The sequence below is a fragment of the Chlorocebus sabaeus genome, chromosome 15, assembly GCF_047675955.1.
Source record: "Chlorocebus sabaeus isolate Y175 chromosome 15, mChlSab1.0.hap1, whole genome shotgun sequence".
NCBI lineage: Eukaryota > Metazoa > Chordata > Mammalia > Primates > Cercopithecidae > Chlorocebus > Chlorocebus sabaeus.
This window is the reverse complement of record NC_132918.1, coordinates 41991171-42135349: the sequence shown is the minus strand read 5'-3', so window position 1 is coordinate 42135349 and position 144179 is coordinate 41991171. Positions and strand designations below refer to the sequence as shown.

Genomic DNA, 144179 nt, shown 5'->3' with positions numbered 1-144179 from the left:
CTCCATCTTGCTCTACTCTCAGGGCCTGGACTGGGATGAACAACTCGAGGATCTGTGATGCAAAACTGAAGGAGGCACTCACTCTCAGGTGCCTTCCCTGCACTCCTGCGCCCTGACTGTGGGCGCCTCCTTGAATTTAGCACCTGGCTGTCTCACTTGCCTCACCCTAGTCTGGGCCCTGCCACCCAGTCCCACAAGTGCTCCTCTGCCTTTGCAGGAATCTGTGCTCTTTCTCTCACTTCCAGCTAAAAACCAGTTGCAGCAGCTCCCTTCCTTTCTGAATCTCCAACTCCTTGACGACTTCCCACTTTATCCCAAGCCTTGTTCTCACCTCCCACAACCAAGCCTCTTTTGTCCTTAGGAATCTATGGCTGAGTTTTAAACAAGCCACCAAGAATTTTAGAAGTTAATAAGTAGTTCCTGGGCCTTGTTTTGATTCAAAAAAAAAAAAAAAAAGTTGCCAGGCACGGTGGCTCACACCCGTAGACCCAGTACTTTGGGAGGCCAAGGCAGGCGGATCACTTGAGCCCAAGTTCAAGACCAGCCTAGGCAACATAGCGAAACCCCATCTTCACAAAAAATGAGTCAGACATAGTGGTGCACGCCTGTGGTTCCGGCTACTCAAAAGGTTGAAGGAGGAGGATCACCTGAGTCAAGGAGGTCGAGGCTGTAGTGAACTCTGATTGCGTCACTATACTCCAGCCTGGATGACAGAGCGAGACTCCATGTCAAAAAAGAAAAAAAAAAATCAATAAAGGAAATTTTGTGTTATCCTATGAAACTATGAAACCACCTTTAGTGATTTCATGCCCTAAAAATAAATCATCCAAAGTTCTTTCCAAAACAGATTTGTACCTAAGGATGACAGAAAGTCTAACATGATGTGTCTTTCTACTTGCTGATTAGATTACTTTATTAGATCCTGAAAACAGTTTTTTAGAGGAAAAGATAATGTCACAGAGACACCTCCTAGGGTTTTCTTCAGTCACCCAAAACCATCCCTTTTCCCACTCAACTTTCTTCCTTCCCTACAGGCAACTGTTCTATACCAGGCCTCTCTCAGAGAGGCATGTCTTATCCCTCAGGTGTGCGGAGAAACACGGCTTCTGCTGGAGATGGAAAAAGGACTCTGGAGAAGACAAGATGCCTCATGTCAAAGCAACAAGGCTCCAGTGAAGAGCTGCAGGCCTCAGAGGCAGGTAGGCAGAGCCATTTCTTGGTCCGAACATCTTTCTTCTTCCGTCCCCAGCAAATTATCACAGTGAGCTGTCAGCATTTTCCCCACATCCTCCAGAAGCAGCCTCTGGATCCTAAACACAATTCTTCCTTTGATTCTTTTGATGACAGTGCAACAGCAAAATGCTGTGGCAATCAAAACTGCCTGAAAACAGCAGATTAGCCGTTCCAAGTTTTAATTGAGTTAATCAAAGAACTGTCAGCACAGATGCTGTCCATGGTTCTCCTAGAGATGAAATCTTGATGCTGTGTCCTTGAGGCTTCTCATTTAGAGGGCCTCTTCCAGACAGAACTGTGGGATATTCACAGGAGTAACTTCTACATGTAGTGAGGTCGAGGACGAGGATAGCAATGAAGATGCGCCAGACACTTAAAAACACTATCTCATTTAATTTTCCAAAGAGTCCAGCCAGACACATACCAATGTCCCCATTTTGCAAACGAAATTGAGGCTCAGAGAAGTTTTATGGTCACTCAGCTAGGAAAAGCTGGAATTAGAGTTGGAGCCTATGTCTAATCTCCTTAGTCTTCACACTCTTTGCCTTTGTTCACCTCTCCTCATTGTTTCCTCCCATGTGCAATGTGCCTAATACTCTTCTCAAGAGCAAACATGCTTGGTTCGCAACTTGGGCCTTGGCCTTTCTTTTCTGAGCTTGAATCATAGGCAGCTAATGCTAAAGGGGTCTTCTCACACTGCTTTGTGCAATCCTCTAAATTATGATAAGAAAACTGAGGAACAATAGATTAAATGGCTGTGCCTCTAGTGAGCCATCGAATCAATGTCGGCCCCAGGACCACCATTGACTCTGGGGCAGTATGCTGGCACTTCATAGTGCTCTCAAAGTTGTGCAAGGGTCAGGCATGTGCCTCACACCTATAATTCTAGCAACTGGGGAGGCTGAGGCAGGAGGATCCCTTGAGGCCAGTAGTTCAAGACTAGCCTGGGCAACCCCTTTTCCTAAAATGTTGTAAAGCATAGTGGTGCACACCTGTAGTCTTAGCTACTCAGGAAGCTGAGGTAGAAAGATCCCTTGAGCCTAATAGTTCAAGGCTACAGTGAGCTGTGACAGCTCAAATGCACTACAGCCTGGGTGACAGAGCAAGATCAAACTTTTAAAACATATATATACATAATACATATTTTTAAAGCTTGTACAAGGAGAGACTCATGTCATGGATGTGGGGAGCTGATTCTCTCAAGCCCCCAACTTTTCTGGGACACACAGGTAAGTGGGGAGCTCTGCAGTGACAGTGTGGGGCAGCACTCACATGTCAATCATGTTTGACTCTGGCACTTACTGTTACTTTTCAGCAGAGCAATTCTAGTCACCAAAGCCCATAGAGAAAGCAGATATTAAACAGAAACAGATTTTCTAGCACTTTTTCTGCGTCCGTTCTTTCATTTTCTTCTAGAACTTTCTGGTTCTCTCATCCTGGAATGTGGCAGTACAAGGTTTAAACTACTCTCCAAATCACCACCATTCTCTACTTCTTCAATTCCTTATTACCAATTTTGCAACGTGGCCCCTTGGGCTGAGTAATCCAGTCTGTATAAACCCCACACACCATCTACAGGTGATTTACCTGCTCCTAGATGACTGACTTCTCCCTCTAGTACCCCCGTCCTCAGTTCCGCTAAGCCAGAAGTTGCAGTCACAAATGGCTTCAGGAGTTAGGAAGATAAAGAGAAATGTGTGAAGTGCCAGGTGTATGATGATAGGGAATGGTGAGGAGGGTAGCAGACTAGAAGGTGCATGCCCCATCTACAGAAATTCAAATTTTAAAAAATATAAAGCATTCTGCTGACCAAGTAGAATCCATGTACAGAACTGGATGCAGTGGCTCACATCAGTAATCCGAGCACTTTGAGAGGACAGGGCAGCAAGATAGCTTAAGGCCAGGAGTTTGAGACCAGCCTGGCCAACATAATGAGACTCTGTCTCTACAAAAAAATAGAAAATAAAAAAATTAGCTGGGCATGGTGGCACACAACTGTAGTCCTAGCTACTCAATAGACTGAGTCTTGAGTAGCTACTCAGGAGGGCCGCTTGAGCCCAAGAGTTTCAAGCTGCAGTGAGCTATGAATGAGCCATTGCACTATAGTCTGAGTGACAGAGTGACAGCCTGTCTCCAGGAAAAAAAAAAAAAAGAATCCTTGTGCAGCCTGGATTCACCTGGATTCAGTGGGCACCAGTTTTCAATCTTGTCAGATCCCTCCTCTAACCTGTAGGCATTTCTTTCTTTAAATCCTTTCTCAAAGTCAAATTTGTTTCCTGAGTATTTTCTTTCCTAATCACCACTCCTTTACATCCCTTTAAATTGTATATACAAATTGTACCCTTTTATCTGACTTTCATATTTTGTGTATTTTAAAGGCAAGAATGGTTTATCTATGTCTGATAATGTCAACTTTACTTGGGGCCCTACCTCAAATTTAGTTAATCGGAACCTCCAAGGAAATATAGTGCAAAGCATACAAGTCTTATAAAAGAACTCTTATTTGGTACAAGTTCTGTTCCTGTTTACATTTGTGTCACTGGAATCTTTAGAAATTCCTAACAATGGGGCAGAAGTTAGTTTTCTGCATCCCCATAGTTTGGAGGAAAGGGAAACATTCTGTTGTTAATTTGCACAAATACAAATAAACCATATGGCTTTCTGAATGACTGAGTCACTATGACACCCAGCCAACTATGCCTCAACCATTTCTCACTTGTCTCCCAGAAAGCTGTCAACACAGTGCATCTTAATGACTCATCATTCTGTCATCTGCTGCCCTCTACCGGAAAGGAATACATATAGCCGACAGTGTGCTCCAGAATCCAGACCAACCTCCATCAAATAGTAACTGTCACACAGAAAAATCATCCCTACCTCTGTGGTTGGAGCGTTGGAGTGATGTAACAAAAACATGACAAATTTCATGTAACAAAAACATGTCATATAACAAATGTCATATAACAAAAAACATGACAAATTACAGAAGAGTCAAGCTACAGGTTTTTTATTATGGAAAGCTAAGTTTGCGTTGAAGTAAAATAGACAGGAATCAATGATTCACTGGTGGAATATGAAAAAAAAAATGAGGCTGGGAAGAAGCCAGAATGAGATCTTTACGCAATGCAACAAACATGCCATTTTCTAAAAAATAACTTTTATTGGTGCTTTTTCTTCATTATAAAACTGTACAAACTCTACAGGACACATTTTTTAAATTATATAAGTATGTGTTTATCTTAAAAATTATAGATAAGTGGCCAAATAAAAATTCAACCATCCTCTATTAAAGAAACACTACTGGCAATATTACAAGTATATCATTCTAGATATTACATAATGCATAGGTAAACATATGATTTTGTTTCAAGAAACATAAGGTCTGGCTGGGCACAGTGGATCACACCTGTGGTTCCCAGAATTTTGGGAGACCAAGGCAGGTGGATTGTTTGACCCCAGGAGATCGAGACCAGCCTGGGCAACATGGTGAAATTCCATCTCTACAAAAAATGCAAAAATTAGCCAGGCGTGGTTGCACATGCCCATAGTCCCGGCTACTTGGGAGGCTGTGGTGAGAGGATCACTTAAGCCTGGGAGATGGAGGCTGCAGTGAGCCAAGATCACATCACTGCACTCCAGCCTTGGTGACAGAGTGAGACCCTATCTAAATATATATATATATATTTTTAATTTTATATCACATTGTGCACATTTATATATCACACTTTGCATCTCATTTCACCCTCTGCTTCTTACAACAATATGCTGAGGCCCTGAAAGGATACCTGTTTTCTGAAGTCATTATCTACCTTTATGTTTCAACCACTCAGAGTGTGAGCTCTGTGAATGTGCTATGACAAACAAAGTTACCTGCATTTCTCTTTTGGGGCCCTCTTTCATCCAACTATTCCAGCTGACAAACAAGTGACCAATCATAGGGTATTTTATTTCCCATATCGTAGTTAAAATAATCAATCTGGAAAATAAATTACACTGTGTAATGCAACTATACTCATCATGGTAAGTTGTTTAATTATTTAAGATCTACTGCAGCACTGGATTTAGACTTTGTGGATATGGCACTCTATTCCTGCCTTACTAAATATTTTTAAAGTTACATCTATATGGAAGGGGCATTTTTCCTAAAAATTAGGAAAGACATTTAGCTCTCTTGAGAGAAAATTTCAAAAGCAACCAATCTGCAGTTATCCTAGAAATGAAACAGGATCCTCATTTCTCCAGGCATATGTGGTTTGTTCCCATGTTATACACACAACAAGAAAAAGAGCAGCATCTACTTAAGGAAAAGCCCTGATAGTAGGAATGAAAGACAGCATGACCAGATTTAATGTTAAAGCAAAACTAAAACCTCCAGGATGGTACTTAAGTGAGCGTGATGGGAACGTATTGTTTCCTTATAATGATTTTAAATGGAAATTACAATTCAATCACAAATAAAAGTAAATTGTAGACAGTGAGGCGAACAAATCTGTTTCACTCGGATTCACGGTGATTATCAAATTAGCAGCTACTCATTCACCACTAACCATTTTCACTCTCTCAGTCTCCCTAACAGCCCTGAACTACTGCTTCATGGTGATTGCAATGGTGGCAGCTCATCAAGGCTGTATTTCAGCTGTGCTTTTATCTTCCATGTTTTTCTTGCTCGTTGTTTAGCAAGGTAGAGGGGGAAGAAAAGCACTGGGAGAGTCAGAACGAGTACCTGTGCCTGTTTTAAAGATTGTGCAACACCAGGTGAAGGCCTAACATCTGGCTCCAGGCTGCCCTCCTGACCTGTCTCTAGTACCTCCCCTTCACCAACCCCACTCTAGCCACACGGTCTCCTCACTGTTCCTGCACACACCAAGCACACTCCTGCCTCATGGACTTTGCATCTGCTGTTGGCTCAGCTGCAACCCCCTTCCCACCCACATCCACAATATTTACTGCTCCTCTTCACTAGGGTCTGAGTCCAAATGTCACTTCCGCAGAGAGGTTAGCCTTCCTTGACAGGCCCTTTTTAAAACAGCACCACCTGTCACTCTCCACACCCCCCCCCCCCCCCGCTTTGTTTCTTCCTAAAACATTTATTTGTCCCAATACCCGATACTATATACCTACTGGGCATCTCTATTTTTTAATTTGTATTGATACATAATAGCGGTACCTTTTCATGGTACATGTGGTCATTTGATAGTCATACAATCACATCAGGGGAATTGGAATATCCATCACCTTAAGTATCTTTCCTTGATGCTAGGCTGTGTGTTTCTTTATTGAAAGAACCTAATATCAGCCAAGAGATTCTGACCAAAGAGGTCCAGGGTAGATCTGGCTGTACATATGTTGAAAAGGTCACCAGGAAATGCTGACGCACACCCTAGTTAAGAATCACTGGCTTAATGGCTATTGCAGCTTCTGGGGTCTTGAGGTCTTGATTAAAATTCCAGCTGGACGGGCATGGGACGGTGCAGGTCTAGGCCCAGTCGGTGGCATGGTAGCAATAATACCCATCTCCCACAGCTGTGCTGAAAATAACAGGAAATGATGGATTTGAGCACCTCCTGAACTGGAAAGTGCTATATAAGCACTTATTATTAGCGCCCCATTTCTTTTCTGAAAGTGAATTCCTTATATTTTGAAGAAAGAAAAATTTTAAAATAGCAATAAAATTCTATTTGTGTTTAGAACCCCAGACAGTATTTCTGAATCAGATTGAACAAATCAGTTGCTTTCCTGTTAACTCAAAATTGTATGTCCATTTTTATCTCTAAAGGCAGTGCAAAGGGAAACAAATAGAATTTAGACAATACTTGTAGCCGATCTAAGTAATTCCAATTCCAAAATTCAAAATATTAATAATAGCTAACTGCGATTTGGCCGGCATCGCCCCGGAGCCGCTCTATGGGCAAGGGGGCAGCCTCCCGGGCTACGAGTTTCCTGAACGTCACCCCTGGGCCCGCTGCTCCATAAGGTGGAAGTGGCTGCTCCGCCCGGGGCGCATGCCCAGGAGCGCGGACAGGTGGAGGCGGGAAAAGTACTGCCTAGAAAGACCAGGACACAGCACGTCAGGAAGCAGCAAGCAGAAATAGGGCGTTTTGGAAACACTGGCTCTAATCACAGGAGAGTCCAATGTGCGTCGTTGAAGGAATGGCCTATCACCTTTTGTGATAGGAATTAGTCCTCCAGAGAACTGATCTATGGTCGCCTTTTATGACAGAGATCACCAGGAAAGGACTTAAGAACACACAAGTGGGGACGTTTTGTTATTCATGTTTCTAGAACCAAGGTAATAAAGGTATATTTTATAGATGTGCTGCTTATGTCACTACCGAGGTTTCATTGGATCAAGGGTGACACCTAGTGGGGAGACTGTGCTAAACTCTTATTTTCTGTCAAAAATTCAAATTAGTTTGTAAAATTATCCCACATATAACCAAGGTATCATAAAACCAATGTCTTTGACAATTGCACCCAAAATCCTGTGATTTCAATCTCCATAGGAACAACAGAAAAAGGGGACTGACACACTGAAACCAGATTTAAACAAGCCGGAAAATATATATGCCTATGAAGAAACAGATAAACTGAAACCCTGTCTCTACTAAAAATACAAAAATTAGCCGGGTGTGGTGGCGCACACCTGTAATCTCAGCTACTCAGGAGGCTGAGGAAGGAGGATCTCTTGAACTTGGGAGGCGGAGGCTGCCGTGAGCCGAGATCATGCCACTGCACTCCAGTCTGGGTAAGAGTGAGACTCAGTCTCAAAAAAAAAAAGAGAAAACTAAGCTTTGTCCCAACCTTCTTTAACATGGTGAACATTTTCCATCAGAGGGAGAGAGGACAATTAGGATTTGACTAGGAATCTGTGGCAAGGACTTTTTAATTGAAAGCAGGTGAAAAACAGTGGCTAGTGCTACCAGAAGCCCTGATGAGCAGCCTGGTCTGGGGCAGTTGTCACCTTTGCCTTGTGGGATCCACGAATCAACCCTTGCCCTGCATTTCTGAAGTTCTGCAACTCACATGCCATGTTACACCAACCAGGACTGTCTAGGGGCCACCTTGGGCTTCTCACCCCAGATGCTGTCACCATTTTTTCTGACTGTCAAATCAGGGCATATAACCTAACACCTACCTAGTCAGACTATAAAACAGTCATTACAGTCATTGAACTAAGTAAGGCCTGCCTCCAGAAACTTAAGATATTAACCTGCTGTAACTACATAGATTTGTATTTTGTTTGTTTGTTTGTTTGAGACAGATTCTCACTCTGTCGCCCAGGCTAGAGTGCAGTGGCATGATCTCAGCTCACTGCAACCTCTGCCTCACAGGTTCAAGTAATTCTCGTCTCAGCCTTCTGAGTAGCTGGGCTATAGGCACCCACCAGCACACCTGGCTAATTTTTGTATTTTTGTAGAAATGGTGTTTCACTATATTGGTCAGGCTGGTCTCAAACTCCTGACCTCAGGCAATCCACCTGCCCTGGCCTCCCAAAGTGCTGAGATTACAGGCATGAGCCACTGGGGCACCCAGCCTATATTTGACCTTTTTGATTTCCATAAATAACTTATTCTGCTTTCTAAATTCCCTCTGGGATAATATTTTGCTTTCCATCCCCACCCCACCCCCCAGGAGTAACCATTTGCTGTCATTCAGGAAACGGATTTTATCAGGTGCTAACAGTTTCCTATTTCTCTTTTATCCATGATTGCAGCTTTCTGGTTTCTCACCCACTCCCCTCTAAGTCTCTAAGTCACCTTCTCACAGGATTCTTGAGGCCCCAACCCAGGGTTTCCATCTAGAGTCCTCCCACCCAGGGCCTTCCTTCCAGCTCTCTCACAATGATTCCTCTGAAACTCACCGAGTAAACATTAATTTGCCATGAAACAACTCCCACTCGAGCGTCTTCCGTTCCACTAGAAGCGTGCACTTTATGACTCTCATGCCTGGTCTGCACCACGCTGTTGGTTTGTTCTGGCAGCCCTGTTGAGCCTAATGGTATAATTCATTCCCATTTGTTTTATTGGTTAAATCAAATTAAAATGTGTATTTGGCCGGGATATAGTGTGTTCACTTGTGTGTAGTTTAATTTACACACATGAACCCAGTGTTGAGACCCAGAGGCCCAGTTTAAAAATTAGAAGTTTTCAAAGCCATGCTGCTACAATCAACAATAGTTAAAAGACTTCACAGACAGCAAATATTTAAAAGAAGTTTAATCACCAAGAACTACTGGTCTTTGAGCCCAAGGAAGTATGACTCCCATCTGCAAGGTTCCTACACCTGGCGGCAACAGAGTGACCAGATACCTTTCACAGATCTCCTGAGCTGAAGTCTCCAGGCAGGGACCTAGAATCTCTACTTTCCACAAGCTCTCAGCCAGCCCCACGTTTTTCAGTCCAGTGTTTGAAAGCACTGCTCTGAATTGCAGTTCAAACCTCATTTCTTTGAGAAAGATTTGATAAAGCAACTTCTGCCCGTGTTTACCAGTCTAAAGTCATGCATATCATCTTGAGTCTTGTCATATCTATGTACCATCTCTACTGTAATTTACCTAATATGTGTATGCCAATTAGCTTATATTTTTGCATAAATGAACTTAGTTGTTTAAAAACTATGTCATTGCCGTGAAACCATGACTTTGGTGTATTTTCTTTTTTCTTTTTTTTTTTTTTTTTTTTTTTTTGAGACGTGGTCTCGCTCTGTCCCCCTCAGGCTGGAGCGCAGTGGTGCGATCTCGGCTCACTGCAAGCTCCGCTTCCCAGGTTCAAGCCATTCTCCTGCCTCAGCCTCCCAAGTAGCTGGGACTACAGGTGCCCGCCACCATGCCTGGCTAATTTTTTTGTATTTTTAATAGAGACGGGGTTTCACCGTGTTAGCTAGGATGGTCTCAATCTCCTGACCTTGTAATCTGCCTGCCTCGGCCTCCCAAAGTGCTGGGATTACAGGCGTGAGCCACCTCACCCGGTCATACTTTTCTGATATACAATACAATAAAATGTATGAGTAAAAATTGTTTTCAAATGTTCTTCCCTATAACAGTAAACATCGTTTTTACATCAATGGGGTAACCTTGTAATATCTGAGAAAACACTAATAAAAGGAAATAATCTGATCCCACCTTTCCTCCAAAGATGGCTCCAAGGAAAAATGTAAACAGGGAAGTTTTGTATTGAGGGCCTCATTCCTCATCAATGTCTTCCTTCTTTTAAACAGTAATCACATAAATCAATGGGGGTGGGACCTAGGTATCCAGTAATTCTAATATGAGCTAGGGGTAAAAGTCATTATGTCATTTCCCTTTCAGAAGACATTTCTCCTCAACAATGAACCTCATTCCTCCTACCACATCCATAGGGCCAGCCTTTATGCACTGAGGGAAAGCCAATTTTCAGGCTGTCCTAAATTCATACTTACATCAATATGTCTATACATCCATTACTGAAGGGCTTGTTTTCCTTATTTCATTCTTCCTTTCTTCTGTTTTGTTATTTTATTAGCTAAAATAAATGACTTTTCTTATTTTGAAAGCAAATGTTCAGTGAAAGAAAATTTAGAAAGTAAAAATAAGTAATAAAAGTAAACATTTTAAAGGTCCATAATACCACCGTACAGAAGCAACCACTTTTAACACTGCAGGACATAAATCAAAACCCTTTCTAGAATATGAGTCAGAGTGTTATTTAGAAAATGGTGTGTGCTGAGCGCACCACTGTAAAAGGAGAGATGCTTTTTCCTCCCTCATTCCCAAGCAAGTTTTGTGTTTTAAGTCTGAGCTTCCTAGCCTCAGCCACTTGTTAATAAGTATAGTTGCAGAGCTACAAACCAGAAGCCAGGAGGTGCTAGAAAGCTAACACTCTATCCACTTAGAAAGAGGCTAGTCCTGAGAGTGGAGGCCTGAGCCAGGAGGACAGAAGTTTTGCTAAAGAGGAGACGAGTGGCACTGGGTTCAAGAAATGGTGAAGATCTATGCCCCACTCCCAGACAGTCGTCAAGCAGTGACCTGGCTTCCTGGGGAAGGGGGACTGAACCCCAGATTGTTGGCCTTAAAAAATTCCTGTGCCCAGATTGGTAGAGGAAAGGAAGCTGCCCTCTTAAAAAGGATAATGAGCATCCTAAAATCCTCAACAGCTTTATAAATCAAGAAGAGCCTCCTAAAACTCAACTGAGATGGAATTTCCTGCTAGTTGTGGTGGGTGGGAGGGGACAAATTGATCTAATTTGGAATTGTTAAGGCCCATTGACCTAAACCACCAGATTTCTGAAGCCTCTCGATAAGAGGGAGTTGAGAGGGCTTCTTACAATATCTGGGAATTTAATGGATAAGTTTAAGGAGAAATTAGGAAAGTAGGGATCAAATCTGGATTCGATTCTGTCAAAACGAAGGGATGATTTTTATCTGAGCAAGGAAAAAATTTTTGTCTTAGCAAGGAAAAAATCTAAAGTGGATCTAAAGTGGGTAAGAGTTGTCATTAATTTAAAAAGAAAGAAAATAGCAGTCACTTCTGTTAAAAGAAGATATTTATTCATTTTTATGGTTATAGAGTGGCCTCATCTTTATCTTGTTCCAAACATAGAGTGGCCTTGTCTGAACGTTGTTTATATTCTATAAGCATTGTTAATGCTCACTTGGGAACGTCATGATCCAGCAGCCAGCAGCACAAATTTTTACTTTCCTAAACAAATGAATGAATGTATCATCTCTCAGACCAAACTAATATTTATTTTATATATGTATATACAGAAACACACATTTTTACAAATAAAATATTATGCTATACATACTATTTGATAATATGCTTTATATAATGATATAGCATCAGTAGCTTTCCTTCATAGTGTTCATCAGCATCACTTTAAATGTAGGAATGGAGCTCCATCGTGCAGATGAGCCGAAACGTGTTCCATTAATCCCCTATTGCTCAACATTTAGCATGTTTTCCTTTGTGTATGTGTGTGTGTGTGTGTGTGCATGTGTATTAGTTTGCTAAGGCTGCTATAACAAAATACCCACAGACTGCATGGCTTTAATAAGAGAAATTTCTTTTCTCACAATTCTAGAGGCCAGAAGTCCCAAATCAAGATGTCAGCAGGATTGATTTCATTCTGAGGGCTCTCTCCTTGACTTTCTGGCTTTCTTCCTCAAGTGTCTTCACATGGTCTTTTTCTGTGTATGTCTATGTCCTAATTGCTTCTTCTTATAAGGTTACCTGTCATACTGAATTAGGGCCCATCCATAGGACTTCATTTAACCTTAATTTCCTCTTTAGAAGTCCTATCTCCAAATACAGTCACATTCTGCACTACTGCGAGTCAGGACTTCAATATATGAATTTTGGGAGACCCAGTTCAGCCCATAACAATGTGAACATCTCTGTATCTATGATTTTGTGTACATTCATAGTTATTTCCTTAGGATAAATTTCTAGAGGTGAGATTGATAGGTCAAAGTGAGAACACAGTTTGAAGGTTTTTGGTAGTAACATCAAATTGCCCTTGAAAAGTTGTCCCAATCTACACCCTCACCAAGCGGTACAGGAAAGTAACTTTAGCCCTGTTTCTTTCATTGTGCTTTGTAGTTTTGTAATCTCTTTTTATTGGTTTCATATTTGGCAGATTTTATCTATCTCCACATGAGTTCAGGCGGCCCAACATGTTAGTGAGACGAAGACTGTAAGTTTAATAGCTTCAGTAGGAGAGAGTTTTCATCAGTAGTTATATAAACAAAGAGAATATCCTGTACATAGTAAACCAGAACTGTCATTTCTGTACACAAAGGACTGCATAAAGTTAAATTTTTTTACTGATAGAAATATGCCTTGATTTTTATATCAAGCATTTAATACTCTATTTTGTGCTCCATGACATCTCAATAAATATTTGTCGATTATCTTCTAAACACCAACTAATTCAATTAGAAATCTTCTGGTTGGCCGGGCGCGGTGGCCCAAGCCTGTAATCCCAGCACTGTGGGAGGCCGAGACGGGCGGATCACGAGGTCAGGAGATCGAGACCATCCTGGCTAACACGGTGAAACCCCGTCTCTACTAAAAATACAAAAAACTAGCCGGGCGAGGTGGCGGGCGCCTGTAGTCCCAGCTACTCCGGAGGCTGAGGCAGGAGAATGGCGTAAACCCGGGAGGCGGAGCTTGCAGTGAGCTGAGATCTGGCCACTGCACTCCAGCCTGGGCGACAGAGCGAGACTCCGTCTCAAAAAAAAAAAAAAAAGAAATCTTCTGGTTTCGAGTGACAGAAAACTCAACTCTAAATGGCTTTAAAAAAAAAAAAGGAATTCATTGACTCATATTGATTCATGTAACTGAAAACTCTGTGAGACAGGTAGTCACAGGTGAGGCTTCATTCTGAAATTAAAGGCTGCCACTACCAGGGCCCACCTCTGTTTGGCTGCCTTTGGACTAACTTGATGTCTAAGCTCTCTGTGGTGGCCTCTGGCAATGCCAAGCTGAGTCACAAAAATGGCTGCAGGAGAATCAGAAGAAAGTCACTATAGAAACTTGGTAGAAAAGCAACAAATACCACTATTCCGTCTCCTATATAGTTCTAGAGCTAGCAGGAAGTTTAGAAATCATTTAGTCTAATAATTTTTAAAAGTTTTTTGTTATGTTTTGTTTTGTTGGGTAACCCTTTCTTCAGACAAGAGCTTATGATGAAGTCAAATATATAAAATAGAATTAAAAACTGAGCGGGTAAGTTGAGAGGTGAGGATCCCTTGTGCCCTCGCTGCCCATTCCCCCTGAGGAACCTCCAAGGAGCGCACTATTGATCACTTTAGAGATAGGGAAACTGAAGCCCAGAACACAAATATGGCTCACTCTGGAATATATCACCCATGAATGACAGAACCAATGGAACTCAGGAGCCTTCATCCGGTCCCCTCAGTCTTGCTGCTTCCCTCACTGGTTGCTCCTCATTGCCATTTTGAGCATTATGTTTAACTGATATCCTTGATTTAGCAACTCTGCTCCTACAAAAAAAAATGGAAGCAGAATTGAAAAGCTCAATTGCCTGCCATCTGTGTATATGCACAGCCCCTTGTGTCTCCAGTCACAATTGTTTACTGAGACCAGCTCAGAACTGAGCAGGCTCAGAGCTACATTAAGCCTCTGTTCCTCCAAGTCCACTTGAGATTTTTAATTTCAAATCAGCAAAACAGAGCCTAAATCAGTGTTTTTCAGAGTGTAATCTAAGAATTTTGTGGATACCTCTCGCTCCAAAGCCCTCTTAGGAATTCTTGAGTTTAGAAGATATTTTTGGACAAGGTACAGTGAACCAAAGCTGGAACCTAGAAATAGCTGTCCTATGAGAAAGAAAGCTTATCAGTTCCAATTTAAAAGATAGAAATGCTTTTCTTTAGTGCATGATTGAGAGTTAAAACAAATACTGGAAAAAGAAATGAAAAAGGTGACCAGATTTATGCAGATAAATTTGCATAGGCAGTTAAAAATAAAATAAAGATTTTAAAGTAAAATAAGCAACACCATATATACCTGATGAGAAGTATCCCCCAAAATATCACTGACATGTTTTATCTGAATTTATAGCCAAGAGATGGACACAGGAAGACTGCTGTAGCTCTCAAATGCATTCTCTCTTTCCTTCTCTGCCTCCCATCTCCTTCTCCTACAAAGTATTAAAGGTTTTCTTATGCAAAAGGTCTGGGACATAGAAGAAAACAGAAAATTTCATTAACACATTTTCTAAAAACAAAATACAACATCCTGATCTATACATAGGCAAGATCAAGGGTTAGAGCCCATAGAGAAAAGTCACAAGAAGAATGATTTCTGGAGAATCTCATGAAATATAACTCTCCCTTTATATGGAGGAAAATCGTTTCTATTGAAGCTATGATTTATAGCAAACCCCACACAGAATTGTGCATTGGTATTCCACAATTAAAACCAATTTTAAATACTTGAAGCTAGATATATAGAGCCTCTCAAAATGTTCCTTGTAAAAGAAAATTTTTCTTTTACATAGAAAAAAATTGAGAAAACTGACATATTTTCACATCCCTTTTAGATCTAAAATTATTTTGGGGGTTTAGTGGAAGAAATATATTAAACCCATCATGATTTGCTCATCATAGAGCCCTGGATCTAGTACATAAAGAGATGTGACTGTCACCGGAACAATTCGAGTTGAGGAGGCATTGATTTTTCTCATGTTTGGGCTTGAATAACCAAAGAAATTCCTTCATGTCCCCCTATAACCACCTGTTCACATCTCAGTTATTTTTCAGCTAGTGTTATAATTTTCTGTTATCCATATTTCCCATGACATTCTTAGCAAAGGCAAGGGCTGTATCTCATTTACAATCGTGGAGGGCCTAGGAGAATGCTTGGCCCTCAAATAGTCAATAAATTGAGTAGGCATTTAATAAATGGCATAGAAACAGAAGCATAAAAGTGGCCAGATGAATCCCTTCCAAGTTCTGAAATGCTACTATTTTTACCTGTTTTTCTGGATTAGCAAAAGGCTAAGTGTAAATCCCAAAGAAAGGCTGAGTCCAAAATTTCAGAAAATATGGCCAAGTAAGAATTAGAACTGTGGAAGAGGTTCTAGAAACACTGGGTGAAATTAATGTATCCTCAGTGGTATTTTTTTGCTTTTTTTCTTTGCCAGTTTATTTAATCAAAAAGGTAAGCCTAAAAACAGCACTGTTAGGGAACCGGCAGCACAAGACAAAGAAGCTGAACCAGAAGAGGGCACTCTTACCACAGAGATTGACAGCTAACGGGTTTTTGAATGTTTGCCCCTCAGAAGGGCCAACAGAGAAAGCACAACATTCTTTCCTAAGGAGCTCATAACTCTCCCAGCCAAGCAAGAAGGAAAAGGCAAAACACCAAGGGTGAGAACTTAGCAGAGAATGCCAAAGGCAATGACCGTGCTCCCTGACCGTCATATACTGGAGGCAGAGCTTTACATGGTTCTCCAAGGATTGTTTACCTCCTCCTCACTAAACCTTAAAAAAAAAAAAAAATTCCAAAAACGAACCATACCAAGCCAACCCACATTACCCAGTGTACAAAGCCAACCCATATTCTGGCCTTTACTGCCTTTCAACTCTTTCTATTTCCACTTGCTGGAACAAGTCATTTCATTCTAGGACCAAAACAGGTTTGATTTCATCTGTCAGAGGCCTGTAACATTAAGTGGCAGTGTCGTGCCTGTTAGAGGAGGAGCGCTTGCGTTCTCGTGGATCCCCTGTGGAACCGCCTGGGCTTCTGAGCTACGGAAGCAGACCCTGCCTTCACCCTTCTTTGGGACAGTTAGAGGCTGATGGTTGGAACTTTGGGAGAGACAGGACTTTGGTTATCACTCTCCACTGAGGGCTGCCGCCACACACAATTGATGCAGAGATTGGGAGATGGGTAATCCATCTCATCCTGTCCCTAAAGCCCTGTCTTCCCATCAGCTCTGTTTGAGGACTTCGTTTGTGTACTGGTCCAAAATGTGCCCTTCTCCTAGCCTGTGTATGACTAGGAGACTGCTTCAACCTCCTTACCCACAATTCTTCCCATTGCTTACTCTAGCCAGACTGGCCTCTATGCTATTCTTTGAACACAATTGTGTTCCTGCCTCAGGGCCTTTGCACTTTGCTTGTCCCTCTATCTAGAATTATATTCTCTAAGACACCACATGGTTCGCCCTCTCACTTTCATTCAGGGTTATGCCCACATGTCATGCCACCCCTGAGCACACACATCTACGCTAGCACCCACAGTATTACACGCTATCCCCTTGCACTGCTGTATTTTTCTTCATAGCGCTTATCACTGCCTGACGTTACGTTATAAATCTAATCATCTATTTCTGTCAACTGCACGAAGGCCGAGACTGACTTCTATTTGTCCGCAATTGGATCTGCAGCACCTTGGCACAACGGATGTTCTCAGTAAACAGAGAATTAATCAATTAAAATATATCTTTCAGCCCCTGGGTTCCCTCCTCCAGCTTCTCAGGTACTCCTCATTCACTCCAGAATTAAACTAAATCCTATGGCATGGCATTCACGGCTCTGATCGGACCCTTTCCTCCCTTTCTGGCCCTGTCTCCGATTGCACAACCTCCACCTGCAACATACCCTGGAACTCCAGTCAAACCTGGATTACCATCCTCTTTCATGCCCGGATGCCTTTGCTCCTGCCCTTCATTCCCTCACCACTTGCTGAAATCCTCCTAATCTCTGAACACCCATCTAACATGCTCGCTCCTCACAATGAGAGGCATTCTCCCTCCCATCCCAGCCACAGAGAATTCTTCTCTCCTCCAATACCGGTTTGTACATCTCTTTTTTTTTTTTTTTCAGATGCAGTCTCACTCTGTCACCCAGGCTGGAGTGCAGTGGCCAGATCTCAGCTCACTGCAAGCTCCGCCTCCTGGGTTTACGCCATTCTCCTGCCTCAGCCTTTGTACATCTCTTATATGATGCCCTCTGTTACAAATTAATTTCCTCTTTAACTTTCCCTGCCAAAGTAGAGGAACAGGATAATTTGCTCTTTTAACTTCCACACATAGAGCAGGGGCCTCAGACTCAAATACCCTCAGAAGCTAGGCACAAAGTAAGTGAGGTGCATGGCTGGCTTCATCAGCTCAGGCCGCCATCACGAAATGACATGAACTGGGGTGGCTTAAACAACACAAACTTACTTTCTCACAGTTCTGGAGGCTGGAAGTCCAAGTTCAAGGTTCCATCAGGGTGAGTTTCTAGTGGGGTCTCCCTTCCTAACTTGTAACTACCTTTTCACTGTTTCCTACAAGGTCTTTCCCCTGAATGCATGCAGACAGAGAGATCTTTAGTATCTCTTCCCCTTACCCTCGTGACCTTATTTAACCTTAATTGCTTCCTTGAAAGCACTATCTTCATTCAAATCAGTCACTATGGAGGTTAGGGGTTCAACATGTGAATGACAGGAAGTGGGGACACAACTCAGTCCTCAACAATGGGCAAGGGTAGGACTCAAGGGAACTGGAGGGGAGTTCCCCATCCATAGGGGGAGCTGCTGCTCAGCTCCAGCACGTGGTTCCAGGCCTGACATGCAAGCCCCGTATTCCCAAACCGCCACAAGTTCCAGAAGCTGGAACTCTGGGTGATTCCTAAATCAAATTTCTCATTTTGAAATGAGAGTCAGTAAGTAATTAAAACATTATTTTTAATAGTGTAAGCAAAACAAGCCCTGTCCACAGGCAGGATTCAGCCTTGGGACCAAGAGTTGGTAGTTTCTGAACTCCAACAGAAGGACTGGGCCCATGACAAAGTCTTGCTCAATGCTTCTGCAGGAAATTGTCCATTGATGTATGTGCCACTGTTTCAGAAACTCTGAAATAAAAATGAAGTGGAAAAAAAATCCTGACTTCTAACTGTTTTACAAAGACTGCCTACTCCTCCCATCTCTCCCACCTTATTGGTCTACTAACAAGTAACCGCTGTCACTGTCCACCTCTCCATTCCCATCTCCCCTGCCCAGTCACACAAACCTGGGCAGACCCTGGGTCTAGTTCTGAGGTCTGCAATTAATGGGAGAGAGAGAAACTGGGGTCAGTCGAGAAGCAAGCCACAAAGTGATTAGAGATCTGAAAAATAAAGATCAGGAGAGGGAGAGGTTAAATGAACCAAGGTGATTCCCTTTGGAGGAGAGAAGGTTACAGGGTGAGCTAGCAATGGTTTTCAAGTATATAAAAGGCTCATGCCTAGGACAGTAATAAGCGGTTCTCCCTACTGAGAACAGAACAAACAGAAAACACACTCCAAATGCAGCATGGGGATGTGAATGTTTCTTCCTCTAACATAGGTATTTGTAAGGACTTTTCAATCTGAATGGACTTTTAGAGTGGAAAAAGTATTTTTTTTTTTGATTCATTATCTCCCTCCTGATGGAGCAGGCTGATAACAATGAAAGGAGGAGTCATAAAGTAAAATACTTTCATCTACATAAGAGGACAGTGATGGGATGTTTCTCAATGAAGAATGTATCGTTTCTATATTTGCCTATGAGATCCACTTCACACAGGAAGCAACTGACACACAAATTGCTTTGGTAACAAGTTCAAGGTCAGAGGGCTATAAACAGCCACATTTTCCCCATTGCACACTTTCTAGTCACATACCAAGAAAGCTGAGTTTTTGCCAGTAAATAAGGAGTGTAGAAGATATCAATACAAAAATAGATACACATAAACAAACAAGCAACCTCTTCCTTAAGAAGCGTAGAAGCAGGCCGGGCGCAGTGGCTCATGCCTGTAATCCCAGCACCTTGGGATGCTGAGGTGAGCAGATCACCTGAGGTCAGGAGTTCGAGCCTGGACAACATGACAAAACCCTGTGTCTACTAAAAATACAAAAATTAGCTGGGCATGGTGGCGTGCTCCTGTAATCCCAGCTACTCAGGAAGCTGAGGCAGGAGAATTGCTTGAACCCGGGAGGCGGGAGGCAGAGGTTACAGTGAGCCAACACTGCGACTGCACTCCAGCCTGCACAATGGAGCGAGACTCAGTCTCAAAAAAAAAAAAAAAAAAAAAAAAAACTGTAGAAGTAGAGTCCAGGGCAGAGGTAAGCTGCCTCCATAGGGAAGCATGGCGTTTCCCAGAGGCCTCCATGGTGACTTGCATTTTCTTAATTTTTTAAGTTGAAGGAAGAGCAAAAGTGAGCTTATCTCTGGAACTCTACCCAACCTGACCTCCAGGGAAACCCATGGAAATAAAGTCTTAGCTGTTTCCTTTGTACTCCCTTTCTTCTCTCAGCCCCAGAACCCTCTTATTCCTGCACACCTCCACCAATATCCTCAGGAACCCTCACAGAGAAGGCTGACCAAACCCAGACACCAGCTTGTGACCCTACTTCCTCACAACATCACTCTTCTTTAGGATTTCTAACCAATATGATATAGCCTTATTCCTCTGGTTAAGAACATCCATTGTTACATGGGAATAAATTTGGAGGGTTTCCACTGAGCAGGTGAGTTTCAGATAAACATGGGCCCTAGCACCTCTCTTCATGCAGGTAAAATCTGCCCCACCTAGTCTTGGCATTTACTCAATCTTGATCTCTTTTCTCCTCCCCTTTCTACCACTTCCCAATATTTATTTAGTTGCCTTGATATTGCTTGTATTAGTCTGTTTTCACTCTGCTGATAAAGACATACCCAAGACTGGGCAATTTATAAAATAAAGAAGATTAATTGGACTTACAGTTCCACACGGCTGGGGAAGCATCACAATCATGGTTGAAGGCAAGGAAGAACAAGTCACATCTTACATGGATGGCAGCAGGCAAAGAGAGCTTGTGAGGGGAACTCCTCTTTTTAAATCCATCAGCTCTCATGAGACTTATTCACTATCACGAGAACAGCATGGGAAAGACTTGCCCCCGTGATTCAATTACCTCTCACTGGGTCGCTCCCACAACACTTGGGAATTCAAGATGAGATTTGAGTGGGGACCCAGCCAAACCATATCATTGCCTAATTGCATTTTTCTTCTTGCTGTATTAAAGGGCCTCAGTATCATCTTTAAATGTTATTAGCTTAATAAGAATGAGAATGATTGTGAGAATATCAACATTAGATCAAAGAAGTGTTTTGCTTCACTTTGTTTCACATGATGGGACTGTATCTAGAAGGCGTGATAAAAGAACGGTAGCCCATTTAATTATACATCATAAATTGTTACCAGACATCTGGAATTAAGAAAAGTACCTCAGGAATTACAAGGTCCAGCACATGTGAAAAAGGCTTAATTGAGACCATGAATTTGGAAATAGCTAAAGAGGCAGTTTATCTTATTGCTATTAACTCTTCTAGTGTTGTTATACTCTGGACTGGCTTGAATCACATAAAAATGGTGCTAAAAGGTGCAAAAAATCCATGTTTTATGAGTAGACTTTAACTTATTTATTTGATATTCTGTCACATAAATTTGGGAGCTAGACAAATCTGAGTTCAAATCCCAGATCTGCCATTTGCTGTGAGAATCTGGCCAAGAAAGTTCATCCATCTCTAAAATAAGGATAAGAACACCAACCTCCAAGTTTTTTGTAAAAATTAACTTAGGTAAGATACATCATACACATAGCAGTTTGTAGTACATATTAAGCTTTCAGCAAGTGGTAATGATTACCACCATTAAAATAATAGTAATAACAACATTTTCACCCCTCTTTGCTTTCTCAAACACTTCTCTAGATTCTAATCAGACAAACTTACCTTGAAAGCAGACATCAGCAACCTGGAATATTGTGGCAAAGGCAGCCCAGAAATTGTCTCAGACATTGTACTCCCAATGTCTTACACCGACGTGCAAGAGTGTGCTCAGTGTATTCTGGGCAACCTTCCTCTTCATACCACTCTCCTACCACCGGGTCTCCTGAGTCCTCCTCTCCTTCCAGCAAACCCATCCATGCATACCATCCTCTGCCCTGCCCGTGTTACTCGTCCTCTCACCCTCTCCTCTTTAATCAAAACTCTCTTTCCTTCAGGATGGTTATATTCTTTGTGTGACAGGACAAAAGTACCATCAGTTTCCTCATCAGCGAACTGAGAGAGTAAATGAAAAGCTCCCAAATGCACCAAGTCCTCAGGTGGCCTCAGTAAATGTGAGTGCTCATCCCTCTTGTGTAAGATAGGAGATCTGTACAGGTTTACCCCTAAAACCCTGGGATTACACAGAAATCTACAGCAAAGTATGAGACCAGGGTATATTTGTATGCTGGCAGAAGAGTTTTCTTCACCACTTTCTCCCCAACCCCGCACACCTCAACTAATCTTTATTTGATAGACTGTGTGATATTTAAAGATATCTGGAGAAACTGTGTCACCACCCAGCCAACAGACAAAAGCCAAATCACTACCAAAATCCTCACCAGCCCACTTCCGAATAGTGACTGGCCCTGCTCCCCATACAAATATTGTTAGAGTATTTAAAAATAGGGTTAGCACCTGTTAAGGATGTTTGCAGACAGTCCAAGAAAACATAGATCAGCTTCATCCTGGAGGGACCTTGACCAAAAGCTGTGACCTCAAGCATGACAGGCTTTTTTGAGCAGAACTAAGAGTAAGATGGGCACTCCATAACTAAGAGCAGTGTAGGTACCCCAGGGTGAGTATTCTGGTAACATTTGCTGGATTCAGGCTGGAGCGGTGACCTGATGGAGAGGTGGCATTTGCCATTAAGGCAGATTTGGAATTTGATGGGCTGGTTTGTCAAGCAAAGGACCATCCATGGGACTGATGGCTCCATAAGAACCCAGTAATTGAATTATGTGCCCAGGATACACAGCTGGCAATTATATTCTCCACAGATCACTTCAGGCAGCAATAAAGTGCTTTATAATGTATTCATTCATTTAAATACAGTCAGTAGTGATGTTAGAATGGCATTCCTATCAAGAAAAGGCAGAACTGCATTTGAGAAGGAAAAATGTGCTTTCTTAAAGAGATTATTTTAGAAAACAAATGAATGTACATGAGCAATTTCATTAAATCATAAGTCAATTTGGCAGGTGATCCTAATAGGCTACTGGCAAAGGGGCAATTAGAGCAATTGAAACAGTGGAAACAAATGAGCTACAGGTGTGCCTTCTTGTTGTCTCTGTTCTCATTTGGATCATTACAGGCTATGTCAAATATATTTTGAAAAGTTTGTAGTGTATCATCCCAATAATTATATCTGGAGTGTCTAGAAAGCATTGACTAGTTATATGATAGGCAGCTTAAGAGAGGAAACATGGTTTCTGGGTTGTCCTCTCATAGACTCAGCAGCTTCTTGATACTTCCCCTTATCCCAAGGCTGTCCTCCCCTCCTCTACCCAGGGAGGAGATGAGTCACACGGGGAGAGAAAAGGACCCCTAATGCAAGAGAAAAAACACTGAGATAACCCCCAGGGAGGGGTGCTGTCCACAAGGGACTGTGCTGATGCTCATAAAGAAGTTAGACCTGTGAAGGGCACAAAGCTGCATCCCTAGCCTTGACCTCTTGCCAATATCAAAAAATGTTGTGTCTTTTAGGATGATGTGCATTTAAAGCTAACTCATAATCTTCCTCCTCCATTCCCAAATTAGCCTCTTTTTTGAACTGGCCTGTTTCATTAATTTAATTAACACATATTTATTGATACTTTACTATGTGCCAGGCACTGTATTAGGTGCTGAGGATAAAGCCATTCAAAAGGACAAAGTCTTGTCCATATACCCTTACATTCTAGTTGAAAAAAATGACTAAATATATGATATATTGTCAGGAAGGATATAGTCAGGGAAGTCTTTCTAACCAGGGTACATTTTAGCCATCTCTAATAGCTTAAGCTCCCTATCTCTATGAACCTGCAAGAACTTTTAAGGAAAAGTAACATTTTAAAATATAGTGTATTAATTGAAAATGCCCATTTTTACAGGCATAAATGAGTGGAGAGGGCCAGGTGGGGGCTGAAAGTGAAGAAGCAAGTGAGCTAGGTCTCTGGAGGAAGGATGTTCAGAACAGAGGAACTGACAAGTGCAAAGGCCTTGAGAAGGGGTGATGCTTGCTTTGCTTAAGGAATAGCAAGGAGACCTGTGTGACTGGAGAAAAGTGAGCAAGGTGGGATGGGAGGCAAGGCACGTCTCCCAGTTCTCATTCCCCTACAGGTTGGAAACTGAAGGTAAACTACAGTATCTTTTACTCCTTCCACCTTTCTTTAATCCAGCTACATTTGGTTATCTTTTCTAAACGATGATTCTCTAAAATCATCCCTTCCCTACTTCTCCTTCCTCTCTCAACTTAAATCAGGCTCCAGTCACTTTATATCCAGATTATTCATGAGCCTCCTAACTGGCTTTCCAGCCTCTTGCATCTTCAGTTGCTCCAATTACTTTATTAAGCTTCCAAATTAATCTTCCTAGAGCATTGCTTTTATCACATCTTTTCTTTCCCTACATAAAAATGGCTTAGCTTTAGCTGTAGGATAAAGCAGAAGCTCCTTAGCTACCCCCGCCTCAATCTGGACCAAATCTCATCACCCTATGACTCCATTCCCTCCTTTCCAACTCCAGTGGCCTCCCCGCATTGTGCCATACTCTGCCTAATCACTCTCAACCTTGAAGCCCAGACTAAGACACAAGTTAGCCTACACTGTGTGATCCAGCCAGGTGTGACCCAGCCAGAAACAGACTGTCCCCTTTCTTGAACAGTTGGAGCACTAAGTCACACATACACACACACACACACAAAATCTACTGCTTAATATACAGCAGATATAAGGCCCATTGCTTCCCTCTTTAGTCCTGGCTCACCAATTAGACCAAATTCATTGCAACCAGGAGCCATGTCTTAAACATCCTGTACATTATTTGAGTCCATGTATGTATATGCCATAATCTATAAAATATGTGGATGATAAATATTAACAAAGAAAAACTTCTGGGTTGTCAAGCATTGAACTGGGTAGGAAAAAATGAAATAAAATTACCATATGGTGTCCTTGAAGCCCTCTCTTTTTTGTAGGGAAAAGGCACTGTTTAGTGCAAGATCATCTTCCTCTTAATGGGAGAAATAGTAAGGTCAGAAACATGGTCATAAAAATCTTGTTTAGCTTGTTCCCTATGTTCAGTAGCTAGTTAGCTAAGTAGCCAGTGATGTAACATATTTATGTTAATCACTGAGCATATGTAACTATAAACTCTCTAGGGAATATTATCAACTTGGTAGAACCAAATGTGGAAATGTGGGCACCTACACAGGCCTCTAATATGCAAGGCTGAAAGATCTGAAAAGCCTTATAAAAGTGAGAACAAGATACATTTCTTCAATCCTCCAAACCACTGTCAAAAGCTGGGCAACAGCAATATTTTGTCCACACACAGAAAGTTCACATGGATACAATAAAAACATAGCAAGGTTCATAAATCCTGCTTTGTTATGGAGAAAATATAAAAACTGCATTCTTAAATAGAAAGGTTTTCAACAAGAGGCTAATGTAAAATTTCTTTTCAGCTTTGGATGCACAGATTTGCCCAACAGAGTTGAACTGTCTGGACAGTGTTTTATGTGGGTGCTTTCAAGTTAGCACCTGCCAGCTTCTTTAAAGTCATGTCTTTCACAATAATAATCACAATACAGTTAAAAATAATGGATGCAGGAATTCTGTATTCCATTCATATTCACTTGCTTTCAGCAGGATGAAGCACTTGAAGGGAAGGGGGTGCATCTCTCCTCTCGCTTTCCACCCACCTTTATCCTGGAAATTCAGACTGCCCTGGTTGCTATTCACATGAAGGTTCAGTACAAGCCTTGCTCATAGCAAAAGAAGGCACAGGCCTTACTTGACATTATATGCAGAAGCCCTGATATCCTCCAGGACCTCCTACTGGCTGAAGCCTAGAATACCATTATGAGTGCAATCTCTGCAGCTTCCTTCCTTCTCTGTGAACTTGCAAGAATCTGGGGAAAAGATAATACTTTAAGCTGTAAATTAAATCTTAATGCAAAGTTTAAAATCCTAGTGTTTACAGGGCTAGATAGGAGGAGGGGACTAAACAGCCCAACTCAACTCCAGCCAAATGGATTCATGTAACATGGGCCCAATGCTACTAAGCCTTCTGACTTTAAGAGAAGCCAGAAACCCAGATATTTGTGTGAAATCACCCAATTTTTAAAAATGATGACAACTGACTGATTTGTTAAGATGCTGTACAAATCAAACCAAACCCACTTTCAGGCTAGTAGCGAAACATGTTTGCAACCTTGCTCAGCACAGCCAAGGAATGAAAGAAGAGGGGGAAAGCTAGCACCCACCTGGTGGCAAAGGAAAGATGGTGGGGGTGGGAGGCTCTAGGAAGAAGCCAAAGGTCCGATAGTGAGTTGAGCAGCTTTGCCAAAGACGAGCTCTGCGGCAGCTTACCTGTGCCCCAGCGTGGAGAGTGGAGGAAGGGACCAGCCACACAGCGATCCTCTGGAAAGACCTCCAAGCAACGACTTTGTCCATATCCCATCTACTTCTGTTCTACCCTCCCATCAGGCCCCCATTATGACTTTCATGGGTCCTAGGCACTTTTGCCTTCACTGGTGCCTTCCTCCCTAAACATATAAAATATTTTATGGCTATGCTGGTATAAAGACAAATATTATTCAGGCTAGATCATATTCATTTTTTCCTTATGATTTTAAAAGACATTAAAATATTTTCTTAGGTCCCTGAAAATATCACGGGCCTTAGATCCTGGCCTGTTGACCCTAAAGGCTAAAGCTGGCCCTGCCTCCAGCTGGGTAGTGCTTGACTTCAACACGGGATGAAAACTCTCGTTACTTGGCAGCTGATGTTTGTCACTGTAAATACGGCAAATCAGTCGCCATGTTGGGAGGTAACTATAATATTGTGGACATAGCATGGGCTGAAGTCAGACTGCAAACAAATCCCAGTTCTGCCATTTACAATTGAAGTGACTTTAGGCAAATCATTTAACTTCTCTGTGGCTTGATTTCCACAACCATGAAACAGGAATGATAATAGTACCTACTTGAGAATTGCTATGATGATTAAATGAGTTAATACATGGAAAATGCTTACAACGGTACCTAGAAATAGTAGAAAATAGATGTTAGCTATTTCTGTGTTCTGTAGTTTCCCCACAACTGATTGATTTTATGGTTTTGGATAATGATAAAATTATTGAGTTAACACATAAGTACTCTTGAAGAGTTGACCCTTTTGAGGTCTTGAAGGCAATAACTTCATTGTGATTTCTTAAAGATAATCTAATTGCACAAAATTCAACAGAAGGATGAAAGTCCATGCAGGCTTGCCTCAGCTAACTTTTAGTTATATCTTACATTCTTCCTGTTAACTTCCTGAGTGCCCCCATTTGTCTATAAAATAAATTCAAAGTGAAGACCTGAGCATAAAACCTTGTCCAAGGGGTGGGGCGCGGTGGCTTACGCCTGTAATCCCAGCACTTTGGGAGGCCAAGGCAGGCGGATCACTTGAGGTCAGGAATTCAGAAGCTGAGATGGGTGAATCACTTGAGGTCACTGAATTCAAGACCAGCCCAGCCAACATGGCAAAGCCCATCTCTACTAAAAATACAAAAATAAGCCCGGCATGGTGGCATGCACCTATAGTCCCAGCTACTCAGGAGGCGGAGGTGGGAGAATCACTTGAATCCGGGAGGTGGAGGTTGCAGTGAGCTGAGGTTGCATTGCACCATTGCATTCCAGCCTGGGTAACAGAGTGAGACTCTACCTCAAAACAAACAAACAAACAAACAAAACTTGTTCCAGGGATTCTAAAGAAATGTGATCTTTCAATAAACATGCTTTGTATTCATCAATAAAGTGCCCAGCAGCTTTCAAAGCTCAAACATTATATAATGAGATAACATACTCAAAGCATCCAAAGACAAGAGAGAATTTTAGAAACCTTCATAACACTGGGAGGCCCCAGAGTGTCAATCTTTCCTATTGTACCAGAATAATTATCGCTAATGATCTGTTATGATCCACAGAATTGCAAGGCAGAAGAGCCTCTCCGATCATTCTTATTGGCTGAAGACACTAAGGCTGAGAAAATTCAGTTGTTTCCTCAAGGTCACGTAGATTAGTCTCCTGTTTCCCTCTGTGGCTACCCCAGCCATTTCTGTTATTTTTTTTAATGTTGTTTATACTGAGATATTTAAATCAAATCTGTATCTTTCATACTAAAATTGTTGCAGCTAAAGATGGTTACAGACTTTTGTGCAGATTTTACATATCTTTTGATGGAAAAAAGAAAACAGGGGTCAAAAAAGTACTTGTTGAGCCGGGCATGGTGGCTCACGCCTATAATCCCAGCACTTTGGGAGGCCAAGGCGGGTGGATCACCTGAGGTAAGGAGTTTGAGACCAGCCTGACCAACATGGAGAAACTCCGTCTTTACTAAAAATACAAAATTAGCTGGGCGTGGTGGCAGGCGCCTGTAATCCCAACTACTAGGGGTTGGGGGCTGAGGCAGTAGAATTGCTTGAACCCAGGAGGCAGAGGTTGCAGTGAGCTGAGATCGCGCCATTGCACTCCGGCCTGGGCAACAAGAGCGAAACTCCATCTCAAAAAAACAAACAAACAAACAAACAAACAAAACAGACAAAAAAAGTACTTGTTGAATGAATGAAAGTTCTTTAAGATTTTCTGTCCTTTTTTTTTTTTTTCAAAGACAGGGTCTTACATTCCCACCCAGGCTGGAGTGCAGTGGTGCAAACACAGTTCACTGCAGCCTCATCCTCCTGGGATCAAGCGATCCTCAGATAGCTGAGACTACAGGAGTGTGGAGTGTGACACCACGCCACCATGCCACCACACCACCACCCCCTGCTAATTTTTGTTTGTTGATTTTTTTTGTTTGTTTCGTTTTTTGTTTTTTTTAAGAGATGGGAGTCTCGCTATGTTGCCCAGGCTGGTCTTGAACCCCTAAGCTCAAGCAATCTGCCCACCTTGGCTTCACAAAGTGCTAGAATTGCAGGCTTGAGCCACTGCACTCAGCCTACGCTTTTATTTCGTACCCTATGCGATCTCATTGTTGAATTCCTCATCGTTTTATAAAGTAGGAGGAGGAAATGGAGACTCTCTTCCATTATCCTGTTCTTGGTGTACATATAATCCATATGGCTCATAACCACATATGGTTGATGTGTTGAGAAGGCATGAAGTATTTATATTTCTAAATGTTTAAAAGATTATATTAAAATGAGTGTTGTTTGATTTCAAAAGACCTGATGAAAATGTATCCAAAGTCACATGATTTGGTGATCCCTGAAGACAAGAATAAGGGAGGCCATTTGGAATCTCTGGCTAAGCTGAGCCTAGTTTCTTTGCTCTTTCTACACAGTGTACTTTTAACTGCTCCAAATTGCAAAGAAACAAAAAACAAAACACTTACTCTCATCTAATCAGGAGGAAATGGCATAATTTTAAATATCTTACATCAGCTAAGAACCAACGCATTTTTCAAGACACATATTTACTATTTACAGTTCCCATTCCAAAAAAAAATCGGCAAATATCCCTCGTGCATTTGCAAAATACTGTAAAATCACTAATTCCTCCCAATAGCATTGATAGCCCATTATATAGCAAAGGTGCTAAAGAAAGAGGCATATTACAGAATTTTATGTAACTCAAGTTCTATTCTGTTATTGAGTCCAGTGAGCCATGCTGCGTCCTAATGTGCATATAGATGTCTGAATCTTTCTTTGGGCCAAAATAAACCAATTGGTTGCATCTGAAATAGCTGTTTTTTAAAAGTTGGAGTCATTTATAAACCAAATGGCTATTTCCTTATAGCAAAAGAACAAAACTGATTCCTAACCTATGCTCATATACGATTTTCAGTTCTACGGGCCCAAATGCAATTCCTGAACATAAGCCATGTCAGCACTGAATGCTTAATACAGACTAATATATTGGCTTTTTTTAACTGGACTATTAAGTCCATTAACATTTAATGAAACAATTTTAACTGTATCCACAAAACACTCACAATGCCTTTCCATCAACTCCCTAAAGGCAAAACAACATAAATTTAAGAGAAAAATAACTATGAAGCTTTCGTAAGTGCAAATGATTTCTGTAGAACAGGTTAAGTCCTGAATTTCTGTCTCAATACAGTCCACATTTGATTTTTACTACAAAGATAAACCCAAACTGGCAATTACCCTTTGCTAACCCTACCAAATAATCTCAGCATGAAAACACTGACATTCCTCTAGCTACAATGTAATATATATAGAATTAACACATAATTTCACAGAGTCTTAGAAATCCATTGCAAAATTATGCTGTAAAACATTTTCTTTTAAAATATCATGTTAATCCTTTTCCCTTTATAGAAGTCTCAAAGTAAAATTATATTCATTTTGCCTTGAATAATTAAGATCTAGAAACCAAAGTCCTTTACAGAGATTCAACTGTCATATTGCCACAGAGATATATATACGGCACACAAGTAAATCAAATTGTTCATTCATTTGTGCTTTATTGATTGTTACCTTCAGCACATAAATATACTAGTTTAAGCTTATGCTCGTTCTGAACCTTAAGTCTGAATCTTTTATAAATACACTTTTTTCAAGGTCTATTTTGAAACTTCTGAAGTAGAGAGAAGTAAAATTGGCCCCCTTATTAAGCTTTTTAGAAAATAAACTAACATATTCTTATTCATATTTCTTAGTAGATGCCACTATCTGGACAATTCTATAGATCTAACAATCTACATTCACTCCTCCCAAATTTGATCCCTTTGAAAATAGCTCCTCTCTCCTCAATAAAAAAAAAAGAAAAGCTACTAACAGCCCTCCTCAATTAAAATAAGAGCTATAAAAACATGGACTTGTAGCAATATTTTTGGTAAACTTATTTAATAACCTAATGATTAAAAAAAGTGGTCATATATTTTTTAACACCGTCTTGAAAGACCTCAAATGGCAGCTTCAGGGATTTGAATACCTTTGAGAAACCTGAACATCTAAAGGAGTTAGTGGGACTGATGTGGTCGAAGCTCAGAACATTTGACGTGGCAGTTGTAGAAGTTGTAAATGTACCACAGTAGGAAACAGCTTTCCATGGACTTCAAAGCAAACGACAGTTAATTATCTAGCTTTCAGGAGCAGCATGGACTTACCGTGACAGCTGTTAGGCGAGGACACATGGGTATCTCCACAACTGAACATCAGCCTTCAGATTGTATCATTGTTCAGCTTGGATCTCATTGGAACGAAATGCTTACGGTCTCAGCTTGGTTCAATTCAAATTAGTCTAAGAGTTTTCCCAGATGGTTTCTCAGCACAAGCTTATTTCTCACCCCAGAGCCTGCGCTTTGCCATCACCTCAGAGCCCCAGTCAACATGCTGTTTGCATATGTTCAAGCTCCATTTTTAATGCCGTGCATAGGCTATCCATTTGAACTTTCTCCTCCCTATCGTTACTGAATTCAACCTGATGGTCTTATAACTTGGTGAGAAAAGAAATGCTTCTTCTTTAGGAGCATTTTTAATCAATCTCTCTCCCTCTCTCTCTCTCTCCCCCCTACTTCCTTTGTGCCCCCCCGCCTTATTTTTTAACTGACAGAGAAGATTGACAGTTTCTGCCTTGTGCTTAACAGGTGGGATGTCTTAGGGTGTTCTCCATGGCTGACCAAATACAGTAGGCCCAAAAATTATTTGACTTGCATGAATCCGAGCAGGGCCTGGCATGTTCACATTTTCCCAGAGCATCCGCTTCTGTCTATAACCTCATCATGGCTCCAGATCAGCCACGTGAACATTCCCAAAGTAACTGAGTTTATTCCTGGCCTCCCTGATATCACCTCCAAATCAAGGGTTGTGATAAGAATTGTGTAATTTTTTGTATCTGGCACCTTTGTAAGATCGTGAACTCATCTTTCTGGAATAACATCAGGTAGTCCATAAACATAAGATGTGTGCCCTAAAAGAAAGAAGACAAAAAATAAGTAAAGTATATATTCCTCATATTCCTTTGATTACACCTGCTGAAGACAGGAAAGAATAAAATTTGAAGGGGGGGAGGAAATGAGAGATAGAGTTACAGAGGTCAGAAAGCTAATTAGGAAAGAGTTCAGAGAAGGAAAATTGTTTCAAAAAAATAAAATTGACAGACTGTTTGGTATGACCTAAACTAACTTTATTCCTTCTAGAAAATTTCCGACTTTAGATACTCTAAGTTGGTGAAGGCTTGCTCTTAAAATTGGAAAGTAAAAAAATAAAAAAAATAAAAAAATAAAAAACCACACACTTGAACAAAAATCCCCAGCAATTGTTGACCTCTTACTTCCCTGTTTCTAAGCCATTCACTTCAATCAGCCACATACTGTTTCTTGACATGTCCGGAGTCCCTAATGAGGCCTTGCTGATTTTGAGCAGTTGGTAACTATGTGCAATATATGCAGAACCATCTTCTGGGGGCTTCAGGAATCCAAGGCTCTCCTTGTCCCTCTATCTCCAGGAAACAAATATTAAATGCTTCATCATTCTAGTGTGCAAAATGGTTTCAAGCTGCCTGTAAAATCTGTAATGTCAACAATTTGGTTTAAAAAATTATACATACTTATTAATTATGTTTAAACCTGTTTCCTTACATTTTTCAGTTCATCTTACATTAAATGCTGAGCAGAAACTGGCTTTGTTTCTTACAGCCAAATTACACAAGAGGTATAAATCTTTAATATCCTTGGCTTCCTTTACTTTCTTCTAGAAAGGTCTAAATGCCTCTGAAAAACACGCTGGACAAATTCCCAAGATGCCAGGCTGCTTGCCAAAATACTCAAAGTGATAGGCCACAGCTGCCTCCTTTCTTCCTAGGGAAAAAGGTACAGGCTACTGGATACTCAACAAATTTATGATTGCCAAACATTCAGGCTCTGCCTTCTAACAAGATGGTAAGTAAACCATGTTAAAGCAGACTGCTGCATATGAAGAGTTTGCATAGTTGACCAGGCCTAGGTTTTTTGGTCTTGATTAATAAAACAATATTCAACAAATCATAAAAGCTAAAATGAAAACTTATTTCAAAAGTCATGTTGCCCAGACATCAGACCCATAAATGCTCCCTACAATACCCCTACCAAGTAATCATATGTTTGAATACCTCTGTGTTAAAAAATAGTCTAGTTATACACACACAATTGTAATTCAAATCAGACAGATATCTCTATAACATGTAAAGAGCTACTATACCTCATGAACAAAAATTCTGAGTACAACAGAAAAATGAGCAAAGGATATGAAAAGAAAAAGAAATATAAATGACTCAAATATAAAAAGAGGTAGAAGTTATACTAAACTTCACTGATAGAGAAATGTAAATCAAAACTTCACTGAGATAACACTTTTCAGATATTTCATATGTTACTATCATGAGTGTAAATTTGTATAAGTCCTAAGGGGAATAATTTAGTAATCAAAGTAACAAATGCACATATGCTTTTACTTACCATTTCAACTTTTAGAAATTTGCACACATGCAAAATGATCTATGCATATGGAAATTATTGTTTTTATTTAAAAATCTATTCATGGCCTAAGATGATCTGCTATTCATTCACAGTACATTGAGGGAGAAGGGGACATAAGTCTCCATGTGTATTAGTGAAGAATTACTTTCCTTTAGTATGCCAATGACATCGGCTTCTGCTTGTATCCAGCACATGTACTTTCAGGGCCTCATTTGAGAGGGATTAGAAAAGATGATCCCAAGGTTCATTACAATCCAGATTTAGTGATTCTGTTGACTGCAGGGGTTTCGCCTGAAGAACCGAAAACATGGAGAGAGAAAATATTATTGTTACCAAACCTCCAGGTCACAACAATAGGAAAAGTACTCTCCTGTGGATTGACTCATTTGATCCTCAGAATAACCCAGCCCTGAAACTTCAAGGTGAAGGTGAGGATGAGGCTGAAGCAGAGGGATGGCTGTTGTATACAATGTTTGGAAACAAACAAACAAAACAGTGTTTTGTTTTTCTTTTCCTTGGAGTGAAAAGGACTTTCTTTAGTGCATCCAGGATTACTGCCCCATATTAAAGATGATGAGACTGAGACTAAAAGAAGTTAGAAAATTTCTCAAGGTCATTTCACTAGAGAGTGGTGTGTCCAAGTAAACTCAGCTGCTTCATGGAAATCTGAGTGCCATGCAGAAAAATCCACAGAGTTTGGAACCTCAGAGATACTCATTACCAATGTAAGCAGTCAGTATGTCAATAAGCTCCCACCCTCTGCTTCTCCGTTCCATATACAGAAAATGGCAAAATGAATGGGACATTGGATATTGCCCCATATAAGATAGATGCGTGCATAGAGGAAGCCTGAGAGAGGCTCCATCCAGCCCATGGGCAGGCAGAGAAGGAGTGAGGGTGGAGGGACAAACAGCAAAGGCTCCAAGGTCCTGAAAAGTCATTCTCAAAGGAAATGTGTTGTTTCACTCCCAGTAATTCTCAAGTAGATCCCAGAATAGATTCTACTACTTACTCTTGGAACCAGGGAAGGGTCATCTGAATAAACGCTTAATGATTTATTGGAATATCTTAAACTCCTGAAATATCTTCATCTACCTGAAACTCCTTTTACAGAGAATAAAAATATTTTGCCTACAATTAAGGAGAAAAATAAGTTCTGGTTGAAAGAGAACAGATACCCATTTTGAGAGCTAAATAGTATCAGGCACAGTAAAGAACAGGTATTACAAGGTATTACATATATAGTTTCATTTAATCTTTCCAACAGTTCTGTGCAGGAAATATTATTAGCTTCATTTTGCACACAAATATGCTGAAACTGAGAGGTTAAGAAACTTTACTTTCTATGTGAATATGTCTTTTATGAGGCAGTAAATAGACTCTATGTCCAGAGTTATTTTCATCATATATAAGTACACATAGTTTTGCTTGAAATGATTACTGAAGATTTTTGAGAACAAACTTCTTAATAAAGCAACATGTTTTCAGAAAACATATTGATTGAGGCCTCACTATTTTGTGCATAGCGCAATTATAGTAACATTGAATTCTTGGAACCATGAATAGCTAGTGTTGTTGTAGCCATTCATAAATTTCTTGAAGAGGTGTTAATGTAGAAGTGGAAATTTACTCAATGCTTGTTCTTAACTTTTAAAGGGGTATTTAAAGTATATATATATATGGTATTTTTTAAAAGTAAGGTGATAATCCCAGCACTTTGGGAGGCCGAGGTGGGTGGATCACTTGAGGTCAGGAGTTCGAGACCAGCCTGGCCGACATGGTGAAACCCCATCTCTACTAAAAATAAAAAAAAATAGCCAGTTGTGGTGGCGGGCGCCTGTAATTCCAGCTACTCAGAGGGCTGAGGCACAAGAATCGCTTGGACCAGGGAGGCAGAGGTGGCAGTGAGCTGAGATCACACCATTGCACTCCAGCCTGGGCAATAGAGGGAGACTCAGACTCCAAAAAATAAACAAAGAAAATGAAATAAAAGTAAGGTGAGAACAAGTGACTTTTATTATTACACACAGGTCAATATGGTCTTTGAGTTGTTAAAATATTTCCTCACTTCTGCTTTGTGTTACTTGATGCATGCTTCTGATTGCTTTCACTTTTGGTTCTGATGAGCCGGTAAGTTCTTTACTTTTGGAGTTTCTTGTGATAGTAAGATAAATGCTTAGTTCCAAAAATATTTCATGTTTCTTTCTGTCAAATTATTGAGATAATTTTGTATTTGGGTTTAAACTGATTTAAAAAGTTACTGAAATATTCACCATGTTAATCTCCATCGGCAAGTATTTAGGAATTACAGTCTGTTAATATCTATATTCTAGAAACAGATTTGCAATCAAAAGTTTCAGGGCTTATGAATAGACTAACTCTATACAGCACAGGCTAACCTTGAGCAGAACATTTTTTTCCTGCCAGTTTGCATCAGGAAAACCCCTTCTGCAGCTCAGGATCTTCCTTGAATACTACAGAGCTGAAAGTTGTCACCAGAATTTGATACTACACCATTCTATTGCCAAACAGGGTGCTACAGCCAAAACAGTTTGGCCACTGTTAAGCACTACCTAGCTTTTGGCTAGGCCAAAAGCTTAGGAGCAGTGACAGTATCTAACCTTATTGGGCCTATCAAAAAATCAGCATGTGAACTCTTTGGCAAGTTCTGCTGGTGTCAGCCGAGGGCAGCACTTTCTGGAAGCAAGTGAGTTCTACCACGGGGAGTGAGACAGAACTTCCCAGTCACAGGCCCTGAAATGGTACTCATTTAAACTTCTGGTGTGTTAGGCTAGAATTGGATTCACCAAATAAGTGTGAGACCACCGTATGTGAAACTCACAGGGAATATCTATAAGAAAGGTACTAAACATCCTTGGGAGATATGGAAGCACCTCCTTTTATCAAAGATATCACTTCTGACAATCTGTCTAACAGACAACTTGGACAAATTGGTTTTGGAAAGAAACAGCATTTGCCTAGAAAAGGTGTTTGGTTGCTTTTTGAGATCAGGAGAAACATACTTCAGAAGGTCAGAGCCCCTGCAGCTAGTAGTTCCCAAAGACTCTGCTCAGTTAGTAAAGACAGCTGTATGTGCACTGGCTGTTTCTGACACAACCAATACAGAGAGCACAACCTGTTCCCTGCCTGCAGAATCTTCCAGAATGGATGATTAAAAGTTAAATAATCAAGAGAATCAGAAAAATAATCAAGACTGATGAGTGACGTTTAAGGTGAAGTTTTAAATAAGGACAAAACTGGAAGACAGAGGTTAGCATATGAATCTATATCCTTTTAGGATTTGATTTTTCTTCTGTGGAAACTTTAGGACATTTTCCTTATACTTTTATTTGTTTCAAGAAGATGGAAAATTGGATCCAAACTTTCAGGATTAAAATCAATAAACCAGTGTGTGATTGTCTTAGCTTTAAAAAGATATGAAAAGAGTTATTTGGGGCAGTATTTCAATATAGAAATGGACTTTTTAACTGACTGTAAGAAAGGGATGGGACAGGCCATTTTTATGTACTTCTGAATTATTTAATTCTTGAATAGATAATATTTTAATCAACTAAGAATAAGTATTAAAAGGTCTATGGTGAAAAAATCTTCCTCCCACCCTTGTCCTACTCCCCACAAGTAATAATTTCATGCATAAGAAAAATGTATATATAAAATCCCTTTACCCGTCTTTTTTCATGCAAATCACAACATCCTATACATCTTGTTATGTGATACCTTGCTTTTTTATTGATAAACTTTGTTTTTTAGAGCACTTTTAGGTTCACAGCAAAGCTAAATTCAAAGTACTATACTTGATAATACTTTATAGTTCCCATTATACCTTGTGTTCCCACTGAAACATAGCTTCCCCACTATCAGCTTCCCGCCCCAGGGTGGTACATTTGTTTTAGTTGATGAGCCTACACTGATTGACACATTGTTATCACCCGAAGTCCACAGGTTACATTAGATTTCACTCTTGATGTTGTACATTCTGTGAATTTTGACATGTGTATCATGCCATATATTCACCATTATAATATCATGCAGAATAGTTTTATCATCCTAAAAATCCTTGTGTTCTGCCTATTCATTCCTCTCTCCCCCTAACCCCTAGCAATTACTGATTTTTTTGTGGTCTCCATAGTTTGCCCTTTCCAGAATGTCATGTAGTTGAAATCATCCAGTGTGTACCTTTTTCAGATTGGCTTCTTTCACTTAGTAATATGAATTCAAGTTTCCTCCATGTCTTTTCATGACTTGATAGCTCATTTCTTTTTAGTGCTGGATAATATTCTATAGTCCAGATGCACCATAGTTTGTATCTCCATTCACCCATTCAGTTGGAAGGACATCTCAGTTACTTCCAAGTTTTTGGCAATTATGAAAAAAGGCTAGTGATATGGTTTGGCTGTGTCCCCACCCAAATCCCATCTTGAATTCTCATGTGTTGTGGGAGGGACCTGGTGGGAGGTAATTGAGTCATGGGGACAGGTTTTTCCCATGCTATTCTCATGATTGTGAATAAGTCTTACAAGATCTGATGGTTTTAAAAACTGGAGTCTCCCTACACAAGCTCTCTTCTTGTCTGCCACAATGTGAGATGTGGCTTTTACCTTCCACCATCATTGTGAGGCCTCCCCAGCCACATGGAACTGTAAGTCCAATTTTGTAAATTTCCCAGGCTCAAGTATGTCTTTATCAGCAGCGTGAAACTGACTAATACAGCTGGTATAAACACTTATGTGCAGGTTTTGGTACGGACGTAAGTTTTCAACTTATTTGAGTAAATACCAAAGAGCATGATGCTAAATCATATGTTAAGAGTAAGAAACTACCAAATTGTCTTCCAATGTGTCTGTATCATTTTACACTTCCACCAGCAATAAAGGAGAGTCCCTATTTTTCCACATCCTCATCAGCATTTGGTGGTGTCAGTGCTCCAGATTTTAGCCATTCTAATAGGTATATAGTGGTATCTCATTGTTGTTTTAATTTGCATTTCTCTGATGACATATGAAGTAGAGCAACTTTTCATATGTTTATTTGCTATTTGTATATCTTTGCTGAGGCATCTGTTAAGATGTTTGGCCTATTTCTTTAATTAGGTTGCTTGTTTTCTCATTGTTGGGCTCTAAAAGTTCTTTGTACATTTTGCATACAGTCGTTTATTAGTTATGTCTCTCACAAATACTTCCCAGTCTGTGGTTTGTCTTCATTTTCTTGACAGTGTTCTCTGAAGACCAGAAAGTTTTATTTTAATGGGGTCTATCAATTCTTCCTTTCATGGATTGTGCCTTTGGTGTTGTATCTAAAAAGTTATCATCAAACCCAAGGTCATCTAGATTTTCTCCCATGTTATTTTCTAGGAGTTCTATAGTTTTGCATTTTACATTTTTCATTTGTCTGTGATCCATTTTGAATTAATTTTTGGAAAGGGTGCAAGATCTACGTCTGGATTCTTTTTCTTTTCATGTATGAATGTCCAGTTGTTTTAGCAGCATTTTCGGAAAATAATATCTTTTCTCTATTGTATTGCCTTTGCCCCTTTGTCAAAGATCAGTTGACTATATTTATGTAGGTATATTTTTGAGCGCTCTATTCTGTTTCATTGATCTATGTGTCTGTTTTTGTTTGTTTGTTTTTTGCCAATACCACACTGTCTTGATTTAATAGTAAGTCGTAAGTCTTGAAGTCAGTCCTCCAACTTTATTCTCCTTCATATTGAGTTGGCTATTTTGGGTCTTTTGCCTCTCTCTGTAAACTTTAGAATCAGTTTGTTGATACAAAATAACTTGGTGAGATTTCAATTGGGATTCCATTGAATTTATAGATCAAGTTGAGAAAAACTGACATCTTGATAATATTGAGTCTTCTTATCCTCTATAGTTGAATGTTGTGTTGCCACAGAATTCAAGAGTTCAAATCTTAACCTTCAAAGTGACTGTATTAGGAGATGGGACCTTTCGGGAGGATATTAGGCCATGACGGATCAGTGCCCTTTATTATAAGATAGGTCCTAGAGAGCTCATTCCTCCCTTCCACCATGGAAGAAGAGAGCAAGGCGGCAACATCTGCGGACCAGGAAACAAGCCGTCACCAAACACTATCTCTGCTAATTCTTAAATCTTCAACTTCCCAGCCTCCAGAACTCTGAGAAATAAATTTCTGTTGTTTTTAACCTACTCAGCTTATCATATTTTGTTACAGCAGCACAAACAGACTGAGACACTATTCATGACCATGGACTATCTCTCCATTTATTTAATTGTTCTTTGATAACTTTCATCAAGTTTTCCTCATATAGATCTTGTACATATTTTGTTAGATTTCAACCCAAGTATTTTATTTTTGGAGGTGTTAATGTAAATGGCATTATGTTTTTAATTTCAAATTCTACTTGTTCATTACTGATATATAGGAAAGTGGATTTTTATATATTAGCCTTGCATCCTACAACCTTGCTATACTTGCTTATTAGTTCTAGGAAACATTTTGTCTATTCTTTTGAATTTTCTGTATAATCATGTCATTTTTTAACAAAACCAGTTTTACTTATTCCTTCCCAATCTGCATACCTAGGTTTTTTGGAGATGTTTTTTATTGAATTGAGGAAGTTCCCCTCTACTCCTAGTCTGTTGAAGGTACCTTATTTTTTTCTTTTACAACATAGTTTGGAGAACATTCTATCATAGACATTAAGAGCAGCTTTATTATTATTATTACTTTCTACAGATGCATAGCATAGTATTTTATTGCACGGATATATTAAAATTTATTTAACCTGACCCCTATTAATGGCTATTTAGGTTATTTGCAGATCTTATATTAGCACAAACAGTGTTGCAAATATCCATCTTCGGGCAAATGAATAAATACACTGTGATATATGCACACAAAATAATTGTGTTCAGCAATAAAAAGGAATGAACCAGTGCTACACTCAACAACATGAATAAATCTCAAAAGCATTACGCTGAGTAAAAAGAAAAGACAGACACAAAAGACTGCATACTCTGTGATTACATTTGTATTAAATTCTAGAAAAGGCAAATCTATATGGACAGAATTCAGAGCTATGTTTGCCACGGGTCAGGGAATGGGATTAACCATAAAGACATAGAGGGAAGTTTTGTGAATGATTGTGAGATGGTTATACCTGTGGTTATAGTTTATATCTATCACAGCTCATTGAATTTTTTACTTTTAAAAAGTGACTTTTATTGTTTATAGATTTTATTTCAATAAAGCTGATTTTAAAGAAAAAGTGACTGCCAAATGATTTAACCCATGAACTAAAAGATTACAAATATGGTAACCAAAGTTTGAAAGGTGAAATATATTTGAAGGACTGACAGTTAGAGATCCTGGACAATCTTATCCTTCTTTTTGGCCACTATCATGTTGTTACTACATTACTAGCAGAATATGTAATAAAAGTAAGATTAAAAGATCAAGTATTCACTGTATTTTTCTTTTTATTTTTTTAGAGACAAGGTTTTGTCTGTTGCCCAAGCTGGAGGACAATGGCACTATCATAGCTCACTATAATCTCAAGCTCCCGGGCTCAAAAAAAAATCTTCCCACCTAAACCTCTCCCTAGGAATTATAGGCACCCATCACCACATTCCATTACACCCAGCTAATTTTTTATTTCTTGTAGAGACGGGGTCTCGCAGTGGCACCCAGGCTGGTTTCAAGCAATCCTCCTGCTGCAGTCTCCCAAAGTGCTGGGATCACAGGTGTGGGCCACTGGACCCAGTCTAGGATTTTAATTACAGAAAATTATTCCCATGTCTGGATCAATAACTTTATCTCTTTAATTTATGAAATATTCATTTTACTAACAAATCACTAGAAAAACCTCCACAGTCACTGAAATTGAGCTGAATTTCATCTTTCCTGTTCTACTCCCACTAGAAACCTTATCATTTAATTATTTACTAATTAATTCCCCATTCCCTCCTACTTCCAAAGGATCTCAAGCAATTTCATAAATAAGTAAGGCAAGTATAATAATGGGAAAAAAGTTAAAGCATAGATGAATAAATACAGGGTAGAGAGCCTAAATAATGACTAGAAGAGCCTACAAATTTTGCTCTAAGTTTCTAATTGGCTCCCTGAAAGAGGAAAACATGTATTCTATGTGTTCGATATATTTATAAACAACAAAGTTTCTATGAAATAAGAAAAATCTAAGTGTTAGGGAAGTGCAACATTTCTTTCTGATACAATGACCAGTGTGACAATTTTCCCATGGACCTTTCAATAGAGGAAATTGCATAACAGTGAATGTCTGCAATGGCACATTGAAAGAGCCGTAATAGTGAGCTTCCTGAGGCACCCTTAGAGCCACAGAGAAAGCCAACAACAGAATGCCACTCTAGGAAAGAGAACCTGGTGGCTGGAGGACAAAGGTGGCAGAGTAGAGTTACTTCATTGTACACATACCCTTTTGCAGCTTTTGAGCAGTGGACACCCCATACATATTACTAAACAGTGCTTAAGTGTACAGACTGGGGAAGCAGGCTGCCTGCTTCAAATCACAGATGTACAGACTACCAATTACAGTATAGTGGGCAAGCTCTGGGCCTTACCTCTGAAGTGGGGATTGTAAAATGTCTGCCTCATTTGATTATTGGAAAGGTTAAATGTGTTAATATGTATAAGAACCTTAGTATCAGGTTAAGTGGTAGTTATTAGTAATGATTATGCCAAAGTGCAGTTTTCTAAAAGTTGTCTTATGAGGGGCCAAAGCAATGTTACTCCATGTATAAAACCCCATGATTATCAGATTTTAGATAACAGCATAAATTTAGAATATCTGACATACATGAAAATCAGCTATCATGTCCTTAGGGTTTATATAGCTAACAGACACAATTTTGGGTTTTGTTACCTGTTTTGAAAGGCAATGCACAGGCCAGGCACAGTGGCTCACGCCTGTAATCCAGCACTTTGGGAAGCCAGGGCAGATGGATCACGAGGTCAGGAGATTGAGACCATCCTGGCTAACACAGTGAAACCCCGTCTCTACTAAAAATATAAAAAATTAGCCGGGCATGGTGGTGCACGCCTGTGGTCCCAGCTACTCGGGAGGCTGTGGCAGGAGAATCGCTTGAACCTGGGAGGTGGAGGTTGCAGTGAGCTGAGATCACGCCACTGCACTCTAGCCTGGCGACAGAGTGAGACTCCATCTGGAAAAAAAAAAAAAAAAAAAAAAAAAAAAGGCAATGCACTACAAAGCATTATTGGAAGAAACTGAAGACTATCTCAGTAAATAAAAAGACATCCCATGTTCATGGATTAGAAGGCTTAAGCTGTAAGGCTGGGCACGGTGGTTCATGCCTGTAATCCCAGCACTTTGGGAGTTCCAGGCAGGTGGATCACCTGAGGTCAGGAGTTTCAGACCAGCCTGGCCAACATAGTGAAACCCTGTCTCTACTAAAAATACAAAAATTAGCTGGGCATGGTGCCAGGTGCCTGTAAATCCCAGCTACTTGGGAAGCTGAGGCAGGGAGAATTACCTGAACCTGGGAGGCAGAGGTTGCAGCGAGCCAAGATTGCACCAATGCACTCCAGCCTGGGTGACAGAACAAGACTCTGTTTCAAAACAAAAACAAAAACAAAAACAAAAGAAAAGCAGGCTTAAGCTGTTAAGTTGGCAATACTCCCCAAACTTTCATTGATCTACAAATTCAATGAAATCCTTATCAAAAGCCCAGCTTTCTTTATTGCAGAAATTTATAAACGGACCCTAAAATTCATATGGAAATGCAAGTTACCCAGAATAGCCAAAATAATCTTGAAAAATAGGAACAAATTTTTTAAGACTTTATTTTTATTTATTTATTTAATTTTTAAAAAATGTTTTTTGAAATGGGGTCTTGCTCTGTCACCTAGGCTGGAGTGCAATGGCACGATCTCGGCTTACTGCAACCTCTGCCTCCTGGGTTCAAGGGATTCTCCTGCCTCAGCCTCCAGAGTAGCCACCACACCCAGCTAATTTTCGTATTTTTAGTAGAGACAGGGTTTCGCCATTTTGTCAGGCTGGTCTCAAACTCCTGACCTCAGGTGATCCATCCACTTTGGCCTCCCAAAATGCTAGGATTACAGGCGTGAACCACCATGCCTGGTCCTCAGAAGAACAAAATTGGTTCACACTTCCAAATTTCAAAGTTACTAGAAAGCTACAGAAATCAAGACAGTGTGGAACTAACATTACGATTGACATATAAATCAATGAAATAGAATTGATCCCAGAAATAGAATTTAGTCACTTTTATGATCAATTTATTTTTGATAAGTGTGCCAAGACAATTCAGTGGAAAAAGAATAGTCTTTTCAACAGATGGTACTGGAACAACTCAATGTTCACACACAAAAGAAAAAACCTGGACTCCTACTTCACACCATAAAAAATTTAACAAAAATTAACTCAAAATGGACTATGGACATAATTCTAAAAGCTGAAACTACAAAACTCCTGAAGAAAACACAGGAGTAAATCTTCATGGCTTTTGGTTAGGCAATATCTTCCTAGGTATGACACCAAAAACGGAAGCAACAGAAGAAAAATAAATTGGACTATATCAAAATTTAAAACTTCTATGCTACAAACAATACTACCAAGAATATGAAAAGTTAACTCACAGAATGAGAGAATCTATTTGCAAATCATATAGCTGATAAAAGATTTGCATCTAGACAAATTTTACAACTCAATAACAAAGTAAACCCAATTAAAAAGTGAGCAAAGGGTTTGAATAGACATTTCTCCAGATAAGTTATACATATGGTTAGTAAGCACATGAAAAGATGCTCAATATCAAAAGTCACTAGAGAAATGCAAATAGGAATCGCAATAAGATATCACTTCAGACAATAACAAATGTTGGCTGATAAATGAAATTTGAACCATCATACATTGCTGGTGGAAATGAAAAATGATACAGACGTTCTGGAAAACAGTCTGGCAGTTCCTGAAACGTTAAACACAGAATTACCATATGATTTAGCAATTCTACTCTTTGTATATATTTAGGAACAAAAAAAACATATGTCAATGCAAAAATTTGAACACAAATGTTCACAGCAGCATTATTCATACCAACCAGAATGGAAACCACCCAAATGTCCACCAACATGTTCATCCATAATGAATGGATAAACAAAATGTGGTATACTCATAATGAAATATTATTTGGCAATAAAAAAGAAATGAATTTTTTTTCTTTTTTTTTTTGAGACAAAGTCTCACCCTGTCGCCCAGGCTGGAGTGCAGGGGCACAATCTCACCTCACTGCAACCCCTCCCGGGTTCAAGCGATTCTCCCGCTTCAGCCTCCTGAGTAACTGGCATTACTAGTGTGTGCCACTATGCCTGGCTAATTTTTGTATTTTTAGTAGAGACAGTGTTTCACCATGTTAGCCAGGCTGGTCTTGAACTCCTGACCTCAGGTGATCTGCCTGCCTCAGTCTCCCAAAGTGCTGCACTTAGAGATGTGAGCCACTGCACCTGGCCAAGAAAGGAAATATTGATACGTTTCACAACATGGAAGAACCTTGAAAACATGCTAAATGAAAGAAACCAGTTACACAAGACCACATATAGGTAAATCTCAATAGACAAATGTTTAGACAAAAAGTAGATTAGTAGTTGTCCAGGACTGAGGGAAAGAAGAAGAGAATAAGGAGTGACAGCTAATAGGTACAGGTTTCTTTTGGGGTGATGAAATTGTTCTAAACTTAGATCGTGGTAATAGTCGCACAACTCTGTGAATACACTAAAAACCATTTAGGTATACATTTTAAATTTAATTCAGCACAAGTGGCTGAATTTTATAAAATGTGAGTTATATAACAATAAGGATTAAAAAAGAAAAAAGGCTGTGTAGCTAGCCATCAGGCCACTGCAACTTTTGGAGTTTGGGACTCTAGCTTTCAAGTGAACAATGGACTACTTTGGGCCTCCCAGGATATTATTTGTTGAAACTAAACTTCTGCTTGATTTTGGGATCACCGACAACAATCCCAGGTGCAGATTGTGTATGTTATCAATTAAGGGCAAAATTTTAAGTTAGTCGACTAGTGAGTTCCTGTGTCTGGCCAGATGTGGTATATGTATTTCATGAACTGTCCGTGGGAACTGTTTGATTCTCAGACGAGTAGGTTGCCCTCTGCTCCGGAATATATTTCCAGGTCAGTTGCCCCCATTGCCCCCACCATCAATTAGCGTGTGTGCTCAAAAGAATGCAAACTGATTTCAGCATTATCTTAAACAAAACATAATTAGGAAGGTAAGTATCCTGCCAAAAAATTACATAATGCATTCCAAAGCCAATTTAAAATGAATTTTGGACCATTCTGAATATATGAATTCAGCCTAGGTTTAAATGGTTAATAGTCATGCCTACTGATGTAGAGTATAACTTAGTTTTAACTTAAATCTTTCTTTTAGGATTCAGTAATTTTACTAGTTCAAGTTTCACAAGAAAAAAATGAACAGGCTAAAGTCTGAAACATTTGCCTCACTATATCATGTTTATACGCTACCTCTAAGGCCTTACAATCCTAAATGTTTGAACACCTCACTATTTAAAGTGTGGGTCCACAGCCCGGGGATCACCTGGGAGACCCACCCCCAAACTACTAAATCAGAATCCACATTTTAATAAGATCCTTGGGCAATCTGTGTGTACATTAAAGTTTGAGAGGCCTTGCTCTCACACCAGACTGAAGCTCAATGCAGGGCAGCCTCAGGAAAAGTAGGCAGTGGGGTCATTATGATCTATATTAAGACAACGCACAAGAACAGACTGTAGCAACCTCAAAATGTCCCTATTTGATTCAAAGTGGTAAAAGCTGTAAACTTTCTATTTGTGTAAATATACTTGAAACTCAGGAAGGGAAGCTGTGGTAACCATTCCTTTTACTTAAATGTCCTGGGAGTTGCAGCAGAGGGGAGCTTGTTATAAGGGAAGCTTTTCCGTTTTTCCAGTTGTCCCCAGTTCTACCTCCTGGCTTTGCCCTTTCAGCCCCACCACCACATCCCTGGCTAAGTCCAGCCTGAGATAGTGGGCTGCCAGAAGTCGATGGCTAACGGTCAGCTGATGGCAGGAGGGTTCTGGGTGAAAGATGGAAATCTCACTCTTCCAAGTTCACCTCTCAGTCTGGAAAAGAGCAGTCAGACTGAGAAGTACCTCTCTGTTTTCCCTCTCCCCACTTAGATACAAAAGTATAGCCTTTGTATTCCTTAATGAGTTCCAACTCTTCTTAGTCTGTATCTTTTGAATAAGTGGAAACCGATCTATTGCCCCTTCCACTATTCTGTTTCCTGCAAAGGAAGCACATATGCTAAGTAACTGGGAGAGCCTCCCATGTGGATCAGTGGTCTCTAGGCCATGGTCAAGACTAGGAAGGACTCAAGAGAGGCTCCTGAAAGGTGATATTTAAAATACTGATTTTAAGGTTCTACCCTTAAGATTCTTTTTGTTTTGTAACCTGTTTTTCTTCAAATAATATATTTTGAACAGCTTTTTATATTAACAATATATAATAATTATACCTACAGAGTATCTCATTACATCAAGAGTACAGAAGCGACTTCAAAAAGTCCATAGAATATACATATTATAAAAAACCATGCATGGATTTCAAAATTATTTTGCACCAAAATAAACCTACCCTTAAGATTCTGATTCAGGAGGTCCGGGTTTAGGCCCAAAAGTCTACACTTTACCAGTACCCCCAGTGACTCCGATGTAGGAGCTCCACACCCACACACGAGGAAACAGTGATATAACTGGTTTGAGGACAGCAGTACCACCCTTGCAAATACATCACTTATTCTTAAGCATCTATTTTGCTTTTTGAACTGATGTCAACTTCCTGATTGGTTTCCAAATGGCTTTGCAGTACTCATTCAACATTTACTGAGCAATTTCAGTTTTCAGTTTGCAGAGAACTGAACTATCAGAGGCTTGTGCTGTGTTTGGACTGGGGATGGGGAGCAGAGAAGTGATCACATTAAAGCTGTTTCTCAACTTCCTAGCAAAATGACAAATTGACCATTTCAAGATTTGTGAAACAGGTTAGCCAAAACATTACCTAACCACAGTAACCATAATTTACTAACCTTTTTGGAGCCCCTGTGTACAAGAGGCACCAAGACTTTCTGGATGGGAAGGTTGATTCTGTAACCAAACTGCCAGGGTTTAAATACTACTTTCTCCATTTATATTATATGACTATAGAAAAGTTAGCACTTTGGGAGGCTAAGGCTGGCAGATCACTTGAGGCCAGGAGTTCCACACCAGGCTGGCCAACATGGTGAAACTCTGTCTCTACTAAAAATACAAAAAAAAAAAAAAAAAAAAAAAAAGAAGAAAAGCAATTTAACTTTTCTGTGCCTCAGTTTCCTCCTCGTCTGTAAAATGAATATGTAACACCTCACTGAGTTGGTACAAGGATTAAATGAAGTACTTGCACGCCTAATTGATGCAGATGGCTCCAAGAATTTAACACTTAACCAAATGTTCATTATATTTTTTAGGTTAAGGCTACAAAACTATTGTGAATACACTAAGGAATGATTATAGAGACTGATAGAAATTCTGAAAAAAAAGCGAAAATTTTATGTTTCATTCAAGCAGTTCAGACGCATGATTTTAACCAGTGATCTGGGGTTTGTTTGCTTGTTTTTTAAGGTTCCCTAACCCTTGGCTTCTTGGGGAGTTTGATGCCGCACTCAGCCCCAAAGTCCCCCTTAAACTCCTAGGTTTAGCGGAGACGGGGCGGGAGGGGCGCGCGGGGTTGACAAGAGCAGGCGCCCCGGGCAAGTAAGACCAGGGCCGCCGGTGAGCCGCAGCCTCAGCCGCAGGCTAGCCCCGAGTGAGGGAGGAGGAGCCGAGGCGTACGCGGGCCCCGGAGCCCCGCGGGCCGCCGCCCCCGCCGGCCGCCCAGCTGGGAGGATGCGGACGGCAGCGAGAGCGTGCGCGGCCACGTGACGGCCGCTATAAGAGCGCAGGGGGCAGACGCTCCGCTCCCCGCCGTGCCTCCTCGCTGGCAGCGCTCTCTCCCGGTGCCGGCTTCTCTGAGCCACCAACCTGCGGCTGCCCCGGCCGCCTGCGCCCCCGGCAGCACCATGACAGGTACCGCCGCGCAGCCCGCCGCCGCCAGCCCCGGGACTCCGGCTCCCTGCCCAGCCGCCGCCTCCCTTCTCCGCCTCCGCCCTGAGCCCCGGGGTGTTCCCGGCAGGACGAAACCGCCGCAAAGTTGGTGGCTGGCCGCAGCCAGGCGTGCTTCTGCCTGCGTCAGCGGCCGCCCCGCCGCCCCCCGGCGCGCAGGGATGGGGTAGCCGGGCAGAGCCCGGGCCCTCGGCCGGAGCCCTGGTTCCTGCTTCCGTCTCCTCGCCCTTCCTCCTGCTCTCACGGCGAAGGGCCGGCGGGCGGAGCAGCTGCGGCGGGGCCGTGTGGGGGTGGGAACCGGTTCGCCTGGGGGGTCCAGGCGGGAGTCCGGGGCGCAGCGGCATCTTGGGGAGCTGCCACGGCCTCTAGCGGCCCGGAACTCCAGAAAGTGGGGTTCCCTAGGCGGGGATACCGCGGCCTCCGCCCGGCTCCTCTGCCGCCCGCCCCGGCCCCGGCAGCCACGCCGAGCCTATTTTTAGGCCTTTGGGGCCGGGTTGCGGGAAGCCGGGAGTGGGACTAGCGTCCCCGGGCGCGGGCCCGTCAGGTGGGAGGGCGCCGGCTTTGGCTTCACTTGTTGCGAGGCGTCCGGGCCACTCCACGAGTCAGCCCCAGCACTGGGAAGCTCCGAGTTAGCTGGTCCTTCCGTGTCATTGAGGCTAATAGCCAGGGTTATTACAGCAATTGAACTGCCACAAAGATTGCAGGTGTAACCCAGAGTTCAGCCGTCTTTAGGAAGATTAAACTCCTACCCAGCTGTCATTGGTCTTTCTTGGTCATTTGTAATGTTGGGTAGTCTGGTGTTCTAACCTGTGTTCTATCCCTTGTTTAATCTTGGAAATCATCCATATTCTTGCTTCCGTAAATCCATGAATCCTGCTCACCTTATTACATTTTTCTCCATTGTCGCCAGGACCTGGACTTCATTTGAGTTAGATGATCGTTCATTTTGCCCAGCTTAAGTATTTTTGGTGCAGATTGACTGGGATGTTACCCATGTTATAATGGGCTGAAGATAATAGAGGCAAGTACAGGCGGATGTTGATGGGCCTGTCAAGGGACAGGTGTCACTGTTCAGAGCTTTCTTAGAGTGTGAGTGACTGGGAAGCTGGTGGCCCTTCAAGGGTGGGGAACCGGTCTTCCTACAACTTAGTAGTTGGCCTGCCATGGGAGAGGGCCTAATACAATGTGTGAAGATGGCTCTCAGGTCAGCAGCCGAGGGATGCGCTGGCCCACTAGGCAACCCACAGCTTCCTCTCACGTTTCAGTGGAATTTCCACTGCTTCTAGCCTCCACCTTGGAAAATGGGCAAGGGAGAATGAGGAAACCCAGGTCAGAAAGAGAAGGACTTCATGACAAAATGTCCCAACTCCCTGGTTAGGCAACTGACGCCTACCAGACCTTGATCTGAAGTGTCCTATGCATTTGGATGCCCACCAACTTGCTAATGTTTCTTGGAGATGGAACATGGCCCAGAATTGTCCCAGGGAATGACTGGAGAAATCTTGAAGCCTATGCTAGGGGTCTTGGGAGGGTGGGGAATGTTCAGTAGGAAGAAAAATCCATGTGTTTACCTTCTCTTCTGGCAACTAAGTGATTATTGGAGATTGGGGTGCATGTCTGTTGAGTTGGGCGTGGGGAGGGGCAGGGTGCAGGATGGACCTGCACCACCTTCTTCAAAGAAAAGCAGGCAGGTTGGTTAGGGCTTCGTGGGTTATCTCCAAATCTATTTATCAGTGATTGGTCACTAGATAGAAGCATCAAGGAGGGAAGGCCTCTCTGAGGAGCTGATATTTGAGGAGAGACTCAACGTTATTCTTCAGGGGTATTGGGGCAGGGGAGCTTTTGCTCCAGGTTGAGGAAACAGTTATGTGTAAGATGCCTGGAGTTCGAGGCTACGGTGAGCTATGATCACACCACTCCACTCCAGCCTGGGTGACAGAGTGAGACCCTGTCTCAAAAAATACCTACATACATACATACATGCCTGAGGCATGGCGTAAACATAAGTACCAGAATGAAGAATATGGACTCTGCTTTCAGACCGTCTGAATTGAGTTTGACGGTTGTTTTTGTGCTTGTCTGAAAACACTGTCTACAGTACTTGATAGAAGAAACAGAAGATATACTACTTGATCTCTTCATTACCATCTGTTAATTGCCTGGAGTTCAAACTCTGGGTATTAAGCTATTGTTTTGTCTGAGAATTTAGCATGTCGGGACTCTAAGTTGGATTTAATTTCGTTAGCTTAATCAACCTCTTGAAGGTTGCCATCTGTGCCTGCCATGATCTTGAACCATTCTTGAAGTGGGTACTTAGGGTTTTCTCCCCAAAGGGGCTACAGCTTGATTCATAAAGTTGATGTTAGAGGAACTGGTTTTGCTGAATTACTGTTTGAATGGGTTCCTGGGGAAAAGGTTTTCTCCAGATAAGATATTGTAATGAGTGTTTTTTTTTTTCTTTGTATTAAGATCAGGCCTTTGTGACACTGACCACAAACGATGCCTATGCCAAAGGTGCCCTGGTCCTGGGCTCATCTCTGAAACAGCACAGGACCACCAGGAGGCTGGTCGTGCTCGCCACTCCTCAGGTCTCAGACTCCATGAGGTGAGGACCTCGCTGCCGCCCCAGCATCCACAGGGGCTCTGACATCCTTCTTCCTGTTTCTGACATCATTGGACATTGAGGTCATGCTCTTTTCAGGAGTTGAGCCCGGGGTAGAGAAAAATGAGAGATGCTGAGTGAAGGATTGCTGGATTTGAAACCTCCTCCTAGCTTTTGGGAGATATTCCAACTAAATTCTCTTCTGGAAGGTGGTGTGCTGGCCCACACTTTCTGATTCCAGCTAGGAGTGGAAGAAGGAGTCGTCTTCCTTCACTCCATCCCCTCTGGGTGATCTGAAGGAGTGTGTCCAGCACTCCCTACTTACATGCACCTTTATGCAGTGACAATTCATGGACATTCCTTTCCCAGGATGGAGCAGGGGCTACATTGTTTCACGTTGCAAACTAGGGAAACTCTCGGGTGACTTAGAAAAGTAGTTACTTTATCCATTGCCAGTTGACATTTATAAGCTAAAGATCTTTATTTACAATATAATATACTAGAATCTTTACAAAGGGCTTTCCAAACTAGGTTTTACTACGGGAAACACACTAAAGGGTATAAACTGCTTCGTGATTGGTTAGTTCACTTTGATCTGATGGAATTAAGTTTTGAAGTATTTAGGCCAGGTAAGATGGCTCATGCCTGTAATCTCAGCACTGTGGGAGGCCGAGGCAGTTGGATCACCTGAGGTCAGGAGTTCCAGACCAGCCTGACCAACATGGCGAAACACCGTCTCTACTAAAAATACAAAACCTCATTTCTACTAAAAATACAAAAATTAGCTAGGCGTGGTGGCGCGTGCCTGTGATCCCGGCTACTTGGGGTTAGGGGCTGAGGCAGGAGAATCGCTTGAACCCAGGAGGTGGAGGTTGCAATGAGCCAAGATTGTGCCAGTGCACTCCAGCCTGGGCAACAGAGTGAGACACTGTCTTAAACAACAACAACAACAAATTGAAGTATCTGAATGAGCTACCTAGTCCCTAGTACTAACTTTAAAGTGGGCACATTAGTAACTTTGTGATGTGTTTATTTTTGTGGTCTCCTGGTCCTCTAAGAAATTGAAAATGCCCTTTTTGTGACTTTTTTTTTCTCCCAAAAAGTATAAGCACAGGCCAAGGGTCTCTAAAAAGTAGGCATTCTGTATACATACGTATATCTTTCACACTAACACCCTTGTTCCTAAATGGTAATTTAGAAAGATGCCAAAAAGCCTGTCTCCTAATGTGTATGCCCTAATTTGCAGTCTATTAGAATATGTCTAAGAAACCAGATCTAGTCTTGCCTTTCCCGTAACCACCATCAGTTTACTTTGGTCAGTGATTCTCCTCACCATTTCTCTTCAAAAACATCAAGTTTACTGTGTGAACTGTAGCATATTTTTGTACAGCTTTGGAGACAGAATACAATACCACTTTTGTTCTGCATCTGTGATGTTGTTATAAACTTTTGGTATGATACGTTTTTACCCTGTGTTTTTTCTTGCGCTCAATTTAGTGTCTTACTCAAGTCTACCCTCCCGATCCACGATCAAGAACTTTCTAAAGTAAAGCCTTAGGTAATTTGGGGCATAGAGAAGTGTTGTATCTCACAAACCAAAGTGAATCTCATTATATTTAAGCAAAGTGCTCAGCATGTAATAAACACTAGTTATATTGGATTCTACAAAATGGGCAACCGAATGAACGGAGCCCTTTATACATTTTTGCAAGCTATTTCCACAACCTATGTGCTATTCAGTGATACAGTAAAATACAAAAACCCAGAAAATTTCTTCTGTAATAATATTTATTTTATTTATTTATTTATTTATTTATTTTTGAGACGGAGTCTTGCTCTGTCACCCAGGCTGGAGTGTGGTGGCGCGATGTCGGCTCACTGCAAGCTCTGCCTCCTGGATTCATGCCATTCTCCTGCCTCAGCCTCCCAAGTAGCTGGGACTACGGGCACCCACCATCATGCCCGGCTGATTTTTTGTATTTTTAGTAGAGACAGGGTTTTGCTGTGTTAGCCAGGATGGTCTCAATCTCCTGACCACGTGATCTGCCCACCTCAGCCTCCCAAAATGCAGGGATTACAGGTATGAGCCACCATGTCCGGCCTATAATAATGTTTTAAGACACGCATTTCATCCTCACCATAAGGAGTTCTTATTACTTTAGTGAAGTTAACTGGACATGCAAATAAACACGATTTGTCCTGGAGTAAAATTAGAACAGATTTAAGGGTACATATTCTACCAAAGCAATACATTGTTCTAGTAATTGATGGAGAGGGTAATAAAGCATCAGTCTTGCAATAGTGGGTAACTTGTTCTGAAAAGATGCTAAGTGTGGTTTTCTGGATTTTATTTTGACAGAAAAGTTTTAGAGACAGTCTTCGATGAAGTCATCATGGTAGATGTCTTGGACAGCGGCGATTCTGCTCATCTAACCTTAATGAAGAGGCCAGAGTTGGGTGTCACGCTGACAAAGCTCCACTGCTGGTCACTTACACAGTATTCAAAATGTGTATTCATGGATGCAGATACTCTGGTGAGTGTGGCTTTGAGGGTAGAAAAGAAAGATATATATGGTAATAGACACCTATTAGGTATTTGAGGAATGCTGTCAAGACTTGACAGCAAAGTTCAGATAGAACCACTGTCATGAAATATGTCAGGGGATGAAGGAGAGGAGGCCCAGGCTGCCTTACAGCTGTCACCATCTTTTGTGTTGGATGACGTAGGGAGAACATAAGAAGGGTATTCTGCAGCAAAAACATTTCTGTAATGCTCTTTCTCCCCTTTGATCAGGTCCTAGCAAATATTGATGATCTTTTTGAGAGAGAAGAATTGTCAGCAGCACCAGACCCAGGGTGGCCTGACTGCTTCAATTCCGGAGTCTTCGTTTATCAGCCTTCAGTTGAAACATATAATCAGCTGTTGCATCTTGCTTCTGAGCAAGGTAGTTTCGATGGTATGTATCTACTATCTTCATGTCTGATAAGCTGTAAATAATTAGTTATTTCTAGGGACTGCTCTTCTCAGAAATATAATTGATGTGGTTTATTCTGCCTGAAAGGTACAAGAGATGGAGCAAGCATTTTAAGTTGTGCTCTTTTGGGAAGTGTGTGTGTGTGTGTGTGTGTGTGTGTGTATGTGTATGTGTGTGTGTATGTATGTGTATGTAAATGCATCTTTTTCTATAGATGTGAAAGATTAAACTATGATAGGCAATTTTATAGGATTGTCTTTAAGTTGTCTTCCTGTATCTAATTTAGAGTATGATAAATGTACTGTGATTATTCAAACATTCAAAAGACTGAAAAACTTTAACATCTGTCTTAAACCTAAGTAAATGTAAGCTCAAGAGAGTTTGACAGGCCATTCCAGGAGGATTAAGCATTGTCACTATGGAAACTTGAGGAATAAACCTGATAATTTGGGTCTCATTCCCTCAGGTGGCATAAAAAAGAAGATAGGAAGTTTATGTGAATAATCTTTGCTTCCAAACTCATTCTCTACAAGGCTGTGTGTCAGAGTGGTATCTGCCGGGCCAAAAAGTAGAACATTGACAAAGTCAGCATCCATTTTCTATAACATATAAATGTTTTTATAGTTATATTTATATAACAGTTCTGTCTGTGATATAGGGTCTCATATCTTTTGGAGAAGTTGATCAAATGAATTAGTGTGCTTTCGTTTCAGGCCAATTTCTGAAATAACAAGCCATGTTTTTAAAAACAAAAACACACAGGACAAAACCAATAGTTAATATGCAGAAGGAGTTCTTTGAAAAATTATTTTTGATGGTTCTTTTGAATAAAGACCCAGAATAGAGAAGAAGAAGGACATTCTCTTAGAAACCCTCCCAGCAGTGACTCACCATCAGATATGTGACATTGTGGCAGAGCACTGTGCTGTGTGCTATTCACATGGGGTTGGGCCAGAGGCCTGAGCTCTACTGGAGACACAGCGGGGGCTTCTTTCCTTCTCTCCCTGTCCCAAGAGTAGATCTGAGATTTGCAGTAAGTAGATCTTTTAGAAATAGCAGAAACAGCGTTTCTCGTTTGACATAAGATTCAATCCTGGGTGCGGATATGAGGATTCATTTTCATTAATTAGTTAGAAAGTTAAAAATCAAAATATTAAACTTTAAAAATGAAAACATTAGATCTATAAGTTTGTTAGATTGCTGAGGTTAAGATACTGGAAGTTAAAACATTTCAAATTATACATAAAACTGAGATTGGGTTTGCATTGTTGCTATTCACAGAAATTGAATTCTTTTTAGTTATTTGGCTGAGGATTTGGGAATTGTGGCTATATGAATTGTAATTGAAAGTAATAAGGAAGTTTAAGTCTCAGTTTTATGTAACTATTTAGCTTGTTTACACTGTAAGCTAGTAGTTCTCAAACAAGGGTGATTTTGTCCCCCAAAGGACATTTGGCAATGTCTGAAGACATTTTTGGTTGTTACAACTGAAGGGGGAGGGTGCAAAGGGCATCTGGTGAGTGGAGGCCCTGGGATGCTAAACATCCTGCAATGGATAAGACGATCTCCTACAGCAAAGAATTACCTAGCCCAGCATGTCAGTAGTGCTGAGGTTGCAAAACTGTGCTCTCTACATGCTCTAAAACAGAGCAGGAGTATCTGAACCATCATGTATGGCAGCATCTAACAAGAAGTGAAGTCTTGTTTTAAGCAACCTTAAAATAAGAAAATAATAATATGTTAAATGTTCTCCGTGGTCAAGACCAAATGAAACTTCTTCACTTTACTGACATGATTTTCGCTCCTGCTATTTTGCTTTCATAGAAGGAATGAAAGCTGTATTAGTATTTAAGTTCAAAAGATGTGTTCCTTATTACTGCTGCTTATACTGAAACAGTTACCTTTGCATAAAAGGAAGAGGAGAGTGTTTTTAGCAGAAGTCCACTATTTGTCTTAACCTTCCTGTCAGAGTGTAGCTTTCTTCACCTCCTCTCCTAATTTGAAGGAAGTAAGTGTAACCCTGCCAGAAATTCAGTGTAACTCTTTTCAACTTCATTAAGTGAATCACATTCTAAAGTACATCTTGTGGCCTGCCAACTGCCTGAAATCACATGATTTTAATCATGTAAAGAGAATCCAGTTTCTAACCTAGAATACTATTAAATGTTATTGAGAGGTAAGACTTTGGATACCAAACAGTAGTGTGCCATGGTAAATTATCTAGGTTATAATTTGAGAATATGAAACTAATTAATTAGCCTATTCTTTGTTAAGAAGCTTGGATGTGTGCAAAGTGTGCGACTAGGAAGCACTTTCTACTTTTTCAGCCAAGATCTGAAACCACCATGAGATTCTGTCTGTGCCTCTAGCACATTTCATTATTCAGCAGCAGGTTTCCAGGTGCTGGCCGTCCTCTGAGGTACTCCATTTACTGGCTCATTGGTGGTGAAGGACTGAATCTTCTCTGTTGATAGAAATTGAAAGAGGTAAAAAGTCAACTATACAGCTGAGAACGTACAGTTCTCAATATGTTGTTTAAATTCAGCAGAAGAATAAATTTAGCAGTTCTCAAATCAAAGGTTGTGTTCACTTGAAATATGTGTTAAGCTTTACTTAGCAAAGAAAGCTCACTCTGTACCTTGGGAGGCTGCTGCTCTCTGGAGGGGTTTACTATCCACTTGAATCAGTGTGTGAACCATGTGACATAAAGATGTGTTGGACTTACGCTTGATAGCAATAAAATATTTCTTTATGGACAATGACTTTGTCTAATGGCAGTAACCTTTGCCTGTAGTTTTCAATATGTTATTATATAAAAAATATAGTAAAAGTAAATAATCTTAAAAATTAAGAATTATATAAAAAATAATTTTAGTTAGGTGTCATGCTGTAGGCACTGATGAACGTTTTCAGGTGTTCCTTTCACAGTTACCTACATTTTCTCACAACCATAGTTTCTCCCTCCACCACCCCCATAGTCAGTTTTAAGTCCCAGAATTTTCAGCTCAGACCAGTTTTTCAGATGACTGTATCTCAGTGCGAATATCTTGCAGGTCATGTTTTTAACCTCTTTCCTGTGTTCAGCAGAAACTGGTGGGGCCTGGTGTCCACTGACAAGCCACATAGGCTGTTGATGGCTGAGCATTTGCAGCTGCTTTTGCAACCCTTCTCATGCAAAAGAATGTGGCTGTCATTCTTCTAATCACCAGCCCTCTATTCACAGCCCCTCCACCTCTCTATTCTGTGACTCTGGCCAAGAGAATAAACCTAATATGGCAAACCATACTAGGTACCTTGACTTCTCTTTCTTTCTAAAATTCTAGAATGTTAAAATTTAGAACTGGTGACTACATACCTAATTCATGGCTGCTGTCTAATTTTCCATAATGAAGAGTCAAGCTTCTAGACTGTTGTATTTTCAAACTGTCTTGGCACTTACTTCATCACTATAATTACGTATTTCCCGAAAAGTTGAACAATAGCTGTTGTGAAATAGTTATACACTAGTATTGTATAGGATGTGACAAGATAAAGTTAACTTCAGGGCATGTTAGCAGTAAGAGGGGAAGAGAGAGATCGTTATATTCTAGGTTCTAATCAGTTTTGCTTCTGCCACATCGGTGAAATGAGGCTGATGAACTTGACTCTTAATTTGAAAAAATCAACCTGAATGCAAGTTGAGGTTTATTTTCTTTTCCCTTGTGACTAATGTATCTTAAGAGTGCTTGTATAGTTGAAGAGTTGAGTGCTTAAAAATTGTTGTCTATTTCGTCTGTATGTGTCAGTTTCAAAAACCTAGGTCAGAGGAATTCATATTTTCTAATTTGGAATATTCCTAAAAAACATCTTATACTCATTTTGATTACTGCAATGTAAATATCCTAAACTTTTGATTGGTGTACTGGAATTTTGGTCTGTAGTTGAATTTCTAGAAAGAAGAAAACATAGGATAGAATAAATTAGTGGCAGAATATTAGGTATGATTTATTTAAGTAGAGTCCAGGATCCGCTTTGAGATCATTATATTTGTGTGTTCCAAATTCTAAGTGGTCATTGAGTCCCATAAGCAGAATACAGTAATGTTTTAAAATAATGTTTAACAGAAATGATTTGGTGCTACATTCTATTAAAGTGTAAAATTGACCCCAGAGCTAGGTTTTAAAATCTTTGTAGTTAATTAGGCTTCATGTTGGACCTGCCCAAGAAAAGAATGAAGGACTGAGATATTTCAAGATAGTACTTGTCTTGTCCAAACCAAATGAGCTCAGAGATTTTGGTGTGCTTCACTTGGTTACCTGACTTGATAGGTCGGCCTGGACAGTTATCTTACCATGGTGACTTCCCCCAGCCACCTAAGCACTAGGTTACCTGTTCTAGTAATTTATCAGTTGTTTTGGAAATGACTATGTTCTCTTGCATTTATGTCATTTTATTGATAGATAATAAGTATCTTGAGGAAAAGCAAAAGCCATAACATGTAGTGGCAAAATTGATGAGCACACAGGGTCAGAGATCATGACCCTGTGAGAAATAGAGGAGGAGGAAGTGACTAATGTGTTATATGTGTGCAGGCTCTTATGCTGATCATTTTACCTACTTTTTCACTTATTTCTTAACAGTCCTGTGAGGTAAGCATTCATACATCCATTCATATAACAAGTATCCGTTGAGAGCCTACTATCTAGCTAGCACTGGGGACCTGCCATTGTTACAGTTCAGGACAGCAGCTTGCCTGGTGTCCCGAGCTGAGGCAAAGTCAGGTCTGAACCAGGGTCCTTCTGAGCTCTGGTTGGGCTGTGTGTTGCGGGGAGGAGAGGTGGGGTGGGTGCTGGTGGTGGTGGGTGGTTTTTCCATTCCCAGTTCTCTCATACGGCAGCATTCTTGAGTATGTATCCTGAGAATGATACAGGATGGAGGAAGATCCTTATTACCTTGGCTTTATGTCAGGTTAATTAAGTAATTTCTCTGAGTAGACAGAGCAGCTGGTATATTCGTCATTTTACTAATGAAGGAATGTAGGCTCAAGTCTTCTATCTCTATTGCTACTATTCCTCCCCTCTGATCCAAAATACCTACAAATACTTTGTCAGTTAAAATCAGCAGCACAGTTCATTGTCGTGCATTGTTTTATGGAGTCTGGAAGTATTTTTAGCAGTGTTACTGTCACCTGTATTTCTGTAGTAGGTCCATTCATTATTTCAAACATCATTTTAATTTCTAATCTGGGAAAAATCCTAAATTTAAGGGGCAAAAATAGACTGGTAAGTAATACACATTTTATTCCTGCCTCTATAAAGTTTATATTCTGAGACCTTACAGACATTTAACAACTAGTACACAGTTATGTAATCATGATTCTAGTAAGTTCAGAGTACTAAGAGTCCAGACTAGGAGGACCTGTCTTCGACTGAGAAACTGACATTTAAGCCAAGAATAAATGTTTCCTTGCATGTATGTAATAATTAATAGCTTGATACTTAATAATCTTTTAACAAAATAGTGAAAAACAAAAGCTATAACATGAAGTAGTAAAAGAAATCAGTTATTCTTGGCTTAAATGGGTTGAGGCCAGTGAGATGCAGTGATGCTGGGGCCCAATTTCCAAGTGCCTGGATTTCCATAAGCCACCTTGGGTTAATCTAATGATCCTCAGTAAATCTCATAAAAATATCCCCAAGAGCTGGGCTTTCATAAGCTGTAATTTATTAATCCTTAGCGTGCTCACTATAGGCAGTAATGATTATATCTGCCAAGCATTTTGTAGGAAGTTAGTTTTAAAAAAAAGTGTCCAGGTGCAGTGGCTCACGCCTGTAATTCCAACACTTTGGGAGGCCGAGGCAGGCGAATCACTTGCGGTCAGGAGTTCCAGACCAGCCTGGCCAAAATGATTAAACCCCGTCTCTACTAAAAATGCAAGAATTAGCTGGGTGTAGTGGCATGTGCCTGTAGTCCTGGCTTCTTGGGAGACTGAGGTGGGAGAATCACGTGAACCCTGGAAGCAGAGGCAGTGAGCTGAGGTCGCACCACTGCACTCCAGCCTGGGTGACAGAGCGAGACTGTCTCAATAAATTAATAAATAGTTAGAGGTGAGTCACGTGTTCGTGTCAGTCCTTGTTTCTAGCTCAGTTATAGTATAAAGCACATTTTACTTTAAATGTTTTTTTTTTTTTTTTTTTTTGAGACAGAATTTCGCTGTTGTTGCCCAGGCTGGAGTGCAATGATGTGATCTCAGATCTCGGCTCACTGCAACCTCTGTCTCCTGGGTTCAAGTGATTCTCCTGCCTCAGCCTCCTGAGTAGCTGGGATTACAGGTGCCTGCCACCATGCCCAGCTAATTTTTGTATTTTTAGTAGAGATGGGGTTTCACCATGTTGGCCAGACTGGTCTTGAACTCCTGACCTCAGGTGATCCGCCCGCCTCGGCCTCCCAAAGTGCTGGGATTACAGGTGTGAGTCACCATGCCTGACCTTTTACTTTATTTACTTTGTCCATCTGTCCCCTTTTGGATTTTGAAGTATCTGAGAGTTGGAACCTATCTGAATCTTCCTATTATGTGAATACCAAATTTATATAATGTTAGACATTTTTATAGAAATGACATTTTTAAGAGTTATTATCCTTTGTTATAATAAAGTCATTCTTCGAAAGATTGTAGTGCTGCTCAAATTTTAATATGCAGACAAATTCCCTAGGGATTAAAATGTGGCTTCTGATTCTGTAGGTCGGGTGGGGCTCAACAGTCTGCATTGCTCTCAAGCTCCCAGGTGATGCCCATGCTGCTGGAACCCAGGCCACAGCTTGAGGAGCACTATTATAGGGGGAGCATTCCTTTGACTGAGATGCTGGGGCTCATGTCTAAATCAGAATTAACTCACTGCCCTGTTACCCACAGTAGACAAGCCAGCTGCAAGCAAACTATGGAAGAACACGCAAAGTACACGAGCATTGAACAAATGCACAGATTTAAAAAGACACCGCTTAATTCTGTTTCTGTCTTAGGAAACAAATAGTCCCAGTTTCTGATCAATGCTGTGGTGTGTCCATGGTTACCAGGTATGTGACCCTGCTCAAAAGACAGAAAGTACCAAGTCTGTAGTTGCAAAGTGATTACGTAGCGTTTGGGCAGCTGGGTGGAAGGATGATTCAGAATGAGATACTTGCTTTTGTTCACAAAGCAGATGCAATGTGCCCCTTGTTCATTTCCTTTCTCCCTGTCTCTCACCTGTGTTACCACACCCTGGCGTACCGGATCACAGCTGCTAGTGATGCCTGCTAATCATGTTTGTTGGCTCTGAGATGAGTGAGATTAAAAGTATCTTAACCTGTCAGATTAAATAAAGCTGCCTCTGGAAGTCTGACTAAAACGTGTCGGACAAAAGTTGTAGGGTTTTTGTTATGGAAATTCAGCAGTCTTTAGGGCATCCTTGTGTGTTTTCTAACATAGATGTGCCTAGATTTGCATTCTGCTTTGAACTGTGCTATCATTTAAAGATTTTTCTAAAGAGAGGATATTGGTAACACTATACATAGATTTTTCTGATGAAGTTAAAACATTTGCCTGACCTTGAAATGTTGAACTGTGCATTTGGGAAAAGATGGTTAAGATTTCTAGACCGCTGAATTTAAAAATGCAGCTACAGACTTCTAGATGGTATTTAATTTATTTTTAATCCACAATTTTGGACTAAATAATAAACCTTTGTAGTCACATAGTGAGGTCAGTGGCCCTGGATGTTTTACGACCTGTGTTGTCCCCTCTAGAGCCAAGGTTCTTGTTGAGTGTTTCAGGATTTGCCAATTTAACAGGCACCGTTGATTCACCAGTTCTACTTCAGTGCCTTTTCTCTTCCTCCTTGCTCGTTTTCTGTACAACCAGTGCTTCCCAGCCTCCCTGTGGCACACAGCTGATGGGCAGATGATGTTTGTAGGTTACCTGAGGGTAAACAGAAACGGCCTGTTGTGGCCAAAGGCAGCCAGCCAGGGACTTTGAGGGATCAGCAGCTCTGACTCCTGTTTCCCAGGCTCACACAGGTCGGATTTGGAAGTTCTGCTTTACAACTATGATTTAGGCCTCCATGGAATTAGATTTCTTTACTGCATTATGGGTAGCTGTTAGTCATTTTAAGTGGAATGGCTTCAGTTAAAGGTCTTACAATGTCCAGGTTCTCAAATGGGATAAATGTGTAGAGTTTTATTATTAATAATCCTTTATAACCTACACATATTTTTCTTTTGGTAGTATGCTTCATAATAAAAATTAAAAGTAAAGAATATTTAGAAAGAAAAGGTCTAAGCACAGTTCTCATTCTTGCCTCTAGTTGTATTACTAATATTTTAGCATTACAAGAGTAATATAATATTAGGAAAAATAGGGGGGAAGGAACATCTATTATACCAATCTCCTAATGCAATTATTTTATTTACTTTCTTTTAATATAAATGTTCATTAACGTTTATGTTCTTAGTTTTAATTACAATGTATGTAGCTGTATATCTTTATATTACACAGTGTACTGATGTTGTCTTTATAGACATTAGTTTTAATTGCTGAATAATATTCCATGAGTAGTTAGTATTACAATATACTAACTATTCCTGTATGGTAGAATGTAAGTCGTTTAAATTTTTTCTGCTGTTACAGAGTATTTTCAAGATTCTTGCATTCATTCCATAAATAATTTGCTAAGTGTAAGGCATTCTGCTACATGTTAGCATTATAATGGTAAGCAAAAAGCCGTAATCTCTGTTCTTGTGGAATTTAGCATCTAATTCCTGATTGTATTTTGCACGTTAATTGTAAGAGTTTTTTAAAAACCTGTTCATCTTAAGAGAACTGTAGATTTCCATGCAGCTGTAAGAAATAATACAGAGAGATCCCATGTACGCTTCATCTGTTTTCCCCCAATGGTAATACCTTGTATAACTAAAATGTGTCACCCCAACCAGGAGATTGACATTGGAACAATCCACCAATCTCACTCAGATTTCACCAGTTTTGTATGTATTCCCTTTTCTATGTGTATACGTGTGTATATATGCACTTTTGGTTTTTATGCAACTTTATCACATATGTGGATTGGTGTGACCACCACCATAGTCAAGATGCAGAGTAGTTCCATCACAAGAACCTTCATCATATTCTGGTTTTTTTTTTTTTTTGAGATGAAGTTTCACTTTGTCACCCCGCCTCGAGTGCAGTGGTGTGATCTCAGCTCACTGCAACCTCTGCCTCCCGGGTTCCAGCTATTCTTCTGCCTCAGCCTCCCAAGTAGCTGGGGCTACAGGCGTGTGCCACCACGTCCAGCTAATTTTTGTATTTTTAGTAGAGACGGGGTTTCACCATATAGTTCAGGCTGGTCTTGAACTCCTGACCTCGTGATCCGCCCGCCTCAGCCTCCCAAAGTGCTGGGATTATAAGCATGAGCCACTGCTCCTGGCCCGTCATATTCTTTTACAGCCACAACTGCATCTCTCATTCTTTCCCTCTCCCCTGGCAACCATTAATTTGCTTCCTATCTCTGTAATTTTATTATTTGATGTTATATAAGTGAAATTACATAGTATGTAACTTTGTGAGATTGGAGTTTTTCACTCAGTGTAATTAATTTAAGATTCATCCAGGTTATTGTATCTCTAGTTTGTTCCATCTTGTAGCTGAGAAATATTCCACATGGATGTGCCATATCCATATACCTGTTGAGTGACATTGGAGCTGTTTTCAGTTTGTACTATTATGAACAAAGCTGCTATGAACATTTCCTTAGCTTTTTTTTCTGTTCCCATGGAACTGATTGGCAGTATTTTGATGATTATGTGTGAAAGGAAATTAGTTAAGACTTCAGGCCTCTGTACCTCAGTCATTAGTGTCTAGTCCCACATTTGGGGTATCTTTGTGGAATCCAAAATAAGCCTTTAATGAATGGCATGATGTTTTGGCTTCGATAGTTTGTGCCTCAAAATACATTAATTTGCCTATATAGCTAAAATTGTCTTTAGTTCTCATGTCTGTCCATTGTGTTAGTCTATTCAGGCTGCTATAATGAAATATCATAGATTAAATGGCTTATAGAAGAAATATATTTCTCACAGTTCTAGAGGCTGGGAATTCCAAGATGAAGGTGCAGCATATTCAGTATCTGGAGAGGGCCAATTTCCTGGGTCATAGACAGCTTTTTTATTTATTTATTTTTTTTGTTATAACTGCTGCATGTGGCAGAAGAAATGAGGGACCTCTCTTGGGCCTCTTTTATAGGAGCACAAATCCTATGCATGAGGGCAGAGCCCTCATGACCTAATCACCTTCCGAAGGCGTCACTCCAGATACCATCAACTTTGGGGTTAGGATTTCAGTGTAGGAATTCGGGGGTATGTAAACATTGAGTCCATTGCATTTTTGTAACAGTGAAGCATATTCTGTTGCCATCTTTATTGTCCTTTAGAACTTATAAGAGTGAAATTGATTTTCTGTTGTTCGTCCCTTGAGGAACACAGACCTGTCAGGGGTGCTGTTTAAGGAGGGCTTTCCGCATAGACAATCAGTGATTGCCTTTGATTCTTAGAGTTGATTGAAGGTATTTGGAAAGGATAGAATACGCAGAGGGTGGATAAGGTACACTTGGACTTTAAACCTAAAGTCCTGATCTTATTACTTAACTCCAAAAATTAAATAGATCTCTAGATTTTTGAAGTCTCCTTGAAAACTAAGGATAATTGAATAGCGATGACAGCCAACTGGACTTCTTGTATGTTGAGAAAGGAGCTGGATTTTTCGGCAAAGGAGGCTGAGGAGAGGAGTGACTATGCAGTATTCCTGCCTGACACTTAGAGCAGGTGTCTCCCTGCCTGCCATCCCCATACACACTCGCATGTATGCGCTCATGCACACGCACACATACCGTTAGCTCCTGTTCTGCTGCTTGGGAGACTCGTTCTGAGCGTGTTTTCTGAAATCTCATGAGTCTAAAATAGAAAGCACATGAAATACATGGAAGAATGTGTCTTGTGGTGTTTTTATTTCTTTTGAATGATGGCCATGATCCCCACTTTCTGAGGAAGATATGAAGTCCAGGAACCCCAAGGGCTGAGCAGACACTTTGCTGTATCATTGCAGCTGGCGCTGGCCACAGTGGTGACTGAGCAGGATCTGCCCAGAGACTTTTGGTCAGTGGTGGGAGAGTGCACCATAGGGTTAACGTGGCCTTGTGGGCCCTCTGTTGATAAGCCAACAGTTGTGGGCCCTGGAAAACAATTCCGTTGTTCCAGTTTGCTCTGTTTTACTTTTTGATTCTTTTTGTCCTGTTACACTCAGGGGAAAGTCTGAAATCTTTAACTCAAATAAAGTGTAAAACCTGATCCCTATGTGGTCTGGTCCCTGCCGCCTTCTCTGAGACTCACCTGGTGTCATGCAATTCATTCCCGCCGAGTCCACTTAGGTCACCTTCCAGGTCTTCTATCCATAGCCTCATGCTCCTGCCCACCACACGTCTGTGGTGTTCGCTGTTTTTGTTCTTCCTGGAACACTGTGCCCTGTCTTTCCCCCATCTGCATTTTTCGGGTGTGCCTGTGCACCCCTCAGATACTGGTTTAAACACAACTTGCTCGCGGAAGCCTTCCTTCACCCATCAGATGTCGCTCAAGCCACTTCTATGTGTGCCTGTAGTACCATGTACATTCCTTCACTGCATTCATCTCCATCTGTGCGATGTTTGTTGACTTGATTTGCTGCTATTGGTGTCTCCCACCTGACCCTTGTGAAGACAGTGACCATATCTCTTTGTGCACTGTTGACTCTGCACTGCCTAGTACAGTATCTGATACATAGTAGCTGCTCAACAGATACTGGTTGAATTAATGAGTCAAATCAGGGAAATGGCCACTCCCTAAAATGTTTTTAATTGGCGTGTCAAGGAACTTATTCAAAAATGGGGGCCAGGCGTGGTGGCTCATGCCGGTAGTCCTTGCATTTTGGGAGGCCAAGGCGGGTGTATCACGTGAGATCAGGGGTTCGAGACCAGCCTGGCCAACATGGTGAAACCCCATCTCTACTAGAAGTACAAATATTAGTCTGGCGTGGTGGCATGCACCTGTAGTCTCAGCTACTCAGGAGGCTTAGACAGGAGAACTTCTTAAACCCAGGAGACAGAGGTTGCAGTGAGCTGAGATTGTGCTACTGCACTCCAGCTTGGGTGACAGAGCGAGACTCCATCTCAGAAAAAAAATAAAATAAAAATGGAATTAGTGTCTATTTTTAAAGGTCCAGTTATGTGCTCCTATAAAATTATTAAACTGTCATAGAGATCTGTTAACTAATTTATATATTTTTTTCTTTTAGGTGGGGACCAAGGCATACTGAACACATTTTTTAGCAGCTGGGCAACAAGAGATATCAGAAAACACCTGCCCTTTATTTATAACCTCAGCAGCATCTCTATATACTCCTACCTCCCAGCATTTAAAGTGTAAGTGCAAATGGTTTAACTATTGTTGGAGATGTTGAGGGAAGAGAAGGGGGGTGTAAAATTTGGGGGCTGCCTCATTGTCATTCTGAGGGAAATAACAGGTAGATACTTTGAGGAAAGTTTCTCTTATAAGAACCGTGGCTGCAGTGGGGAGAAACCTTGATGTTATTGATTGCCTCGTGCTTGACCCTAGGGTACTTAGCTGCCTTTGGGACAAGGTTCTCATCAGTTTCTGGGGTTCATGGCCCTCTGGTAAGTTATTCATGTGTCACGGTCAAAAACACAGCCTCTTAAGCTCTGCAGACTTACAACTTGGAGGAGTTGAGTTTGTGTTCTAACTCAATGTCTTCCCTATACTGTCTGCTGAGCCTTGGTTTCCTTCACCTGCAAAAAGGTGTTAAAAGCTCCCTCAGAGTTGGTGTGGGGATTAAGCCAGATGCAGGCAGCAGTGTGCTGCTGTGGCTAAGAGTAAGGACTCCGGAGCTAGATGACCTCACTTCACATCCTGCTGTGACCACTTCCTGGATGGTGACCTTGGCCTACTTACTGAACTTCTGCCTCCATGTCTTCATAGGGTTATTGTGGGCATTAAGGGAGGTCGTCATGTAGCATGGTTAGAAGAGGGCCTGGTCTACCCAAGTGCTCAGTACTTGTTAGGTTGTTAGTCATTTTGTTTGAGAGTAAGTCATAAACCAGAAAGGCAGGGCATATGTCCTCACTCTGCCATTTATCTGCTACATGACTTAAGACTTGGTGCCTCAGCTCCTCCATATGTAAAACAAGGAAGAAAATAGTACCTACCTCACAGGGTTGTCAGGAGGATGAAGCAAATTAATACATACAAAGTGCTCAGTGGACATTTGTTGTTTTTGGTAATGTGCTTGTTTAGCACAGTCCTTGGTACAGTTTTTTTTTGTTTTTTTGAGTCAAAGTCTCACTTTGTTGCCCAGGCCAGAGTGCAGTGGCATGATCTTGGCTCATTGCAACCTCTGCCTCAGGGTTCAAGTGATTCTCCTGCCCCAGCGTCCCTAGTAACAGGGATTACAGGCATGCGTCACTACACATGGCTAATTTTTGTATTTTTAGTGGAGATTGGGTTTCACCACATTGGCCAGGCTGGCCTTGAACTCTTGACTTCAGGTGATCTGCCCACCTTGCCTTCCCAAAGTGCTGGAATTACAGGCATGAGCCACTGCTCCTGGCCTCTGGTGTAGTTCTGATACACCTTACAGCTAATACAGCCTTGTTGCAATGTTTACCTCACTGTTAGGGACAGGATCCTATTATTTAGCCTCTGACTCATTTGTGTTTAACTAAGAGGATGATTTAGCTTTCTTGAACAGGGGCCTAGCTGTCAGGTTGATCCTGAGACAGTCGTGAGCAGCAAAGCCCTTCACTGAGTTGGGCCAATCTCTGTCCCATATGGACATTCCTGAGTTAGCGGAAAACAAAGAGCCTTTCACTCCTCATATTTCATTATCCAAAGTGCTTTCCATAAGTCTTACACCACAGTAATGAGCATGTCTGGCTTTTTGTAGCAGCAATGTTTCCTTTTCTGTTCTTTTCTGGGAAGACTCTATCAACGTCCTCCAGATAAGGATTAGAAGCATCTTGTGTTCTTTCCTCCCTAACTGTTCCCTTGGCATATGTCTCCAACATATTACATTCTCTTCCCTTTGTACAATGGGAACAAGCCGACTCTTAAACACACCAGCTGTGTTCTGAGGAAAGCAAACAACAGGATTCACTGTCAAGGGAGGAATAGGAGAAGCATTATTTTCACCTCTCAGTCCTTGGCCTTGTAAAATACAAACCTGTCTCACATGGAAATGTGAACCTGATCCATTTTAATCCTTACTTATAACCCTGCTAGTTTGAATAGTGTTCCTGCAAACCATGACAGTATGGCCCCTAGAGCTGAATTTGTCTATAATAGGACATTTGCTTATAGTTCAATTGATTAAATTCAGTTTAGCAAGCAAAAAGATGACAGTGCAGAGGAGAAAGACTTTTGAATAGTGTGACTATTCCACTCAGTCTTGCACAATGAGCGTGTGGTTCTGTTTAACTCCGTCTGTTTTTCACCTTACTACCATTGAGCACATTGTACCTTTCGAGGATAGCCTGGTTTATGCAGACACTGCTTGCAGTACTTTTATTTTAACACACAAGAAGCAGATGGAGCAGAGTTAAGTTTTGAGGACTAAGACAGACTTAATTTGCTAGAACCTTGGCCTTTCTCTCTCAAGAACCCAGTTGATTTTATATCTTCCAAATGAATTGCCCCCAAAAATCCAGTTTGAGATCTAAATTACTGAAACAGGATGGTTTTCTTCTTCCTGGCTCAATGAGTGAGTGCTAATTTTGGAAATCCCCTGGGTTTATTGTAACCATAGAGAATATGACACACTGGGAAAGTTGGGAGCGACTCCGTCCATCAGCCAGATTTCAGCTGACCCAGGGCCAGCCGGAGATGCTGCCGCTTCTGTGCACCTCGCTCTTGTGGGGTTCAACTCCACGTTTCTGTGATAAGGCTACTCAGAGCCATGCTTTGTCTCGCCCATTGCTGCCTATTGAATATTTACACCAGATCAGAGAACTCATTTTCCCTTCCCTCTGCCAGAAAATATATTTGCTTTTCTTGTGGAGACCCATCCAGAGACATTTTTCCTTATATTCTTTTATATTTGGGAAAGACTGAAAAGGTACAGGTGGTTACATTTCTTTTTTATTGTAAGTTAATATAAAATTGTGGTCCAGATGTTCTTTAAATGAAAGTAATCCATTACAAGCATTTCGGTCATCATTGCTACTCTCCAAAGATCCCTGTGAATTTGAAGGCCCACCCTTGGGTTCAGATAGCCTTGGTGGTCTGCAGGACTAAGTAGCCCTGTAGTATGCTGGCCTTTCCTAGGTCAGCATGGGTGCTGGCAGGTGGAATCACAGACCATGGAGTGGTCTGGAGCAACTTCGGCTTCATGGAAGAAAGAACGGAGTGTTTGTGTCACCAGCTCCAAATAACCATGTACTAGGATGTCCCCAAAGCAGTATTTAGACACCCCAGAATCTTAGACTCTAGAACATCATGGCCTTTGGTCTTACACGAAGCTTCAGCTAAAGGATGCCCTGGTATAAAGCAAGCTTAATATGAATTTAAGCCACAAAGCAGCACATCTAGTGCCTTTCTCTCTGTACCATTTGGTTAGAACAAAAGATAAACGAAACAAACTTTAATAGTTTTATCACTTCGAATGACTACTCAAATATAAAAAAACAGAATTAGTATTGTTTTTGTAAGGGAAGATCCTTTTTAACACAGCATAATTTGAAAACTAAAATGTTTGGTTTAGTAATTTTCAAGTTAGTTTGTAGTATTGCATCAGAAAACAAATCATAAATGCATTTCAGTTTTTTGAGATGGGGTCTTGCCCTGTTGCCTAGGCTAGAGTGCAGTGGCACAATCACTGCTCACTAGCCTGGATCTCCTGAGTCAAGCGATCCTCCTGCCTCAGTCTCCTGATGAGTAGCTGTGACTACAGGCACGTGCCACCATGCTCAGTTAATTTGTGTGTGTGTGTGTTTCATAGAGACAGGGTTTTGCCATGTTGCCCAGACTGGTTTTACTCCTAGGTTCAAGTGATCTCCCACTTCAGCCTCCCAAAGTGCTGGTATTATAGGCATGAGCCACTGTGCCCAGCTCATAAATGCATATATTAATAATATTTTTGAAAGTGCCTAGCATAATGTTTGGGATATTTAGTAGATTTCTTAGGCTTTTAATAAGTTTTTTTTTTTTTTAAGTTTTCTCTAAATGAAGGTTTTGTTTCATCCAGATAGCATATACTTTGGTTTGTGCATAGTACTGCAAACAAAAAATCTTATTAGTCTTTTAAAAATTGTTTAGTTCCATTTTTGCTTTCTATTATATCCACTGACTAAAAGCTGTCTAGGAATCTCATGTTACATAAAACACATCTTAAAGCAGAGAGACAGAATTCTCTGGTATTGCTTCAAACCACTACATAAATTAATTGGTCAAATTGAGTACAAAGTCTCATTCACCCAATACTTTCCATATAAATATTTTGTTTTACCCTTTACTTGAGTTTAGATATGACCAGAGACCTGGCCTAATGAGAATTAAATATTTTTTCATTTATTTTACTCTTTTAAACATTTCTGAAGATATTCATATTTCTTTCTTTTTTAAGAATCAGACTCATTCACTAAGACCTTATCAAACCTATTTATCAATATTTTCCCCAAAGGAATTAAACCTTTAGTGTTGTGAATTCTGTTGTCCCTGTGTAGTTCTGATTTGGTTGTTTTTCTTTGCTCCCTGAGACACGTCCTTGGCTCCAACTCGCCACGTAACTATTGTTATTGGAAGTCTGTTTTCATTTCTTTTCACACTCATACATATTCACTCAACCTTGAGGCTGACTCAAAAAGAGTTCGGGTCACTCTTTTTCTCCAGCCATTTGTTGGCCTGCTGGTCGTTCATTCGGTTGGCGAACCTGGAGCATGTACCTTGTGCCACACTTTCAGCTCACTCAAGGCCTCAAAGATGAATAAGGGAGCTTGGAGTCTAACCCACTTAGCCACTGCTTAGATGTACAGTTTCTTGTATGGCACATGGCACAGTCTGTCATGGTTCGAGTGTTAAGAAGAATCATCAAGCAGTGGTTGCACAGATGTCTTGTTCCCTCTTTCTTGGTGATAGTGATGCATGTTGGGGCCCCATTTCACAGCGTGGCTGTCTGGTCATTCTGACCTCATCTGAAGTGTTTATCTCTATCAGATGATCTGTCCTCAGATCTCATTGCTGCATATTCTGGTGCCCTACCTAAGTCTTTATCACCAAGAGAAAAGCTTCCATATCAGACCCAACCCAGCCTTAGATGCTGCTCTGACAATAGCAAAAAGGGCACAAGGAGTGAGATCGCATGGGCAGAAGTCTGGGTGAGGAATGCTATATCAAAGAGGGAGCTCATGGGAAGTTAAAGGTATGAGGACTGAGTGGAAGAAGACATCATTTCTTTGGGAGGCCAAGGAGGGTGGATCTCTTGAGGTCAGGAGTTTGAGACCAGACTGGCCAACATGCTGAAACCCTGACACTACTTAAAAAAAAATACATATATATAAATATATAAAAATTAGCTGGGCATGGTGATGCATGCCTGTAATCCCAGCTACTCAGAAGACTGAGGCACAAGAATGGCTTGAACCAGGGAGATGGAGGTTGGAGTGAGCTGAGATTGCACCACTGCACTCCAGCCTGGGTGACAGAGCAAGACTGTCTCTAAAAGGAAAAAAAAAAAAAAAAAAAAAAAAAACTTCCTCAGAAGTCTCAAATCTGTGGGCCACAAACTGTATTTATCACACAAATATGTTTTATTTCTGCTACACAGAATTTTTTTTTTTAAACTTAATTGTCAGTGCTTTAAAAATTAGGGAATTTCATATAAAACCTAGGTTTCCAATATCTTTGGAAAAATCAGGTATTTGGTAGGATATGTCAAATGTGACTGTTACAGGTTTGTGGTCTAAGTCACTGGAATGATAGAGTTACCATTTCCTGAAATGGGAAAGAACATGGGGGAAGCAAGTGTGTAGGGGTAGGGATTGGTCAGAAATGAACGGAATGTATTAGGTTTTAGATGTATAAAGTTTGAGGTGCATATGAGCATCCTAGTGAAAGTATGAAATAGCTAAGTAGAGATAAAAGTCAGGAGTTCCAGAGAGAAGTCTGGAACATATGAGAGTTGTCAGCATATTATGATACTTATAGTCATGAGACAAGATGATGTAGCCAAGGGAGTGATTATCAGTAGAAGGGTCCTGAGGATTGACCCAACAGCAGGAAGATAATAGGGACAAGAGAATAGAAGAATAGGAACAAGAGACAGCAAGGCATGTGGGAACCCAGGGAAGTGTGGTATTGCAGAAGCTGAGCAAGGAAAATGTTTCAAGGAGGAAGGAGTGATCTGTGTCTGTGTCAGATGCTCACAGATATAAGGTCAGATATGAAGACAACTGAGAATTGGCACTGGATGTGGAATGTAGAGGTTCCTGGTGACTTTGGCAAGAGGACGTCTGGTGGAGTGGTGGGGGAGAAAGCCTGACTGAAGTGGGTCCAGGAGAATGAAGGAGGAGAATTAGAGGCAGTGAATGTACACAGCTCTTCTGAGGCATCTGCTCTAATGGGGTGGCAGCTGGATGGGAATGTAGGTTCAAGAGAGGGTGGCGGTGATTGTTGTGTAAAGATAGATGTCACCACAGCATGTTTTTGTATTGATAGGAATGATGTTGGGGGTGGGGTCGGTGACATTAACAATGCAGAAAACTGAGGGGAGACGCTGGAGTGATGTCCTTGGATAGGTGAAAGGGGATGGCACCTAGAACACAAGTGGAGAGACTGGCTTCAGATAAGAGCCAGGACAGGCCGGGCGCAGTGGCTCATGCCTGTAATCCCAGCACTTTGGGAGGCCGAGGTGGGCGAATCATGAGGTCAGGAGATGGAGACCATCCTGGCTAACACAGCGAAACCCCATCTCTACTAAAAATACAAAAAAATTAGCCGGGTGTGGTGGCGGGTGCCTGTAGTCCCAGCTACTCAGGAGGCTGAGGCAGGAGAATGGCGTGAACCCGGGAGGCAGAGCTTGCAGTGAGATCATGCCCACTGCACTGCACTCCAGCCTGGGCGACAGAGCAAGACTCTGACTCAAAAAAAAAAAAAAAAAAAAAAGGACAGTTTATCCTTGGTAACATGAAGGAAGGCAAAGTGTATAGGCACAGATGCTTGTGGGCAGGTGTTATGTTTTGGCTGAATGAATGAATGAGCAATCAGCCAATAGAGGCTAAGAATGACATGCTGCCTCCACGAGAGTCTCTCTAGTGGCTGGTGTTGTAAGTCCTTCTCTGACCTGGTCCGTGAAGAGAGGCCAGCCTAGAAGATAATGTTGTTGACTAGGACCTAGTCTAGGTTATTAAAGTCTGGGTTTGAGTGCTGACATTGTTCTGAGTTCCAGGGTATTACTGGGAGGATTAGTTTGCAAGGCAAAGAAATTGGATGAGCGTCTGGTCAGTTGTTTGCTGGGGGTAACAGCTCTCTTCTAGTGATGGGATGTGCACCCTCTTATGTTCCTCAGGCCCCACCTCAGCAAGTCCACTCCTCCTCTCTATGATCAGCCCCACTCCTTGGTCACTTGGGTGTGTGACTCCTAACGTAGATTGTGAGTGCGTGAGAGAGGAGAGGTGTGCAGTTGGTTGTGGGAGAAGGGCTTGTGTGTGGCTCTGCCCATGTGTGCAAGTGAGTCTGAGAAGGTGCATGATCTTGAGTCGCAACATAATAGAGAACATGAGCCACAGAAGCGGGCAAGAGGATGCTTGGCACTGCTGCCACGATTCCCAGAGAAGTGTCGCATAAGCAGTGCTGTCTTTCTCTGTATCTGATTGAACAATGTACATAAAGAGCTTAGTGAGGAGTAAAATTGCTCCTGTGTGTGCTGTCATAAACCAGTTCCTTTTCTGTTCTAAACAGTTCTGTAGTCTCATCCACATGTTACTGGCTGTTTCTCAACTACTAAACTAGTCATGAAAATTCTATCTGATCTTTTGGTAACATCAGGTCACAGGGATAATTTTAACGGCTAACATAAGCAGTATTATTGCTGGCTTGTGTTCAAACTATGTCTTGTGATCTGGACGACCCTTTTGAGATTCTATCAAGTTAAAATTAGAACATTTATTTTAAGAGATGTATGCAAGCTGAGACAAATCCCCGTTACTGGGTCAGAATGAATGGCTCTCAGTAATTTACAGACAATTGTGACGTGTACTCAACTCTTTTTTTTTTTTTTTTTAAATTCCTGGCTGGTAGTTTAGTGGTAAGTCAGGGAGTGAGTCAGTGAATCTTACGGTTATCCTTACTCTGGGTTGAGGTCAGTTCAACGCTATCTTCTGACATCAACATTTCCCCTTCTTATTCATTGGTGGAGTATTTTGCTTTTCTTTTATTTAGTTTTTTGTTTGTTTGTTTTTGGTGCTTTTTTTTTTTTTTTTTTTTTGAGACACAGTCTTGCTCTGTTGTCTAGGCTAGAGTGCAGTGGTGTGGTCTTGGCTCACTGCAACCTCCACCTCCTCCCAGGTCCAAGTAATTCTCCTGCCTCCGCCTCCTAAGTAGCTGGGAATACAGGCACACGCCACCATACTCAGCTAGTTTTTTTTTTTTTTTTTGTATTTTAGTAGAGACGGGGTTTCACTGTGTTGCCCACGCTGGTCTCGCACTTCTGAACTCAGGCAGTCCTCCTGCCTGGGCCTCCCAAAGTGCTAGGATTACAGGCATGAACCACCACACCCAGCCTCTATTTTGTTTTTAGCTGTGCAATGTAAATTCTGACTGCTTGTTGCATTTGGTGGGAGAGATAAAACACTAGAAAAATATCCTGGGTTACCCTTTTATAAAGTGTTCCCCTAAATTTGCATTTAGGTTAACTTAAGAAGTAGTTTCTCCTTTTACTTATGACATTTGGCCTTACTTCATTTTGATACGGTAATTCTCTATTTTCATAAATGACTAAAGGGTAAATTGATTATGATAGAAAATGATCTTTTGAAGACATTTCTCAGAGAACAAAGTTGAGACATAAAAATAATTACTTGAAATTAATATCTACATTGAAACTCTAGATATGAAAACAGACTAGTGTTCAAGACCTGTTGCTCATTCTTTTTGTGTATGATGTGTCTTATGAAAGCTTATAGAGCCAGCCCTTTAAGTTCCTTTGCTGTGTAAATAACTGTTTAGTTGTACAATTAGAGCATAATGAGAGTTAAAAAGACTCCTAAACCTTCATATAAGATGGCCATTGTTGGGTCCAGGCAGAATCCCTCATATCAAGCCAAGTGCTGCCCTAGATGAGTTCTGGGAAAATACTTGTGATATGACTGCCTTACACAAAGTTGCAAAATCTGGCTTCACTTCCCTCTCACCCTCCTATCCAAGCCCCATTTTTCCCCACTTAACAGCTTCCTTATTTCTCACTTTTCTGCCCTCTTCCCACCCTCAAAGGGCTCTTGGGCTGGTCCAAACCTTCCGTGTTCAGTGACTCATCCAGGCCTGCTCTTCTCATAAAAAGCTGGTCCTCTAAAACCTCCGACCACTCACTACCACTGTCTATTTCCATAGATATTAGGTGTGTAACAGTTTGATTAAAGTAGTGTCAGGCCAGGCACGTAATGTCAGGCTCACACCTGTAATCCCAACACTTTGGGAGGCAGAGGCAGGTGGATCGCTTGAGCTCAGGAGTTCAAGTACAGCCTGGGCAACATGGTGAAACCTCGTCTCTACCAAAAAAAGAAAAAAAAAAAAAAATTACAAAAACTAACCAGGCATAGTGACTTGTGCCTATAGTCGCAGCTACTTGGGAGGCTGAGGTGGGAGAATTGCTTGTGCTTCAGAGGTTGAAGTGCAGTGAGCCAAGATGAGATTGCACCACTACACTCGAGCCTGAGTGACAGTGAGAGACACTGTCTAAAAAAAAGAAGAAAGTAATGTCAATACCTAATGCATCTAAAAGCATTTCCATTCCTTACTGGACAGAAAGAGGGCTGAGCATAGTCCATACCCATGATATCTGCATCCTTCGCGTGATTCCTGTATGCCCCAGAATCTCTCTTACCTCCCCTCTCATGCTTCTCTGTGCCTTCACACCCCTGAGTCTGTTTCAAGTTTGCCACTCAGTAAACTGGCGCCAACTAATTTTTAAAGAAACCTACTTACATCCTAACACTTTGTGATTTGTTTCATTGCAATGTAGGTGGCTGTTGGGAGGCTCTATCACTGTGCAGTACTGCCCGCCACAATCCTGCTCACCTCTCCGGTCTCTCCCCACTCACCCCGTCTTGTTGGCACCCAAGGAATTTCTTGCCTTAGGGCAGAAAAAGCAGTCTCACCCACGTTTAGGACCCCTTAAGATCCCACTTTCTACTTTAACAGTCTTACCAAGGGATTTCTTAAAACGAAAACTGCCCTGTCTATGAAAGGACTATCCAGCGGATACAGCTTTTTCACTTTGTTAGAATAGGTAAAGAAGGTAATTTGAGAAAGGAGGATCCTTCCCCTGACCACAGGGAGTAACAGATTTAGAATTAAAGAGATACTCAGAGACATGGATTCGTAAAGGTAGAGATCAGTGTCTAAGCCACAGTGAAATGCAGGGTGTGGATTGTTTCCAAATGGTGTTCCTGTTGACATTCAAGAGGAAGGCCATAGGCCATACAGAGAGGTAAGCATGGAGCTGGTATCCAGGAGGGCTGCAGAGGCCTCTTGAACCAGTCATGTGGAGGTCCAGAGCCAGGCTGGGATACAGACGGAGCTAGAGGCTCAGGTGTATATTCTTGCTTACAGCAGAGGGCAGTCCGTGTGCAGGTGGATTGGAACATTGTGCCCTTCCTCTGCATGAGCTGTGACACCCAAATCCAGAGACAGGAGCTGGGCAGGCCCTTAGACAATGTCCAGCACAGTCTACTTGTGAGTCACCTGCTGATCTTAAGCACCACCCATTTCTTGTTGTTCTTCCCTTTTTTCCTTAACCTCTGTTGCAAACTGCATCCTTCTAAAAAGTCTTTCTTTGGTCTTCTTGAATGCTAAGTTGCTTACTTCATAACATGCTTTCCTATTGGTTACTTTCTGTTGCTGGGTCCTTAACTATACTTGGGGGATTGCCAGGATTCTTAGGCATACCTTTTCCACTTTCATATTAACTGTCCATTGGCAGGAGTTAATCCATAAATTAACAAATGTCACTCTCAGACAATACCCTTATAATTCTGGGAGTGTCTTACAATAGCAGCCTAGTCATGGCTAAGAGCCTTGGCTCTGCAGCCAGACTGCTTGGATGGAATCCCAGCCTTGTCACTCACCAGCCATGGGATCCTGGACAAGTTATTTAACATCTTCATGCCTTGGTTTCCTCACATTGTCATTTTGGAGATTAACTGAGTAAACAAGCAAACACTAACCAGTGCCTGCGATGTATGAATACTTTATATTCTTATTATGAGTTCTTATTACTACTGCTTAGTCATTAGTGAACTGTCAAGGGAACAGGTGAGAAAAGAATAGTTTATATTCATGTTTTAACTTATTTTAATTAGTATTACTATCATGCTATAACTGTGTATGACATTTATATTAAGTCTAGGCAAATCATGGGCTGAAGCTTAGTTAGTTAAAACAAGAGGACCAAAAAGTTAACACAAGAGGATCTAAATAGGTGCTGTGGCTGCAGGCAGGGAAGTTGAGTCAGGAGGGGTGAATGTCCGAGGAGGTGGAAGGAATATCTCATTCTTATGCGCTCTATTTCGGTTTTAGGCTTATGGGTTTATACTGCTAGGATGGGGCAGTGCCTTCCCTCCAGTCTGCAACATAGGAGTCAGAGCTCTGTGATGGGTTCCCCCATCCTCATTAGAACATTTGTTGAAGGCAGTCATCTGACTCTTTTTCATGCATTGTCCCGGCCCCCACTTCCTGCATAAAGCCACCTCTGAAAATCCCACCTGCATTCATTGCTTTGGAATTTCAGTAGCCCTTAATGTCAGTACTGCCCTGATAGCCCCAACTTGTCACCTTGCTTATTTTTATGCAGATAACCCATCTTCCTGTTTGAACAAAAGCCTTTTGGGGCCACACAGTGAGCATAGTGCCATATGCATAACAGTTGCTTATTTAATCGATAGCTTTATCTGTGTACAAATTTGGGCATCAAACTTTACTCCTACTCTTTTTATCCTTTTATAACAGTTGCTTATTTAATCGATTGCTTTATCTGTGCACAAATTTGGGCATCAAACTTTACTCCTACTCTTTTTATCCTTTTAAGGATTAAATAGAGCAAGAGTGTTGTGTGTGTTATATATACTATGTGTATAAAATAAAGAGTAAGCTTGGGGATACCAAATATCCTCTTCATTTATCAGAAGAAACAAACCATGGAATGATCAATTAACCTTAAGAGGAAGGAGCTTTACAAATAGGCTGTATTTTTCTTGCATGCTTTTTGGAGCAGCAGCAGCATGGTAGGATGGTAAGTGCTCATGCCTTAGAGGTAAAACCATGTCATACCCCATCTCTAACACTTAATAGTTGTGTGACCTTGGGCATCTCACTTCAGTCTCTCACAGCCTCAGTTAACACATTGGTAAGATTTACCTTGTAGAAATATTATTCCCCATCATGTCCTTAAAGAATTTGGTCTCCAAATATAGTAAACTCTGATGATAGCTTTTTAACCAGTTCCTAAGTTTTTTTTTTTTTTAGATAAACTTTAGGGGATAGGAAGGGTTACATGAGTTTGTATTATTTTGATCAGTATATCATGCTCACGTATCTTGGTTGTCTGTAGTATAAATCTACTGAAATCTAACACTTGAGCCCAGTACCTGAGGTTCTGTCCCATTTTACTTTTCTTTCCCTACTCAAAGCTTCCTCTTTGGCTCTCACAGAGGATACCTGGTCAAGCACACAGGTGCTCACCTGATACCTGCCGTTGCCTGCCTGGAATTCCCTACATTATCATCAGCTACCCAGATCACATCTGCTGTATAAGCTTCAAGTCACATCCCACTATCTTAGCACCTCTGCTCCCGCTGCAGCTGGATAGTGCCCTTCCTGCTGTGAATTCCTGAGCACTCACTGTTCCTATTTTTGCTTTGACTCTTGTTACATTCACATTTGTTTTTTGTTTTTATATATATAGATTTCCTCCCAGCTAGAACAGGACCACACTTTACTCCTACTCTTTTAAAGATATTCTTTATTGTGAAATGGAGCATATATACAAAAGAATACATATTTAAAAATGTGTATTGTTTAAAAATGTCACCCAAGTTAAGACATAGAACCCAACCAGTGCCTTAGAACCTCTTTTTGTCCCTTCCCAATGATAGCTTCGCCTTTCCCCCAGAGGTAACCAGCATCATTAAATTTACATTGATTATAGTTTTCTGATCTTTAAACAGTACCTTTTTTCTTGTTTTGCCTTTTTTTTTTCTTTGAGACAGAGTCACCAGGCTGGAGTGCAGTGGCACAATCTCGGCTCACTGCAACCTCCGACTCCCTGGTTCACGGGATTCTCCTGCCTCAGCCTCCCAAGTAGCTGTGATTACAGGCATGTGCCACCACACCCAGCTAATTTTTGTATTTTTAGTAGAGACAGGGTTTCACCATGTTGGCCAGGATGGTCTCCATCTCCTGACCTCATGATTTGCCTGCCTCAGCCTCCCAAAGTGCTGGGATGACAGGCGTGAGCCACTGTACCCAGCCTGTTTTGCCTTTATATAAGTGGAATCGTATATATGTAATTGTTTGACCCATTGCTTTTTTCAACATAAATGTTTTAAAAATTCATCTTTTTGCTGCATGATGTATACAGCTATAGTTCATTCATTTTAGATTGTATTCCATGCTATGAATATAGCAGAACTTTTCCTTTTAAAAAGATGGCTGTATAACTAAAGTATCAGTCATTTTCAACAATAAGCAAATATTTCTTATATGTTGGTGGGTTGGCTAGGACAGCTCTGATGATCTCAGCAGAGTTTGGAGCTAGGCTACAGGTTTGGTCCCGATCTGTTCCATGTTTCTCTTTTCTGGAACCAGCAAGCACTCAGGCATATTCTGCTGGCAGAAGTTATAACTTCTCAGAGGGTGAACAGAAATAAGCATTGCTTCTGTAAGGCACACTGTCACTTCTGCTCATATTGTCTTAGTCAAGTCAAGCCATAGGACACGTCCAACATCAGATGGGAAAGTGTCCTCCCCCGAGGAGGCTGGGAGTAATGTATACTTGCTGAGCAAAAATCTAATACAGACATTTGGGTTGTTTCCAGTTTTTGACTGTTTCAAACAGTGCTGCTGCTGCTGTGAACATTTTGATTATATCTCTTGTTGCACATACACAAGCATTTCTTTAGTGTATATGCTTAGGAGCTGAGCTGCTGGATTGTACAGCATGAGCATTTTTAACTTTACTAGGTAATACCAAATACTTTCCAAGTAGTGTGCCTGTTCTGTCCACAATGGATTGGTGCTTCAGTGTTGCACCGAACCAATACTACATTTACATTTTTTGTATGTATTTAACACACAGCTGAGTAAGTACTTTTAAAAGTATCTGTCTCACAGTGTCACAGTGAACTCAGTTTGATCTTGAACCCTTACTGCAGGATGGAAAGTACGCTGTTAAGGCCATAGAATAAGGAGGCCAAGGCAGGAGAAATCGCTTCAGGCCAGGAGTTCAAGACCAGGCTGGACAACATAGCATGAGCCTGTCTTTACAAAAAAAAAAAAAAAAAAATTAAACATTAGCTAGGCATGGTGGCCTGTGCTACTCAGGAGGCCTAAAGGTGGGAAGTTAGAGGCTGTAGTGAGCTAGCATGCTACTGTACTCCAGCCTGAGTGAGAGTGAGACACTCTCTCTTAAAAAAAATAAAAAGACAGCTACAGAAAAGTGCTGCTAAGTGCTGCTTATCTTTTTGTCAGTACTCAGAATCCACTAACTGTTTCAACTTGCGTTCACTTGGCAGGTTTGGTGCAAGTGCCAAAGTTGTGCATTTCCTGGGACGAGTCAAACCATGGAATTATACTTATGATCCCAAAACAAAAAGTGTCAAAAGTGAGGCCCATGATCCGAACATGACTCATCCAGAGTTTCTCATCCTGTGGTGGAACATCTTTACCACCAACGTTTTACCTCTGCTTCAACAATTTGGCCTTGTCAAAGACACCTGCTCATATGTAAATGTGGTAGGTTCTGTTTCTTTTCTTCAGATCATTTAATGCTGCTTTTTAAAAAACTTGTTGTATCAATAGAGATGTGGAATATTTAGCAGCATTTTAAACAGAGATAAATAAAATTTTGTGGAAAGAAAATGGTAACCATCTTAGAGGGGAGAAACATTCCCAGCAAGAAGTAGCAGAAATAAACTGTGTGGCAGATTTCTTTAGATCCGAGAACATAGTTTTTAAAGAATTTTCTATATATACCCGTATATTTTAACTCTAGAATTCTTAGCCCATTCTCCTCTGAAAAGATTTTTAGATTTATCCTAAAGTAGTGGTCTATAAAAATAACACCCCATTGAATGTTTTAGGAACTGCAAACATTTAGATGTATCTACTTTATATTTGCCATCTGCTTAGAAGAATGTGTTTTCCGTGAAAATCACAATATGAACATACAGTAAATACTTTTGTAGGATTATTTTTATTTCCTACGTTTGTACTCCTAAGATTACTATAGGATCTTGAAAAAGAAATATCTTTGTAGGAGGGAGATGACATGTTAACATTTATAACAACCCTGTTTAGCATATTTTCTGACTTTAAAGGTCTTCTCTGAGGTTTGTTCTTATGAAAGAATTGGAGAAGGATGAGGAATGAAACTGTTACATATTCAGATATAAATAAGAGAACAGAATGGGGAGATTATAAGAGATTATTCGCTTTTCTGTGGTACAGATTTTAGCCATTTCACTTACTAGCACTTACTAAGATATAGAAAGGAGAAAAGGAGAAAGAACTAACACTTGCATTCTTACTCTGAGTGCTTTATATGGATCATGACATAATATTTGTACAGCAGTGGTCCCCAACCTTTTTGGCACTAGACACTGGTTTTGTGGAAGACAATTTTTCCATGGACCAGTATGGGGGATGGTTTTTGGGATAAAACTGTTCCACCTCAGATCATCAGGCATTAGATTTTCATAAGGAGCATACCACCTAGATCCTTTGCATGCACAGTTCATAAGAGTTCATGTTTCTATGAGAATCTAACCACCTCTGATCTGACAAGAGGCAGAGCTCAGGTGGTAATTCTTGCTCACCTGCCACTCACCTTCTGCTGTGCGGCCTGGTTCCTAATAGGCCATGGACCACTACTGGTCTGTGGCCTGGGGGTTGGGGACCCCTGTCATGCAGTACTTAAAACCACCTAGCATATCGTAAATGCTTAATGAAAGTTACCTTTTCTTAACCCTTAAAACCACTATATTAAGTACTATTAGTACTGTTAAGTATATTAAGTATTATTAATATCTCCTTTTATAGGTAAATTAACCAAAGCTTAAAGAAGTTATATAACTTGTCTTAGTTGTGTAACAGACTAGTCAAGTAGCAGAATGGGCTTCAAACCCAGGTCTGAAGAGACTTATCCTTATGAAAATTTGAGATGGACTATGCTTAAAAGTAGCCATCTACAGCCCAGAATTAAGATAGTACCTTTTATGGCAGGTGAAGGGAGAGTTACACTTTAAATGCTAAACTATTTTAAGTTATGTCCAGTGTACTTGGCCTGACCTCAGGGGCTTCTCTTTTAGGGTATAAATTCACAGCCCCCCTATTGTGAACAGAGGACTCTGGAATGCCTCTGTATCATTACTGTTGCCAAGTGCAAGGCAAAGGTAGGACTATCCAATGGAAGGCCTTATGTTGCCTCAGCTATAATGCAATCCTATAGACCCAAACACCTTAAAGTTCCACTGAATTTAAATACATACCTATATGCTTACATATATATGGTAACGAAAACAGATAGTCAAAACACTTTTTCCACCATTTTCTCTGTTAAAAGCAATGCTTGTCTGTATTCATTTACCTTCCTTTTTCTCTGCTAAGATTTCCAGCACCTTTGCACCTTAGTACTTTTTGAAGGATAGCATTGGTAAATTTGTGGTACATGTGAAGTTGATCACCCATCTACATGTAATGAGAATCAAATTTAATGTAGACTAGGTCTGCTTTGTTTGTTGCACATTTACCCTGTTTCTTCTGCAATATGAGGGCTGGAATTACGAACCAAGGAAAGGTGAAGATGGGAATTGAAAGATGTTCAAAACTAAGCAAATTAAATTAACAGAAGCTACAAAGAACAGATGCTACTTGGTAATCCAAATGAATGCTTGAACAAGCAGAGAAGTTTGGTACCTAGTCTCAAACCAGTTTAACTTTCCTTCTTACAATGTGATAACTGAGTATGTGTTGCGGCTCTCTAGTTAGGTTCTTTCTGAAATGTAGCCTGTTGGGGTATCATTTTGTTTAAGTTCTCAACCTTTCAGAGCCCACACAGATTGAGAATTTATCTTGAGACTTTGTGTTCCCTTGCCCATCCATCTTACACTTTCTAATGAACTGTTTGCAGCTTTCAGACTTGGTCTATACACTGGCTTTCTCTTGTGGCTTCTGTAGAAAGGTATGCAGAACTTAAACATTAACCCTAATTACTTTGTTCTCCCAATGTTTTCACTGAGTCAAGAAGTCTTCATTTTGTTAGGAAAAAATCATATAATCTTTATATTTTTGTGTCTTTTTTGTTTGTTTCATGTAATACTTTTCAGTTTTTGCTACTTTGCATGATTCATCTTGGCTTTTCTCACTGTCTTCAGTTTATTGCATTCTTTAAAACAGTTTGATTTTCAGCTCTCATAGAGTCAATTATGCTTTCCTTTCTAGGAAGATGTCTCAGGAGCCATATCACATCTGTCCCTTGGGGAGATCCCAGCTATGGCACAGCCATTTGTATCCTCGGAAGAACGGAAGGAGCGATGGGAACAGGGCCAGGCTGATTATATGGGAGCAGATTCCTTTGACAACATCAAGAGGAAACTTGACACTTACCTCCAGTAGAAACACTGCATTTTTCTGTGAACATATTCACTTCACAAGCCTTGTTTCTGATACTTAGTATCTAGAGCTGGGTTGAAAAAAGTCTGTTACAGTTGCTAGAGGTTTTCATTAAAACTTATCAGATGAGAGGTTTTTTTAGGATAAGAGGTGAGAACTGGGCAAAAGTTGTGAAGCAGCAATTCTGTTATATGGACAGTGTTCTGCTTTATAATCCTATTTAGCTTGTTTCAGAAATTCTTTTGTTGACTGCCAACATACAAAGTAAGGAAAACTCAATATTAAGCTATTAAGACAGCTGTATCAATTTTTAAAATCTGCAGAGCCTGCTTCAAAGTCAGTCACTCCCTTCAGAAGCAGACATGGCACCTGTTCCTTGCTTGCTTGTTGGTTGTGCCTACCTTTCACGAGACCTGAATCTTAGAATTGCCCAGTGCTGCCAGTGAGTGAGTGTAATTCTGCTTTCAGGTAAAGATAAGCTACATTAACACTGCTGAGTGATTCATAAACATATCAGCAAATACCTTTAACCCATTTTATTTCCTGGTCTTAGTGTCTGAAGATGCTCACCAGTTTTCTATGTACAGTAAGGCAGCATGCTAAAATGCTTTTGTTCAGTTCTGTATATTTGAAAATAGCAGCGTGTTCTCTGATGGTTACCTGCGGTGGCACCCTGTACAAAAAATAAAGACTTACTGCTGTATCTTGGTTGTTGAATTAAGGAATCTTACCACACCCTTGAACAAATCTATTAGGGAATTTTTCATAATTTTTGGAATTTGTCATAGTCTTCAAAAAGTGTAGCTTGACATTGGGATATATGCTTTAAAAACTGGTATCTATGATTTCAATCTAATTGTTTTTCTGTGATGGTGATGGATCTGACAGATCAGGACAAACTGAGATCAAACTTACATCGTGTCATTCATACTGCACCTCCCTATTATGGGTATTTAGCTATTTAGAATATTTTAACCTTTAAAGTCATTCCTGTCAGAATCAGTACTGGGTCCAGTGCCTACTAGTGTTGTATCAATTTATAGATCATCCTAGGTTGTAAGAGATGGCAAGCTAAAGAAGGGTAGGATCCAAGATGACCTTTTAAAACTAAAATGAGTGGTCAGAAATGATTCTATGGAAGAAAACAGGACAGTTAACTATGACAGGAAGAAACTTTAGAGGTTTGATTGGGCAAAAGCTGCATAGCTTTTGTGACTTAGCCTTCAAGGTCACCCTCCTTACTCATATTGATGTGAATTAACATACAAGCATATAGACAGCTTAAGTCAAGAATGGTTGGGGCCACCTTGAAGGCTGTTACCATAGGAGCTCAAGAAGAACCTGAGGCTTTACCTAGAGTTATAAAATATTAAATGATAAATGACTTCTGAAAATAAACTAGCTATTTGGACTGGTGAAGAATGAGTCACTATTGATCTTCAAGTACAATGAAGCATTTACTGAAGACTGACTTAAGTGCCTCCATGTGTCAGGTGCTGTGGCACAGAGACTTCTCAAAATAATTTTAGCTAGTTGGAGGTCTTTCTGGCTTCCGAGTCCCTGGTTAAGATTAACAGAAACACAGTCTTCAGATAAAAAATGTCTTATTTTTGTGGACATTCAATATGCATTCAGCGTTTTTTCTATTTACTATCCCGTTCATTCTCTAATTTTTACACAGTAGCATAATGAAGCTCTAAGGTGAAAAGCTGACATAACTTTTAATTTTTTTTTTTTTTTTTGAGACAGAGTCTTGCTCTGTCACCAGGCTGGAGTGCAGTGGCGCGATCTCTGCTCACTGCAACCTCTGCCTCCTGGATTCAAGAGATTCTCCTACCTCAGCCTTCCGAGTAGCTGGGACTATGGGCACATACCACCATGCCCAGCTAATTTTTGTATTTTTAGTAGAGACAGGGTTTCACCACATTGCCAGGATGGTCTCAAATCTCGACCTCATGATCCACCCACTTTGTCCTCCCAAAGTGCCGGGATTACAGGTGGGAGCCGCTGTGCCCAGCCAATTTTAAAATTTCAAATTAGTGGTGAAGGCTATTAACTTTTGGAATCAGAAAGAATGACAAGCTTACCATAAGACATAGCATGTAATGCTGTTCAGTTATTTGGCTAGAAAGTCACTGAACTAAACATTCTTTTCCTTCTATGATCTATGTCTTAAGGTGAAGTATTAACTTTTCCATATAAAGCTATACAAATATTGGAAAATCTTTTCTAGGGAGTCCAGAATACTAAGGGTTACTAGTATGTATAAAGCAACAGTAACTCAAACTCAACAGTAACTTAGTAAAATGTATAAAAAGGCAACAATAACAAGATTTATATTTGCAGAGGTGATCCATATATATTTATCCCCTTGCAATGGTAGGTATGACCTTTGGTTGTAAGACAAACTTACCCACAACAGAGGTCAAATCCACGCCTTTGGAGATTAGCTCCATGGTGGAACGGAGCTATGGTTTATACATAAAGTAAATATTTACCTTAATTCTCCTTATACCCATATTGTCCTGCTGTATAACATTTTGCAGATATTTTGAAGTTAATGTGTTAAAAACTTGAGGTTAAACATTTGAGTTGTTATAAGCCAAACATCAAATGTGCCCTTATATTTTTAATGAAGCTCATCCAAATGCTAATGCATAAATCTTGGCAAGTACTATAAATAAAACAAGAAAAAAATACAGCAATGTATTTGCCATTCCCCAAAACAGCACACACTGCCGAAGATAATTTCATTAGTACTCACTGGTAACAAACTACGTGGGGTTAGTTTCTGTTTCCAATTCTAGAGCTGTAATTTTAAGGACAAAATATACAGTGATTCAGAGTGCTATCTGTGTATATATAGGTATTATCACAACTCCTTTTTTTCTTCCAGTTGAGGAAATTAATTGGGACCAATGTTTTTAGATCAAGCCATTTTAAATAAGCACTCTGATTTCTGAACAAGAATTTCAGCCAGTTAAATTGAGTAAAATAAAGGTAGGATATGAGTACATTATTCTGTTACAGTAATCTTCGTGTACTCTCAATAAAAACGTAACACTTGCAGAGAAAGGTCACTATTAATGAAGGATTTATTTTATTTGAAAATAAAGTCAAAATTATGGCACGAAGGATGGTAATAAACATTTGAAATTTTTATTGATTTTTAAATTTAAAATCCAGTTTTAACCACAAAATTGTTTGAATCACAACTGGTAATACAATGTCTTCCATATTTTTCTAAAGTTATTTTTCTATGTAATAATAAAACAGCATAATAGGAAGTTTTCGTTCCAGTGGCTTTTTTATATATTTATCCTTCTTAGGAAGGACAAATTAAATTTTTTTAATTAAACTTTTAAAATTTAACAACATCTAACAGAACTGTACAAAACAAGACATTTTTTAAACAAATTGCCAAACTTATGAGTGTGTTTTAAAAACAACTTTGTAAATGTCTGGGCAAAGAAGCAAGCTGTCCTCCCTTTACCTTCACAGTGAGTTTGTAAGGCTTTGTCTTTGTAAGCAGGAAGAGTAGATTGTGTTGTTTTTTGCCAAAACCTGTTTATACTTAATCTCACTGAAGTATTGCTATATGGAGAACCCATACTCTGATCAACTTGATTTTTTTGTGTGTAATGCTTGATCTACCAGGTAACTTCCCTACTGCTCCTAATGCCAGTGGGCTAATCCCAAATTACTATTCCACTATCATCCATGCAGAAAGGTCTTGGTTTTGATGAAAATCAGCCCGTTCCTTACCTGCTACCGCCTCAAAAAGGGACCAGGAAGATTCTAGCTGGCTAATTCACTGTTCCCTTTGAGCAAGAAAACAGGGCACAGGGAGAAAAGGACTTAGATGGTGAGAGATTTGGCATATATCTTCAATGTGCGCCCTATAACACAACATTGTCTCTGATCTCATCTTTCTATCAAATCACTTCCAACACTCCAAGTCAAGTCTCAGGTATTGTTACATCTGTATCATCAAACATGAAGCTTCTCTTGTTAGAGTAATTAATCTTTCTTTGGATTAAAGTTTCCCTTTGAAATAAAACCACCTACCTAATCTGACTGCTGAATTTCTAGCTTGTTTGTTTTAAATATGCTCAGGAGTCAACCCAGAATTCTGCAGCAAATAAGTTTGCTTATTAACAAAAAAGTAAAAAAAAAAAAAGACAGTCTCTACAGATAGATGTAAGGATGAATTATTTAAGTTCAAAATTAAATTCTGATTCTAAACACAACAATTTTTTACATTCAGGATTAAGATGTCTTTAAGAGTTGAAACGACTTTGGAGATCATCCAGCCCAACTTCCATCCAGATATCACGCCTCTCACATATAGTAGTCTTCTGAATTATAAAAATTTATAAAGTTACTTCCAAAAAAAGCTACATAAATAAAAATTACCTATTTATAGAAATATCTATTTAGCAGTTCCATAATTTAAAATATTCAAATCAAATTGGGTAGGATTGGTTTGCCTTTCACTCCCACAGACTATATTTACACCCTAGACACAGCAAGTTACATTTAAACAATGAGTGTAGTACTACTTAACTAAAATGGAAAAAATAGTACTCTTAACATAATCCCTAATTTTTTCATGAACGTAAAACTCCAAGTCACGTATGTGAATTATATCTCAATGTAGCTGTAGGAAAAATAAAAACCTGTGCTAACCTGGACTTTGGTCTCATTTAAGATTTGGTTCTGGAATGCAAATACGGTTTTTGAAAGCCCAATAAAATTAATTCTTGTATGGTCTGTATATATTGTTTACAAGGACTACAAGCACTGCATCACAAATTGGAGGCTTTGGTAAATAACTAAGTGTCCAACATAGAAAATAAGTGGTCAAAAGTATAAAAGGTCTGACCTTATTTGAAATACGAAAAAGCTGAGTACTTGGAAGATATATGAAAATACTCAGCATAGATACTATGAAAAGCTAAATAACAAAGTAACCTTTTTTCTCAAAAAATTATTTTAGGCCACAGTATATAAGAGAACTTATTGCTATTTGAAGTTTCATTAAAAATAGGTTCGTATATAGAAGAAATTGTGTCAGTAATACCTCTTCACTAATATAAAACAATATGCCCCTTTTAGAAGACATGTTCTCTAGATCTCATTTCTAAAACTGAATTTTTCTCATTTCTAAAACTTAAGTATCCAATCAAACTGACCTTACTAAAATCCCACAAATTATAAATCAATTAATGTTCTGATTTCATTAATTTTGGCTTGTTTCATTTGGTCAGCATTTGGTTTTTTAGTTCCAAAGGCTCCTGCTGCAAGTTCTCTCTTTTTGTTTTGTATTTTCAGCATATTTTCTTCAACAGAGTCCTTTACAATGAACTTTAAAAAAAAAAAAAAGTTAAATTGGTTAAGTAGTTTTTAAGGCATAAAAAAACTAAATGAACAATTTGCCTAATGGCAAAAACCGCAACTGCTTTTGCACCAAACTATAATAACTCTTTAATAGAATTGAGTTTTGTTTTCTTTACCCAATATGATTTTCTTATATAAAGAATATGGCTGTACAAATAGAAGTTACAGATCACAAGATAAAGCAAAAAAGAAAGGATAAAAAAGCAAACTATATAGGCAACTCTGGAAAAATGACTTCAGCATTATATTAAAAAGGCCATTCTGGCCCGGCGCAGTGGCTCACACCTGTAATCCCAGCACTTTGGGAGGTCGAGGCGGGTGGATCATGATGAGTCAGGAGATGGAGACCATCCTGGCTAACACAGTGAAACCCCGTCTCTACTAACAAATAGAAAAAATTAGCTGGGCTTGGAGGAGGGTGCCTGTAGTCCCAGCTACTCGGGAGGCTGAGGCAGGAGAATGGTGTGAACCCGGGAGGTGGAGCTTGTAGTGAGCTGAGTTCACACCACTGTATTCCAGTCTGGGTGACAGAGCGAGACTCCATCTCAAAAAAAAAAAAAAAAAAAAAAAAAAAAAAAAGGCCATTCCCAGAAATTCAAGAATGAATCTTTAGTATAATTCATAACACTAACAAAGAGAAAAATAAAACATGATCACCTCATTCCTGATAAAAACTTGATTTTAAAATACCCTAACTACAAATGAATGTCTCAACCTTACATATTTAATGTGAAACAATAAAAGTATTCTCAACAAAACAGAAACAAGAATGGTCACTATCTGCTACTATTTAACATTATTTAAGAAGTCCCAATTACTGCCATAACTAAAGTTATATAATAAAATTGTACTGAAATACATAAAAGATCTACATAAATGGAGAAGAGATACTATGTTCCTGTATAGAAACATTCCTTATTTATAAAGAAAGATAGTTCTCAAAAGTAATAATAAATTCAATAAATCTCAAACAAGATATCTTAAATGGGATTTTATAACCAAAATCTAAAGTTCAATTCAAGAGTAATAATAATAACCACCAATACAATTTTCAAAAAGGGTAATCAGAATATTTTACCCTATCAGATATCAAAACTTACTTTAGGAAACCATAGTTGTGATAAGAGTAATACTGCCCTAAGAAAAGGAAAAGAGATCAACAGAATAGAATAGTCTAGAAAAAGACCCAAGTAATATATATAAATTAGTTTATGATAAAAGTGACATTTCACACTAGTAGGGAAAAAGTTGGAATTTTCAAATAAAAAAATAATATGATGTGACAGAACAAATTGTTCTTCATCTGATAAAAGAATAAGCTTAGACTCATGTCACAAATCATAAAACAAAAAATAAAATCTTCCAAAAGAACCATAAGTAAATACAGAATAGTTGAAAAAATGTGAAAATAAAGCCTTCTGTCCTAGGTAAGACCTTAAAACCTCGAACGTATAAAAAAAGGCTGACGTTTTAAATCATAAAAATTTTAAAGCTTTTTCATGACCAAAAAATGCAGTTTAAAGACAAGGAAGAGTATGGGATAAACCATTTTCAACATACATAAACAGAAGATTTAAAGTCAGACTGTATCAGGGAGTCCTTTATACTATAAAACTATTTGCACCATAGCTATGAGCACTGGACAGAAGATACAAATAATTCACAGAAAAAATGTTAATAAACAAGATATGTGAAATATACTCAAGGTTTTAGGTAAATGCAAATTAGAACAGCACTTTTTTGGCCACAGAAGCATAAATTAACAATTTTCATATAAATCCTATTTTGAAACCAACTTGATAGTTAATAAAAATTCTAAATCCAAAATTCTAGTTTTCTTAACTTATCCCAAAGAATTACTTGCATCTATGTGCAAAGATTTATATATAATAATGCTCATTATGGCACTGTTTTTATTAGAAAAAACTTAATGGGTTAAATACGTTATGATGTATCTATAAGGTTTTGCAGAGTAGTCAAATTCAAAGAAAGTAGAATGGTAGTTGCCAGGGGCTGGGGGAGAGGAATGGGAAGCTACTATTTAACGGATACATAGTTTCACAGTTTGAGATGATGAAAAAGGTCTGGAGATAGATGATTGTGACGGCTGTTGCACAACAACATGAGTGTACTTAATGCATCTAAACTGTATACTTCAAAACAGTAAATTTTGTATTTTACCACTATTTTTAAAAATGTGTTCATCTAAATGTACTTCTGAGGTAGTCTCCAATGTACAGTTTTAATGGAAACAAGTATGTTGTAGAATAAAGTATAATCTCATTTATCTTTAAAAGAATGTTTTTAAGGAGATGTACACATAAACATAAATGTATGTACAGAGAAAGGGCCCTTAAACAGCATATATTAAATTATTGAAGGAGGAAAAAGGTGACTTACATTTTGCTCTGCATAATTCCACTGAATCATTATAATAATATATTTGTGCATTACTTAATTGTAAAAATCATATCAACCTAGTCTTAAAATAGTTTGTTTAAAAACTCACTTTTGTGATGATAACTTCTTGCTTCTGGCCAAGTCTATGGCATCTGTCAAAGCACTGATCTTCAGCAGCAGGATTCCAGGCCTAACAAGAACATGGATGAGTTGCTTTATTACTGCCCTGATCTTTGAGTGTTTTGCATTTGTCATTTCATTTCACTAGTATCCATTCATCTTTTTCTGACTGAAAGTTTTCTGCCTGAAGTCAGATACTAACATCACAAATATTCTGGGAGAAAAATCCACCCTCCCAATCACTATAATAGGCATCCTCCCCATACTACTACTTCTAATACCTAATACAGGGCCCGACATATGTGTTAGCACCCAAAATAAGTATTTGTTGATTAATCAATTTCTGGGTTTGGTTTTTTTTTTTCATTTTTAAAAGAATCTATGTGTGCTTAACAGCAGAAAAAGTTTATACATCCTCTTAGGTGACTTAATTTATATGAGAAAAGATGCAATTCTTGGGCCTATTTATAAAAAAGTTTTCTCCCCCTTTTCTGGTTTTCTTTCACTTTCCTCTGTTCATGAAATAAAAGTATTAAAAAAGGGTTTTAAGGGTCAGAAGTCTTAAAAATTGTTTTTTTGATGCAATTTTCTGTATCAGTATTTGGTTAGTTTGACTTTAAAGCTGAGCTAAAAAAAGTACCATAAGCTAATTAACACAGACCTGATCATGAGAATTGTTTTAAGCTAACAAATAAAATGATGGGCTGGGTGCGGTGGCTCACGCCTGTAATCCCAGCACTTTGTAAGGCTGACACAGGCGGATCACGAAGTCAGGAGATCGAGACTATCCTGGCTAACATGGTGAAACCCCGTCTCTACTAAAAATACAAAAAAAATTAGCCGGGCGTGGTGGCAGGCACCTGTAGTCCCAGCTACTCAGAAGGCTGAGGCAGGAGAATGGCGTGAACCTGGGAGGCGGAGCTTGCAGTGAGTCGAGATCACGCCACTGCACTCCAGCCTGGGTGACAGAGTGAGACTCCGTCTCAAAAAAAAAAATAAAAAATAAAAAATAAATAAAATGGTGCAACAATGAAAAGGGAAGAATAACCAAAAAGATACAGAACTCTGGTAAGTGGTTTTTAAATAGTATCATGAATCATGAATTGTTTGGATAAGGATCATTAAATTTTAAATTAAAACTACAAGTGTTTTTTTTTTGTTTGTTTGTTTGTTTTGAGATGGAGTCTTGCTCTGTAACCAGGCTGGAGTACAGTGGTGCGATATACTATATTTTTGTATAGTAGCCATAAAATACTGCAACAAAGGTTTAAAACTTTATCCACAGTACTAAAGCAAGAAAATACAACAGACCAGCCGGGTGCAGTGGCTCACGCCTGTAATCCCAGCACTCTGGGAGGCCAAGGCAGGTGGATCACGAGGTCAGGAGTTCAAGACCAGCCTGGCCAACATGGTAAAACCCCATCTCTACTAAAAATACAAAAATTAGCCAGGCATGGTGGCAGGTGCCTGTAATCCCAGCTACTCAGAAGGCTGAGGCAGAGAACTGCTTGAACCCAGGAGGTGTAAGTTGCAGTGAGCCAAGATCGCGCCACTACACTCCAGCATGGGCGACAGAGCAAAACTCCGTCTCAAAAAAAAAAAAAAAAAAAAAAAAGGGAAATACAACAGACCATACCGTATCCACGATATTCACCCATGAAGGCCTAAGTATGATGACCCGAGTTATAATCTTGCTGAGGATACCCAATCTTACTGAGAAGGATACCCTCAGTGGAGGGAGGAAAAAAGAAGCCTCAGTAAACATATATGCATCAACAAGGTAGCCTCACCCAAGTAACTAAAATTTGTATCTCAGTAGAATTTCTACATGTTAAAAATCTTCTGAGTTTCAGGCAACAAGCTACAACCACAAATCTTAAGTCTGAATGCACAGAAACAGCAGAGGTTGCCTCTAGCCCACATAGTACCCAGTGCAAATTAGAAACTGAATTAGTCCAAGGTCCTTTCAAGCCAAACAGCCCCTTTGTACATGTAGAAAAACATGTTCCTATGTGAAAGCAGGTCCAGGTCACACAGCTTGGTGAGTAAAGTTCAAAGTGAATTTTAGCCTCTGTTCTACCCTTATACCTGTACTACACACAACCACAAGTGACTGCACTGTATCAGGCATTAAAATGTACTCAGAACATTCCATTAATGATCATTTGTTTCTCAAATTGTGATCCTAGACCACCTATACCTGAATCACCTATGACATATGCTAAAAATGCAGCTTCCTGAGTTTAATCCCAGAACGCCTAAGTCTCTAAGTTAAATGCAAAAGAAATTGCATTTACCTAATTTGTATGCACATTAAAGCTTAAGACCACTAGAACCATGATGGTAGTCATTTTGTCTATCTTGTTTATAATTAGATTCCCAGTGCCTATAACAACTGACACAAAGCAGGATCTCATTATTTGTCAGCTGAATGAACCACTACCCTAAAAAGCATTATGGTTAATAGAGATTTATTATAGAAGAAAAGTAGAATAGCATAGCATAATAGTACTTAAATACATGGACTATGATTCTGGTTTTGCCTATTAAACTGTGTGATACTGGGCACATTATTTACTTTTCTGTGCTTCAGTTGCCTCTTCAGTAAAACAGAGCTTTTTTTTCTTTTTTTTTCTTTCAGAGACGGGTTCTTGTTCTGTCACCCAGGCTGGAGTGCAGTGATAGGAACATGGCTCACTGAAACTTCAACCTCCTGGGCTCAAGCAATCAGTCTTTCCGACTCAGGCCTGCAAGTAGCTGGGACTACAAGCACACACCACCACACCCGAGTAACTTTTCTGGTACTTTTTTTTTTTGTAGAGATGGGGTTTTGCCATGTTGCCATGTTGCCCAGGCTGCTCTCAAACTCCTGAGCTCAGGCAATCCATTCACCTTGGCCTCCCAAATTGCTGGGATTACAGGCATGCGCCACAGCGCCTGGCCAAAACACAGCATTTAATAATGGTTATCTACCTCATAAGGATGTTGTGAGGATTTCAGTAAAGTGCTTAAGAGAAAGCTCTTAATCCACATTTACTAAGTTTTTATTATCTATTTCTAAAGTTTGCCTAAGAATATTCACAGTTAATTATAACTACGAAGGTATTTACCAAATTTTTTTTTGTCTATTTTTTTGAAAGAAGTACTAAGATTCTGAAAAAATTTACAAAACTACTTACTGGATCCATTAAAAACACTCGAGAAGCTGCAGACAGATTCAAACCAACTCCACCTGCTTTTAAGGACAGAAGCATTATAGTTGGAGATCCTGCTTCAGTGTTTTGAAAACACTGAATTGATTCAACTCTTTTCTTTTGGGCCATGGAACCATCCAAACGAGTAAACACAAATCCAGAGGCTCTTAATGGGGGAAGAAAAGAGACAAGCAACAAACACTATCATTATAAAAATAAAACAGAGTTAAGTAACCACAAATCTCTTCAATAAATTCTTTCACTCATTTATGTTAACAAATGTTTACTGAACACTTATTAATATGCTAGACACTGCAGTCAGTCATTTTCTGATAAATTCAGGACTTGATCTTTAAATTCCTGTGCTGCCAGGAAGTATTCTCTATTGTGACTCTCAGTACCTTTTAGATAAAATGACTAAAATTGGCAAAAGAAATAAGGTTTTGTTTTTTTTTTTTTTGCTATTCAAATCAATACAATCATATAAAATCCTTTTACTGAAAGTGAAAAACACCGTGGAACTTACTTAAGTGGTATTTCTATTAAAGACAGGAATGTTGTAAACTGAGAAACAACCAAACTTTTTATGTTGGGATTCTTCTTTCTTAAGTCAGTCAATGCATGCATTAGTGCATTAATCTGAAAAAATATTAAGATGTCCATTAGATTCCATTTTAAATCAGTAAAATTAGTCTGAAAGTTTTTATCATAAAGTCCTGAAATATTATTTCCCTAAAATGCAAAAGACTACTCATTTAAAACAAAGAATTAAGACTGAAAGAACACTATAATAATCTGAACCCATTCTATTTCCTCTCAAATTCACCACTAAAAATAAACAGTGGTCAACAACAGAATGCTAAAATGACAGGAATGAAAGCAGAATTATGATTTTGATATACTGTGTATATTTCCTTATATAAAGGTTAAACAAATACTCAAATATTTGCACCTGAGTACTCTACCTTTGAACTGGATGTCCATTCCATATCAGACTTTTTCTCACTGTCACATGCTAATTCTTCTGGAGGACATTCTAATAAATTATCTTCATGTATATCATTTCTGCATAAAGGGCATTTAGCATGTGGCTATATAAGAAAGAACAAAGTATGAGCAACACTTAACAGAAGAACAAATATAAATATGCCTAAAAATTGTTAAATGTATGCTAAAATCTGTATCTCTCATAGCTAACATTTTATTAAACCTTTTAATAGATTTCATCCATTTAAGAGACATCTGAACATGCTGAATTCCAGACATAATGTGATAAGTAGAATGGGTAAAGGAGGGAGCAAACGTATGTGATCTGGACTAGCTAGAAGCAACAGCAAGAAACTAAACATTATAACGTTTGTAAGCAAGTTTAAAAAAAAGTCATGAATAACAGTTTATTGAACCTAAATACAATAGAGCTACACTATTTAGTACTATTCTGAAAAAAAAAAATCCATCTTAATGGCTTATAAAGCTATTAAGCTTATAAAGCTAATAACAGCTTATAAAGCTACTAGGATCTGTTAAATCCTATCAAGTTCATTCCAAAGCAACATCTGTTGTACCCATTTGAACCTGCTAATAAAATAAGATATCTTAAATAACTATATATAAAACACCATTACAATAAAATAATTCTGAAGGTAAAATTATTTAAAAGTCAATACAATGGGGTTACTTTTGGGGAAGAGGGAGAGGGTAAATGATTGGGAGGGGCCACAAGGGGACCTAGGCAGTAGATACAGGAATATATTTACTTCATGATAATTCACTGAGCTATTTAATCATGAATTTATACATTTTTTCTACATGTATCAATTTAAAATGTTTAAAAAAATTCTACCCTAGCTGAATGACTGCTTAACAAACTAGTCTACTTCAAAAAAATTCAACCACACAAAAGAATCTAGACCTACCTTATCCAACACAATAGCCAATAATCACATGGGGCAATTAAGTCCTTGAAATGTGGCTACGCCAAATTGAGGTGTGCTATAAGTATACACTACCACCAAATTCTGAAGATTTAGTTTTTTGCAAAAAGCACATCACATTAATACTTTTTATATTTTAGATATACCAGGTTAAATACAAATGTATTAAAATTAGCTTAATGTTTCTTTTTACTTAAGAGTATGACTACTAGAAAACTTAAAATTACCTTTGTATCTCACTTTATCAATCCATTTATTGAACAGCAATGATATAAACAGTTAGTGAAATTAAGATATTGATTGTGAACATCTTTTTATGTTGAAAGTGTTGCATTAGGAGAAATATATCACTTATTAAAATACTGGAATAATTAACTATCAAAGGTGTATTATTAAATCCAATTGCAAAACTCCATATATTATCTTTTATTAAAGACAGGTACACTACTCTATCAAACACTGAACCTCTACTGAGCAAAAAACTAACCTGCTCATTCTGAATGACTTGGCAAATACAGGGTTTACAAAATACATGTGCACAATGTGTTATCACAGGAACTGTTAAAGAATCCAGGCAAATTGCACATTCTTCATCTGAACCTGAGCTCAGAATTAACTTCATCTTCCTTATTAACTTCTTTCTCAGTTCTTCAGGTGTATCATTTCCTAGAGAAAAGGCTGAAAAATTAATGTCAGAGCAAGGTTTGTAATATGACAAGTTAATCTATCTTATATAAGGAAAAGTTTCGCTTGCCAGTAGGGAAAGTCTCTCATCATTTTCTGTCACAGGCAAAAAGCATAATTTAAATTTGAAATTTAAGAAACATTCAGAAGCCAAAATAGTAGCCAACTCACGTAATATACCTCATAGAGAAGCATCATTATAACATGATAGTGACATACCAGCACACAATAAAAGGCAGATCCAATATGAATCTTTCATCAAAGGGTATCTATCACTGGAATTCCTGGGAAGACTTCATTATAATTCCATTTCACTGGTAAAAAAAATTATTGAATATATTCCTAGCTGAATCTCACACTAAAAGCAATCTCCATTTGACAGAACAAAATAACAAACTAAATGTATGCCACATAAAAAAAAATTGATCATTCTTATCTAAGTATCTCTCACAAATAACAATGATATAAAGCAATCAAATTTACCTACCTGAGGGGCCACTGGAAGACACTGCATTTGTAAGAAGGTAAGTATGGCAACAAATTTGCCGCAATCTAAGCAAAAGACCCAGGACATCTGCATAATGTGCCAAGACAGTCCCTTCATTAAAATACCTAGAGATTAAAATGTCAAATATTACTAAGTCCGCTAAACAATAACTTCCTATTCTAAAACAGCAGAGTAAAATGGCATTGTTCTTTTCTTCTCTAGAAATTACTCCAAAACAAGAATGAAAAACAAAAGCAAACTCTAATAAAATCAGGAGAGATCTTTAACAATAAGGCATAATATATGAGAAATGGTTGCCAATTGCAGTATAAGTCAGATAGGAAGATGCTGAGAGAGATGACTGCAGATCTCAAACAGAGCTGCCAAAACATAATTCTTTAAAATGGATGGCATGCCCTGAGGGGAAAATCAATACCTCTCATGTGCAGAAACAGGAACAGGGTGCATGCTTGGTGACTTGAGCTTCCCTGGAGAAATTTTTACCAAAAAAGAGGGAAGGTAAACTGAACACAGAAACATACAGATGCACTGTGTTTTTCAAAAAAAGACTATGAGGACAGCACTCTACACTCCAAGCACCCCTAAAGTTTCTGATCTCTATTTATGTGTACTAATAAAACCTAAAGTAACTCAACATGTAACCCTGACTCTTAAGTAAATTGGGTTATTTCCTGCTGGTCTGGGACATGATTATGACCTTTCCCTTTACGTACATCTAGACTAGCAAGCAGCTAGTCCAAGAAGAACTCAAGATATTCAAATATAAGTAATAATCAGCAGAGAGCAAAGGTAGGGAACATATGGCAGTGAAAGAAAACTCAGCAGAAAAATGTTGCCACAGAGCAAATAAAAATTATGACCAAGGATACTGTCACAATTTAACACCACTCAATAAAACAATTCCTCCAAAAAAAAGGAGAAAAAGAGCTTTGAAAAAATATGGCAAGAGAACATAAAGAGCTGAAAGATGAGCTGGTATGGCTCAAGAAAGTGAAAGAAAATAGTGAATCATCAGAGAAATGAAAGTCACACTGAAACCAATATAAGCCAATATAAAAAAAGACTAGTCACTGATAAAAACATAGAAAAAGGATGTAGGAAACAGGATTGAGAAAATCAAGATTAAACACAAAAATGTAAAAGATCAGAAATAAAATGATACCTATGGAACGCAGATAAAAGACATCTAACATACACAGAGAGAAATAAAATAATGGAGCAGAAAACAATATTTAAAGAAAGCTTTCCAGGAAAGAGAAGAGGGGAAAAGCCTGGAATCTAAAGATTTAAATAGTATCACATGTCCCAGGGAAAGTCAACAGAGAAGTTGTTGAACTTTAGAGGGAAAAAAAAAACAAACCAGGGTTCCCCACAGAAACATTCTATACAAAATACAGTGGTACAATGACAATGTAGATTCTTAAGGAAATGGGTGATCCAAAAATTATATAACCAGGCCATCTGATATTTAAGTATTTTAAGGCAACAGAAGAAATACAGCCTAATGACTAGGAGTACAAATTTTTAGAGCTAGCTGGTCATGAATTAAAAACTTGGCTGTGCCAATTTAATTATGTAACCTTGGACAGGCTGCTTAACCTATGTCTTGAGCTTCCTCAGTCATAATAGTGGCACTGTAAAAGTACCTATCTCATACAACTACTGTTATTTAATTTAACACATGTGAAGTATTTAAAATAGTGCCTGGAGTATATTAAGTGCTATACATGAATCTGCTGCTAGTATTAGTACTGTTAGTATTATGGCAACAGACACTTCTGAATATTCAAGAATGCAAGGAATAGGCAAAATAATACAAAGATTAAACTTCCAAGCTCCAAACCCAACTGCCAGAGTTTAAATATCAATCCTGTCATTCACTAGCTGTGTGACAACAGTATAAGTCACCTAAACTGCTCTGTGCCTCAGTTTCCTTATTTATAAGATGTGGATAATAATTATACTGACCTAATAGGATTGCTGTGAATACATTTAAAGCACTTAGATCAATGTATAACACCTAGTGAGTGCTAAATAAATGTTAGTAAATATATAGCCTATTAAAAAGAATACTTTAAAAATAACATTTTCTGAGAACAGTTTCAGTAAAGTTTTTCAACTTTTTCAAATAGAATAACCTTTACTAACACTAATTATTCCCTGGCACAGTCATAACTTACCCATACTCAGCATTTCAGTTTAAGAGATCTCTTTTGAATGCCTACCATGTGCTAAATATTAGACGATTCCTTCTATTTCACCAGCCATTGTTGTCTTCATAGTTAGATTTCTTTGACTTTACTCACTCCCTTGGTGATCTCATGGCTTTAATTACCATCCACACATAGGTGACTTTGAACTTGACTCTCCTATCCAACTAATTATTTGATATCTCTACTTGGAAACTTCACGGGCATCCTATGATCAATGTGTCCAAACTGAGCTTCTGATCTTAGCTTAAAAAAACCTCTGCTCTTCCCATAGACCTGTCTTGGTAAACGACAATTTCATCCCTTCAGTTATTCAGGTAAAAAGGCTTGAAGTTATCTTTGATTCCTCTCTTTCACATGCCGTAACATATCAACCAGCAAGTTCTGTTGGTTCTACTTTACAGAATCTAATCATTTCTCACTCCCCTTATCACTACTATGGCAAAAACCACCATCATCTCTTACTTTGACTGCCACTGGTCTCCCTACTTCTGACCTTATTCCTATTCAAATAACCTAAACCTGAACACAGTAGCCAGAGTGATCTTTTAAAAATATAAATCAGATTATGTCACTCTCCTGGCTCAAACCCTTTAAGGTTTCCTGTCATAAAAAGTAACAGCCAAAGTCCTCGATATATGCGTTACATATCCCCATTCCAATATATCTCTGATATCATGACTATTTTCTCTCTTGTTCATACTATTCAGCCACACTTGCTTCTTTGTTATTCTTCAAGCTCACTAGGCATGCTCCCAACTGGGAGCATTTACACTTGCTCTTCCTTCTGGCTGAAACACCCCTTAATCCCAATCTCCTTTAGATCTTTACCTATTTATCATCTTTTCAGTGAGGTCTTTCTTAATACCCTGCTAAAACAGCTTTGGCATTCTCCATCCCCTTTCATTGTTTTATTCCTTAAAACTTAATCATGTTTTTAAATTATCTGTTTCTTCCTATTAAAATATAAATTCCTTGAGTGCAGGGATTTTTGTCTATTTTATTCTGCTGTATCCCAATGTGTATAAGTGCCTGGCACACAGTGGGCACTTAATAAATTTTTTTGAAAAAATGAATATGAAAAGAAGTAAGATTTTGCACTCAGAAATCTCCTGCTTAGAACAATTTTTCCCTCTCTCTCTAATTCCTACCAAACCTGCTTTGTACCTACCTCACTGAAGTTTTTATGTTTTGAAGATTCCCCTTTCACAGTCCTGTTCTGCTTTCACTTGTCTCTTATTCATTCTGTTCCTATGGGCATTCACATTAAACATGATCTTGCTTGGACTAGAATTTCATACCTTCTACCAATCCTTAATCTTCTTGTTAAACCTGTTTCATCAGTTCCTATTCCCAGATTTCCATATGATGTTGGAAATAGAAGCAAGCAAAATCTTCTGGCTAGTAATTGAGAACTTGTCATTTAATGTAAGCTTTAAATTGTTTCCTAACTTAAGAAATTACTTACCTGGTGAATTATACTATTATTTCATTCACCTTAACTATTAATTTGTAAAAAACACTGTAATTCATAGAAGCAAATTATCTTTCGGTATACTTCAAACTATTGCTAACACATCTAAATAATGTCATTCAGTGAATGGGAAACAAAGTAAACAAAAACTATTTTTTAACATGGCTTTCTTTCTCCATACCTTCCAATAGTGGCTCTGCCTTCATTTTTCACAGACTGATAAATCTTTCTCTCTTCATCTGAAAGTGTAATGTGTTGAATAAATACTTTACGTTCTGGTAACTCCAAAACAGGTTTTCCTTTAATTTTGCTTGTCTTTGTTCTTCTAAGTGTAATATTTTTAATTAGGGACTGTAAACGCCTAATCAGAATAAAACAAATAATTATGTACCTTTTAATTTCTATATAAATTGATCCAAGAAGAACAAAACATAACATTTTAATTTGTTACTGTTTTACAGTTTCTGTAGAAGTGTTTTTAAAATCCCCTATTTGGGGTTTTAACCAATCTGATAATCACAGAAGTATACTACAAAAATAAAGTTATTAAAACAAATGTATGGAAATTTACCCTCAATACCTATCATAGTTTAATCTTTTCATATCCTGTCCTTGTTTTCTTAAGCTCTGCTCGTCATTTTTGTTCCAATCATTAACTCTTTTACTTTTCAACTGTCCTGTCAACTCCATCACCAAACAGTCAACACTCAGATTCTAAGTATCTATTAAGTGCAAGGCACTGAATTAAATGTTGTAAGAATACAAATATAGGTAAGATACTACCTTCTGTAATATGAAAATCAAAAGTATATAAATAAGTAATTGTATAAAATAATGAGTGCCTCCAAAATAAAAAGATAATATGGTAATTCAGAACACACAAAAATCCTTTACAGGTTCCACAATCTTTACATTTCCTTCTCAGTACTGGAAAAAAAGAGATGTATCAATTCTTGTTTTTCCCCAAAATTGAAATATAAATACAATTTCCTGGAGTTTAAATAGTTGGTTTTGAGGAATCAAGTGGATAGTACTGCCAACTAGGTTAGTGGCTCTTGAAACTTTTTCACTATAACTTACAGTAAGAAACACATTTTATTCTATCTAACAAAAATATACAAACACAAAAGAAACAAATATTTCACAAAATAATACTTACCATGTATCACGCACTCTGATATTTACTAATCTCTTCTCTATTTCATTGTCTTTTTAAATGCTGGCTACCACCCTTATAATGATTTTATGTACCACTAACGGATCTCAAATCTTCAGTCTATAAACTGGTGCTTTGGTCAAAAAGTTGAACCACATTAGTCTACATCTTGCAAAATGGCTATTACTGAATTTTAATTTACGTTCTCAACTTTTATCCATCTCCATCTCCACCAGAAACAACCACATAAAACTTTCCTATACAACTTTTGCTGAGGTCACGGGACATCACATCATTCACTATATAGAGCTATATAAGGCCGGGTGCGGAAGCTCATGCCTGCAATCCCAACACTTTGGGAGGTTGAGGCAGAAGGATCACCTGAGGTCAGAAGTTTGAGACCCGCCTGGCCAACATGGCGAAACCCTGTCTCTACTAAAAATACAAAAATTAGCGGGGTGTGCTAGCGCACACCTGTAATCCCAGCTACTTGGGAGGCTGAGACAGGAGAATCACTTGAACCCAGGAGGCAGAGGTTGCAGTGAGCCAAGATTGCGCCACTGCCCTCCAGCCTGGATGACAGAGCAAGACTCCATCTCAAAACAAAACAAAACAAAACAAAACACAAAAACAACAAATAAGTAAATAAAGCTATATAAGATATGAAAACTTAATGCATATTAGAGCCTCAAAGGATATACAATGTTTCCTGCTAAATCTGTTAATGGTGGTTTTGGGGCTTTGGGGCTTAGCAACACACAAAAAACACAAAGTTATGTCTTTCCTTTCAGTGTAGCCAAAACAGGGGAAGGGTAGTTATTGACTATTAGAAATCTTTGTCTTTCCAAACAAGCATCACTAGGTTCTGAAAGACAAAGGCATTAAGCCATAAACACTTTTTAGAAGGAAAAGTTAAGAGTCAAGTTAAAATAGTAAAGAAAGTGCCAACTGGTTCAAGCTACTAACAGTTATTTGTAACTAGTATTAATCACTGTCTGAAATTACTTACCTAAGTCCTCCTTCATCTCCCATTGTGACAGGACGCTGTATTGTTCTATGCCACCATTCTCTATCAATAAATGGTTTAAGTTTTAAAAAAGAAAGAAGAGACCACAAGTCCTTTAAAGAATTCTGGATTGGAGTCCCTAGAAATAACAAGAAACTGTTGTAACTCTTTAACCAGAGTATCCAATAAGAATATCTATTTGGCCCAATCAGAGAAGACAACAATTGAAAATGAGCACTCTGTACCAGGCCCATCATTATCAATTAAATTAAACTATCAAGTGCTGACTATAATCCTTTATTAAATATATACACATCTCAAGATACAGTTGTGCTCTAATTTTTAGCTCTCACACGCCACACTAGCCAAGAAAAAGACTGTGGAAAATACTTTCTCCTTATAAAGTACATCTGCTTATTTGGTTTTTAAAGCAGCAGCACTAGCAAGAAGGAAAAAGCAACTAGTTTAAGTTTACATTCTTTTCCTTACCTTCCAGTAAAGGTATTGTGAATGGCAAACAGGTTCAAGGATGGGAAACAGAAATCAGGATTATGACTGGATGACTAGAGTGTCTACTCCATTTCCAAGGTTCAAAAATAAGTTTAGTGACTGTTCCATAAATTGTCAGTAAGTCAAATGTTGTTACATCATGGGCAATTATGAAAAACAACTCAAAACATTTGATTAAATTATTTCTAGGATTAATTTTGGGGCAGACTTTACATCCACTTGAAGTTTACTAAGTTACTTTACTAACTTACATAATGATATATTTTAGAGATTTAAAGTTTTAATAAGTTTAATGCTATGATTACCTGTCAAAACCCATCTTCTTTCTGATTCTAAGTCAAGTACAGCTTTTGTCTGCTGAGCATTTGGATTTCGTATGGCATGTCCTTCATCCAGGATCACTCTTAGCCACCTTATGCTATGTAATGGACTATCCCCTTTAGTCTGAAATAAATGTTTTATATGAATTAAAAAACACAGGAAAGTAAAATAGTACTTAATATGATTTGCTAACTAGTTGCTATCATTATTTAATATCAAATTTACTGTGTGCTAGGTACTGCTTTAAGCACAATAATTATTGAATACTCACAAGTTTATAAAATAAGTACTTATTAGCATACCTAATTTTACAGATGAGAAAACTGAAGCACAAACTGCTAAGTGTGTTACCCAAAGCACCATAGGTAATAAATGGCAGAAGTAGCATTCAAACCCAAGCAGTCTAGCTCTCTGTTGAGTCACTGGTCAATACACTGAACTGTTCTACCTCAGATTAAAACATAGTAATGATACAGAAAATGGCAGTTGTAAGAATTACTTGAATTCAACATTACTTTCTTTTATATAAAAGGTAATATTTTTATCAGAAGACTGAAATTTTGATAGCACGGTATTTTTCAATAACTTTTGAACAATTGGAATTATAAAGGTAAAAATCAATTAGACTAATTGGAAAACTTATGAACTGTAACTACAAAAAAAGCACACCTTCAAACTGAGATATTAATCAAATCATTGTGATAGAAAATAATTTTGCAGAATATTAAAAAAGAAAATAGAATTCATTTACAAATTGCTTTATATATTTACAATCCAAATTTAAAATCTTAACTTAAAATGTTCTAAATGAAAAATATTCCTGTCTGGGTGTGGTGGCACACGTCTGTAATCCCAGCACTTTGGGAGGCCAAGGTGGGTGGATCACCTGAGGTCAGGAGTTCGAGATTAGCCTGACCAATATGGTGAAACCTCATCGCTACTAAATAAAAAAAATTAGCTGAATGTGAGGGTGCATGCCTGTAACCCCAGCTACTTGGGAGGCTGAAGCAGGAGAATCACCTGAAACCAGGAGGCAGAGGTTGCAGTGAGCTGAGACTGTGCCATTGCATTCCAGCCTGGGCAACAACAGCAAAACTCCACTGAGAGGGAGGCGGAGAGGAGGAGAGGAGAGGACAAAAGAAAAATATTCCTAAATTAGCATCTAAGTAAGATGCAACCCCCCTTTAATGCAAAAAGTTAAAAAAAAATTCATTTTCTATATATTATTAAGGATTTAAAAAGAAAAAAAGTATAAAACCTGAATTTTGGAACACTCTAGAAACCTGTGGCATATTTCTTACATTCAATCTTTAAAAGATCTCTTAAGTATCAGCAATACTTACTCCATAGTCATGAGTTAAAATATTATATGTAGTCAAAACAATATCCTGTTTTGAAAGTAAGGCCGGTTCTCTAATACGATCAGGACCATAATAAACATAAAAATTCAAGTGTACATCTGATTTTATATGTTGTCCAAACTGGTCCTAAAGAAAAATTAGGAATATTTTTAACAATGAGCAGATTAGTGTCAGACAATATATGTATAAAAAAGTAACTGCCCTGGCAGTAGTGTGACAAATCCAACTACTAAAATTGTATGAAATCAAGTTTCCTGCAGTCTAGACCAAAATAATAACAATAAGAAAAATGACACACACACAGTAATAGTAACACATTATTTAAAATTGACTTGGCCCTACCAATCAGCAACTGATTCATTTTTAGGAGGAAAATCCAAAGTTCTTTAAAACAATAATGAGTTTTATAAAAATATTTTAATTAGAAGGCTCTTTAATGCTGTATTAGTTAGCAGATTTAATAATATAAAAATTAAACAGTAAAAGAACTACCACCAATATTTCAAGGATGCGGGCAGAGATTCAAGCACTGTAGCCACTTTCATTCATTTATTAATTGGCCTACTACTTGCCAGGTATCAACTACAACAGTGATGTAACTAAAAACGAAGAACAAATAATCATCCCTGACTTTCTTGAGGATATGATCAGTTTTAAAAACTTATTATTTTTTTTAATCATGAAAACACCAGACCTAGAAGATTTTCAGCAGAAAAAACCAGCCTGATTAAGTTGAAAAGAGAAGATACCAGGGAGACACAGCACAGAAGCTATGAGGGGAGAGATGATGAAGCCCTAAACCAGCATGGTAGAAGTAGGAACAGGGTGGAAAGGACAGGTGTGAAAGAAAGAAACTAAGACAAGACTGACAGGACTTGGGGACTAATTAAATATGAAATATGAATAATAATAATACTAAGATGTTCTGATACTTCAATGACTACCTAGAATTGTGTGATTAAAATATAAGGAAGTTTAAAAAAAAAAAAAAAAAAGGAAGGGAAAAGTGGCATCCAAGTAAGAAAAAGATGAATATTTTAGATTTTTATCATTTTTGGTCACTATAGAATACCTGACTGAAGAAGTATAGTAGGAAAACGTAAATAATTACCTGTAGGTAAAAGTGAGAGGTGTAGATATGAATTTTAAAGTTAACAGCAGACAATATTTACAGCTATAAGAATGAATGAAATTTCCTAAAGAGAGCATGTACAGTGAGCAAACGTTAGGGACAGAGTCTACAGAATACCAGTATGTAAGGAGAAGACTTATGTTTTTATTGGGAGAAATTACATGATGTCTGGGGTATAAATAAAAATATTCCAGGCCAGGTGCAGTGGCTCATGCCTGTAATCCCCGCACTTTGGGAGGCCAAGGTGGGTGGATCACTTGACGTCAGGAGTTCGAGACCAGCCTGGCCAACATGGCAAAACCCTGCCTCTACTAATACAAAACTTAGCTGAGTATGGTGGTGATGGTGATGCGCACCTATAATTCCAGCTACTCGAGAAGCTAACGCATGAGAATCACTTGAACCCAAGAGGCAGAGGTTGCAGTGAGCTGAGACTGTACCACTGCACTCCAGCCTGGGTCATGGAATGAGATTCTTTCATTAAAAAAGGACAGGCGCAGTGACTCACGCCTGTAATGCCAACACTTTGGGAGGCCGAGGTGGGCAGAACGAGGTTAGGAGTTCGAGACCAGCCTGATCAACATGGTGAAACCCCGTCTCTACTAAAAATACAAAAATTAGCCGGGCGTGGTGGCACGTGCCTGTAATCCCAGCTGCTCAAGAGGCTGAGGCAGCAGAATCACTTGAACCTGGGGGCTGGAGGTTGCAGTGAGCTGAGATGCACCATTGCACTCTGGCCTGGGTGACAGAGCAAGACTCTGTCTCAAAAAACAAAACAAAACAAAACAAAACAAACAAAAAAATCCAGCAAAGAAAAAAAGGAAAGCACATGTGTCAGACTTTTGGTATTTTTTAAATTTTGATGACTAAATGAAGATCTAATTAATATTTTTTAAAATACTCTTTTAAAAAAACTCCATATTGTATGGAAATACAGAAAAGGCAGATTTAACAGGAACCAGAACAAAGAGAAACAGTTAAGTCAGGACAACAAACATAAAGGTTAAAGGCCTGGGATCCAAAGAATATAAAAGTCTCAAGAAAAAAAAAAACAAGGTGAACTTTTAATTTGTCATCTATCTTCATTCCTGTTCTTTACAAGAAGGTTTAGAGATAGCTTACAAAATAAGATGTAATAAAAAGAGTAATAAATGAGTAACATATTCAAGGCAGAGGAAAAGGGTAGCTCATTGGACATGGCAATATTGAAGTCTGAAGATCTCTGTAAAGGGAGTTTTTGTAGGGAGTGGAAGCAAAAACCAGACTACCAAGGACTGAAGAAAATATTAAACATGAAATAATAAAGGCAAAAATGCAGAGAGGATAAAACATGAGAAAGTAAAGCTGAAAATGCAAAGAATTTCTTAAATAAATTTGGTAAAGAAGAAAAGGAGATTAGAATCCAGCATAACAAAGAATCCAATATGAGAAAACTGAATCAATGGGTGGCCTTGAAATGGGACAGTGCATGTTTACAAACGGATTACACTCGGAATAGAAGAAAATCAGCTTTTCTGGAGAATGAAGGGAGAGAACTATAGTTACTCCATTTCTAGACAGTGTTAGGCTCTTCTGTCGATGTATGTATATATCATCCTCTCAACAGAAAATGAAATAGGTGTTATTTCATGAGATTACTTGTCTAAATATCCAGAACAAATATGTAGTAGAAGTAGGATTGGTACCCAGGTTCTACTCCTTTACCTGGATTATTTGAAGACAAAAAAGGGAATATAAGTCAGTTCTAGCCTGCTCTGCAGAATGTTAGATCCTTTACTTGAGAGCCAGGAAGAGAGTATCTTGTTGAGACTGAAATTTTAATTCCTGATCATTGAGATCATTTGGATGTTCGTCCCCTCCAAATCTCAGGTTGAAATGTAATCTCCAGTGTTGGAGGTGGGGCCTGGAGGTGGGAGGTGTATGGATCATAGGGGCGGATCCCTCCTGAGTGGCTTAGTGCTAACCCCTTGGTGATGAGTGAGTTCTCACTCTAAGTTCACGTGCGATCTGGTTGTTTCTAAGTTTGTAGCACCTCTCCACTCTCTCTCTTGCTCCCACTCTGGCAATGTGATGCTGGATCCCCACCACCTTCTGCCATGAGTGTAAGCTTCCTGAGGTTGTGTAAGCTTCCTGAGGCCTCACCAGAAGCAGATGCCAGCACCATACTTCCTGTAAAGCCTGCAGTATCATGAGCCAGTTAAACCTCTTAAATTATCCAGCCTGTTATTTCTTTATAGCAATGCAAGAATGGACTAACACAACCATGAATCCCTATATGCCAAACCACCCCTCATTCCTTTGAATTCAGTGTGCATGATCTCACCTGGCAAGATTTTGCCAGTTTCCTTTCTGAACTTTACATTACCTGAACTATTCTAAGTATAAAATTATAATTAAATACTGAATGCCCATTTTAAAAATATATCTCTATACCCCAAGCCCTAAAATAATAGCAGTTATATTGTTTATACCTCCATTAATACTCTAAACCTTATCCCGAAACTGCCATTCAAGTACCCATGAACTATCCTTCCCATAACAACCAACAAATTAAAGAAAGAACAGTTTCGTTGGAATAAAAAAATAGCAACAGACCATTAACATTCATTCTTCCGGTCCTTAGAGGAAAAATGATACACTAATCAGGACAAGGTAGATTTGCTTCTTTTAAAATAAATAAACCAAAAACTTATATAAAAAAAGATAATTCATGTCATGGAAAAAAAGACTATATAAAGCCAAGAAGAGGCCACTAAATTTGACAATTAGACTATCACAAGTAGTCTTTTCCAATGCAATTTAGAGAACTAATGGTAGAAGCCAGATTACACTGAAGTAAGGAATTAGTAAGTAAAAGCACAAAGTAGAAATTAACCCCCAAGAGTATGACAGTGAAGGAAAGCAGAAGAGCAGCAACTTAAAGATACATATCAAGAGAATGTATTTTAAAATGAAAAAAAACCTGAGTATGTATCAGGAAAGAGCCAGTGGGAAGAGACTAAATAAACAAGGGAAAAAAGAACAGATAAGCAAATGTGGGAAAAGAGAGGATCCAATGTAGAGATTAAATACTGGTCTTAAAGAGTACGATCTCCTCCTCCTCTAAGAAGAATGGCGAGGAGAGATAAACAGATAACTTGGAAGTGGCCAGAGTGGTGAGTGGTCCTTATATTCACAGGGATTCCAAGAGAGTCATTATTTCACTATAACAAGAAGTTTGCAGCTCAAACTAGGAAGAAAACATATCCAGGCTTCAAATAAACAATTAATGAAAAGGTTCCATTCCAATGTCAATGTTTCAGAACAGAAAAGCAATCTGGAAAAAAAAAAAATTTCTGGTGGGTAGTCTTAAAAGGACAGGCTCTAGATTCAAAATGTTGGAAACGATATCCAAAATCCATCATTTATTAGCTGGATGACCTTAGGCAAGTTACTTAACCTGTCTATGTTTCAACGTGGGCACCAATGAAAATCAGGATAATAGTTATGCGAATTAAATAAGAAAAATCCTTAAAAAGAGGTTAAGGACAAACCAAATAAATAAGAGTTGACTAACTGTTGTTATTGTTATACAAGTCAGTTACCGTTGGTAGAGCTCTTAGAAAAGAGAGTTCCAAGAGTCAATTTGTAAATGTAGAGGAGTCAAACTATACATCTTTCCCACTTTGGGGGACAAAAATAGCAAAGGCAGAAATACAAACAAAATCTTAAGTTAGCAACTGATTATGTTCCTTTACCTTCTCTACTACACATCTTTAAAGAAAAATTTCTTCAATTCAGCAAACATAATTCAATTCACCTGACGTGTATTTGAACTTAGATACAAACGGATGACCAAGTATATTTTCCCCAATTAATGACTCTTTAACAGAATACTTTTTACCTTACAGATAAAATACAAATTATGCTACATTTTTAAAGGGCTTAAAGACTTACAATCCAGTTGCTTAACACAGAAAGCGGACAGATGATCAGTGTTGTTCTTGGTCTCTCCTCAACATCAGTTTTCTTTGACCCCTCCACCGCACAAGCTCCTAAAAAAAAGAACCATTGATAGAACCTTTAGCTGTTTTTCTGAAATATATATGTCAATAAGGAGATGGCAATAATGTGCCTCCATGAAAAGATAAATTAGGAACAATTAAAATGAAGGAGATGGACTTTCAACAGGGAATAAATTTTACCTCGTCACTTAAAAAAACTAAAAATCCACATAGTGATTATGAGAAGAACCAAAGGACGGTGATAGAGTAGGTCACAAGGAGAAAGTCTCTAATATTTTCTGACATAGTCATTCATTAAGGCGAACATTTGTGTTATGCAGTTTTCTGAATTTGTGTTATATTTAATTTGGTAGCCAGCCAAGATGGCCCCCAATGATCTCTACTTCCTGATATTCACAATCTTGTGTAATCTCCTCCCACATGCCAACAGGACTGATCTGTGTGACCAACAGAATATAGCAGAGAAGATAGTATGTCACTTCTGAGATAGGTTATAAAAGAAGCTTCCGTATTGGGTGTGTGAGCTCACTCTCATACTCATTCTCTCCCTCAAATCTTTTACTCTGGTGGAGCCAGCTGCCACACTGTGAGGCCACTCAGGCAGCTTATGGAAGGATGCATGTAGTGAGGATCCGAAGACTACAGTTAGCCAGCAAGTAATGAGGTCTGCTGACAACTATGTGAGTGAACTTGGAAATGGATCCTCCCTAAGTCGAATGTTCAGATGACGGCAGCCCCTGAAGAAGAGTTTGATTGCAACCTTGTGAGGGACCATAAGCTATTAAACCATCCAGCTATGCCACTCCGATTCCTAGCCCTGTCAAAATGTGTGAGATAATAAATGTCTGATTTTAAATGGTTAAGTTTTAGGATAATTTTACACAGTAATAGGAACTAATATATTTACAACAAAAATTCTTAATACTTTTCTGTGGAGCATGTTTAAAAATAGTAATAATAAAGTGTTTTTACAAATTCTTGAAATAAAATTCTAGAGCTGGTATCCCTTACCAATGGAGTATCTTTCAGTAAACTTAAAATGCAAATTTCTGAGTTTTCAAAAAATTGTATTTCCACACTAATTTCAAAATTAAAATGGAAGGTGAGCAAAGTATAATACTGTATCTATGTATCATTCACAACTTGCTTTTTTCTCTCAGCGCTGTCTACAGTAGTCCCTCCTTAGCCACAGGGGGTATGTTCCAAGACCCTCAATAGATGCTAAAAACCATAAATAGTATCAAACCCTATATATAATGTTTTTTCCCTATATATACCTATGATAAAGTTTAATTTATAAAGTAGGTGCAGTAAGACATTAGTAACAATAACAAAGAATAAAATAGAACAATTATAACAATATACAGTTGACCCTTACACAATGTAAGTTTGAACTATGTGATGCACTTACATGCAAATTTTTGTTAACCAAACGTGGATTAAAAATACAATATGGGCTGGGTGCTGTGGCTCACGCCTGCAATTCCAGCACTTTGGGAGGCTGAGGCAGGTGGATCATGAGGTCAAGAGATCAAGACCATCCTGGCTAACATGGTGAAACCCATCTCTACTAAAAATACATAAAATTAGCTGGGCATGGTGGTAGGCACCTGTAGTCCCAGCTACTTGGGAGGCTGAGGCAGGAGAATTGCTTGAACCCAGGAGGTGGAGGTTGCCGTGAGCCAAGATCACGCCACTGCACTCCAGCCTGGGCAACAGAGTGAGACTCTATCTCAAAAAAAAAAAAAAAAAAAAACCAACCACAGCAGTATTTGCTGATTGCAAAACTCATGTATACAGAAGGCTAACTTTTGATATATACCTGCTGTCCTGCAGGGCAGACTTTGGGTCTTGAGTATGCGCACATTTTGGTAGACACAGGGGGTCCTGGAACCAACCTGACATATACTGCAGGATGATTGTACTGTAAGAAAACTTATGCGAATGTGGTCTCTCTCTGTCTCTCAAAATATCTTATTGTATATAATATTTTAGAACTGAAACTGTAGCATGTGAAACTGCAGATAAATAACTGTGTTTGGGATTTATACTTATTAGTATTTGTAGCTCTAGTGTATTCATTTTAACCAATGCATAGCATTATATTGCATAAGCAGATTACAATTTATTTCCCACTCCTCTACTGGACAACATGTACATTATTTCTTATTTCATTAAAACAATGCTGCAATGAAAACCATTTTTTCATGTCTCCTTATTTATATCTACAGAGTTACAGGTGGTCTACATTCAGCTTCATTATGTTTTTGTCCAGTTGCTCTCCTTGGTAATTGTCACTCCCATCAACAATGCATGAATTCCTGTTGCTGCACAACTTTGTCAATACTTCGCATTGTGAGATTTTTTAATGTCTGAAAATATGATGGGTAAGAGCATCCCCCTATTCCTTTATGTTTTTGAGACACGGTCTTGCTCTGTCACCCAGGCTGGAATGCAGTGGCGCTATTACGGCTCACTGCAGCCTTGACCACCCAGGCTCGAGTAGCTGGGACTACAGGCGTATGCTACCATGTCTGGCTGATTTTGTGTATTTTTTTTTATAAATGGAATTTTGCCATGTTGCCCACCCTGGTCTTGAACTCATGGGCCTCGGCCTCCCAAAGTGCTGCAATTTCAGGCATGAGCCTCCATGCCTGCCCCCACTATTCATTTAATTTACATCTCCCCAATAATTCTTAATCAGTGTATCTTTTCCAATGTTAGCTGGTTATTTGGGTTTTCTTTCTATGGACTCCACAGGTATATCCTTTGACTATTCTCCTATTGAGTGGTCTTTTTCCTATTCTTACATAGTCTAGAATTGAATCCTTTGTCAAGTTACACTTAATACACATTATCTTCTTTAGTTTTATCATTTTTTACTTTTGTTTATGGCACCTTTTGATGCATGGAAATTTAAAATGTAGTGGCATTTAATCACTCTTTTCCTTATGACCTTTTGTGTCTTACTAAAGAGATCACTATCTACCACAAGGACAATTAGGATTATGGCTTCTGTTTCCATTCATAGAATTTTGTTTCTATTCTGCTTCTCTTTCAAAGGTATGCTTAGTTTGGTTAAAACCAAAATGGCATACAGCTGTGACTTTTAAAATTTTCTCTCTTGTATCACAGCTATGTGTCTGCAACTGAAAGCGGTTTCCAATGTGTAATTTAATTCTATCTCAATTGAAATTTCCACATTTCTTTAAATTTCTAAAATTCCACCCAGCATGCCTATATTTTCTATTTCTAATGATCTGATTCTTGGACCAAAAGTCGGCTCTTTCTCATGAGTCTGTTAGCTCAAATATCACCTTCTTAAACAAGCCCCTTCAAGTCAATCTTTACTTCATTATCCTCCTTTATTTTCTTCACATTACTTCTCATTATTTAAAATTATGTTGACTTGCTTATTGTATGCTTCTCTCATCATTAGATTATATGGTCTATGAAAACAGATAGTGTGCTATATCCCCAACATGTAAAATAAATGGAGACCGAGGGACAGAGATATAATCTGTACCAAATCTCCTCAACCTTAGTTAAGTATCTTCCCATCTCAAATATTTAGTCTCTTAAGCAGTGTTGTTTTCCTATGAATTACAAAATATAAAATCATAACAAAGATCACTAACATTTTAAAATGAAAAGCAAATTCTAATACCAAAAATTAAACCTTTAACTTAAATTAATCCAAATTAAATTAAGCTTTAAAGCAGCCACAAATTGCTTTGTGCCTTCACTAGAAGAAATATTTCTGCTATTCAGGAGTAAGGGCCCCCCATCACATTTTGGCCCTAACTAAAACAAATACAATAGGAAAATGCACCAAAAGGGAAACAAATCATGATGTAGTTTTGTTTTTTTAATGGGATATATACTTTAAAATATAGTCTCTATTTTCTAAACTTCTTGTAATATGGCTTTATAACTTAAAATTTTAAATTTTTTCATTCAAAAACAGAAAACAAAAAACTAGAAAACCAGGATATTTACTGACCCTTTTTCAACATTTTCTTTTTTGTTGTAGGAACAGATGAAGTTAATGCACATGCAAATGACACATCTTCTATAACCTTAGAAGATCCTGCTGATAAAACAACAAAGAATCTTAAAATTTTTTCAAATTATCTCCTGTGCTAGAGAGTACAGGTACTTTCTAAGGGTAAGAAATAGAATATCTTTTTCACACTCTTATTTTAAGAGCTTATATTATTAAGCTAAATATTTGGTAACCAAAATTACTACCTCTGACATTAAGCATATCTTTTCAACTGAGAGAAACGATGTAGTCATTCATGGTAAGACTTCAGCAGAAGAAATGAAAGTAGGAGCAGTTGGCCAGGCACGGTGGCTCACGCCTGTAATCCCAGCACTTTGGGAGGCCGAGGCGGGTGGATCACGAGATCCTGGCTAACATGGTGAAACCCCGTCTCTAATAAAAATACAAAAAATTAGCCGGGCGTAGTGGTGGGCGCCTGTAGGACCAACTACTCGGAAGGCTGAGGCAGGAGAATGGCATGAACCCAGGAGGCCGAGCTCCCAGTGAGCCGAGATTGGGCCACTGTACTCCAGCCTGGGCGACAGAGCGAGACTCCGCCTCAAAAAAAAAAAAAAAAAGGTAGGAACAGTCATATGCAAAGTGATTCAGTTCTCAGGTGGAAGAAGAATTTTTCAAGGAAACAAATAGTTTGATTCCTAATGATAAGGCTGCCAAATTTTCAGATTAGTCAAGATGATCAGTTATTTTCCAAATTGCAATACAATTTCTCAACAAATGAGAAATATAGTATGATCTGAATTACAGGAAAATAGAGCATATTTTAAAGAAAAAGAAAAAATATTATTTTCACATCTGTATAATAATGCAAACTAACAATAATAGTATTGCCAGGAAGACATTCTCAACCTAATTTTGTAATTACTATTCATACTACACACATAGGTTTTACTGAAGTCATTTTATAGGTAGTAGAAAATTGTTTTAAGGATAGTTTAAATATTATTATACTGTAGATTTAATTTGCAACTATTCATTCACTTTTCCTCCTTTACAAAATTAATTTAACACCATTTAAGCTCCATGAAGGTTCAAATGTAAACATCAGCCAAGTTTAAGAGTTATTATTAAAACATTCCAACCTAGCGAGATACAAATCAATGGAGTTGTACTTTAATAATCTTGAAGTCTAGATTATGGGTATATAGTATACACATACCTTTCGCTCTGCCTTTAGTTTTGGACTGTACATTTTTCAGTTTGCCTAAAAATAAAACAAAAATAAACATAAAAATGTGCAAAATAGGACATTAGAATATAGGACACATTATCAAATCAAATCTATTACATGTTACCTTTCATTTTCTGTGGCAATTCACTTGTTTCAATTTCCTCTGAATCACTGCTTTCTATGTACTGGACAGCAGTTTTTCTTCTAAAATTAAGTATACACAAAGAAATTTTTGGACCAACCCAAATCAAAATAAGATACACGAACATGTTTAATAAATGCAATAAAAAACTTTTGTACTACTCATTTATTTTCTAAAAAATTTTTTAAAGATTTTGACAAATGAAAGTCAAATCTGCTAAAAACATTCTGCTTTCATAACCAGACAGATGCACTTACTATACAAAATAGAGTACCACCGTTACTGTTTTTTGAGACAGGGTCTCACTCTTTTGCCCAGGATGGAGTACAGTGACACAGTCAGAAGTCACTGCAACCTCATACTCCTGGGCTCAAGTGATCTTAGCCTCGGGAGTACCTAGGACTACAGGTGCGTGCCACCACACCCAGCAAATTTCACTATTATTAAAATAAATTTGATAGCCGGGAATGGTGGCAGGTGCCTGTAGTCCCAGCTACTCGGGAGGCTGAGGCAGGAAAATGGCGTGAACCCAGGAGGCAGAGCTTGCAGTGAGTGGAGATCGCGCCACCGCACACCAGCCAGGCCAACAGAGTGAGACTCCGTCTCAAAAAAGTAAAATAAAATAAAATAAATTTGAAAAATTAAGTCATTCTAAAAAATTAATAATTTCAATACAAGGTTCAATATTTGGTAGTTCAACTAAAGCATGTAAAGCTACAACAAAAAAGAATTGGCTCTTGGCCAGGCACAGGGGCTCATGTCTGTAATCCCAGCACTTTGGGAGGCAGAGGTGGGCGAATCACTTGAGGTCAAGAGTTTGAGACCAGCCTGGCTAACATGGTGAAACCCCATTTCTACTGAAAATACAAAAACTAGCCAGGTGTGGTGGTGCATGCCTGTAGTTCTAGCTGCTCAGGAGGCTGAGGCAGGAGAATTGCTTGAACCCAGGAGGCAGAGGTTGCAGTGAGCCGAGATCGTTCCATTGCACTCCAGCCTGGGCGACAAGAGCGAAACTCTGTCTCAAAAAAAGAAAAGAAAAGAAAAGAAAAGAAAAAGTAACTGGCTCTCAAAGAAAATACTTCTAATACAATGAAATAAGCAGCCAAAAGGCAAAAATATAATTCTTTCACAATAGAAAATTTCATAAATTTTGTGTAGAACGTTTAACAGTGATTAAGTGCCTAAGAGCAATAAATTCTGAAGTCAGACTGCCTGGCTTCAAATCCTCATTCCACTAGTAATTTGTTATGTGATTTTAAGTAAATCACCTAATATTCTTCAATGTCTGTTTCCTCATAAGATAGAAATAAAAATATAATCCTCATAGAATAAAATGTTACTACATGCAAAAAGCCCCTAATGTTACTACATGCCAAAGTCTGTTACATAATAAGCACATCTGTATTAGCTATAACACACGTGTCAGTTGTTGTTAGTTTTTCTCATGTCCTCACCATTATTATTTCTATGTCCTTTAATCTGATCTGGTCCAATTAACAGTGTTGTGTTACCCAGGTTTATGGTAAGTTCAAAGTTGTAACATTTGTCATTTATCTAAATCTGAAGGAATTAGATTTAGATAACACTGATGAGTGCTGGCTTTGTGCTTAGTTCAGACGGCTATTAATGACAGAACAATTAACACAGCCAGTTTCAAAACCTTTGTTGATGAAATAGCTAGCAGAGACAGATTTGCGATGACTTGCGTAGATACTGATGGTAGACAATATAACACAACAAAAGCCCAGTTTTTAGACCTATCTCAGAGGATAAAAGAAGTTTGTAAAGTTAACAGATTCAAGACAAGATCAGAGGAGAATTACATCTTTTTTTAAATTCTCCCTCTAGTCTATGTTAATATAATACTGTTCATAAATAACTTTATCATGTCTTATTTCCACTACATGTGAAGAATTGAAACGATCAAGAATGCCTTTGTCAAGTAATCTAATAAAATATTCTTCAGTTTTCATCCCCTTAAATCCACAAAGAAAACTTCTAAAATCTCAAAAAAAGCAAAAATCCCAAGATCTAGATTTTAGTTCCTTGATAAAGTAGAAAAAAAGTAGTAGAAAGATGAATGATTATTAAAATTTACCAATTCATTTCTTTTATAAGTCAGTATCATTTTTCTTCATCTGTAAAATGAGAATACCCTATCTGCCTAAGTCATCGTGATCTTGGCAGTTTCAAATAAAAGAATGTATTTGAAAGAACTACTTAACAAATATAATGGTCATGGTCATCTTTATCTCTCTCTTTTTCTTTTTTTTTGAGACGGAGTCTCGCTCTGTCACCCAGGCTGGAGTGCAGTGGCGCAATCTTGGCTCACTGCAAGCTCTGCCTCCCAGGTTCACGCCATTCTCCTGCCTAAGTCTCCTGAATAGTTGGGACTACAGGCACCCACCACCAGGCCTGGCTAATTTTTTTCTATTTTTAGTAGAGATGGGGTTTCACCATGTTAGCCAGGATGGTCTCGATTTCCTGACCTTGTGATCCGCCTGCCTCAGCCTCCCAAAGTGCTGGGATTACAGGTGTGAGCCATTGTGCCCAGCCTCTATCTCTCTTACACATAAGAAAACAGAGTCTAAATAAACATATGACATAATCAAACCATAACAGTTTACCTTTTGGGGCGGGGGCTAGACAATTCTGACATGCGACACTTATTCTTCTCCTTGACATCTGAAATACTGGGTTGTTCACTACATCTAGATGCTTCTATTTCAAAGAAAAATGCAAATATAAAGTATTAGTAAGGTGTCTTAGAAATTAGTATTATCCCTCTTAAAACCTTGGTTTTCTAATTACTGATTTTCAGTTTTCTTAACATCTTCATTCCTTTCATTACTCTATTTTGTCTACTTTTTTCCTAATCTAGTATTTCCTCATTTCTAATTAGAAAGTACCTTCAAATTTTTATGACCCAGTCTTTTCTTTGTACTCATCCAGCCAATCCCCACACTAGCTGAATGTTTTGCTGTACCAAGGCAGCTAAGAGCTACTGGAACCACAAATAGGTGCTGTTATAAATTTACATGTTCAAATCTCAGCTGTCACCTTGTGTCACTTGGTAACTCTTCTTACTAAATACTGTTCAGCTCCCCTACCCATTCATCAGCATGATCCATACCAGAATGATCCACACTACTTTGACCCCTTTGCCTAGATTCTAACTCCTTTTATTCCAAGATGACCTATTTCACTTTACAAAGAAAATGAGATGGCATCTTCCATAAAAATCTCAATTTTCCTATCTTTTAATCTACTCATTTATCTATACTTTCCCTCAACCTTACTTCTTTCCTTCTACTGCTAACTCATCTACCTATTCTCCTGATTCTATTTCCTCCCACAACCTACTACTCTCTCTACTAAATCCAAAATCTCATGGATTCCTTTCTTAAAACCACAGAACAAAATCAAAAACAAAAAAAAACCCCTCATCTTACCCTAACCCAGCCACCTATTTCTTTCCTATTCCAAACTTAAGTAATAGCACACAACTGTTATTTACAATTTTTCACCTACTACTCTTAAAATATTTTTGGTCTGCTCTAATCTATCTTTAGAAATTAACTTTATGAAGGTCAGTTAACTGTAAAATCCACAGAGCTCTTTCCATTTCTCCTATGACTTCAGAATTTGGCTCTAAAGCTAGCTTTCCAGCATTATCTGCTGTTATCCATGCGTATTACATTTTAAATACAATAAAATTCACTAAGGTCCCAAAATAAAACATGCTCTTTTAAAAGTATCCTTTCATGAGATTTTTTTTCACAACCCAAAATGCTCTTCCCCAGTTCTCTAAATGGTATACTACCTAATTCAATCATCTCCTTGATGAAACCTTTCCTACCAGTACTCAGGAAAGACCTTTTAAATAAGAGATCCTAAATTTTTGTACAGTACAAAGCCAAAACTAGAATTACAATATCAGGCTGAAAAAACACAAATCAAATATTGGGTCATATTCAAATTAAAGTTTACGAGATCAAATATTGGGTCATTTCAAAATTAAAATTTACCTTTGCTTAGTCCATCTGCCTTTTCACTGGTACTGTTTCCTCCAAGTTTCATAGCGTCATCGTTAACATTACATTCCTGGGTAAATAGGCATATTTCTTAAACAGTACCGCTATCAGTTTTAAATAACTTTAAATGCATCGTGTTTTATATTGCTTTACTTTGCATAATAAAAATGACTTAAATTGCTACCCAATTCTGGAGCAACTGAAGGGGAGGGTGAATAAGTGAAGAGGAAAATATACAAATTGATTTAAAATTTTTTTACGGGTATCTCAAAAAAAAAAAAAAACAAACTACTTGGTCTTTACCTTTTCAAAAGGAATACCAAAAGCAAATCTCAATTATAAATGACACATTAATGAAAAACTCAAGAACTGGGATTTACTTTATAATGAAGAATTCTCAGACTTCAAACTTTTCAAATCAATGTTCCATGTTCATATCGCGCCACTACACTCCGTCTCAAAAAATAAAATAAATTAAAAATCCAATAGAGATATGTAACCAGAAGAGTTACTTTAGATAGTTAACGTCTAAGCATCAGCTCCGAGAAAGAGATGGTAAAAATGTTTTTCATCAAACGTCCTATCCAGTCTTCAATAATTACTATAACCATTTATATTAAACAGTATAAAAAAAAAAAAAACTAAACGTTTATTCAAACATAAAGGATGTCCTTTGCATTCATCTTCTTCCTTTTTTTTTTTTTTTTTTTTTTTTTGAGACAGAATTTCATTCTTGTTGCCCAGGCTGTTGTGCAACGGCACAATCTTGGCTCATTGCAACCTCCACCTCCCAGGTTCAAGTGATTCTCCTGCCTCAGCCTCCCGAGTAACTATGATTACAGGCATGCACCACCACACCCAGCTAATTTTGTATTTTCAGTAGAGACAGGGTTTCACCATGTTGGTCAGACTGGTCTCAAACTCCTAACCTCAGGTGATCTGCCCGCCTTGGCCTTCCAAAGTGCTGGGATTACAGGCATGAGTCACTGTGCTCAGCTTTGGATTATTCTTTATATCAAAATATTTTGCTCAGCAAACTTTTTCTCTATAAAGTTCAAAGATAAACTTTTTATCAGGTCCAAGCTGGATGAAATAATAGTATGTTAGAATCTAGAGGAATTTAAATCAATATTTCAGTATATTTATGTTTGGAATATCTAAACACACTTGAAAGAGTGACTTTTTTTTTTTTTAGTAAATCCCTGGCTGGAAATCACACCTTCAGTTGCCATTTCAATTAATGTAGCAACCCAAATATCCTAAAACCTTCCTACTATAAAACACACCTTAAATATGTAACTGATCTTGGGGAAAAATAAGAGAAATCCTTATTGTTAATTGATAATTTCTCAATTAATACTTGCGACTAAAGCCGTAAGCAGTCTTATGTGCTTCTATCAAATTTGGTAACCTAAAACTTCAGTTTCAATAACCAAATGTAGGAAGAACAAGACATAAAACACTAGGTTGCTCAGGGTTAGGAACTGAATCTGAGACTTCAACAGGTTTAACTCTCAATAAAAGTAGAAAGTAGGAAATATAACTAAGTGCAGACATTAATAAAATAAAATCTCAATAGCACTGACAGGAAACTGATGTACTGCCTTCACTGAAAACTAAAAACAGGGAAGAATGGCAATTGAGAAGAGTTCAGAAAAGAAGTATGTTGCATACATCTTTTTGCTATTTCCTTCTATTTAAGTTATTTGAATTTTCAGGTAAGAAAAGAAGTAACTGTTCCTCTCTAATAACATTTATTTTTCTCACTAATTTTTAATTCTTAGAGACCAAATATAAATGTATGTTTATATTATATACATATATACACACACACATACACACACACACAAAGTTTCAAGAAAAGTCACCCTTATTCTCATCACTAGGATGTAAGTTATTATTAACATTTTGGTACAGATAGTATACGTGAACGGACTTAAAACACACATGAATATATTATTTACAAAGTGAGGAACCAAACTTCACACAAAGATTTGTACCTGTCATTTTTTAAATAAAAAGAATCATGAAAGTGGTTATTCATTAAAAATAATACTTAATGGTTGCATTAAGTTTTATTAATGTAAGTTTTATGGCTATATCGTTTAACTGTTCCCTCATCAAAAGATGTTTCAAATTGTCCACCTTTATCTTATTTTTATTTATTTTAGAGACAGGGTCTCACAATGTCACTGAGGCTGGAGTGCAATCGTGCAATCATAGCTGACCATAGGATCAAACTCCTGGGTTCCAGCAATACCCCTGCTTCAGCCTCCCAGGTAGGTGGAACTACAGGCGCCAGTCACCATGCCCAGCCTTTAAAACAATGTTGAGGAAAAAAAAAACTTGTACTTTCTTTGGAAAAAATGAATTTCTGGTAACTCCTTTCCGATAGTTTCTTAGAAATGGCATCACTGACTGGCAAAATTGTTCAAAGATTATAAACAATTTTAAGTCTCTTGATAACAAATTATCAGTTGCTCTCAAGCATGTGATATCTGCTGGTGGCTCACACCTATAACCCCAGCACTTTGGGAGGCTGAGGCAGATAGATTGCTTGAACTCATGAGTTCGAGACCAGCCTGGACAACATGGTGAAATCCCATGACTTGAGATCGGGAAGGCAGAAGTTATAGTGATCCGAGATTGCAACACTGCACTCCAGCCTGGGCAACAGAGCCGCACCTTGTCTGAAAACATAAAAAGAAGGTGGCACGAACTTTCATTCTTATCAGCAACACATGAGAGACAGAGAGACCATTCACCACATTTCTGAAAACACAATTTCTTGATAGTTTTTTTTAATGATGAAATTTAAAGATTTCACAATAAACTGGAGGTTTCACATAAAGTGCACTTACTACTACTTTACCTTCTTCAGTAGATTCTTTTTAATTCTTTCAATAGGAAGAGGTCTGCCATCATGGAAGTTGGTGAGGATTACTGCAATGGCTGTAAGAGTTTTACCCTTAAAAATGTTTTAAAAAGAAAAATGGTCAGATTCTGAAACCCAGTTCACCAGAAAAACATTCCCATTTTAAAATCAAGTAATCGAATATCAAATATCATTCAAGGCCACAAAAGTGTACTGTATATACATGTCAATGAAAAATGAGTATTTCATTTAGTTAGAAAATGCTTTCCTCCACTGCATTATTAGGGAATTATTAAATTATTTACACTATAAAATATTACAAAGTATCTCTGAGAAATGTCATTTTATTGAATGACTGCTATTCTACAATTCTACATTTAACCCTGAACTATTGATTTTTATCATGCAACTATTTATAACTATTCATTTGCCATGAAGTTCGGAGCTAAAGTGATTAGTAATTCCAGTATGCATATAACCATTTTATTAAAATTTGACTTAAAGATAATACCAAGCTTAAAGTCATAACTTCTCCATAAAGCATAAAAGACATATTTCTTACGTATTTTTCTTAAGAGGAAGCATGTAATTTTTCAATGTTTACTGCAGCTTAATTCATAGTTGGCAATACAGAAGTAAATCTCTGGCAATTTTAAAGCAGTGTAAGTAACAGCAGTTTTAAAAGTGTGGTCCACAGGCTACTGGGGATGGGGAGGGTTTCCCAGGAGCCCTTCACGAAAATGTGAAGTCAAAACTGTTTTCATAATACTACTAAGATAGACCTTACTCTGTCAACATCTGCACTAATCCTACAAAAAGCCCAAATAGCAATGGCGAAAAAAGTGCCTCAGCATAAAACAAAGCAGCTGGTAGTAAGGGGTATATTAGTACTAGTCATCACATTCTTAACTGCCACATAGTTTTTTTAAAAAGTTTTCCTTAAGAAAGTTCTTGGCTGGGCGCAGTGGCTAAGGCCTATAATCCCAGCACTTTGGGAGGCTGAGGCGGGGTGGATCACCTGAGGTCAGGAGTTCAAGACCAGCCTGACCAACATGGTGAAACTCCGTCTCTACTAAACACAAAAAATTAGCCAGGTGTGGTGGCGCATGCCTGTAATCTCAGCTACTTAGGAGGCTGAGGCAGGAGAATCACTTGAACCTGGGAGGCGCAGGGTGCAATGAGCCAAGATTGAACCACTGCAATCCGGCCTGGGCAACAAGAGTGAAACTCCACCTCAACAACAAAAAAAAAAAAAAGAAGAAGAAGAAGAATGTTCTTGATGAAGCAGTACACATTAATTTTATTAAATCTCATTACTTAAGTACAAATCTTTTTAATATTCTGTGTAGTGAAATGGTAATTACATATGAACTACTTCTGTTACGTATCAAACTATGAGGGTTAGCTAGAGAAAAATCACTCAAGATGGGAGTTATAAGCTCAACTAATCACTTTTTTCATGCAACACCATTTTTACTTGAATGACAACTATCAATCACGACTGTCTAAAAGATATTTTCTTAAAAATGAACAAAGTGAGACTGTCATCTACAAAGGAAACAACTGAGATTATTTGTAAATGATAAAATGTGAGTTTTCAATAGAAAATTAGAATGTTGGAAAAGTTGTGACACTATGAACATAATGCCTTCCCAAAATGTAAATGATTTTCTAATAACATCAGTGGTAACATTAATGAATGTAAGTTTTGGATATTGCATACAAAATACATCAACATTTGGCAGGTCTGCCCAACTCAATGAAACAACATTTTCTAAAAGAGCAATGCTTGGTGTTATAAAAATCATACATGGGTAAAATATCCATTCAATGGGCAAGATACACAAATAGATTTTAATGGAACAGGGTATAAAAAGCTCACTGATATGATTTAGCATTCCATATTACAACAATTAACCTTTAATAAACTAATACTTACTGAATTTTGATGTAGTGTATCAAAAAAATCTGCAATTACCTAAAAAGCTATTAAAATACTCCTTCCTTTACAACTACATACCGTCGTAAGGACAAACTTTCTTCATATACTTCAACCAAAACAACCTAACAGAGCAGACTGAATGAAGAAGCAGGTGAGAATTCAGCTGCCATCTATTCGGCCAAACGCAGAGATGTGCAAAAATGTAAAACAATGCCAGTGTCTCAACAAAATTGTTAAGTGTCTTGGCATACTTTTCATTTAAAAATATGCTATTTACGTTAACAAGTAATGAGTCTGTACTGTTATCTTTAGTTACCATTGGCTAATACTATAAATACTGATAACAGCACCCAAAAACAAAAGTTCTTTGAGATCATTAATTTTTATAAGTAGAAGGAGTTACTGAGATCGAAAAATATAAAAACTGCTAGTGTAAGGACCCATAAATATTACTCTGCATACCACAATATTTGTGATGGAATACAATTTCACATGACATTGTTTTGTCTTTACTTTTTAAAAGAAAACCTATGAAAGACAGGTCACCCTGAATTTCAAAGAGCAAAGAAAATTGAGAAACATGGCCAGACAAGGTGGCCTACATTTGTAATCCCAGCACTTTGGGAGGCCAAGGCGGGTGGATCACTTGAAGTCAGGAGTTCAAAACCAGCCTGGCCAACGTGGTGAAACCCTGTCTCTATTAAAAATATACAAATTAGCTGGGCATGGTGGCACATGCCTGTAATCCCAGCTATTTGGGAGGCTGAGACAGGAGAAATGCTTGAACCTGGGAGGCAGAGGCTGCAGTGAGCCAAGATCGCACCACTGCACTCCAGCCTAGGTGACAGAGCAAGACTCCACCTCAAAAAAAAAAAAAAAAAAAAAAAAAAAAAGAAAACTGAGGAAAACATCTTTATACCATTATTGTTACCTAATTATTTTAATTGTACTTTAACCAAACCAAAACTTTACCACTATTTTAAGTAAAAACTATAGGAAACACAGTGTTCTACAAAGATAGTAAAATCTAGTCCCAAACTGGTATCAACATATTCCTATCTCTTTTTACTTCAAAATTACTTTCTAGAAAAAATTAGATTTTATTAACTAAAGAAAAAAATAATTACCAAACCCATATCATCAGCTAAAATTCCTCCATGGACATTTTCTGGTCGGTCCTTCTCAGAAAAATTTGTTATTGTGTTATAGTATAAGTCATTTCGCTGTTCCCAGAATGGTGGAAGTTCTTTGCTGTTTTCCCGTGACACCATCCAAGCTAGAGCTTGTTTTTGATGTGGAAGCAGTGGTGTTTCAATAGCCTATAAATAAAAAGTCATAAAGGCAAATACAGTAAGTCATTCCTTTTTTCACATGCAGATCCTGTGATTAAACAAAGAGTAGATTATAAGTACATTTAAACATTGAGTAGTCTTAAATAAAAAATATTGGTTCAATACCTCAGCTGGTTCCATTTCATGGGTTTTATCATCTTCTTTCAAATCTTCAAACAATTTGTCAAATTCTGTTTTAAGCTACAACAAACAGCAACAAGAAATAATGTAAAACAAACTAATTAAAATAATACTTGCATGTAAGTCAGATTTGAAATCATTTAATTAACTGACATTAATGTCAAATGGGCCAGGAGTGGTGGCTCATGCCAATAATCTCAGCACTTTGGGAGACCAAGGTGGGAGGATCACTTGAGCTCAGGAGTTTGAGACTAGCCTGGACAACATAGTGAGAGATCTCATCTCTACAAAAAAATATTTACAAAATTAGCCAGGCATGGTGATACATGCCTATAGTTCTGGCTCCTAAGGATGCTGAGATGGGAGAATCACTTGAGCCCAGTAGGTAGAGGCTACAGTGAACCATGATTATGCCACTGCACTCCAGTCTGGGCAAGTAAGTGAGACCCAGTCCCAAAAAATTAAAAAACTGAAATTAAATTAAATTTAAAAAAACACAAAATAGTCACACATCAAAAAGGCACATAAATCAACCCTAGGATTACACTACTCACTGAAGAGAGAACGAACAGATGCTTTAGTTTTTAGGAGGTAAAAGAATATAAAAGAGTTTTAAGTCCTGAGTTTCAGTCACAGTTTTATCACAAATAAGCTTATATATAAGTTTTGGCAAGACTTGACCTTTATGGCCCCATGTCTTATTCCTATAAAATGAAAGGGATGAACTAAATTTAGATTGTCTCTAAGGTTCCTTCTACCATTAAAATTCTGTGATGCTATCAGTTGTATTCAAAATATTTTGTCAGTCCTACCAGGTCAATGACATTCCATTTATTATTACTGCAATAAGGAACTTGCCATGCACTATAGGATTCTTTTATTATTATGCTAATTTAATTGACTATTTAAACTAGGTTAGTCCAATTTTATATCAACATATATGTGACACAGATATTTTTGAAAATTAACACATAAACACAGCAGCAGCTCAGAAGAAATCAGGCCAGGACTAAAAAATCAGAAGTAACCTGGGGTTTATCTACCGGAAACATGCTCAAGTCCTTCTAACAATAAGCAGGGGAAATATGGTAACTACAATTAGTAGATGAAAGGACTAACACTGGTAGGTACAAACATCAAAAAAAGTTTAATGTTATTTTTAAATTGATTAGCATTAGTTTATTTTATATACTTTTTTTCAAAGAAATTCAGCAGAACGTCATCCTAAATTATAAATTAGACAAAGATAATGTGAAGAATTGGGAGTTAATTCTTTCACATTGCATTTGCAAAATTACTGAAAGGAGTAAGTCTCAACTTCAATTTTTTTCTTAAAATTACTACATGAACATTTAAAACATTTCAAATACAAAAACATGCCATGCATAAACAGTAACGTGTGTGTTTTGCATGTTAGGTACAAATGTTCACGTATGGATTTATTCCTTATCAGAACTTTTTACATAAAATGTTAACATATATATATATATTCTATTCTATAACATGTTTCATTATAAATATATTTGAAGATGACAAATACCTACACGTACATATTCATCCTGTTCTTTTAAATACAACCCGCAACATTTGATATTCACTTTTAGATTACAAAATAAAAGAGAAGCACACCTGTTCAGTAGTCATCTGTACTGCAGCATGCACTGGCATACTATAGCTTGGTCCAGCTCTTCCAGAGCCCCAACCACTTTCCAAATTGAATCCTAAAGCTATAATTTTCAAAATAAAAAGAATAAAGCCATCAAATAAAATAGGTTTTTATCTTTTATTAAGTAGCTTTTAAAATGTTCATAACAGGGCTGGGTGCTGTGGCTCACGCCTGTAACCCCAGCACTTTGGGAGGCCAAGGCAGGTGGTTTGCTTGAGCCCAGAACTTCGAGACTAGACTGAGCAACACGGTGAAATTCTGTCTGTACAAAAAATACAAAAATTAGCAGAGCATGATGGTGCACACCCATAGACCCAGCTACTCGGGAGGCTCAGGTGGAGGGATTGCTGGAGCACAGGAGGTCAAAGTTGTACCAAGCCATTGATCGTGGCCACTGTACTCCAGCCCAGGTGACAGAGCAAGACTCTGTCTCAAAATATATACACAAATAAATAAATAAAATGTGCATAACAAACTGCATTAAAAGCCTTGTATTGCCGGGCGCGGTGGCTCACGCCTCTAATCCCAGCACTTTGGGAGGCTGAGGCGGGCGGATCACAAGGTCAGGAGATCGAGACCATGGTGAAACCCCGTCTCTACTAAAAAATAGAAAAAAATTGGCCGGGCGCAGTGGCGGGCGCCTGTAGTCCCAGCTACTCGGGAGGCTGAGGCAGGAGAATGGCGTGAACCCGGGAGGCGGAGCTTGCAGTGAGCCAAGATTGCGCCACTGCACTCCAGTCTGGGCGACAGAGCGAGACTCCGTCTCACAAAAAAAAAACAAAAAAACAAAACAAAAAAAAAGCCTTGTATTTTAGAGGTTTTTAAAAAGCTAAATACTAAATCACTCAAAAAACACAAGTAATTCCACATTATTTGAACAAACTCTTGCCAAGCACTCCTTTTCGTTCACTATTACAAGATTCTCTTTGTCTAAAATTTATCAAAAAGAATGTTTAAAGTCAGGGGTTTCCGATGTTACCATTACGGAAAATTAGCGGAGGGTATATATGAGAATTCCTTGTATATATACTTTTTCTTTAATTTTTTTGTTTAATATCCCCTCACTATTCTGACCGTGTATATTTTTATGTGTGAATCTATTTGAATAGAGGCAAAAGGAAAAATCACAGACTTCCTCAAAAAGACTCTTGAAAAAAACTTGTACCTTGGAGCCTTGAGCACAAATTAGCCAACAAACTCCAAGAGAGAATAAATGTTTCATAATCCCTGCATCTTATAATATCAGAATAATATTAAGTCAAACCCTAAACTTACTTTTTGGTGCAGGACCCAATTTAAATCCATGTTTCTTCAACTGATCTGAAACCGCTTTTCTATTTTCTTCTTTTCCCCAAAAAGTCATATGCAGAGGCATGGTAAAAGCATTGTTTGCACCAAAAGGAACAACCCTATTATATTTGGGAGAAAAAGAAAGGGAAATTAGAAGCATTACTTTTTATCCCCACTAAGAAGTAGTTCAATATTTTAAGTGTATCATTTACATTTTACGTGGAAGTAAAGTAATAAGGAACTAGTTGGGCAGACTTGAAAGAAAAAAAGGACAAGGAATAGAATCACAAACAATCAGAAGAAAAGGGTGATTTTTAGAAACAGAGTGTCAGAAAACACATTGAGAAAATGGAATAAAGCACTTTTAAAAATGCAATGGCCCTGTAAACAAGATTGTAATATAAGTAAAATAAGTTAAATGAAAGGGTAGAGCTTCAGCTGATGGAACCACTGAGGGTAGTAACTCATTCTGCTTGGAAAATGGAGAATGCAAGAACTTGTGATTCACTAAGTTATTCTTAATAACTGAAAAACCTGATAAACTGAAAAAGAAGAAAACAAAGTGAGACATTACTGAGCATTTATTTTATCTTCCAAACTCACCTAGGATTATGATATGAATATCCTAAAAATTAGAATTAGAATATCAAGATCCTAAATATTCTGGATACTTAAATTGAGATCACAAGTACAAATGCCTAAAAGAGAAATGGTAACTGAAAGACTAGAAAGAGTTTAAAAAAAGAAAAAAGAAAGAAATAGGTGATAAAACTGGGAGAGCACATGCCCTAGCTAAAGGGAGAGTTCCAGTCAACTGTTGTCATATGGAAGTGACAACTCATCCTGCATTGCCAGATTTTCCACTTTTTGAGTGAAAAATAAGTTTTTTGTATTTAAGGAAATAAATTAGTATGTATAAAATGCAGACTAGCAAGGTATTTCAATATTAGTACTAAACAAAAAACTGTCTAAAACACTGCAGGGCAAAATGAAATCCACCTACATCATATCACAGAATACCAGTTTATAACCTCCGATATAAACAAACACTTCCAGGCCAGGCGCGGTGGCTCACGCTTGTAATCCTAGCATTTTGGGAGGCTGAGGGGGGCAGATCACCTGAGGTCAGGAGTTCGAGACCAGCCTGGCCAACATGGTAAATCCCTGTTGCTACTAAAAAAATATAAAAATCAGCTGGGCATGGTGGCGGGCACCTGTGGCTACTCTGGAGGCTAGGGCAGGGAGAGTTGCTTGAACCCGGGAGGCAGAGGTTGCAGTGAGCCGAGATCACACAACTGCACTACAGCCTGGGTGACAGAGTGAGACTCTGTCTCAAAATAAATAAACAAACAAACAAACACTTCCAAATTCCTAAACCTAGTTACCAAAAGGTTTGGAGAAATGGGATGTACTTCCTAATATTTGAACCAAGGTCTATTTTCTCCATGGTAATAATTCCATAGGAAAACGAGAGGACAATTGTTTAATGGCTGGGGTACTAGAAGTATGTAAAAGGAGAATTAAAACTTTATTTAACACATACCAAGAGTACAGTGATAGAAATTGTTAGCATACCTTTATAGGCTCTAACAAGAAGGCCTAACTAGTTCAAAGATGACTATAATTCACAATTATTAAAACTAAATTCTGAAAGTACATTACCCTTCAACTTGTGCCAGTTTGTTGTCCATGATATAGGCCAAAGCACCTGCAAGATCTTTCTTTAAATGGCCAACCTGATTTCCATTCACATTGTTTACTTTAATTGCATTCTTATCATAAGGGTTATTAGGATCTCGTTGTAATGCAACCATTTCATTATTATTAACCTAATAAAAATGATAAACAGATAATATTACATTATAAATAATAGACAATAACTTTGTTATACTTTATCTGGGATTTCCATTCATTTTTTAATGCTACTGCTAAACACTGCACATAAGAAAAATATATTTTCTTAGACACAAACTACAGAAATATTAACATATTTATTATGATTCTTTAATATTACTTTTCTAATCTATATTCATTAGGAAGTTAACAAATCCTTAATGTCTAAAAAATAGTCAAACGTAAACTAGCAAATTCAAATTATCTTAAAATTTTCAACATCATAACTTCTGAAAAATGGCTAACCTTTATTGAGTGCTTACTATGTGCCAAGCATTGGTCTAAGTACATTGCACAGACTGAATTTTTAAAACCTCACAGCTCTATTGGGAGGTACTATCATTATTTCCATTTCACAAATGAAGAAACTGAAGCACAGAAAAGTTAAGTAACTTGTTCAAGGTCACAAAGTTAAAAAGTAGCAGAGCTAGGATCTGAACCCAGACAGGGTGGTTCCTGAGCCTCAATTCTCCAGAATCTAAAAGTCAGGGAATAAGGCATTTATAAGTCAGGATGGAACTAGGTAAGAAAAATACATCCATGCCATTCTCATTCTACTTTATTAAAAACTGTATGATGTAACTTAAATATTATGATGTATATTTTTAAAAACTGAAGGAGTGTAACACAACAAAGAATGGTAGAATAAAGACTTTCAAAAATTTCTCAATAAAAGCAACAAAAAACTAGATAAATTATTTGTCAGAATCAAATGTTACAGAACACTGAGAACTAAATCAAAGGCTTACAGAAATCTGGGTAACACTTATTCAAGAATAAAAAGAATAAACAGCTGAATAACAGTACTTCAGTCCCATCCCCAGCAATACTGTAGCCTTTAAAAATAAGAGCGTGTGGCCAGGCACAGTAGCTCACGACCTCAGTACTTGGGGAGGCCGAGGTGGGCAGATCACGAGGTCAAGAAATCAAGACCATCCTGGCCAACATGGTGAGACCCTATCTCTACTAAAAATACAAAAATTAGCTGGGTGTGGTGGCGTGCACCTGTAGTCCTAGCTACTTGGGAGACTGAGGCAGGAGAATCGCTTGAACCTAGGAGGCGGAGGTTGCAGTGAGCCGAGATAGCGCCACTGCACTCCAGCCTGGCAACAGAGCGAGACTCCATCTCAAAAAAATAAAATTAAATAAATAAATAAATAAATGTAAAAATAATAGCTTGTTGGGATCCTAGGTAAAGCCTGGCAGTCAACAGAGAAAAACAGAATGGAGTTACAGTTCTTTCAGAGATTCATTCCCAAGGAACTGTTATTCTCCTGAAGTTCCCCAGAAGACCCCACTTGCAAGGTTGACTGTATTTAACCTCTGAGCTCACCAAGTACAAAAAAACCTCCCTTGGGTGAATGTTTGTCAAAAACAATTTTACAGGAAAGTGTTTTAACTTCATGGCTGCCTGAGGCAAAAAAACAAGGCTTGTAAAGAAGAGCTAAGGAATGAGATGTCTGTGATGGCTTTGAAAAGCTCCAATGTATTTCTGGAAATCTAGAAGGCCATAAGCAGGCACAGGGCTGGTATGCATGACCAGAGCTGTGCACATTCTCAAGAAAGACCTGAGAAGGCCCTAAACTCTCACCTTTGCCTGAACTTGAGGTATTTAAACAAGCTAGAAGTGAAAGCTAAAGCAGAGTTGTGAAGTGCCTTAGAATGTTGAAGGAATGGCTCAACATACAGAAGTTCTCAGCAAAGAATGTGCAATTTATTTGTTCTGGCACAATCATTAGCTGACCACTAAGCTATCCAAGTACAGACTTCAGTGACCACACATGATAAAGGATAGACATCACAGAATTAATTCAGAAAAATCACTAACACACACACACACAATTAATTACAAAAATCAGCAACAACAAACCACCCTGGAAGGGAGGAGAATCTGATTTCCAGAGTTGCCACATTATTTAAAATGTCAAATTTTCAAGAAAAAAAGTACAAGACATGCAAAAAAACAAGAAAGTATGGTCTATACACAGAATCAATGTCAACTGTCCCCAAGAAAGTATAGATTTTTCACACAATAGAAAAAGAATTTAAGTCAGTTATTTTAAATATGTTCAAAGGGGCTGGGCATGGTGGCTCACACTTGTAATCCCAGCACTCTAGGAGGCTGAAGTGGGAGGGATCTCTTGAGGCCAGGAATCTGAGACCAGCCTGGGAAACACAGCAAGACCCCATTTCTACAAAATAAAAACAGAAAAATTAGCCAGGTATGGTGGTACGTGCCTGTAGTCCCAGCTACTCAAGAGTCTGAGGTGGGAGGACTGCTTGAATCCAGTTCAAGGTTACAGTGAGCTATGATCACGCCACTGCAGTCCAGCCTGGGTAATAGAGCAAGACCTTATCTTTAAAAAAATTAAAAAGTTCAAAGACCTAAAGCAAACCATTTCGTTTGACATGAAAACGCATGTCTAAAAGCATGAAAACAATGTCTCACCAAACAGCAATTCTAGAGTCAAAAGGTACAATAACTGAAGAAAAAAATTCACCAGAGAGACTCAACAGCAAATTTGAACAGGCATAAGAAAAATCAGTGAGGCTGAAGATAGGTCAATTGAGATTATACAATCTAAGGAACAAAAAAATGAAACACATAACACAGCCTCAGAAACTTGTAACATCAAGTATATTAACATACATACATAATAAAAATACCATAAGGAGAAAAGAGAAAGGGGCAAAAAAAAAAAAATTTAAAGAAATAACAGCCAAAACCTTCCCAATTTGATGAAAACCACTACTCTACACATACAAGACACTCAACAACTCCAACTAAAATAAACTCAAAGAGATCCACACCTGGTCACATCATAATCTGTCAAAAGAAGCTTGAGACCAGCTGGGACAACAGAGCAACAGTTTCCAAAAAAAAAAAAAAATTATTTAAAAAAATAAAAAATAAATTTTTAAGTATAATTTTTTGTAATTTTTGTCCTATCTGACTAAAAAGTATATAAATTATAAATCTTTGTTGATAGGTATACTACATATATAAAGATATACCTTGTATGATAACAGCACAAAAGAAGGCGAAAGGATGGAGCTGTGAGCAAAAGTTTTTTTCGGGGGTTTTTGTTGTTGTTTTGAGACAGAGCCTTGCTCTGTCGCTAGAGTACAGTCGCACAATCTCAGCTCACTGCAACCTCTGACTCCCTAGTTCATGTGATTCTCCTGCCTCAGCCTCCCGAGTAGCTGGGACTACAGGCAGGTGCCACCATGCCCAGCTAATTTTTGTATTTTTAGTAGAGATGGGGTTTCACCACATTGGCTGGGATGGTCTCGATCTCCTGACCTCGTGATCCGCCCACCTTGGCCTCCCAAACTGCTGGGATTACAGGCATGAGCCATCATGCCCAGCCGCAAAGTTTTTTTCTATACTATTAAGTTGGCATTAATCCAAACTAGGTTCTTATAAATTAAGTCATTAATTGTAGTCCCTAAAGCAATCATTAGTAACTCAAAATACATAGTAAAAGAAACAAGGGAATTAAAATGGTACACTAAAAAAAAATCTATTTAACATAAAAGTGAGTATTGGAGGCCAGACCCAAATGCTACATATTGTATCATTCCACTTACATGAAATGTCAAGAGGAGGCAAATCCATATACACAGGAAGTAGAATGATTCATGGTTGCCAGGGAATGAGGGGTAGAAGTAATGGGAGTGACTACAAATGGGAATGAGGTTTCTTTTTGGAGTAATGAAAATGTTTTGGAACTAGATTGTAGGGATGGTTGCACAACCTTATGAGTATTCTAAAAACTACTCAACTGTATACTTTAAAATGGTAAATTTTATTATAAATGTATCTCAATTTTTAAAAATTCCTTTAAAATATACAAGAAAGCTGCTTCAAACCTCTCCCAGCATCTGTCTACTGACTCAAGAGATTACAACCAGAACCAAACAGAGTATTAGACAGATATTCATCTCTAGCCCTTTGGAGATATTATCTATGAGGCATAGCTACGCTCTCTCCCAGTCACCACCCCTCTGCCACTGCCTACAGGCTGTATTATGCAAATAAACTGCATAATACATAAACTGTATTATGCAAATCCTAGAAAATACATAACCAAAAAAAAAAAAAAAAAAAAAAAGGCAGGGCACAAAACTAACAATTTTTGAGCATTTCATCTCAAATAAGGTATTACATAATTGTAATTTATCATAATAAGCTATCATGAACTGTCATTACAAATAACTAATTACTAGAATTTTAAATAAAACATATGAGCCAAAATATTGGAGACTATAAAAACAAAAACATGGTTCCAGCACCAAAAAAAATAGAACATATAAAAAACACACAAAAGATAATAAAAGGAATGAGAATTAATCATAACAGTATACTCATACCCTGCACAACAACATTTCAGCAATGACAGACCACATACATTATGTAATAGCTGTTCCACAAGATTATAACGGGGCTTCACTATAGAAGTGTACCATTTTTTATCTTTTATATAATATTTTTACTGTACTTTTTCATGTTATATATGCTTAAATACACAAATGTGTTACAATTGCCCACAGTATTCAGTAAAGTAACATCTTATTCACTCTACGTTCCCACAAAGAAATCACCTAACACATTTCTCAGAAAGTATCTTCATTGTTAACCAACACATAACTGTATTTTAAAATACAAAAAGAAATAAACCACCTTATTACAAAATAAAGCCATTGATGGGTCAAAAAGCAAAAAATTTAACCATACGCTTATTGAAAACACACTTTAAAAAAAAACACAACAAAACAAAGAAAAAATAAAAATAAGAATAAAAAAACACCAGAGTTAAAAATAAAGAATGCTACTATATAACAAATCTTGGTGGCTAAAGGCGATGCAATACTTACACGTTTAAAGATTAAAAGATTAAATGACTCAAATTAAGGCTCAAATTGTAAGTCCAACAGAAAAAAAAAGAAAATGAACTAAGTAGAAAAACCGAATGTAAGAGAGTAATTATTAAGCCAAGAAACATAATCATTAAGAAAAATCTACGAGAGGCTGCCTTGAAATGATGTCACAGTTAATCAATAAAAAAGACACAAATGTATAATGCAAAGAATAAAAACAGGAATACAACCACCTTTTTTTTTTTTTTTTTTTTTTGAGACGGAGTCTGGCTCTGTCACCCAGGCTGGAGTGCAGTGGCCAGATCTCTGCTCACCGCAAGCTCCGCCTCCCGGGTTTACGCCATTCTCCTGCCTCAGCCTCCCAAGTAGCTGGGACTACAGGCGCCGCCACCTCGCCCGGCTAGTTTTTTGTACTTTTTAGTAGAGACGGGGTTTCACCGTGTTAGCCAGGATGGCCTCGATCTCCTGACCTCGTGATCCGCCCGTCTCGGCCTCCCAAAGTGCTGGGATTACAGGCTTGAGCCACCGCGCCCGGCCACAACCACCTTTTTTTAAAAGTTTTTAAAAAGTTTAATGGAGCCAATAAGGCATATAAAATTGTGTTCTGGCAGACATTTAAAAAATGGCACATTTTATCAAAATTTGACAATTCAGAGTTAAGAGTACTGAAACTAAGGTTCAGAGCACCAACTTAAAACAACCAAAAAAATGGTTATTCAACTTGGAAAGAGGAACTAGAACCAAGGCATAGACAGGAGTTTAAATACGTGTTCCTTGATCTCAAAATCCTTCAGGAACAGGAGTTCTGGTCACTTGTGAGCATCACAAGTTTGTCACACCACCAAATCCCAATTCCAGAAAATTACAGTTACAATTTTATAAGGATAAATGATTACTATGCACAATTCTATGGGAATAAGTTCCACTATCTAAATAAAATGGATGCTTTTCTTCAAAAATATAAATAACCAAAATTGACCAAAGTAGTACTTAAATTACGCTGAGTGAAAAATGCCAGACTTAAAATAGTACATATTGTATAATTCAATGTACGTGAAGTTCTAGAATAGGCAAAACTTATCTATAGTGATAGAAATCAGACTTGCAATTGCCTAGGGCAGGAGCAGGGAAAAATGATTGTACTAGGATACAAGATACTTTCAGGGAGATGGATACAATCTGTATCTTGATTGGGGTAATAGTTATCAGGTATACATCTTTGTCAAAACACTAGGATCATATATTTAAAATATGTACATTTTATCATATGTAAACCACATCTCAATAAAGTAGAAAAAACTTAAAATAACAAGTATGCAAAGATAGTACCTCAACTTTTATTACTTTTTTATAATAGTGATTAACTCAAAAATGTCCATCAATAAGGAAATTATAAGTCCAATATAGATGATATTCCTAATCACATTAGGGATATCTTTTTATTAATATGTAATATGATTCCAATTTACATGCATATACTCATACAAGTGTAGAAGGTAAGTTACGGTTCTGAATGATACACTTTAGAAGATTTAATGCTTTTTTAGCCATTTAAAAATAATGAACATGGCTGGGCGCGATGGCTCATGCCTGTAATCCCAGCACTTTGGAAGGCCAAGGTGAGTGGATCACCTGAGGTCAGGAGTTCAAGATCAGCCTGACCAACATGGCAAAACCTCATCTCTCCTAAATACAAAAAGTTAGCTGGGCGTGATGGTGCATGCCTGTAATCCCAGCTACTTAGGAGGCTGTTGCAGAAGAACCGCTTGAACCTGGGAGGCAGAGGTTGCAGTGAGCCAAGACTTCACCACTGCACTCCAGTCTGGGCAATACAAGCGAGATTCTGTCTCAGAAAAAAAAAAAAAAAAAAAGAACATGTATTAATTACAAAATAAATGATATCTCAACACAGTGTTCCTGGAAAAACTAAAATTTAAAATATATATTTGGCAAAAGAAGAAAACTGATGATTACATTTTTCCAACACACACTAGCTTACCGAGGTCACAGAGATTATTCTCAGATCAAAAATACTGATTGTTCTAAGATAAATAACTACCACAATCTAATATTTCATGGTGGTATAAAATAATTATTGAAAACAATGTAAGTTTTGAAAAATTAGCACAAATCTGAAACAGAAAAGCTCAGAAATGCATATGAGAGCTAGAGAATATATAGATACGAAATAAGAACTGATGGATTTCAAGAATCTATTAGAAAAAACTAGAGGCTGGGCACAGAATCCCAGCACGTGGGGAGGCCAAGGTGGGCGGATCACTTGAGCCCAGGAGTTCCAGATCAGCCTGGACAACATACCAAAACCTACAAAAAAATACAAAAAAAAAATACAAAAACTAGCTGGGTATGGTGGCAAACACCTGCAGTTCCAGCTACTCGGGAGGCTGAAGTGGGAGAATTGCTTGAGTCTGGGAGGCAGAGATTGCAGTGAGGCCAGATCAGGCCACTGCACTCCACCCTGGGCAACAAAATGAAACTTGGTCTCAAAAAAAAAAAAAAAATCTAATTCTCTTAAGTGAAAGAGAAAATCACACTGGCCTGAAAATTCTATACAACATTAGGATATGGAGAGAAACTATATATTACAAAGATTTAAAATTCAGCCCAACTGTCATTAAGTCCTTCACAACTTTCATTTTATGAAACTGTCATTCATAAAATGCCACAATTATGACAAAAACTTAGGAAATATTGTTTCTTCCTAAGGAATCTCCCAGACAACACATTTCAGACAATCAAAAAACAACTTGTAAAGTTCCAATGTAAAGGAAATATAGGAGAAAAACAAATCCAGAACATGAAACTCCCAAGGAATCTCCTGCTGAACATGCTTCAGACACCCAAAAATAAAAAAGATTTAAGCAGCTTAAAAGTAAGAAACATACGGAGAAATGAAAGAATAAAATCCAGAAGATTCCACAAAACTACCTCCTTTTTGCAACAAAGTGATGACATGAACAAGGCACTGGGGTGTGGGGGCGGGGGGTTACCCATAATAACCAAACATAAGGCACTGAGACCAAGCATAGTGGCTCACTCCTGTAATCCCAACACTCTGGGAGGCTGAGGTGGGAGGGTCACTTGAGGTATTTTTTATTTTTTGGGTACAAATATTTCATTAACTTAAAGTAAAATAAAGATGAACCGTACACATCACCTGCTAATTCTCTTATTTTCTAGATTAACGCCACAAATATAATCAAAATTTAACTTAATTATCTACTATTATACTCACTACTCCCGTGTAATAGCGTAGTCCAACCACATGACCTCTCAAACTTCCAAATAAAACGGAATCTAGTTCTTCATCACTAGTTAGGAAGTCATCTGGAGGGATAACATCTTGGAACTCAAAACGTGGAAAGAAAGTTGGATATGAGAGGCGTGGAAAATTTCCATGAACTCCATACTGCACAGTCTGCAAGTACTTCCAAACAGGATCCCTATTTTTTTTTTTAAAGGCAAAGAAAAACAATATTTAAGTACTTCCAAAGACCATATGAGTAGTTTTCTCATGCTTTACTTCAGCAAATGAAATCTTACATGGGAATCAGAGTAAAGATTAATAGTTAGTTACTCTTGTTAAAGCAGGAATTGCAGTGAGTGGAGAAGGCTTCCCAGGAACTTTACCTGTTTTCAATATTGGCTCTTCTACCTGCCTAGGAATTCAAAATGAATTCAAAATGAAAAGCCTAGTCAGAGCTCACTAACCTCTTTCCTAGTGAAAATCATCTAAACTGAAATGTATATGATGTCTGTAAATACAATTATGGGCCAGATGTGGTGGCTCACGCCTGGAATCCCAGCACTGTGGGAGGCAGAGACAGGTGGATTACCTGAGGTCAGGAATTTGAGACCAACCTGGCCAACATGGTGAAACCCTGTCTCTATTACAAATACAAAAATTAGCCGGGCGTGGTGGTGTACATCTGTAATCCCAGCTACTCTGGAGGCTGAGGCAGGAGAATCACTTGAACCCGGGAGGCGGAGGGTGCAGTGAGCCAAGATTATGCCACGACACTCCAGCCTGGACGACAGAGCGAGACTCCATCTCAAAAACATAAATTATTTAAAAAAAAAAATTACATGCCAAAATTTCAATAGGGATTCAGCTACAAAAGACTTACAAAAATATAACTATTATTGTATACGAAGTTGTTTATAAGTTTCCAGAAAATACATCCAGCATCCATCACTGTAACTCCCTCTGAGCAGAACACTTACTTTATTCTGGTATCTAAACCACGCCACCGTGGGAAATTGGCCCCAAGCCACCCGTACCCGCCTCCCGTCGCTGGTTTAAGCATTACCCCAAATCCGTTACGTGTAACTGTTTCGGGAATGACCATAAAAACCAATTTGGACAATGAAAAGTGAGGGGAAGTCTACTAGAGCATTGCAGAAAGTTTCCATTCTCCTAAGAACAGTCGCTTATTTGCGCTGCGTTTTCCTTGCAAGTGGCGCATATCTCTATTAGCTCCTCTGCAAATACGTATCTGCACGTCTGTGCATACACATAAGCTGTGAGCCACTTGGGGACAACGGCTGTCTTACTCGGCCCTCCACCCAGCATAATGCCTGCCGCACAGTGGGTATCTAATGGATGTTTTGTTGAATAACACATGGGCCGAGAGGCTTTAAGCCCCAGGCCCCCCACAGTCGGTGACAGAGATTTCCCAAGTCCCTAACACGAGACTCGCCCTAATAGCCCCTACTCGCTAGCCAAGACAATGCATTTATTTCTCCCGCGGCCACATATGCGACCAACAGAACGAATACAGCTGCACAAATCGCCCGGGGAACGTGGAGGAACGCGGGGAAGGTCAGGTTCATTTGGGGACGCCTCCAGGCCCTTAACCCCAGCGCCCCACCCCCTCCGCCCCCTTCACCTCTTGAACATCCAGGACATGGCGCTGAGTGGGATGACAAGAGGAGCGCCTCGGCTCCCCTGGATCGTTCTCGAGCCGCCTCGATACGCCTCGTTCCAGGTCCCGCAGCCCTGAAGCAGGGAACAAATTCCGAGCGCCGGATAAGGAGCGCACGACTGAAAGATAAGTCGCGGCGAGTCTAGTGAGACGTCGACGCCGTCTCCTTCTAGCAACAATCTGGGAGACCAGCGTCGCTCTGTGACTGGCACTAGGAAAGCCCAATCACGAAGAGAAGAGTGCGGAGCCAAACCAATCAGAGCACAGAAGGGAGGGTAACTCCGCCCCGCTGCCATTCAAAGACTGCGGGGGGTCCCGGCTGCAAGGGTGGTTCCATCCGGGTTCTTCCCCGCCCCCAAAGCGGGCGCGCGGGAAAGCCACGAGGCCCCAGGAGTGCGACTGCGGTGCCTGCGGTGCAGGCGTTTTGTTTGATTCCCTTCCTTAAACGGAGGGAAACGACTTTCCTTTACCCCACAAGTCATAAGACTCAACCCCATTCTAAAGCCTCTACCGTCTCCTTCCTCTTATTTTCTCCTCATCTAATGTGGCACGTAATAGGGCCTTATACTGAAGGAGCTCCACAGTTTATGAGACCTGGAGCTACCGGCGAGATAGTTTGTTTCATTCCCTGTGGTGAACTCTGGGGACTTTCGCTCCAAATTTTCATGTTAAGCCTCAGCGTATGGATGAGACACAACGAGGTTGGAAAATCTTAAATGGAACTTAGAGTCCCCTCCCCACCTCTTTTCGTTATTTTTAAGGAAAATTTTCCTTTCTTGGTACAGGAAAGCCATCACATGTTTATCACAGATATGGGGGCGTTTGCCGGAAATGGTGGACAGGACCCTTTTCCCAGTGGGCACGTGGCTGCTCCAGCCCAGCTGGGGAAACCCTTGTTTTCCCCAAGGAACTGCAGAGGGGCGCTCTGAGGCCCTCCACGGCTCGCTTTCCAGAGACTGAGGTGACTGGAAGGAGAATGCAGCCCTGGGACCGTCAGCCTTGGACCAGCTGCAGCCCATGCCTATCAGGGCTGGTCCCTGCGCGTTGGGGATGGAGAGGAGGCTGCTGTCCCCGAAGGTGGCCTTTTAATCGCACAGGGCGGGAAGCTGGTGATGGCGCCGATCTGCACAGGCGGTGCCGTGGAACTGCCAGAGAATACTTGCCCGTCACAGAGAGGTCCACATTACACGCCCGTCAACACAATAATACTAGGTGGTCAGCTTTTCTTTTCTTTTTTCTTTTTCTGTTTTTTCCCTTTTTTATTGAGACGGAGTCTCGCTCCGTCCCCCAGGCGGGAGTGCAATGGTGCGATCTTGGCTCACTGCAACCTCCGCCTCCCGGGTTCAAGCGATTCTCCTGCCTCAGCCTCTCGAGTAGCCGAGATTACAAGCGCCCGCCACCAGGCCCAGCTAATTTTTGTACTTTTAGTAGAGATGGGATTTCACCATGTTGGCCAGGCTGGTCTTGAACTCCTGACCTCAGGTGATCTGCCCGCCTCGGCCTCTCAAAAGTGCTGGGATTACAGGCGTTAGCCGCCGTGCCAGGCCGGTAGTCAGCTTTTCAAGAGACATTTGTTCATTATCGTAAATAAACTGTAGTGATCTGTAATCATGAACCTTGGACGAGCAACAGAATGCGAAGCAATTTATTTCATTTGACCAAAGTTGATGAAGAAGATAAAGACAATGGCATTTCAAGTTATTTTAATTGTTTTATGTTCTTCTTGAAGTGTGTTGAGGCAGATGGCAATACAATTCAGCATTTGGTATGCCAGATTTTAAATAAATTCTTGGAAAATATGCCAGAAATTGCTCAAATTGATGTTTTGTGTGTAAGAGTAAGAAAGTCAGACTCACTAGACAAAGAAAAAATTCCAAATGCGAGAAGGTAGCTCTTTCAGACTTAAGACTGGCCAGGGGCAATGGCTCACACCTGTAATCCCAGCACTTTGGGAGGCTGAGTTGGGTGGATCGCCTGAGGTCAGAAGTTCGAGACCAGCCTGTCCAACATAGTAAAAGCCCAACTCTACTAAGAAAATACAAAAATTAGCCGGACGTGGTGGCGCAAGCCTGTAGTCCCAGCTACGTGGGAGGCTGAGGCAGGAAAATCGCTTGAACCAGGGAGACAGAGGTTGTAGTGAGTCGAGATGAAGCCACCACACTCCACCCTGAGCAACAGAGTGAGACTCTGTCTCAAAAAAATAAAAAGACTTAAGATCTATGAATAATGACTGTCCCATGGTTAAAGAATGTGCTTTGA

The 144179-nt window shown here is 38.9% G+C and overlaps 2 protein-coding genes across 9 annotated transcripts; one reads left to right on the top strand and one right to left on the bottom strand.

Annotated features, from left to right (window-relative positions):
- Positions 1–48220: 48220 nt before the first annotated feature.
- Positions 48221–84834, top strand: GYG1 (glycogenin 1). Of its 3 annotated transcripts, XM_008008773.3 has the most exons (8): positions 48239–48374; positions 50880–51015; positions 53372–53546; positions 53807–53969; positions 66319–66445; positions 81035–81254; positions 83650–83700; positions 83961–84831. In XM_008008773.3, exons 1-8 carry the CDS (start codon positions 48368–48370, stop codon positions 84132–84134), a joined length of 1053 nt encoding a protein of 350 aa, XP_008006964.3. In that variant the 5' UTR covers positions 48239–48367; the 3' UTR covers positions 84135–84831. The 3 variants fall into 3 exon arrangements, with proteins under 3 accessions (XP_008006965.3, XP_008006964.3, XP_008006967.3); XM_008008774.3 differs by lacking the exon at positions 83650–83700 and having other exon boundaries at positions 48221–48374; positions 83961–84834; XM_008008776.3 differs by lacking the exons at positions 81035–81254; positions 83650–83700 and having other exon boundaries at positions 83961–84834.
- A 2434-nt stretch (positions 84835–87268) lies between these two features.
- Positions 87269–143716, bottom strand: HLTF (helicase like transcription factor). Of its 6 annotated transcripts, none has more exons than XM_008008768.3 (26): positions 141885–143716; positions 140231–140438; positions 131863–132029; positions 130186–130319; positions 128874–128971; positions 127230–127304; positions 126900–127091; positions 123828–123923; positions 120950–121025; positions 119549–119642; positions 116904–116983; positions 116768–116812; positions 115549–115638; positions 111478–111575; positions 106392–106535; positions 105033–105171; positions 104221–104356; positions 102237–102416; positions 98351–98475; positions 97667–97857; positions 96211–96336; positions 95772–95884; positions 95231–95411; positions 92041–92121; positions 89327–89498; positions 87269–88489 (listed from the first exon to the last, which is right to left on the bottom strand). In XM_008008768.3, the coding sequence occupies exons 1-25, from the start codon at positions 142214–142216 to the stop codon at positions 89346–89348; spliced, it is 3354 nt and encodes a 1117-aa protein (XP_008006959.3). In that variant the 5' UTR covers positions 142217–143716; the 3' UTR covers positions 87269–88489; positions 89327–89345. The 6 variants fall into 6 exon arrangements, with proteins under 6 accessions (XP_008006959.3, XP_008006962.3, XP_008006958.3 ...); XM_008008771.3 differs by having other exon boundaries at positions 97667–97845; XM_008008767.3 differs by having other exon boundaries at positions 87269–89498.
- Between the last annotated feature and the right edge of the window lie 463 nt (positions 143717–144179).

Coding starts and splice junctions, on each gene's coding strand:
- GYG1 (XM_008008773.3), top strand. Junction 51,016..53,371: donor CAGGTCTCAGACTCCATGAG/GTGAGGACCTCG, acceptor TTATTTTGACAG/AAAAGTTTTAGAGACAGTCT. Junction 81,255..83,649: donor CCTGCTCATATGTAAATGTG/GTAGGTTCTGTT, acceptor AACTGTTTGCAG/CTTTCAGACTTGGTCTATAC.
- HLTF (XM_008008767.3), bottom strand. CDS start 142,216: ATGGCAGCGGGGCGGAGTTACCCTCCCTTCTGTGCTCTGATTGGTTTG. Junction 128,972..130,185: donor ATTGGGTCCTGCACCAAAAA/GTAAGTTTAGGG, acceptor TGAAAATTATAG/CTTTAGGATTCAATTTGGAA. Junction 89,499..92,040: donor AAGAAGTTATCATCACAAAA/GTGAGTTTTTAA, acceptor TTTTTTTTAAAG/TTCATTGTAAAGGACTCTGT.